We start from the raw sequence: 129,892 nt of genomic DNA, 5'->3' as shown, positions 1-129,892 counted from the left end.
TATGTAAATAGAGGTTACATATTCGTAGAGTAGAATAAATTTTAGGAGTCAAATGGTGTATGATTTAACTACTTCACAAAGGATGTTTTCTGCATTTGAAGTGAAATATGAACAAATCGTTGATGTCTGACCTCACAAACAAGTTCTTAAAATGCCATTAGACGTCATAGCAACCTCGGACTAAATGTTGGAAAGTATAAAAACAAACAAAAATGCTTTTTTCTTTACTTTTAATATTCAATTGATAGGTTTACATAAAATTTTCTTGCTTTTTCGGATCCAAGAAAGTCATGTAATCTGTGTTTACCGCTATGATGAATGAAATCTTTCTTAAAAAATCCTTGTTGTAGAAAATACCAAAGTATGAAAATATACACAATGTACATTGTAACGCTTGGAATTATGTCTTGTGACAAAAAAGTGAAATGAAAGTTGATAATCCAACAAATTAGTCTAACGATCCAAATCACAAACATCATAAACATTAAGATGTATCGCTGCACCATACTATTATTGTCACACGTCATACACTGCTCGTGATGCTTGCCTGAAAAAGGTATCTCAAGATTATTATAAAGGATAAAAGTGTACGAAGAAGAAATATATAGTAGATGTATATTGAAGATATGTGCTGCTGAAGCATTTTTTAAGAATAAGTCTTCAAAAACATTTTGTCGCGGAGGCCAAACATAACGATCTTGAGATACGGTTTTATCTTCATCAATCATATTGATCTTAATAGCATGTTAATTATGAAACCTCAACAGAAGTTCTTCAAAATCATGAAATGGCATCTGGAAGACAAATTCGGTTTAAAAAAGAAAATTATACATTTTATCCATATATGGACTTAGTTTAGTTATCAACATTACACATCACACTTTAGCAGTAACAACAGTAATATCAAGCAAGACACTGGCTCCGCGAAAACCTTTATAAATTGTTTTTTGTACCACTTTAATACATCAAAATTATTGAAAGATAACAATGGGTTTGTGTGATTCGAGTATTTAATAATTTAATAAATGAAAACTAAGGATTTTGCATATGATATGTTTAATGGGAGAAAGGTACTTTAGCACGATGCAACATATGGAGTAGGATCTGCTTATTCTTCTATTCCGGAGTACCTGAGAGCACCTTCGGTTTTTGTTAGGGTTCGTTTTGCTCAATCTTTAGTTTTCTATGTTGTGTTTTGTATACTATTGTTTGTCTTTTCGTCATTTTTCGTTTTTTGCCACGGTATTGTCAGTTTGTTTTCGACTAATGAATTTGAACATCACATTGGTATCTTTCGCCTTTCTCTAAGCCATCAACACATTTCAACTTAACCTTGATGGAAATTTCATTGTTGTTTTGTCTTCTCTGAAACTATAAACTTTAAGGTAAACTAAACTTAATGGATGAAAGTTCCTTTGAAAACAAACACCATCAATTTGTTGTGATTGTACAATATGTAAAAAACATGGCAATGCAAGGAAATTTCTGCAAAAGCCAAATCTGGATGATTAAGATACCATTTGCTTAGATTATGCAGGTTTTGTTTATCTTGTATAATGCATAATGCATGATGCAATTTATGTGAACCTTACGAGGAAGCTTAATACTTTGGTTTTTGAATGCGGCAGTCCCACACTATAGTCCAAAATAAGCCCAAATTTTATTGGTATACCCATATGAGAAAAAATGGTCAATATCATTATATAATAAATGTTTTTAATCTGTCTGAACATAGATGTTTTTCGTGCAAATTGCTAATGCATTGAGAATTTTGCTACATTCTTTCAATTCTCCAAAATTCCCAATTATTTCTCTAAATAAAGTCAGCTATTAATATAGAAACATATCACATCCACAATGCGTCAAAGTTTTGATTATTATCGGATTTTCACTTTTGACCCATTTACATAAGTAGGATGGGATTATGTTTCTGGTATGTCCATTCTCCGATAGTCCTTCTCATTTCAGGTTATGTTTTCTGTTATTAAAAAAAGCTTACCCTGTAGTTGTGGTCATTACTTTTGTTGACGTTTTGTACACAGATTTGATCATTTTGATATGAACTTTTTAGGTCAGCCATAGATTGTGTCTGGAACATTTGTGAGGTGTACGTGTCTGTCTAGCACGATTCATCTAGCCTTGACCTCAATTCAGGGTTCATTTATAAATTCTATAGATTTTATGACAAGGTTTTTTTTCTCACAATCTATTAGCAATAGGTTTACTTTATTCTGTGCATTAAATTATTTTAGGGTGTGCATGTCAATCTGGCAAGGCTCAACTGGATTCATTATCATGGTTCATTGGTCAATTTTAAGTTTTTATGATTAAGCCAGTATCTAGATTACCTCAGCTGTATTTGGTCCTTTCTGCTCTTCAACTTCGTACTTTTTTTGGCCTTTTTAACATGTGTATCTTTTTTTATTTTATTGTTAGGTACTTTTATCAATAGGTCTACTATATTTGTTGTATGGGATAAGTTTAATTTGTCATGTCTAGTCCAGAGTGTTAATCTTATCATTACTTCATTTTCATTGTTGCAATGGTCAACATCAAGTTTTTTTGATTAGGTCAGTCTCTCTGATACCATAAGAAGTTCGTCAACTACATTTGGTATATGCAATGACTGTGAGGTGTACATTTCAAAATTGCAGTGTTCATCTGACCTTGACTTCATTGTTATGGTTCACTGGTGAATATTTAGTTTCCTGATTAGGCCCGTTTATCGGATACAGTAATCAGTAGGTCAGCTATATGGAATGATTTCTAGTTGTACATGTCCAGTTGTCAGGGTTATTTGACGTTGATATAATTTTCATGGTTCTTTGTCAGTGTAATTTTTTCGTGAATAGTTCTGTGTCTAAGATACTATAAGCAGTAGGTGAACTAAAGTTGGCGTATGAAATAGTTGTGACATGTATAAGATTAGTGTATCAAAATATAACATTATGTTAATATATTTTTGCATTAAATAAATTGAGAGTAACATGTATATTTCACTGGTGTGATTAAATACAAAGGACTTGATCCTTGTCTTTCATCAACAAAAACGTGGAAGCGTGTTTCCGGTGGGAGCGATGGCGTCAACAATATGTAACAGTTTGTGATAGTCAGTTTTGGGGAAATCATTAATTTTCAAAAATCTTTAATTGAAAATTAATTTTATTTTGTATTCTCTTTGTATTGGTTTTGCACATTTCATGTCCATGAAGATGATATAACCCAGCCCCTCGCTCATGGTTTGTTGAATTTGAAATTATCGCATAATTAACATGTAGGGTCAGTTTTAGGGTAGCCTCTTACAATAGAAAATAATATATGGTATGCAGTTATATTCATATCATCGACAAATCTAATTTTCATGGAGATTAGTTGGTCATGAACCCTCAGTCATGTTCATCAACTTTGTAGTTTTTGCATAATTTACATCTAATTCAACGGCTCATTAATTCAGTGTACCTAGGATTTACAATATATTTTCTGAATATAAAATATATATTTATTTCTAATCGATTCTAAACATAGAATAAATTACATTTAAGTTACTGTTATTGAATAGCACAACGGCAACATCTGTTTTGTTTGACCTACAGAAAATCAACTCTTATTCTATTAGTAACATAGTGTGTTCATTTCTTTTATCAAAGGTTACATTATATAACATGTAAAAGTCCCTCATGTGTGTAATTTCAATATTATTATTGAAACGTTAAAAGTAATTCAACGTCAAATGACCTTGAATTAGCGGAAAGGACCAACTAATCTCCATGAAAATAAGCGCGTCAATGCTATACTTATCAATGACTTAAGTGGTTCCCATTAAGCAGACACAATCTCATATTCCTACAATCGTTGACTCCGCCGTCGCGTTCACCGGAAACAAAACTCCTTAGTCTTTCCTCACATGTTAGTGAACGCTCCCCTTTCCAGCTCCCCATATTAACTGTGGGCAGTGGTTTATTAACCCAATGATAGAAAAAAAAATTGTTAAAATGATTGCTGGAAAAGGCACGACTTTTCAGGGGTAATGAAATTCATGAAAGGCTGAAAACATTAAAATTCAACAAGTAAACATCGAATAGCGAAAAGGAAATACAAATACTTTTGCCTTTTCCAATTAATAGAAACCCCTATATCAATATTTGAAGGCCTTTATGGATTCTGATAAGTCCGATAATTATACACATAAGGTTTTAAACAAATTGCGAGCAAGTCATGAACATATTTCTGACATGACAGAACTCGGAAAAAGACATTAATTTACCTTGTTGACCACTGGGCACCCATTTTTTTACGTTCCAGAGCAGGATTACAGTGACAGGAGCATAAACTAAAACATATTCCAACGTATAACACACAAACGAGCTGTTATATTTCAACACAGATACTAGTTCTGTTAGCATCTTGTCTAATGACCAACCTTTTCGCTTTACTTCGTAATCAGTAAAGAAAAAGTAAGGTTTGTGGAACTTCACGTTGTGATGTGCATGTTGGTTGCTAAAGCTGTTAACAACTCCCATTCCAAAAACTAGTAGCAAAACCATAGATATGTTAACTCCATATGCAAATGTACTTGTTCGTAATTCCTCTTTTGAACATTCTGTCATACACAATACACCAAGTGTTAATATAAAACAGGCGACGGGGAATGTGAAGCTATCTAACACAAAAGGACTAATGCCATATAAATGATATGTTGATTTTAGCCAGGTCATGGACGCAAAACTTTCATGAAAAAATCCAATTAACAAAACAAGAAATAAACTGTTTGAAAGTTTGTGATTGTGCTTCAAAAAGTTCAAAGGAAGAGCTATCAATATCAGCATTCCGAAAACCAGAGTCAAAGCAATGCCGGCTAGTTGAAAATATTGAAAGACGCTTCTGGACAAGATGATTGATGAAAAGATGAACATTTCAAATCTGTTATTCTTTTCTTTTCCCCTCTTGTTGTGACTTAACTACTGATCTAATTTCAGCTTATTTATACAAAAAGTCAGTACAGATGTTAACACACTGACACATTTGATATCCAACTTACGGAAACTGTTGCCGATTGATTATTTAGAACGTTCGTAACAGTTAGAGTAACATTTGGTTAGTTTGGAGTAGGAATAATGTGTCCAGGAAGGTTCCAATATTGTTCCGTGAACTGTTATCTAGTTAGCAAACACGTTAAAAATCTACAGGAAGCAGTCGGTCTAGTACAAAGTCAGGTATATTAACCTGATGTTGTCCTGAATATACACCGTATGAGCTATGTCCTGCTGGACGTCAAGATGTGTTGGTTAAAAAGTGTTCAAGTGAACTGTTACCGTGAAGAATCAAGTGTTAAACATCCATTTCAAATAGCCTTTCTCTAGTTAAATGTATTCTGATATTAACACGTTATCTTCCTAAATATTCAGAATATAATTACCATTGGATGTCAAGCAACTAACAATCAGTAAATCAAATCATTTTTACTAATAAAAAAATCTTTATGGTGAAATCAGATTGATCATATGCCAGATTAACAAAGATATATAACTTGCCGTCTTAAACAGTTTTGTGATACTTCATCAATAAACAATTTTAAATCATATTCTACGAAAAGTTTTTCTCTTTTTTTTATAATGCAACATGTTTTGTTACATCGAGGAATGTATTGATTATGCAGTTGAACGCTTAAGACCTACAAATAAATTATGATGTAATAAAAATGTTTATGAAGGATAATTTTTAAATAATTGGTGAAATATTTATACATGAATTTGAACACAACAAAAGCGATAAGTTTAACTTTGATGTCTAAATTGCTTGGTCAACGAAAACGATGACGATATTATTGTTTAATGTCAAGTAGCAAATATTACATGCATAAATTACCAGGACGAGAAAATGTGACTGTAATATAAACCAATGTTTTTACGAAGGTAAATGTCCTTAATTGGTTTAAAAATAGCATTTGAAGTTGTTTAAAAGAACTATTCATCTAGAACTTTTCATTGATATCATTACTTGAGCTGGCGACAGGGTTGAGTTTAAGTGTGATATTGACACACTTTTCAGTTCGGGCTTAAGACCCTTCAGGGAAAACGGTACTATTTATTCTGCCATAGGCGACAATACTAACATTTTCTAAATTTACCACTTTTTATAATAAAAACCCGGATAAAACAGTTATGTGTGGTGTTAGTACTTTATTATTCTGTTTTAAAAATTGAAGCCAAATAGTATCACGACCAACTTCCAACGGAGCTTGTTAATGTTATCCATGCCCACCTTCATTTTACACCAAATTTATGAAATTTTTGAAGTCTTTTCGAATAATTCTCTAGAAAATATTTCAATAGGTTTCAAAATTTATATTGTAAATATACACACTGCAGTTATTCATAGATAAATAAAAAAAATATATTGTACCCTAACATCCAATCACAGCGCTCCTAAGTTGACTTCCTTCACCTGCCTTGGGTACACAAGAGGCCAACCTAATGCTGGGAAAATGTAATAGTACCGTTTTCCCTTCATTGCTTTAACAATTACACTAAAACTGTAATAAACACCTTGTTTGTTGTAATTGTGATACCCTCTTGGCTCTGAATTAAACATATTTCATTTCCACGTACATAAATCATGTATTTAAAATGAAATTTGTAGTTAAAAAACGTTAGATTATTCCATTGTCTATTTCTTAAATGTTCTGAGTCTGCTGATTGTGTGGAATAAAAACAAGACACACAAAAAAAGAAACATGATCTCAAATTGTTGAATTTTTTTGTCTTATTCTTGTAATGGTTAGAAAATACATAAAATAACACCATTACAAACTCAATCCAAATTTTATATTCTATTTTTAGAAATTTACCTGTGATAAAATAAACGTCACAAAAAATACGTCACTTTTTGTGGCGTTGATACATTCGTGTGACACACAGTTCATACTTCTATTGTGGTGTACTTGTGTACTGTCGTAAATCCATGGGAGGTGTCCGTTGTTATTCTGTGGTATACATGTTGTAATGTACTATCATATTATTTATTTATGTATTTTTCTGTCCTGAGTGTTTTAGCGGTTATTTGTACTGTATTCATGTCACGTAATGTTGTCATTTCAGCGGTATTTTCAACATTGCCATATACACGGGAGGCTTGGCTAGCCATAAAACCAGGTTCAACCCACCATTTTTTCTTAAAATGTTCTGTACCAAGTCAGGCATATGACAGTTGTTATCAAATATTCCGTTTCTATGTATGTTAGCGTTTGTTTTTGTAGCAGATCAGTGTTTCTGTTGTTTCATTGTTTTCCTCTTATAGTTGATGTGTTTCCCTCGGTTTTGGTTTGTGACCCGGATTTGTTTTCGCCTAATCGATTTATGACTATTGAACAGCGTATACTACTGTTGCCTTTATTTATACAATTTTTCATGTAATAAAAATTGGGTGCTTGAAATAAGTGGCTGCCTACTTGATTGGATGCTAAAAGTGGCTGCCAGCTGTCGGATGAATTATACAGCTAGCAAGTACATGAACTGCTTCAATCTTAATTGAAAAATATATCCGTTACCAGACAATCTGGTGAAGTTTTTGAAGTTATGATCTTATTTGTCCGGTTGAAAGACAACCCTTAAATTTAAAGAAATTCTACTTTTCTATAATAATAATACAGATGTTGACCTGATTTTGAGCATAACGAAAAGGAAATGTGGGATATTTCATTGTATTTGGTGTGTACTCGCATAATCATGATTAACAAATTGAAGCTTTGTAAGTTTCTAGCTTAAATATGTAAGTAAATTATTGCTTCTATCCAAATCTTTTTGCTACAGATGGAGTAACTGTCTCGGGCCTAAATCATGTAAACGTAACATATTTTAGTGTGAGAAGTAGTGTCATGTCATACTTTTATTTCTTTTAAATCATATGTCATGTAAAAAGTAAAATCACAAAAATACTGAACTCCGAGGAAAATTCAAAAAGGAAAGTCCCCAATCAAATGGCAAAATCAAAAGCTCAAACACATCAAACGAATGGATAACAACTGTCATATTCCTGACTTGGAACAGGCATTTTCTTGTGTAGAAAATGGTGGATTAAACCTGGTTTAAAAGCTAGCTAAACCTCTCACTTGTAGGACAGTCGCATCAAATTCCATTATATTGACAACAATGTGTGAACAAAACAAACAGACACAATAGGTATGTCAGTTATACTTTTTTAAGCATCATGATTATTCTATTCTAAAATGTATTTCTTTAATCATAATTTTAAAAATAAGGAGATGTGGCATGATTGCCAATGAGACAACTATCCACCAAAGTTCAAATGAAGTGGATGTAAACAATTATAGGCAACCGTACGGCCTTCAACAATGAGAAAAACCCATACCGTACAGTAGGCTATGAAAAATATGAAACAATTCAAATGAGAAAAATAACAGCCTAATTTACAACAAAACAATTTACGTAAAATAAATATGACAGACACAAACCAACGACAACCACTGAAGAACAGGCTCCTGACGTGGGACAGGCACATATAATGTGGCGGGGGTAAACTAGTTTGCTGGCGCCAAACCCCCCTAACTTGGGACAGCGGTGTAACAGTACAGTCAACATAAGAACAAACTATAAAAAAAATTGAAAAGGCTTAACTCATCAGATCGATACAAAGCAGAAAACATCTATCGAAAACACAGACCGGACGTGTCACAGCGTATAAAGTCTATTATCACACTTATTTTTAAATTCACAAACATTTATTAGAAATAAGATGTGGTATAAGTACCAATGAGGCCAAGTTACAATGTGTAAAAAGTAAACAATTATAGGTCAAAGTACGGCCTTCAACACGGAGAATACCAAAATGACTAGTGTAAAACAATTCAAACAGGAAAACCAACGGTCTAATCTATATTAAAAACGAGAAACGAGAACCACATCAACAAACGACAACCACTGAAACAGGTTCCTGACTTAGGACAGGTGCAAACAAATGCAGCGGGTTTAAACGTTTTAACAGGCGCCAACCTTCACCCTAGTGTATTTTCTAAATTCACAAAAAGAAAACAATAAATAACACTGGTGTGCATTTAGACTGTTTTGGCAAATGACCGCGGGAGACAAAAACTGTTAAGATTGAATGTATGAATGTGCACGTAATCGTAGATCACAAAATATTACCTAATGTTATTTCAAATTAGAATATTGTTCAGAGTATATCATGCGGATGGTGAGACATATGTCCTCCTATAGTGGTAACTAATATCAAAATCCTCACATTTCACCCCGGATGGCAAACAGTTGAATGGAGGTAGATCCCATGACATCATTTTTACACTTGTTCATGTGAAGTTTTCAGTATTAGATCTATTTCTCAGTTAATAATGATCGTAAGTTAACACTTTTCTGGTATTTGAATTGATGGATTGCTCTAAGAACATGTAAATGTATATAACAAGTCCTTCAAGTAGAAAATACCAAAATCCCAGAGTAAAAAAATATACACCATACACACTGTCATGCTAGGAATAAAATCTTGTGTCAAAAAATTGTAATGGAAGTTTATAATCCAAAAAATTGGTCTCACGATCCAAATCACAAACAACATAAACATTAAGATATATCGTTGTACTATAATATTATTATCACACGTCATACACTGCTCGTGATGTCCACCTGAAAAAAAAGTAAATGCGGATTACCATAACGAATCTTGAGCATTGCAGGTGATTGTCTTTGATTAAAGTTTAATGTTTCTGTTGGTTTTGATGGGAGATCTTAGAAAGTCTCTGGAAAATTGTATCATAACTAGTTTTGGAACTTTGGCTATTTATAATTAATGCTCGACACATTGTTTAGGCATATACATTGACCATTATCTATATTTAACGGAGTTGCTATCTTATTAAGGCATACCCCAAATTCTAAATTTATCCCTCAAAGAATAACTTATATTAGATTGTCTGGATGGAGCTTACGGAATAAATCATAATGGAAAAAAAACAAATAAAAATAAAGGGAAAGAAAATAGAAGAAAATTAGGCCGAAACATAAAGAATAGCGAATGATGGGGTGCTAATATATAAAGAGAATAATGGCATACAAATTAAAGAATACAAAAATCAAGACCCCCATCTAGACCCTCATATATGTATAAGGAAATAATTAACATATATTTACCTTGTTGACTGCTAATAGGCCCACATCTCTTCATGTTCCAGAGCAGGATCACAGTAATAGGAGCATAAACTAAAACATATTCCAAAGCGTAACTCACGATTTTAATCATGTTGCCTAAAAATCCTGCTTTGTGAAACTTCAAGTTATAATAATTTGCATGTTGGGTACTGAATCCGTAAATTCCCATTACAAAAACTAGCAGTAAAACCGCAGAAATGTAAACTCTATATGCAAATATTCTTGGTGTTGACTCCTCTTTTGAACAATCTATCATGCACACCACGCCAAAAGTAAATATGAAACAGGCGACGGGAAAAGTGTACCAATCGAACACGAAAACAGTCATTCTATTTAGATGATATGTTGATTCTAGCCAGTTCATTGATACAAAACTTTGATGAACAAATCCTATTATCAAAGCGAGAAATAAACTGTCTGAATTGATGTGGTCATACTTCAAGAATATCGATAAGAATAATATAACTATGAGTATTCCAAAAACCAGTAAAAATAATATACAGGACAGATGAACATTTTCAACGAAGCTTCCAGAAAAGTTGATTGAAAAAAAGTCGAACATCTTTCACTTGTGCTGTATTTCTCGTCTTTCTACCTCTGTTCTGACTTACAGATTCATCGTTTCTTCACCTACAGTAAATGAAAAAAAATGAGAAAAATATCTTTTAGGTACAATTTTAAACACACGGAAACACTTTTCATTCGGTTAACGATTCCGGTTAGTTGATTTATCAGTTGGTAGAGTTCAGCACAAACATTGTTTGTTATGAGCCAGAATAATATGTCAGTAAGATTTAAATGTCTTCATGCGACTGTTACAGATACAGATATTTATGATTTATTAAGGGTCTGTAACGAGCAACTCATTGTTTTCATCAACTTCGTTTGAACTTTGGTGGATATCTGTATCATTGGCAATCACAACACATCTCCTTATATGTTATAAAGAAATTTATTACAGTGATATTTTTTTTATAATTCAGATACTCAAATAATTTATTAAATAGTTTATGAAATAGTTTGATCTTATGTTGTACTGTTACACCACTGTCCCAGGTTAGGGGGAGGGTTTGGCGCCAGCAAACTAGTTTAACCCGCCACATTCTGTACGTACCTGTCCCAAGTCAGGAACCTGTAATTCAGTGTTTGTCGTTTGTTGATGTGTAACATATTTGTTTTTCGTTCATTATTTTGTACATAAATTAGGCCGTTAGTTTTCTCGTTTGAATTGTTTTACATTTGTCATTTCGGGGCCTTTTGTAGCTGACTATGCGGTATGGGCTGTGCACATTGTTGAAGGCCTACGGTGTACGGTGACCTACAGTTGTTAATTTCTGTGTCATTTATTCTCTTGTGAAGAGTTCTCTCATTGGAAATCATACCACGTCTTCTTTTTTTTATAAGTGTCGCGGTCTTATACAAAGCAAGGTATAACAATATGCTGTCGTCTTGAACATGCATGTAACATTTACCACTGGACGTCAAGATGTGTCCGGGTAGGTTGGAACGTCTCCCATTGAACTGTTACCTTGTGAGATAATCTCCGGCGCAGAGATCGTATATCCGTTCCGTTCCATACTACGCAGCACGAAATAGCAGTACACTCAATATCACCTATATCAAGTGCATATCAAGTGAGGCATTAAGAAGCACGTACGGAACGGACATAAACTGAGATTGCTTGTGAGATAGCACATCAAAAATCTTAGCAGGAATCGGGTCCATCTAAAACAAAGCAAGATAACTTTATATGCTGTCGTCCAGAATATGTATGAAATATTAACCACTGGACGTCAAGACCGAATAGAGGTTGAAATATCTTAAAGTGGTGTGTTACCTTGTGAAATAGCACGTTACAAATCGAAATCATGGTACATGTCGGTCTAGTACAAACCATGGTATATTCATATGATGTCCTGAATATGCATCATATAATAAAATGGCAGTGGTTATTTAGCCGGCGCCGACAAAATAGGAAATATGCTATTGTGCCGGCTCTACGCAAGCGATCGTAAGCGGAAGCCAATATTGCCAGTAAAAAAACGATTTTGTTTACAAATATGCGTGAATTCAAGGGAACTGACTATTATCTCAAAAGCAAATTTAATTGAAACAGTTTTGATTTGAAGCTATGTTTGTTTTATCAAATTAAATTTATATGCCATGAGATTTATAACTTTTATTATTTTACAACATACAGTTAAAAAATCTGGGATTTTATTCTTACTCATACATGTCATATATGAATGCATGTAGCATTAGATTGTGACTGATTTTAGAAGTAATTCAAACTGATGATTTCATTGCTACAAATGGTGCTCAATATTGTTATTTTTATTTCTTTTTACAAATTCTAATTTTCACTTTGACTGATAAATGTTTTAAACAATTACAAAAATGTATATGTATCTCAAATATTGTTACTGTTATCTTATTTTTAAACTATACGAGTAATAATTTGATTCTTTTGTGTTCTTTTATGTTGACAATGCACATTTTCGTAGTGTTAAGAACTGGCAAAATAAAAAAAAATCACTGTATTAACGGCGCAGACAAAATAGCCATTGCTATATAAATATGCTATGTTGCCGGCTTTAATTTAGATATTTTAACCATAGCCGGCAAAATAGCATATTTTCGTGTCGGCAAAATAGCCACTGCTTGATAAAATTACCGCTAGACACCAAGAAATGTTGAAACGTCTTCCAGTGAAACGTTACCTTGTGAGCTACAATGTTAAATATCCGACTCGTGTATCGTCTCGCTCTAGTAACAGAGCTTGGAATAAATAGAACTACTGGTCTCCCAACAGAGCTTGGAATAAATAGAACTACTGGTAACCCTACATATTCTTTAACATCATTTACCAAGGACGAAATTTTACAAAATCACAAATCTCTCCTTCTTTCTTTTGGTATCAACATAAAAGAAAACGAAGAAAATTTACCATCATTATACTGGATACCAAAACTACACAAAACTCCATATAAAGAACGATACATAGCTGGGTCATCAAAATGTTCGACTAAACATCTTTCTAAAGTACTGACTACTATTCTTTCTACAGTTAAAGATGGGCTTCAAAAATATTGTGATGAGATATATTCTACCAGTGGTGTTAACCAGATGTGGATTCTCAAAAATTCGAAAGGTCTACTGCTTAATCTTCGATCACAATCTTTGCAATTTTGCAGCAACATAAAGACTTTTGATTTTTCTACGCTTTACACTACTATTCCCCATGCTCAGTTGAAAGATCGACTTCACAATCTCATTAAACAGAGCTTTTTCTATAAAAATGGGAATCGAAGATACAAATTCCTTGTTTTGGGTTACAATGATTCATATTTTGTGAAAAAGCACACTGAATCTACCAGAAAATATACTGAAGATGATATTATCAAAATGCTGGACTTTTTGATCGACAATATATTTGTTGAGTTTGGAGGATTTATATTTCAACAGACAGTCGTTATTCCAATGGGAACTAATTGTGCACCCCTACTGGCCGATTTGTTTTTGTACACGTACGAAGCAGAATTCATTCAGAACCTTCTAAAAGACAAAAAGAAAAAGCACCTTGCGAAATTCTTTAATTTTACTTTCCGATATATTGATGATGTTCTATCATTGAATAACCCATATTTCAGCCAATACTTACATCTCATATATCCCAGTGAACTTGAAATTAAGGATACTACTGATACTAGAAGGACTGCTTCATACCTTGATCTTTTCTTCAATATTGACACAGATGGACGACTTCACACGAAAATCTATGATAAACGGGACGATTTCAACTTCCCAATTGTCAATTTCCTATTTCTCAGCAGTAACATACCCTCTGTCCCTTCGTATGGTGTTTACATATCTCAATTGATACGTTATTCTCGTGCTTGTTCACACTATACGGACTTCATATACAGGAGTGTGCTCCTTACGCAGAAACTGCTCCAACAAAGTTATGAGGAGGACAGATTAAAAATGACACTCCGTAAATTTTACGGACACCATCACAAATTGGTTGATCCATACGATGTGTCTTTGTCCAAACTAACTAAGGACATTTTTATCACGTGTTAGATTGTGGTTTGTCATTACGTCGTCTGATCTTTTAATTACCGAACGTGACTTATTCCCAATTGTGACTGTTTTGCTGAGTGTGAAACCGCATTGCTATAAGACGTGTCACGGTACCTTTCTATCCCAAATTCATGTATTTAATTTTGATGTTATCTTTGTTGTTCTCGTCGGATTTTGTCAAATGTCTTAACGTCTTTTCTGTTACATTCGTGTGTTATGGTAAAGATAATTAATCACCCCCTTCATTTATTAGATTTTAGTTTGATTCAACGAAATTTATACGATATATTTGGTTTACAGTTTGATTCAGAAGAAACACTGACATAGCTAGATAATACAATTAATTATCCAATTACTACCACAATTTGATATTAATAAGTATTGTAATTTTCATTGTTATTAATAAATGCCAGTATTACAAATGACCCCCCCCCCCCCACACACACACACAAATCTAATCTTTAATCAATCCTAATCCTATCTTATTTTTGGGAAATATTTTTACAAATTCAAATGTGACGTCACTTTGTGTGTATTTTTAGAATTTCAAATGTGACGTCACTTTGTGTGTTGAGGCTTTGGCTTTGGCTAACTCGGCTGTGTATTTTTTTATGTGTTGGATTAAGTTGTTTTATATAATGTATCCGTTTTTATTCTGTAGTTAGTCCCCACTTTGGTTTTATCATGTATATCTATTACATAGTCATTTTATAAAATTTACTGTTTGCAAAATTATAAATTATTCTAAATAATAAGGATGTTCTTGTCCCAGGCAGAAAACCCTGGCCGTGTTAGGCGCAAATTTTTGGAAGTTTTGGTCCTCGGTACTCTTCAGCTTTGTACGTGTTTTGGCTTTCAAACTTTTTTCATCTGAGAGTCACTGGTTGGTCTTGTGTGGACGAGACGCACGTCTGGCGTATTGAATTTTAAGCCTAGTACCTTTTGTTAGCTATTATTCGTGTGTTTCTTTGTCCTATATTTTCTCCCATTTATTTGTATTGTGGTCCTGTCATGTGATGTTGTCGTTTTGGTGTTGTGTTTGACATAAAAGCGGGAGGTTTGGCGTGCCACAAAACCAGGTTCAACCCACCATTTTTTTCTTAAAATGTCCTGTACCAAGTCAGGAAAATGGCCATTGTTATATTATAGTTCTTTTCTGTGTGTGTTACATTTTAATGTTGTGTTTTTGTTGTGTCGTTGTTCTCCTCTTATATTTGATGCGTTTCCCTCAGTTTTAGTTTGTAACCCGGATTTGTTTTTATCTCTATCGATTTATGAGTTTTCGAACAGCGGTATACTTCTGTTGCCTTTATCTAGTAACGCAGTGTATATAAAGTGTGAATCCAGTTAGTTCATTTTCACTGTTGTATGCGATATGTCTATTGTAGAATAAAGGATGATGGGAAAAACTGCGTTTGTTTACTTTTTGAAAATACAAAATAATTGATTTGAATGTATGTTTTAACAAAATTTCATTAGAATATAACTTTTTAATGTATAATAACAGGATTAAAGTCCAAAATAAATGTAATTAAAGCAGCAGAATCCATAATACTATTTACGGAATGCGATTCATTTCAACTATAAATGCGATGAATTATCACTGTAAGTGCAATCATTTCTGATGTGGAATTTTTGAAGGTGCGATGAATTTTCATTGTTGTTTTATATGTCAATTCGACATGCAACAACTGAAAATAGTCTTTAAATGACTTTAATATTGATGATATTTACAATTTGAAATGCAAGCCAGTCGTAGATGCTTACTTGAATGTACACGGGTATAACCACGTTCATATCATGCATATTCAAATATTGTTGGTGAGTTTGCTATTATCTTGTCATGGATCCGAAAATTTACTGGAGCAGAACATCGATGAATGTAACGTATTTCTACGGCGATTTTTCCTTTTAAAAGTTTAAGAACTCGCTTAAAAAAGCTTTGAAAACTTGTCACGCCGTGTCATACTTATTTCTACCATATTGATAGGCTTTTGCAAACGAACAGTACAAGAATGTACAACGAACGGTACTAAAGAAAGTAAACAAACTACAAAGAGAATGAATCGTACAGTGCCAGAATTCTGAGGTCAGTTTTTCAAGTAAATGTCTTCAAAAATATTTAAAACAACGGGTTTCTTATTCGCATTATGTATTTTTCACAACAACATGCAAATCACAAAATATACGGTCGCATTTAGTGTAAGAGCCAACCAACTATATATTCTCTATTTGTAGTTTAATCATAAATGATATACAATGCTGCCATTAGCAGTAAACTTTGTTTTAATAAACATTGAATACTCAATTAGTCTTTGGTGAAAATATAAGAACGGTCTATCTACCAACATCGCGATTAACGTCCGGAATCAACTTTACGGCGGTTATACCCCATGGTATAGAACCATTTAAACATGTAAAAATAAACTGTTTTCAATATTTCCTTGTATTCTTACAATTGCGTATTTGCTTATTTGTAACACCGACTTATAAGGAATTAAAACATAAATTAAGGTGACTCGACTGTTGCTCGAACTTTCTTTACTGTATTTGATGTATACACAATGGCATGATAAATATCAATTATCAAGTCATCCAAGTGTCAATTGTTTGTGAAAGATGAAAACGTTTCCATTTATTTAATCATGAAATGAAGATCGTTTTGTAAATTCTCTTTGTTATCTAAAATGCATCCATTAGAGCTATGTTCCTAATGCTTGTAGTTTAAAGGTTTGGTTGGCTTGCTTGCTTTTTTTGTAAAAATGTTTGCTCAATCTTAATTATAATGCTTAAGCAAACATTTATACAAACAAAGCAGCAAGCCACCCACACCTTTAAACTACAAGCATTAGGAAAACAGCTCTAATAACGTTTAATTTATCAGTATATGCGATGTAGATTTAGACCGAAACAGAAACTTTGCTTTTTCGGTGACGTGGATTGGCTTAACTGTCCAAGATATATGTATTCAATGAAGGCGTTTCATACGAAAGGATAAATTTTATCCTACATATAGATCTGGATCTGGACAAATTATTAGAGAAAATAGAATTGACTATATTAGCAATAAATGCCATTTTTAAGGAATTTATTGATATATATTACCTCAGACTTTCACTCACTAATTATGTATATATAATCAATCTCATAAATTTTGTTAGAGAGTTGGCTGAATTAAGACAATATATATAATGAAAATAAATTTTCTTTCTGTGAAAATGCATCGCATGTACAATAGAAATGAATCGCCCTACAGTGAAAATGAAAGTCTAGTATCATTATTCGACAGTAAACATGAATCGCATAACGAAAACATTATAGTGGAATTTGATTCAATAACAACAAGCTGAATAACAAAACCTGTTTTAAGTTATACAACATTAATAATCTATGTTAAAAGGTACATTTTTCTGCAAATGAAACTTAACTGCTACTTTTAAATCTCTTACACGCTCTGTTCGTGAACTATTCTTAATATTTATGTATTTGTGTATCAATTTTGCACCTGGATGGCTGTAGGCGCGATGAAAACCCGACTGCATCTCATACCTATATCATGAATTTATAAAAACAGTTATTTCTTATTTTATTCAAAAATCATGAATTTATCGTCTGTTTATTTATCATTCTACATCAGAAATTCATCACGGATACAGTAACAAGAGTGCACACGCTGAAATGTCTCGCCTTCTTTACTAATCATTGATATTATGTTGATAGTCCTAAATATAAAGCTTTATTACAACTGTCACATAAACTTAACATTAACCAAGTAAACTAAACATTGACCAATGAACCATGAAAATGAGGTCAAGGTCAGATGAACCATGCTAGGCAGGCATGTACAGCTAACAATTCTTCCATACAACATATAGAGTTGACCTATTGCTTATAGTTTAAGAAAAACAAACCAAAACACAAAAACTTAACACTGAGCAATGAACCTTGAAAATGAGGTCAAGGTCAAATAAAACCTGCGTGACTGCCAAATAGATCATAAAATATTTCCATACACCAAATATAGTTGAACTATTGCATACAGTATAAGAAAAACAGACCAAAACACAAAAACTTAACTATAACCACTGAACCATGAAAATGAGGTCAAGGTCAGATGACACCTGCCAGTTGGACATGTACACCTTACAGTCCTTCCATACACCGAATATACTAGACCTATTGCTTATAGTATCTGAGATATGGACTTGACCACCAAAACTTAACCTTGTTCATTGATCCATGAAATGAGGTCGAGGTCAAGTGAAAACTGTCTGACGGGCATGAGGACCTTGCAAGGTACGCACATACCAAATATAGTTGAACTATTGCACATAGTATTAGAAAAAAAGACCAAAACTCAAAAACTTAACTTTGACCACTGAACCATGAAAATGAGGTCAAGGTCAGATGACACCTGCCCGCTAGACATGTACACCTGACAATCATTCCATACACCAAATATAGTAGACCTATGGCATACAGTATAAGAAAAACAGACCAAAACACAAAAACTTAACTATAACCACTGAACCATGAAAATGAGGTCAAGGTCAGATGACACCTGCCAGTTGGACATGTACACCTTACAGTCCTTCCATACACCGAATATACTAGACCTATTGCTTATAGTATCTGAGATATGGACTTGACCACCAAAACTTAACCTTGTTCACTGATCCATGAAATGAGGTCGAGGTCAAGTGAAAACTGTCTGACGGGCATGAGGACCTTGCAAGGTACGCAAATACAAAATATAGTTATCCTATTACTTATAATAAGAGAGAATCTAACATTACAAAAAATCTTAACTTTTTTTTCAAGTAGTCACTGAACCATGAAAATGAGGTCAAGGACATTGGACATGTGACTGACGGAAACTTCGTAACATGAGGCATCCATATACAAAGTATGAAGCATCCAGACCTTCCACCTTCTAAAATATAAAGCTTTTAAGAAGTTAGCTAACGCCGCCGCCGCCGTAGCCGCCGCCGCCGTAGCCGGATCACTATCCCTATGTCGAGCTTTCTGCGACAAAAGTCGCAGGCTCGACAAAAATGACATTTCAGGATTCGCACATTACATACACTGGTAACGTATATTACGAAAATGATTGTAACACATTTACATGAGTACATCGTCATCAATTTGAATGAAATATCTACCACCGGACGTTAATTATATAAGCAATGATTCCTCAGTTAATCAAATCCTTTTCACAATTTTCTTAAAATAGAAATCTTTTTATATGACAGAAATTCAAATTAATCAGTTGCAAGATTAACATAAATATATAACTTACCGTTTTAAACGTCCAGGTATTATAACATGACTGTGTAAATAACTTCAAAATTAATCTCTTTGGTCAGTAGAAATCATTATGTTTACAATGCAACAGACTGTGACGGTAAAATCGATGAAGCATGGGATTTATTCACTCTACAATTTATAACTTTAAACATGTTAAACATAAGGGAGCTACCATTTGATTTTAGAGGGGGGGGGCTAGGATGAAAAATGTTGTGCAGCCTTTTTATTTTCCCCTCTATTCGGTCCTGCCTTTTTTTTCAGTTTATCCTGACTTTTTTTTACATATATTGTCATCCTGCCTTTTTTTTTTGGCAAATAATCTCATCCTGCTTTTTTTTTTACTCAAAACTCCTGTCCTGCCTATTTTTTTCAAATTTCATCCTAGCCCCCATAAAAATCAAATGGTAGCTCCCTAAATATAGAAATATAATAAAACTGTTTTTGGAAGGGTGATTTTATAAACAAGTACTATCTATAAAAAGATATCTGAGGCATTCAGATGTGAGCATAAAAAGTGTTCAAAACAAGTCATGAATCTTTATCAGTTTTTTTTTATCATAGTTGAAAAAAATGCTCACAATTTGACGGTTAAAGCCATCATGATGATTCTGAAAGCTCTAAAATACTGGTACTTAACTAAATGTATTTATATAGGTTTTTTTCAGAGACAAAGTCCTAGCTGTGAAATAGACATAAACATAAGATATTATTAGGTTACAATCTGTAATGAAAAACAAACTTGAAACAGTTCAGAACCATGAAGAAATGTCAATTATAACAATATCACTGTGTCTAAACTACCCAGGCAAAAAATGTTTGGACTCGATGGTATCTAATATCCGGCACGGTGACGGAATATCAATAGACAGAGAAAAGGTAGTTTTCTGTTTATCTATTTGTTATTTTTATGATATCGAAGAACATATATGTATATATATATATATATAACTATTTTCTATTGTGAGATGTAATATTTTCTACAACCGTTCTATATTAACGGAGAAATAAGTAAAAATGCACGTCAAAATGACGAATTGAGTGAATCTTGCCTCGAATTTGTTTAATTTCTCCTTAAATTGTTCACATGATACGGAAAGAAAGATATTGACATGGAGATTGCAAAACTAGTCACTTTGAGCACCTCAATCCTTGTATTTCTGCGTATGGAACGAAAGAAATGGGTCATGTCAAAATGGAAGCACCCGGTTTTGTCAATGTTGTTTACTACACAATGACCCGGTTGTCTATGTATAGAACCCGGAACAGTCTCCGGGACAAGTTTGCACTTCCGCTGAGTGCAAAAGTTGTCACCTTAATTTTTGGAGTTAAGTCAAAATGAAGTTGATAACTTGGTTGGTATTGGTTCCCTGATATTTGTCCTAAAAAATTTTGGCTCTAGCACCACTGTTGAAAAAGTTATGCCCCTTTTTTCAACAATTTCCTCAGAGGAAAAGTAGTTTTCCTCAAGGGAAATCAAATTTCCCTAAAGGAAAAAGATTTTTCCTCAAGGGAAATTGTATTTTCCTCAAAGGAAAAAGATTTCCCTTAGGGAATTTGCTGCATTAATATTTCCTTTGAGGAAATTCTATTTCCTGTGAGGAAATTTGCAGCTTCAAATTTTCCTTTGAGGAAATTCTATTTCCTCCGAGGAAATTTGAGGCTTCAAATTTTCCTCTGAGGAAATACTTTTTCCTGTGAGGAAATTTGCGGCTTCAAATTTTCCTTTGAGGAAATACTTTTTCCTGTGAGGAAATTTTGTCAACAGCTATTTCCTGTGAGGAAATTTTTGACAGACACTTTTCCTTGAGGGAAAATTCAAGACCACAAATTTCCTCTAAGGAAAACATTGTTCTCCAAATTTCCTCTATGGAAATTTCTGTTATTCAATTTTCCTCAATGAAAATTTCAAAACAGTAAAAACAGTATGAATATAATTTTTCTGAGACTGAATAATTGATACAAAAGATAATTAAAACTTTAATAAAATGTTCACTGATGAGTAACATGACATACAAAAACAATAGGCTAGCTGTCTGAGACAATACAATCACAAGCAAAACGCTATGAATATCATACTAATTGTGATGTTATTAATATTGTGCTCATATTTGCAGATTAAATAAATAACCACTTTTCATGTTAATTTAACTTTTCTTCTATTTAGGCTACTGCGTACAATTATTCAATCCCCTACATAACAGTTCAGTGAATAAATAATTACATCCACCAGACATCTTCCTTCAATTGGTAAAGAATACATTTTTGCAATTTGTTCTTCAAACGTCTTCCTCTGTATATTTGATATGACAGAGCTATGTACATGAATGGATAAAGCAGGTGTTTATTTCGACAACAAAATACTATTTTTTCTACATTTCTCCATAATCCTTCAGTGAATATGTAGGTTGTTGCAATTACACAATTGTGTTCTTGTGCATCTATGATTGTACTCCATTTTGTTTACAGCCATTTTGTAGAAATTTCCTATTTTCTTTTTCCAGGTAAGCACACATTTCATTTCACATTTATCCAATTAGCACACAATGTAGAAAACTATTAACCTTAAGTTTCCTCTTCTGTATTGACCTGTTGATGATCATGAAAACCAAGAAGTCTCACCTATAAATACCGTACACAAAAAAATAAATTGAGAAAAAAACAGCAATATGAAATAAGCTTATTTTATCATGTTTAATATGAACATTTTGAGAAACTTAAATTTGATATTCTTACTAATCATGATTATGAGTTCTGTTTTCAGTGCTTTGTGTCCACGACTTAATGCCTTGCAGTGATAATGAGTTGAGCCACTTGCAACAGTTTTTACAGTTTGTTCATATGATGTGCTATTTGAACCACTGTCCTAGATTATGGTTAGGTGGAGTGCTCACAGACATGATTTTTTTATTAATTGTTATTGGCTTTGAACTAATTTGGATTGTTTAAATCTTTTCAGGTATGGGTTTTCTCTTTATCGAAGGCCGTCATTGGTTTTTAATTGCTTGCATCCACTTCTTTGAACTCTGGTGGATAGATAACTCACATACCACATCTTCTTATTTTTATAATAGTCATCATTCAAAGGCAATCACTTTTATAATATAGAAGTGGTCTTACCATTTAGGCCTTGTTGTCTTCTGTTTATGTTGTTTTGCCGATCATTTCTACTGTACAGTTGTAATTGTTTATATTTTTCTTTATCTTCTATATTTCTTGCCCTAAACTCAAAAAAGGTAAAAACTATAATTTAATGACTATAACTATTATTGTACATCAGTATGTGTTTTTCTATATACCATGATATATAAAAAAGGAATGAAATATTTGTGCTATTTCATTTCACAGACTATTTGCCAGTCAACAGTTTCAAAGACATAACCACGGTCAATAGTTTAACAAACAAACATTCCCGTACTTTTTCATCGTGTTCATACTAATTTTTCAATGGACAACAATGACGTGATTAACTATTCTTCTATGATGTGTGTGCTTGACAACATTAAACTCTGAAATATTGTTAACGGTATAATCTGTATGTGTCTGTCGTCAAAATTTCAAATTAATATATTACTTACAGAAGCAATTAAAACAAGAGGCTCACAAAATGAATGGGATCTAAGAACTTAAAAATTTCTAATTTACCTATTCAAACCATATCATTATTGTTTGCTTTTATATATAAATCATTTAGAAATAACTAAATTTTAAAGAAAACAAAAGGAAAAAAAGGAAAAAAAATCCCCCCCCAAATTGTTTTGAACCCCTTATGATTCATCACCCCCAAACTCAATCCCAGCCTTCCCTATGTGGTATGGTACCTTGCTGTACAATCTTAGAGAGATCCATACACTTGAACACAAGTTATTGTCTGGAAACTAGAAAAATGCTTATTTTTGGCCCCTTTTTCCTAAACATTGTGGGCAATTACCCCCAAAATCAATTCCAGCTTTCCCTTTGTGATATGGAACCTTGTAGTACAATTTCAGAAAGATCCATACACTTACACACAAGTTATTGTCATGAAACTAGAAAAATGCTTGTTTTTTGCCCCTTTTTTAGCCCCCAATTCCTAAAATTTTGAGGCAATTACCCCCAAAATCAATCCCAGCATTCCCTTTGTGATATGGAACCTTGTGGTACAATGTCAGAGTGATCCATACACTAACACACAAGTTATGTCTGGAAGTTACAAAAATGCTTATTTTTGGCCCCTTATTCCTTAACGGTTGGTACCATAACTCCCAAAATCAATCCCAACCTTCCTTTTGTGGAATTGAACCTTAAGGTAAAATTTCATAGAGATCCATTTACTTAAACTAAAGTGCGAAAACCAATGTGTCTTTGGACGACGACGACGACGCCAACGTCAAACCAATATTTTGACCGAAAAAATTTTTTGCGGTCCTATAAATACTGCAAAATTTCCTTAAAATTACCAATCTAGTGGCAGCAACCCAACAATGGATTGTTAGATTCATCTGAAAATTTAATGACTGATAGAACTTGAAATAATGAACAATTTTACCTCACATAAGATTTGCTCTAAATGCTTTAGTGTTAGAGATATAAGCCAAAAACTGACAATTTTATGTTTACAGGGTCTATAATTTAGATTGACAACTTCAGACATACTAATATTTGACCTTTTCAAACTATACATTACCAAATCACTACTTAAGGATGTTCGCTACTCTGTTTCAAAATAACAAGCTTTTTAAAAGACTGTTATAAATTGAAAGTATATGAATAAAGGAACTAAAAAAACAGAAAAATGAAGGGTCCGTGTGCTTGTTTTTAAGATATAAGCCATTAAAAATTTGGCGGGAAGTGATTCTCTCTAGACTTTTCATACACTTAACACTGGCACCTTTTTCTTTCTAAAGCTATGGAAAAATAACAAGGATTTTATAAGATTTTCAAATATGGCTTTTTAAACTATATAATAAAAATATGAAGAGAAAAGTAGGGATTTGCGGGCAAAATTTTTTAATGGCACTGCATGGATAAAACCAGAGGATTCCGAATATCTGGTAAAAATTCAAAATCAAGAGGAGCGAACATCCTTAACCTAAAAAAAATGCCACATTTTTTCCAATGTAATTTTGAAGGAGTATGAAAATAATTTGCTATTTGCAAAACTTTACGACAAAAGAGATAATTTCAGCTTCCCAATTGTGAACTTTCCATTTTTATGTAGCAACATTCCAGCAGCGCCTGCATACGGAGTATATATCTCCCAATTGATACGATATTCCCGGGCTTGTGTTTCCTATCATGATTTCCTTGATAGAGGATTGCTGCTCACAAGGAAGCTATTAAACCAAGAGTTCCAAATGGTGAAGTTGAAGTCATCCCTTCGTAAATTTTACGGACGCCATCACGAGTTGGTTGACCGTTATGGAATAACCGTTCCACAGATGATATCGGATATGTTCCTTATGTCGTAACTACAATACCCTTCCCTTTTCACGAATGTGACTTACCGAATTAGACTATTTACCGGATTTGTAATAACATAAGCAACAAGACGGGTGCCACATGTGGAGCAGGATCTGCTTACCCTTCCGGAGCACCTGAGATCACCCCCAGTTTTTGGTGGGGTTCGTGTTGCTTAGTCTTTAGTTTTCTATGTTGTGTCATCTGTACTATTATTTGTCTGTTTGTCTTTTTATTTTTGGCCATGACGTTGTCAGTTTGTTTTCGATCTATGAGTTTGACTGTCCCTCTGGTATCTTTCGTCCCCCTTTGCAAGTTATACACTATCCACACTATAGACCTAATAGAGCATGTAGTCAGTAGAAATACTAATTTTAATCAAACTTGGCATGAACTAAGATTAGGGAATTATAAGAGTTTACCTAGTTTCGTGGCAATAGCATATATACATTAAAGACTATAAGTTCATTCTTATATTTGAACTTTGGGTGTTAATTTTTTGCCGTTTAATGTTTAACATTTAACTATCAAGATTTGGGCCTACATAATTTAAATATTGCAAAAAACTGCTTTTAAAATGTCTTTATAACTATTTATATAATATTGTGTATGTCACATGTATGTACATGATGTATTTTAATGTAAAGCAGCTGAATACTCATTTGCTGTCTCAGATTTATTTCAATTCTTCAAAAGTCGAATTTATATGAGACTATGCCTGAAAATAAAGATTTCAAATTAAGGGGGAGGGGAGGAGGCTAATATAAAAATTCTTCATGTATACTTATAAAGATATTTGTATTTCAAAAGGAAAGAAAGTTACTTATCTGCTTATAGCATACCACATGAGTAGAACAAGGTCCCATTAGGCCATGCAAGACTGAATAACATTTAAGGTCAATATAGGCAGTAACACATTTTTACATGTATATGAAAAGGCATACACATAACAATGCATAAGCTAGAGGAAATAAAAATGTGTTTCTTTTTGGTAATTTGTAGGCTAAGGTGACATCATACAAGAAGTATGAGTGATTCTCAAACTAAAATAAAATAATTTCATCCCCCTACTTCATTGTACAATTAAGTTTACTTTTTATGCATAAAAAATATAAATAAATAAATTTTGAAGTAATACATGGTCCACACTAAGGAATCTTTTTGTAAAAAATGAAAATCAATGGATGATAACTATGTACTTGGAATAACAGTTAAGATTTCACATGCTGAAATGTCTCGTCAGCCCAATCTCAGTCAGTGAAATAAATTATTGTTTGTTTTTTTTAAAGTGATATGGAAGTAGTCCAAATAATAATGACGCATTGCAAGGCTTTTTTTTTCTCTCTCTGACGCCGTAGGAAGTAGAAGTGAGTTGACATAACATGTATGTTATCATGCAAAATCAACAGTAATGAGTATACCTATGATTGTCATCGTCACTGCAAATGGATCATTAATACCAGGGGGAAAGGAACCAATAAATTGATCGGATCCGATATGAAGTTCCCAGTAACGGAGAACCTCTAACCTGCTAGCTTTGAGGTAATATTATTGAGTAGGTGGAAAGGGTATTGGGAGACAGGGAGGAAGGGGGCGGGAGAAAGGAGAGAGGGGGCGGGAGAAAGGAGACGAGGGACGGGAGAAAGGAGAAAGGTACCCCCCTTTCCATCCCCTCATTATTAGTGTCGGTGGTCTCACAAATGAATCAGGGTGAATTGCAGGTTACATTAATTAGCAGAGAATCAACTTGTTATTCATTATCTCGCAGTTATTTACGGTTAATTAGCTGTATATATCCCAAAACAGGTGCTCGGAGCTAGTACTAGTCTATGACTAATAAGTAACAATTATATTTATATTCACAATCAGTGGCGGATCGAAGGAGGATGGGATCCGGGGGTTTGACTCCTCTTTTGGTGAACGATCAATGCATTTAATGGAGACATATATTTGGACCCCCTTTATCCTGGCTGGAATCGCCCCTGATATTACATGTAAATCAAGTCCCGGGTTACTGTTAGCATAATAGCATAACGGTAATCACAAAGAGTGTGGTAATTTTAAAAAGGACGAGGATTTATAAATATACAATTCTTGAAGGTAAACGGACAGAAAGTCACAGGACAAAAAGTCAGAGGACATAAAGTCACAAATTGGATAGGACAAAAAGTCATAGGACAAAAAGTCACAAATAATTTGTTGACAATTGTTTGAATATATAAGAGAAAGATCTTCAAATAATTTCTTTTTTTTACATTTATTCATTTTTAAGTTTAGGAAATTGTTCATAAGCCTTGATAAATGAAAAATTATTAAATTTTAATCATGCAAATGATATATTTTTTGGAACCATGCAGCCATTTAAGTGCCAAACCACTTTGACATTTTGTTATCATAACAATTATTTGATCATCATTGATATTTATTGAATAAATTTTATTACAATGTTGCTTCATATATTATAGTTCAAGAAAAAATCAAAAATTTATTTTTAAAATTAGTGTTTTCTTGTTCAGAGAAAAATAATCTCAAAACTGAATTGTGACTTTTTGTCCTGTGACTTTTTGTCCGTGACTTTTTGTCCTGTGACTTTCTGTCCTGCATTCTTCTTGAAGAGGGGGAGAGTGCACTTCACGATAATCGAAAAAAGTGCCTTGCACGTTATTTTCATCATCTTGTCTGAAACAGTCTGAATAATGAGCTCCAAGGCGAAGCGTGAAACCAATAAGTCATGTGAAATACTAATGACAAACACGTTGTACGGACAAACCCTTAAATCCCTCAATGTTATGTCAAATGAATTATAGCGAGGAAAGGTAAATTTAATTTAATATCAAAACTAAATATTTGTTATATTTCGCTCCTGATTTCTCAAGAAATCATAGAATCAATAAATGTATAAATTTTAATTATGCATGTCTGTGTGAGATCCATTTCATGAGACCAAGGATTTCTATAAAATCCTTGATGGGACCCTTTATATATACAGTTTTCTATTTTCCCCGGAAATTTTTTTTTTAAATATAATCTTTTGGGAAATAATCCGATTTTGTTGAATTATTTCCCTTCATAATTACGATAAATCCTTTTAGTTCTTCAATTTTAAATTAAAATAAATATTTCATTTTGATCTAACGACAAACTTTTTAAATTGTAGTGGCATGGTCAGTCAACTGATTAGTTGCATGGCTGATTACGAGTTTACTGGCGACCCAATAATTTTCCATATAACCGTGGCCTGTACCCTTGGGGTGTGTATAACTTATTTTGAATACCTTAATTTTCTGAGGAACATCCTGTCCACGTGTAATACTTAGTATATATTGCAACAGATGACATTAAACAAATTTTCTTTGTAGCACCGGTGTCCATTTCATGTTCAACCACTCAAAAATTTCACAAAAAAGATAATATAATAAAATCATTAAAAAACACTAGCAAATAAACTTCGCAATGAGTAAACGGAGATTTGTGTTTTAAAGGGCTTATTTCCAGTGGATATATTTCATACTAGATAACTAGACCTGAGATAAACTTTTTTTTTGTAATATATATTTTATTATTTTCATATCATTCTCAAATCTCGACCATCTTAATAAAGATGTACAAAAAATAATTTTGTTATAACTCATAAATATATGGTAAATCATAATTGTTACAAATTATAAAATGGTAAGTCAATGCCCGATGTGCCGCCGTCTGTTGCAAAACTACGATTTAATCTTTTAAATGAAAGACGTGCACTGCCTTCATCGGAACAGAGGAAAGTCCACCTAGTATCCGCTGAAAAAAAAGAGATCATCATAAACTTTTTAGCAGACCTTCTCGTGTAAAAATAAACCAAACTTTTAACTGAATTAAACAAAAAATTATCAAACAAAACTCATTAGAACACTCATAGCAACATTTTGTTTAGACCTGAGATAACTTATAGTAAGATTATTTATATAGAACAATTAAAAAAAAATGTCCGATCTGATACACGTACCTATAATGTACAAAATTTTGTGAACAGCTTCAAATATATGGCCTTATCATTGGTAATATATCATATTTGTATCAGTTATTGCTGAACGTGTAAACAAATTAAAATGAAGAAATAGGCTCGAAACCGCATTTTTTAAAGATATTTTTTTCAATCCCCAAATAGGTAATAGATATACAGATTAAAGTGCAGATGAGAAGATTAACTTTCTTTTCTACCGAAGTAAATATATTAACAAGGATTTAGGATATCAATAAATTATTAAATTCATCAATTTATTAAATTTGAACATGTGAACCAAAAATAAAAAAAATAACTGACTGGAAATTGGCTATACCTTTTTGGTATTAGCCATGAAGCTTCATGTATGTACCAGCCACTTTAACTTATTGTTTTCTTAACCTTTAAACAATACATTTTAAAATGAACTACTTTATTTATAGTAGTTCAAGAAAAAAAAATATATATATATATATTAGATAACTCTTTCCTTTATATTCAATGGAACAAGAAGCGAATTCGTTAGCGAACTAGAGTAACTATAGAAATAGCGTCGTTTCAGGTCTTCTTCTGACCGGCAATCATGTGAAAACCTTAGCAGTAATGAAAATGGAACGTCCAGTGGGCTGTGCTCAGCCACGTCCGAATGGGGACGTTGAATTCTTGCAACAACTCTTCGAGTGGACTGTAAGTAGCCTGGTATAAGGCCAATTTTCTGTCCCTCCTTTTTCATAGGCAGTCGAAATTTTCCGACTGTATCACGGGCGGTCTCAATTACAAGACCTACATGTACCTATCATATATTATTCGGTACGTCAGACACACCCGACATTAATCAACCAAAAACTCAATATTTTACAGTAGGGAATGAATTCCCACGTTCTCTTGTCCCTTGAAGGATCAATATTGAATTTCTTCCAATCGCCCCCCCCCCCCTTTTTTTTATAAGATTACATTATGGCGTATGTTTTTTTTTTTTATTTTACGAAAGACCAACAAATCGATTTTTATCACCAAATTTGTCTTTGCTGAGATTAACACTAAAAAAGTATAACAAAACGTAACGATTGAAAACTCACATGCAGTTCAGTTTTTAAGATATTTTTTTCTTTGGAAACTAACAGACTAATTTTCAAAAAGTTTTTTTTTTTCTTGAACCATTATTTATTAAAACGAATTTGTTAACAAAAGTTATTCTTAAATATTAATAATGATCAATGATTGTAAAGAAAAATCCATCATAGTAGTTTGTTAATTTACTGGATCCATGGTGTTAAACATGTCACCTTTCTTTTACAAATAACTGATTAAAAATATGAAGCCTTTACTGTAAAATAAATCATTCTAAAAAAATAAATTCATCCAGATTTTTCTCTCATAACCTTTCAACAGTTATTGTAAACTAATTTATTCGAACTATAATAGTCCTATGACTTGCTGTCCGTTTACCAATATTTATACTTTATTAAGTGTTTTCATATTCATTGATCATTAACTTCATGTTTTGCGAATATTTATAAGGGGGTAATTATTATAGCCAGTAATAGCTAACAATTTATCTAAAAAAAACGAGATGCTATATTCAAATTCTGAGATACGAATCTAGTTCTTTAAAAAAAAAATTCTCAACAACAAAATTCTACACTTTCATCTATCTTGGTCTTTTTGTCTCCGCTTCGAAGCCGCCATCCCGTACCAAACATTTCTATTCGTTCGTCAATATACAATCATGTAAGTAATATACAACAGGCAGTAGATCTGGATTTGTAAATTGTTATTTTGGATTTTACCTGATTAGGACGTGTCTCGTTGAATTTTCTAATAAACTTCCACACACATAATCTGACTTTAATCGTAATGTTATGAGATCTATAAGAACATAGAGCTACTGTATATATAGGCCTAGTTGCATGCAAGTCTCTACAACTTATATATTTTGGTATGCTATAGTTTGTTTTTATAGACTATTTGTCATTTGGTCGGGGTTTTTTGTTGTTGTTGTTTTTAGTTTTTGACATGGCGTTGACTCGAGTTTGATATATCATGCATCTTTTGTGCTGTATTTTAACAATTATTTACAAGAATGCTGCATGTTTACACATTCATCACTATACCGCATCTAAATATAGCTTTATTGTAAAAAAAAAAAAATAAGGAGATGTAGTATGATTGGTGATGAGACACCTATCAACCAGAATTTAAAATACCTGATATAAGCAAATGTGACTTACTTTCTTTACTCAGAGTGATCGTGAATTAATCAGATAAGCTGGAGGAGGGTTTTTTTTTTTTTTTTTGGAGGGGGGGGGGGCTTCATACTAAAAGAAACGAAATTAGCATTAGCTTTTTGTGATAAATATATAATAAACTCACAGTAACAGAAATAGCTCTTGAAAGTTCTGTCAGATCCCGGCATTTTTAACTGTTTTTGACGCGTGCTAAAAAATGCAGCACCTGGTTACAGGGGCTCATTTGACAAATTATCATCTTTCGTAATTTAAGTTATAAAATCTAAAATTAAAGTGATCTAAAATGTTCATGACTAACGAGTATTTTCACTTGTACGCTGTGAAATGAGTCTAAGAGTATATACATGTATATCGGGATACTGACTGCATAGTAAAATATTTATGTACCTATTAGTTGCGGCTCATTTTGGTCTTTTAAGTAAGTGTCCTTCCCCTGCATTACTTGATCGCTTTTGTAAAAAATAAACAGCACAACAACAGCACTCGACATCAGTATAATTTGTACCAAAAAATGAAGAAAATATTCGAAAAGAAGGCTCATAAAATTCAAATATTGGTAAGCACGCACACTAACTTGTCACTACGGACATGATCTTTTTGTTAATGCGCCAAACTCGTTTCTTCCACAGGACGATGTCGATGGTGGGGAAAATGACGTCTTGCAAGGCTATTTAGGCGTCCCAGAAAAAAAATTAAAATAGCCTTGCCAGACGTCATAATTATTTGGACTAGGGAAAACCCAACAAATCATTAGTTCCCCAAATGAGTATCCTAGTTGAAAGTTTTTTTTAATATGATATAGCTATTTCATATTGGAATGGCACATATTCATGAAAAATCATCAAATGATCAGAAAGTCGAAAAGATGAATATAGTCCTCTGACTTCACAAACTTGGAAACAGTTGTGATGTTGCTTCGCTGAGCTATAGATAACAGTACGACCATCAACAATGAGCAAAATTCACACCATATAGACATAGGTGCTTGAGGACAGTCCTCGAGTCGAGATTCACATTGATAGTAAACATGCATATTAAGAGTAAAAATATGGTATATTAGTATATATATGGTACAAATAAGTGATATATATTGAAAAATCTAAGATTTAGGATAAGAAGGGGGAGGGACTATGGTGGGGGGTCAAAACAGGATCCTGTCCTGAAGCACCTATGCATATAGAAAGCTGTAAATATAATAAAAGGCCTCGAAATGACAAATGTAAAACAAAAAAAACAAGAAGCCTAACATTTATAATAGAATTTAAAATAAAATTAAAAATAGAAATGGGGAATGTGTCAGAGAGACAACAACCCGCCCAAAGAGAAGATAACAGTCGAAGATCACCAATGTGACTTTCAATGCAGCGAGAAAATCCCACAACCTGAGGCGTGCTTCAGCTGGCTCCTAAACAAAAATGTATACTAGTTCAGTGATAATGGACGTCATACTAAACTCCGAAATATATAAAAGAAACTAAAATTAAAAATCATACAAAACTGACAAATGCCACAGGCTCCTGACTTGGGACAGGTGCAAACATATGGTGGGGTTAAAAGCCGATATACTGTAAATTTCAGAAATTATTGCATGCATTTACTAATATTGCCAATTAACATAATCAGTCAAGGATATAACTCTATAGCATGTATAGGGTTATTACAGAAAAATAACATACATTTGTTATTGTGGACTAAAAAATCAAAGAACTGTGATAACATATGCATGTTACATGTTTCAAAGGGACAATATACATCATTAGATTTCTTAAAATGTACACAGGTTCTATTGATATTACTATTGTCTTCATGTATACTTAACTATAGAAAGATATAACAGTTCATAGCTTGCCAATCATTCATAGTACACCTATGTTATTACTGAAAAAAATATGCCTATAATAACTAACGGGTGTTATTACAGCCCCTCTACATCATTCCTAAGCATTTGCTCAGACATTCATCATGCTTAATTACAATGTATTTTAATTTATTGTAAGAAATAATGATCAGAGCATGTAATGAGGTTCTGCGCAAGCTTCCCAGTAATTCCCAAGTGTCTTATATAACAAGTTAAATGCCTTTAATAACTAATTTTAAAAAAGAAGATGTGGTATGATTGCCAATGAGACAACTCCCCACAAGAGACCAAATGACACAGAAATTAACAACTATAGGTCACCGTACGGCCTTCAACAATGAGCAAAGCCCATACCGCACAGTCAGCTATAAAAGGCCTCGAAATGACAATGTAAAACCATTCAAACGAGAAAACTAACGGCCTAATTTATGTACGAAAAATGAACGAAAAACAAATATATAATACATAAACAAACGACAACCACTGAATTACAGGCTCCTGACTTGGGACAGGCACATACATACAGAATGAGGCGGGGTTAAACATGTTAACGGGATCCCAACCCTCCCCTAACCTGGGACAGTGGTGTAACAGTACAACATAAGCCTTGTTATTACAGCTAAGTTGATCCCTTAAAAGCCTCTTTCATTGATTTGCCATGGTTAATGAAAAATGTATTAATTTAATTCAAAAATTAGTTATCAAGGCTATGCATTTAGTTTCTGCGCAAAGTTTCAAGAGTTCCCTAGAGCCTACCAAAAATCTAAATATTTATGATTTATTTTACAAATAACAAACATATGTTATAACAGATTTAGAAAATTTAAGGATTTAAGAGTAGACAACTCATGAAAGTATCTGTAATAACACATGCAAGTTATTTTCTGTAATAACCCTATAGAGTTATATCCCTGACTGATAATCATGATAATTTCCCTTTCAATTTTTAAAAAATTCTGATTTAAGTTTTTGTTGTATATTGGGACTTTGAATAGTCTCAAGAATGCTTTCACCAATTGTTATGAAACTTTGGTGAATTGATTTTATATATTGACATAAACTCCCTTTTCATTTTTATGACCCATAGTGGGTCAACCCTTGACCGTCTGTCCCAAAGTCATTGGTTTTTGTTTTCTAATTAAGTTTGCCTCAACCAAATGTTATAAAACTTTTACAAAAGCTTATTACCACAATACTCAGATCAAGTGTGGTGGTGTCAGTGTTACCGTTCTAGAGTTATGTCCCTTTACAAATGGAAAAATTGCTGAATTTTTGGTTTCCCGCTCTCTAACTTTAACTTTAGTTTGCCTCAACCAAATGTTATGAAATTTGCACACAATGCTTATTATCACAAAAAACAGTTTGAATTTTGGTGGTGTCACTTTTACTGTTCTAGAGTTAATATGTCCTTTACAAATGGAAAAAATGATGAATTTTTCGTTTCCGTCCTCTAAATTAAGTTTGCCTCAACCAAATTTTATTAAACTTTAACGCAATACTTTTTACCACAAAATCAGATCAAGTTCAAATTTAAGTAGAATAAATTTTACTGTTCTTAGTAATCTTCCTTTATAACTTTATATGATATGCAAGCCGGAGTATCATCCCCTATTTATTTTTATATAAGATGCAGAGTTATGGAATTTTAGTTGTTGGAAAATTGTTTTAAATTGTCCATTTTCACACTTTGGAAGGTTTTAGAATTGTATTTGTTCAAAAATCACGGCCTTAAACTTATATACACTTGCAATATCCCTAAATGGAGCCAAATTATTTTCATGTTTTGTTTCAATGTATACCACTGTGTGCATGTCCTTTTTTAGCTCACCTGGCTCGAAAGGCCAAGTGAGCTTTTCTCATCACTTGTCGTCTGTCTTCGTCCGTGGCCGTTGTTAACTTTTTACATTTTGAACTTCTTCTAGAGAACCACTGAATGGAATGGAATTAAACATGGCATGAATGTTCCTTATGAGGTGCTGACCAAGAGTTGTTACTTGATCCAAGATGGCCGGCAGCGGGGGACTTAGTTTAAGATAGGACCCTATAGGAAATACATACAAATGTCTTCTTTTAGAGAACCACTGAATGGAATGAAAACAAACATAGCATGAATGTTCCTTATAAGGTGTTGACCAAGTGTTGTTACTCTGTAGCCGATCCATCATCCAAGATGGCCGCCAGCGAAGAACCACAATATTAAACCAAATATGGCCTCAATCATTATTAAAGTATGTGTTATGATTTTTATCTTTTTTATATGATTTCAAAAACCCAAATAGAGTCAGGTGAGCGACACAGGCTCTTTAGAGCCTGTAGTTTTTTTTAGGGGCGGGGGGGGGGGGGGGGGGGGGGGGGGGGGGTCTTAGTTGCGCAGTGCTCACAGTTTTTCTATAATGATTAATGTAGTTGATCATTAAAATTCGTTTAAAGCATAAACCCAAGCTAAAAGGACAACAAGCTTATCAAGCACTCATGGTACAGCTTTTTATTAAACACGCATTGATATTTACATTAAACAGCAAAATGATTATTGATGCAAGATGTCATTAAATAATAATTTTTACTCTTTTTATGTGTAGGACAAGAACTATAGAAGATACAGAGAAATTATAAACAGCAGAAATGATAGGCAATTTAAAATTTTCAGAAGTCAACAAATCCTAAATGGTAAGTAAACTCATCATAGATACCAGGATTAAATTTTGTATTTACGCCAGACGCACGTTTCGTCTACAAAACACTCATCAGTGATGCTCGATAAGACTCATAAGGCCACTTTTATAAAAATTATTGCCCTTGAAAGATGATTATCATGATTATTATAAAAATAAAAAGATGTGGTATATTAAATATGAAAACTATTGATCATGGCTCTAAGAAAGCAATTATAGGCCAGAGACGGCCTTCAATAATGAGAAAATCCATGCCCTATTGTCAAAGTAGTCATAATAAAAGGCCCTCAGATGAAAAATTGAAATAATCCCAACTGTAGAACTAATTGCCTAGTTTATAACAAAACAAATTAAAAAAAATAAATATGACAGAAATGAAACAACAACAACCACTAAATTTTAGTGTCAGAATAAACTACAGGCTCCGAACTTGGGACAGGCACAATCAGAATATGGCAAGGTTATATAAAAATAAGAAGATGTGGCATGATTGTCAATAAGACAACTCTTCACCAGACAAGAAATGACATACCGTAAGATTTCCTGCAAAAAAAATAAACAGTCCGGACTGAGCAGGAAATTTATACCTTTCCCTTAATCGAAAAGACACAAAGATCTGTTAGTACTCACAGTTACTGACAGCTAGTTAAAAATCAATAAAAACTAATACATGTAATAAAAAAATCAGGTTTGTGAGCACTCAACCCTACCTTAACTTTGGACAGTGGTTTAACAGCTCAACATATAAAGAACAAACTGTAAAATAACCGTTGCAATTGCCTCAACTCGAAAGATTGATAAAATGCACAAAATCAACAAATATAAAAACCCATAGACAAAAAGCACGGAATTGAGAGAACTCACAAGTAAGAGAGGAAATATTCTTAAAATGTTCATTAACATGACAAAATAAGCTTTTTTATTGCTGTTTCTCTCTCCATTTATAACATTTTATTTGTTTATTTTGTGTATTTATAGGTGATCAGACATCTTGGTTTTCATGATCAATAGGTCAATACTGAAGAGGACACTGAAAGTTGATATCTATCTACATGGTGCGCTAATTGGATTAATGTGAAATGGAATGTGTGCTTGCCTGCAAAAAAGAAATAGGAAATTTCATCATAATCACATGCATGACATGATAATGGCTATAAACAAAATGGAGTTCTATCATAGATGCAGAAATTCACAATTGTATACATGTAAATACAACAACATATTATATATATTTGTCGAAAGAAGGGAGAAATGAAGAAAAAATAGTATTTTGTTGTTGAAAGGAACACAAGCTTTATCCACTCATTACATCGTTACCTCATATCAAATATACTGAAGAAGATCTTCGAAGAACAAATTGCAAAAATGTTTTCTCTAAGAATTGAAGGAAATTGTTTAGTGAATGGAATAATTTATGCATTGAACTTTTACGTAGTGGATTGAATAACTGTACACACATGACACAGCAGCTGAAACAGAGAAAAATTAAAATTTACAGGAAAAGTGTTTATTTTATTATTTAATTTGCAAATATGAACGCATTCTTAAGAACACCACAAATGGTATGACATTCAAATTGGTTGCTTATTAATGTATACAATTGAAACAATAACAAAGAAAACAGAATACTTTGCTACAAAAAATATTTTATAAATCAAAGTTAAAGTCATATAAAGTATGTAAAATACCTTGACCTAAACAGTCAGACTCACTGTATTGTTTTTGTATGTCATGATAATTTTGAGGCAAAAATTTATTAAAGTTTTAAATATCATTTGTATCATTTATTTAGTCTTGTAAACATTATGTTCATACTGTTTGTATAGTGAAGAAATTTACAACGAGTAAAAATAGGGGAAACCATTTCCTACAGGGAAAGTTGATGTACAGAAATTTCCTTTGAGGAAATTTGGAGAATAATGTTTTCCTTAGAGGAAATTTGTGGTATTGAATTTTCCCTCAAGGAAAAGTGTTTGTTAAAAATTTCCTCAAAGGAAATTGCAGTTGACAAAATTTCCTCACAGGAAAAAGTATTTCCTCAAAGGAAAATTTGAAGCTGCAAATTTCCTCAGAGGAAAAAGTATTTCCTCAGAGGAAAATTTGAAGCTGCAAATTTTCTCAGAGGAAATAGAATTTCCTCAAAGGAAAATTTGAAGCCGCAAATTTCCTCAGAGGAAATAGAATTTCCTCAGAGGAAATATTAATGCAGCAAATTCCCTAAGGGAAATCTTTTTCCCTTGAGGAAAATACAATTTCCCTTAAGGAAAAATCTTTTTCCTTTAGGGAAATTTGATTTCCCTTGAGGAAAACTACTTTTCCTCTGAGGAAATTGTTGAAAAAAGGGGCATAACTTTTTCAACAGTGGTGCTAGAGCCAAAAATTTTTAGGACAAATATCAGGGAACCAATACCAACCAAGTTATCAACTTCATTTTGACTTAACTCCAAAAATTAAGGTGACAACTTTTGCACTCAGCGGAAGTGCAAACTTGTCCCGGAGACTGTTCCGGTTTTATTTATTTTATGAAAAACAATGCTAACACTGGTACCCTGAAACAAAAAATAAATTTACAAATGGCTGATCATGGGGGTTTTCAAACCAGATACCTCAAAAAAGCGTGTGGCCAAGTTTAATTAAATTGTTAAAGAGGAGAAGATTTTTGTAAGATAATTGGCAAAAACGCAAAGAAATGGTAAAAATCGTAATTAAAGGCCAATAACTCTTATCTAGCCTGGGATCCTTACCAACTGCTTGACACCTATCGACGAAGTATTAGATTGGGTCGTCAGGATGCCAGGCTAAAGGATATCGACCAAGTCGACTTATTCGTATATATTGTCTTGCTGATCATTTTTGCTATATAACTTTTATATATTTCAAGATAATAGACAGAAATGGAAAAAAAGGAGAAATTTGTCATTCAAGGACATTAACTTCTATAAGAATTCGTGTGAGAGTTTTGATGTGTATGGACAAAATGTAGAGCTCAACATTATGAACATATCTGCCCCTATTAAATTTTCTCTATCTATAGCTGTTTTCAAATAATAGACAAAACTTGCATCCCCCTATGTTCTATTTTAAGCCATGTCGGCCATCTTTGTTGACAAGCGGGGTCATCAAAAACTTTTTCAACTAGATACCCCAATGATGATGAAAAACAGTTGAACATAAGTTCGTTAGACCTTTTAAAACCGACATAAGATTGTGGATAAGGTATGTTAAATGTATTGTAACCCAGTAATTTCAGAGGAGAAGATTGTGTAAAAAATTAACGGAAGACGACGGACGACGGGGGCCAAGTGATGAAAAAAGCTCACTTTTCCTTTGGGGTCATGTGAGCTAAAACCAACCAAGAATTCCAACTAAGATTGCACCGTTCTTGAATTAAAAAAAAGTCTAACATTTCATAATTAAGGCTTACACGAACGAGATATACTAATCAGACATGGCAAAAAAATTTCAATTGCGGTTTTTTTTAACAAAAATAAATACTACGTATTATTTATACAGGAGTGACTGTCAGTCAGGGGTACTTCTTGTACAAGTAATTTTTATTTACTTGAAGAAGTAAATATTAATATACTTATATAAGTAAATTTGTAGGAACTTATACAAGTGTATTTTATTTACTTGTATAGGTAAAAAAAAATTGGGCTTAGTTATGTCCCTTTGACATTCAGATTTTTTTACTTATACAAGTAAAAAAGTCATCCTATCTTCTTTTGTTGAATTCTTAGGACTTCTTTGCTCTAATAGAATTTTTGATTGTCTGTCCTTTGCAGATGTCTTTACTAATCATTTAAAAATAATTTCATGGACAATGAAAATCTCATTTGTCTGTTATCTTCAGAACACTGCTCATTTACAAGCCCCAAAGGGGCAATTTTTGAAGGCCTTGCGCAAATACTTAAGATCTTTGCGCAATCAGTTTCTTTGTTGAATTAATGAGATGAAACATTGAACTCTAATAAAAAATTATGAGCTTACCTGAGAAAAATTGTTAAAGGCATGTTTTTACATCTCAAAACTTGAGAATTTTTGTGGGATTGTAAAAAAAAATTACTTATACAAGTAAATTTTTTAGAAAATTAAGGGGAGATAATTCAAACATTATAATTTACTTATATAAGTATATTTTATTTACTTCTTCAAGTAAATTAAGATTACTTGTACAAGTAGTACCCCTGACTGACTGTACGCACTGACATTTCGCGACTGCTGGAATGATCGTTATCGAATTTATTTTGAAGGTCTGTAAGATAAATTATTTAATAAAAATATCTCATAAAATGAACATTGTTCATGGAACCATAAAAAAAGTCAAGGTCTGATGAAACCTGCCAGACGGACATGAACACATTACAATCATTAAAACCAACCAAAAAAAAACTTAACATTTACCAATTAATCAAGAAAAATAAGTTCAAGGTCACTTAAATAGTCATGTGCGCCATACGAGCAAATATAGTAGACCTACTACTTATGGTATTAGAGATACGGACTTGAACACGAAATGTTAGCCTTGATCATAGATATCAACCATTATCACTATTCATTTTGTAAGGAAATCGCTGAACCATGAAAATGAGGTCAAGGGCAATGGACATATGACAGATAACATCGTTACATAAAAGATCTGTGTGCGAGGTATGTTGCAATCAGGCCTTCTAACTTCTGACATATGAAGCTCCCCACCCCCACCTTTGATGGCCCAAAAAAATTAAAAAAAATTTTAAGATTTTTTTTAGCATAATTCGTCCAAAACATTGTTCTGTTTGAATTACGCCCACTTTGAAAAAACCTGAATCCGTCCCTATATATTGTCAATAATATATTGACCAACGTCAATGTACGATAATCATAACACAATGGAGAGATAACAGAACCGTTTATTTATACAACAATTAATAAACTAATCATTATTGCATTTTCTCGATGGCCTGAGACTATTATACTAATTTATACTTAGTATTATAGTTACAATTAGGGATAGATAGATTTGATTTTTAATGCATGATTATTGTAATCCTTTTCTCACCATAAACATTCATTTTCTATGGCAATTCTGCAAGCACATATACATTTGTCTGATTATCATGCCTTAATTATAATGAACATTTAGCCTTAAGAAGATTTATTTTAAACTATCATAGGAAATATTACACCCCTAGGTAGATTGGACTACTTATAAAGATAACCATCCTGTTGTGCAAGAAAATCACATATCAAATGTGCGTCCTTCAATTTTTAATACCATAAACTCTAATTTTAAGTTTAAACACTAAAATTTACATAATTCATATAAAAACTAGAGGCTCTCAAGAGCCTGTGTCGCTCACCTGTATTTACTGATGCTTTGGAAATCATGTAAAATAAGGTTAAAATCATAATTAATAGTATTAGATATTAGATATTATAATGATATCTAAGATAATAACAAAAAACTGCAAAATTTTTGTAAAATTACTAACTCAGGGGCAGCAACCCAACAACGGGTTGTCAGATTCGTCTGAAAATTTCAGGGCAGATAAATCTAAATCTGATGAACAATTTTGCCACCTGTCAGATTTGCTCTAAATGCTTTAGTTTCAGAGATATAAACCAAAAACTGCATTTTACCCCTATGTTCTATTTTTAACCAAGTCGGCCATGATGGTTGGAAGGCGGGGTCATCGGACAAATTTTTTAAACTACATACCCTTATAATGATTATGGCCAAGTATGGTTAAATTTGTCTCAGTAGTAAAAGATAACAAAAATTTACAAAAAATTGTTAAAAATTTACTATTAAGGGCAATAACTCCTAAAGGGGTTGACTGACAATTTTGGTCATGACAACTTATTTGTAGATCATACTTTGCTGAACATTATTGCTGTTTACAGTTTATCTCTATCTATAATAATATTCAAGATAACCAAATACTGCAAAATTTCCTTAAAATTACCAATTCAGGGGCAGCAACCCAACAACAGGTTGTCAGATTTGTCTGAAAATTTCAGGGCAGATAGATCTTGACCTGATAATCAGTTTACCCTAGTCAGATTTACTCTAAATGCTTTGGTTTCAGAGATATAAGCCAAAATCTACATTTTACCCCTATGTTCTATTTTTAGCCATGGCGGCCATCTTGGTTGGTTGGCTGGGTCATCGGACACATTTTTTAAACTAGATACCCTAATGATGATTGTGGCCAAGTTTGGTTAAATTATTGCCCAGTGGTTTCAGAGGAGAAGATTTTTGTAAGAAACTAATGACGACTCCGCCGAAGACAACGACGACGGACGATGGACGCCAAGTGATGAGAAAAACTCACTTGGACCTTCGGGCCAGGTGAGCTTAAAAACGTATAGAGAGCTTAAAACTCAATTTGCGATTTAACCTTCATTTCTATCTATTTCGCAGTTAGAGTATTTTTTTTTTTAATGCAAAGCAAAATAAAATTATAATTTTTTTTGTTCCAATAAAGTAGAAATTCAAGTGTTTACAGATTCAAATAAATAAAGGGTTGTCCTCTGTACGAAATTGTTTTTCAACCAGCCACCAAACTCCTTTTAATTGCTGAAGTTCAATTATGTTATGCGATTATGCATTTTTTTTCTTTGACAAAACCGGGTTGTACACATTGACAAAACCGGGCGCTTCCATTTTGACATGACCCATTTCTTTCGTTCCATACGCAGAAATACAAGTATTGAGGTGCTCAAATTGACAAGTTTTGCAATGTCTCTTTCCGTACCATGTGAACAATTTAAGGAGAAATTAAAACAAATTCGAGGCAAGGTTCGCTCAATTTGTCATTTTGGTAGTTTAGACACAGTGAATATGTCGAGCACAACAATTAGAGATACAACCTATGTCGGTGTGTATTTCAGGGACGGATGGACGGGAAAGGATATCTCTCTCTCTCTCTTTAAATCAAAGAAAGCCATGCTGAAATAAATATCAAATACACTGTAGTGGTGAATTCATGTGAATATGATGATGATGTATCCCTACCCCCATAAAATAGTCAAATAAATCATATAAATACGCTCAGTGCTATTTTTATCCTTACAGCTTTTTACACCCTTTTTGTGTATTGAATGGTCCTTGACAACCTGTTTGCTTTGGATAATGTGTTTTGCTCATTGTATTTCCTATACGACTACAGTATAGCTTGTGGCCCTCATTAGAATAGACCTTATCAGTACCATGGCTATTTGTCAAATTTGGACATCACAGTCGTTCCTTTAAAATTTTGACATCACAAGGGAAAAGTTTCCATCTATTTAATTTTTCAAGATAGTAGGCAAAAACCCTAAAATTGTTAAATATGGTTGTTTAAGGGCAATGAATCCTATAGAGAGTTGACCTACGATTTCTAATATGTTGACAGATTTGTAAATCATGTCATGCTGATCATGTTTGCTATTTACACTTTCTATCTGTCTACTATAAAAGTTCTCAAGATAATTGATAAAAATGCAAAAAATTAATAAAAATTGTCATATGTCCTTATTAGAGTGTTCCTCCTGTTTTCTTAGTTCAATCTAGGTTCTGCATAATGTTTTACAAGAGTAGTGATTTTCTTATGGAGATAAATACTGTAAATTCAAAAATTATTGCAAGGTTTTTTATAAAGCGAAGAATTTGGCTACTTGAGTATCACAATAGTAAGAACTCGAATTCTGGTATCAGAAGCGGGTTTCACAAAAAAACTTACAACTAAGATTGATCGTAAGTATACTGAATTGTTCATGACTTACGATCAATCTTAGTCGTAAGTTTTTTTGTGAAACTAACTCCTGATACATATATCTGTATGTAGCTTTTCCGAAAAATCGCAATAAATCAACTTGTGATTTTGTTCATTCTTCAAAAATCGCAATAAAAAATGCATGCAATTATTTCTGAATTTATAGTAGCAAGGAGCACAATAGGCATGTAAAATTAACATAAAAGACATGATTGTACTATAAATTAATTTTATTACTACAAATTATTACAAAAAAGTTTACATATATATAAAATTCATCTGTTAAACAAAATAATTTTCTTCATTTGATAGGACTGCTCCCTGCTCTAAGCAGTGCACTAGAGTAAACAATCTCAAGAGTTTGGAAAATATAAAGGTTAAGATATGTATGTAGATAACAAAATATTAAACAGACAACATCTAACAATATAAACGTTCAAAAAATTATGTAAATATACATATTTTGCATTAAAAAATGTATCAAAATACAAGAGAACAAATAAATTATATTTGGACGGAACTATACATAACAATTAAACATGTATGCTTATTATGACTTTTATTTTGTATCACAAAGAAGTATTTTGTTTTGAAAGAAAAGATCAGTAAAAATTACTTCTCTTTTGATAGTTTTCTTTTATTTTCAGAAGATAAGAAATGTAATGGCTTGAATAACATGTACCGAAACAGAATTTCTCACTTAAAACTACAAATTCAAAAAATGTCAGAGAGAGAGAAAACCCAAAGCTGTATATTGAAACTTAATCATAAATATAGGAAATATTATTTTTAAAAAAAGACTTTATAGGGTGGGGAAATGTTTCAATAAATCTAGACAACAATTATGTAAAAAAAAATATTACCCTAAAAATGTCAGGCTATGAGTATTTCTATTGCAAATCTGTTTAAGTTACATCATTAGCTATAAATAATAAAAAATTGTGAAAAAAAATAGTTTTATTTCTATCACATTTTGATTAGATCATTGAGCTCTATTTTAAAATAAGGAAATATTTACAGACTCTTGTTCATTTAACAAAATCTTAATATTTCAATATCTATTATGCACTTGTAAAATATCAAAAAATATAAACAAATATTAATAAAATAAACAAACAAGACAAGCAGTATGCAATGAAGGGGGGGGGGGGGGGGGGGGGGGGGGGGGGGGGGGGGGGGTAGGAGGGGGTGTCATCCCGAATTCCCTAAAAAAAATGTCTTTCCCAGATCCTGAAAAATAAATCTTCAATTTCAGAGTCCGAAAGGTTTAAATCCTGAATTCCCTCAAACATAAAGGCCTAATCCGGATGTTCCAAAAAAAGATCTTTTGGCCCTCTACAATGTGTCAGAAAAATAACAAAATAAAGACATGGATGGGTAAAAGCTATTAAATAAAAAAACAAACAAAAAAACAATACACACATATATATATATCACTATACAAATAGCCTCAGGCACATGTACAGTAGAAAATTTAAATGTTTTTAAGTTCATTGGCTACTTTGTCTATTGATATATACAAAATTGCAAGTGTTGAAAAAAGAAAAAAACTACTTCTGGCTTAAATTTATGCTATTCCATGGGCTGTTGTCTGGCATAAATGTTTGCTACTGAGTGGACCATGGGTTATTATTCCATTTAGTATATTAATAAGATAAACTAGATAAACACAAATTATATATGTAACAACACATGGTTCAAGTACATAAACAAAAACAGAACAATAAACACTGATAAATGCTAGCATGACCAAAGAATATCATTTGCAATTTGGAAAGTATAGAAAAACAAGGGTAAGACTGAATACCAAAGTAATTTACAGGGGCGGATCCAGCCATTTATAAAAGGGGGGGTTCCTAACCCAGGAAAAAGAGGGGGTTCCAACTATATGTCCCCATTCAAATGCATTGATCGTCAAAAAAAAGGGGGATTTGAACCCCCGGAACCCCTCCCCTGGATCCACCACTGATTTAAACATGTGGGACAAATATATGTTTAGCACTATTAAGCATACCAATACATACCAAATTAGATAAGGCCATGAAAAGAAAGTTTGTTAGCAAAGGAGTAAGTTCAGTATGGGCCTTATTTGGCCCCAATTATTGAATTAAATGTTCAAGATAAAAAAAAAATAAATGTTCTAAGGTGATGAAAAGACATGTAAGAAAGTTCAATAGAACTTTTTTTGTCCAAGTTTTATTTTAAAGTGTGGATTTTTACATCCAAAATAGGCCAAAAATAGAGATTTTTGTGAATTTTTAAATTGTTCAAATTTCAACCAACTTAAGACCTAGGAAACATAGAGAGCAGGTGTCGACAAACTAAATATTCAAGTCAGATATGTAAAATGTTATAACAAATATCATGTAAGAAAATCTTTTTTGTAGATGCATGCACTTGCAATTGGTGTTTCCTGTCCAAATAATGAATAGAAATTTACCTGTATTCATTGAATTGTTGTTGAAAATCAAAATAAGTCCTATTTGTGACGTCATGAATAGATAGCATGTATGTAAATTTTTAACAAAATTTCATATTTCCTATCTAGTCATTGTATTGGCTATGATTCATTGTGATTTTGGTCAATAGATCCTAATTTGAAACTATAGCTAGAAATAGGGGCCATTTTAGGGTCTTATCGAACCCACTCCTTTAAATTCAGCCAAATTAATTTGGACAAACAATTGAAATGCTTCACTTGACAACTTGGGTGTCAAACAAACTGTTAATTAATGTCTGTTACAACAGTCTTGGGTAAATTTGCATACACAGTTTTCAAATACAAAAACAAAATGTATATAGTTATGTTCCTTGTCTTGTAGTAATTTCAAAATACTCCCTTATAAATCAATTTATTTGATAAAAAAAAAATTATAAATGAATTAGAATAGTTTGTCAAGGACTACAAAATGTACACATACAAATGACATCATATTGAAATAGTTGTGAATACCATGATATCTTTATGAAATATTTTAATCCAAATGTCAAAAAATCAAAATGCGATAAGAGATATTTACTTTGTCTGTTCTGATATACATAGGGCTGAACAAATTTGTTGATTAAATTTCAAAAGAATTAACAAAAGCCTCAGATGTATAAAAAATATGTAAATAAAAAATGCAAAATATTACAAGGAGGCAAAAACTAAAAATCCAAATACACAATATGAACTACTAATTCATTAAAAAAAGCATTCTACTATATAATTAAATCCTATTTCCTTTGTCTATGTTTAAACTAAATGTTCTTGATTCCAGAGATCTCCATTTCACCTTAATAGATAAATTAAGAGACCTCAAATCATATGATTAGAAAATCAGGGGCAATAACTCTGGAATGAAAACACTGTTTTTGTTTATTCCATTTAAACAAAGTTGCAAAACGAAACTGTAGAATTTTTCAAACAGCATCAACATGAATTTTTCCTTTGGTAAAAAAAAAGATGCAAATAAATAATTATAAAACTTTGAAACAAACCCATTTGACACTTTTAAGCCAAGAAGACAGGGCTTGAGAAATGAAAATTAATGGACATCCAATAGTTTGTTTTCAGGTGTGGATTTAAGGAAGAATTTTTCCTATCTAAAGATAGGAATAAAACTACAATAAAGTCAAACCTGTATATAAAGGTCAACCTCTAAGTACAATAGTTTAGTGACCTTATAAGAGAGGTGGCTATTGAGTTGAGGTTTAAAATGCACAGGTATTCATACAGTGGAATAAGAAGAGGGTGACCTGACAAAAACAGCTTTTGGCAAAATGAAGGTGACTTTTATACCAGGTTTTACTGTACTACAATTTCATACATTGCTCCAGAGCTAATTATATGTTCAACTCTTCTGATCTCAAACCACCCCTCTGTTTATGCTACACTATCACCATCTAACTCTCTTGACATGCTTAAATGGTTCTCATCTCTTCTTCTTCTGTTGGGTTTCACCTTGTTTTTCTGAGATTTTCCTGGTTTATTGCTCAGAGCATGACTGCTGTAAGGTCTTCCAGAGAGCGACCGTGGCTCCATGGACAGGTAAGGATTATCAGAACGTGGCTTTTTTGCTGGTCTTTTGATAGGACGGCCATCTTGGTCTACCATCAAATTTCTGTTCTGTAATATAAAAAAAAAACTTTGAAAAATTCTTGTTGAATTGACATAGATTTAAATTGTTGTCATTAAAATTTTATATTTTCTCAAGTCTGGTTTCATTGCATTGAAGAGATGCTGTCTCAACATCCCCCTTTTTATTTAAAAGTATCATAGATTGAAACTAAATGGGTCTGAAAAATAGCCTGTATAACTCTGGCCTAGTTAAAAAAATAAAAGTCATTTGATAATCATGACAGCAAAATGAAATGTTAATGTTTTGGCTCATAATTTCTTTTTCACTTTTCGATCTGTTTTAGTTGTCACAGCCTTATGTACAAAATAGACATCAATTTGAAAGGATTCAAAAAAGTCAACCCATGTAAAGCAAAGTTGAACTATGAGTAACTATACCCCACTTAAAGTATTTGGTAAACAGGAAGTGGGTAGGTATGGATGTGTAAACACATCACACAGTTTAGTATGCTCAAATGAAGCTTGATACACAGAAAGTTATAATGCTAGTTCAAAGAAAAATGCAACGAAAATTTCATACATCAGGGGCGGATCCAGGGTTTTGGAAAGGAGGGGGGGGGGGGGGGGGGGGGGGGGGCGTAGTATTAAAGTTTGCCAAGCAGAGCGAGGCGAAAAACTTTTTTTGGCTAAAAAACATAAAATATGTGTAAAATGCATTTTATAGTTAAAGTGTAGGGGTAAGATATTTTTGGTGCCGTATTCTCTTCATCAATTGTCTGTTATGAAATGATTGGATGAATCCAAAGCTATGTACTAATTAATATATTTGATGTGGGATTTGTCAGTAAAAAATGGACATGGAAAATTCTTGTTTGTTGTATGGTTAGTTAGCATAACCTCACAGATTTCTTGTTGTAAACAAGATATACGGCTATTCAATGAAATTTTCAATATGACCGACACGAAGAAAGACAAACAAGCAATTTTTGTCCAAATGTTTGGTTGAAATGTTTCACCCAACAAGGGAAGTGAGGCCGGGGTTCCAAATCAACCAAAGGCTACGAATGAGTCAGAAATGACAATGAAGTTGTGAATGACTGTCGACACATGGAGACATATAGGCCACACCCAGCAGGCAGGTTGCAGTCGGGCCTTGAAAAAGGTAATCAGTATATCAGCTCGGCGAAACAGACATTCCGGTCAAATATGGGATTCACATGCAACCCCCCCCCAAAAAAATTACGCCCGTTTTTCATTCATCATGTTCATTTAATGCTATATAATTCTGTTAAAAATATTTTTTTCTAATAGCAAAAAAGTGGACAAGATTATTGTTTTCAATCCAGATACGGCCAGAATTTTTGTTTAAGGCAAAAATCAGGGCTGGGACTATATTATGTGTTAGTATAATGGTCACAGATCAGGGTCAGAATTTTTTCTCTAAAATATCTCAGACTGCCCCCTCAGGTCATGGTCCGTACCTTAGACTTTAAATCTATATCTAGAGCTTATTGACTGGGGATCACTATTCAACAATGTTATTAATGGGCTGGGGCGTGTGGGGTTAAACATGTTTTCGTAGGTAAATAATATTGCTGAGGAACTTTTTTTTTCATGAGAGTGTAATAGAGTATTACTTTCTGTTGGGTTGAATTGTGAAATAGAAGTCAATACGTTCTTGCTCAATACTTTGTCGCTTTGAAGGCGTCATGCTTGTCATCCTCAGCCTAATCAATGTGTTACTGTAATTTGAATTTCAAAATGACTGAGTGACGTTTTTTGCGATGAACTGGTCAACTCCACCGTAGAGAATCACGACTTTGACATAATCAATAATATATTACAGTAAACACGAGCAACCAATATCTTTATAAGTAAAGAATTGTTGCATAAAAATTAAATACACGCTGAGACTACTCAGATACATGGGAAATCGCAAAGTTCACGGAGTCTAGTCTGATTAATCATTTTACAAAAAAAAAAAAAAAAAAGTGCAAGCAAAAGGGGGGGCGTACGCCCTCTACACCCCCATCTGGATCCGCCACTGTACATCATGTATAAGAATATAACAATATTCGGCAAACAGGAAGTTGATGAGCGAGGAATGTATTGATTGATTGATGTTTGCTTAACATCTAGTGGCAAATATTTCATGCATATCCTGGACAATCAAAGTAAAAATTCGTAAGGGTTCCGCGGAACCCAGTGTCTCGCCTACTTTTTCTGTTAATCGCAGGCTCAACAAAAATGAGGAAGTAAATCAATAAAAATATTCCACTTGATACTATCTTTTGATTGTAAGAAGCTTCTGTCCAAGTTTGGTAAAAATCCAGGATAGTTTATGAATCTAATAAATGTTTAAAAACTTTAACTGCAGACTGAATGTAATGTTAACTGGAAGAAAACAAAATTTCCTTCTAGATACTAGCATTTGATCATAAACAAGCTTCTGTCCAAGTTTGGTACAAATCCAAAATAGTATAAGAAAGTTATTAAAATTTTAAAAACTTTAACCGTTGTTTCCTGGCAGAAAATCCAAGTCCATTTAAAAGTAAAATACAGAAAAAATGGATTTTTTTTTTACAAAATTTCCTTCTAGATTCTAGCTTTTGATCATAAACAAGCTTCTGTCCAAGTTTGGTACAAATCCAAAATAGTATAAGAAAGTTATTAAAATTTTAAAAACTTTAACCACAGAGTGAATGTGTTGTTTCCTGGCAGAAAATCTAAGTCCATTTAAAAATAAAATAAGGAAAAAATGGATTTATTTTTTTACAAAATTTACTTCTGGATACTATCTTATGATCATAAACAAGCTTCTGTCCAAGTTTGGTACAAACCCAGGATAGTTTAAGAAAGTTATTAAAATTTTAAAAACTTTAACCACAGAGTGAATGTAATATTTCCCGGCAGAAAAACTAAGTCCATTTATAAGTAAAATACGGAAAAAATGCAATTTTATTTTTAAAAAATTTACTTCTGGATACTATCTTATGATCATAAACAAGCTTCTGTCCAAGTTTGGTAGAAATCCAGGATAGTTTAAGAAAGTTATTAAAATTTCAAAAACTTTAACCACAGAGTGAATATTTGTGGACGCCGCCGCCGACAACGACGACGGAATGTAGGATCGCTATGTCTCGCTTTTTCGACTAAAGTCGAAGGCTCGACAAAAATACATCACAAGTATAGCATGCTCACATGAATTAAGCTTCATACCAAATTCAAGGAAATTTTGATTTGTAGTTCCTGAGAAAAATGCAATGTAAATTTCATGGAACAGACTGAGAGACATACTAAGTACCCCTTCTTCAGAGTAGGAGAATAATAAATATATATACCATAAGACCCTAAAAGCATCTTTGAATGTTTAAAATAATCTTGTGTTGATATCTACATGTCTTCTTATTTTTTTCAGTTGTTTGGTCTATGAAAACCTACACCCAACATCTTTTGTTTGTATATTTACAGTATACTTAAAACATGGATTCTTTTTAACAAATATTATTATGAGCTATTAGTTATTTATAAAAGAAGATAAGTAGTCTGTCAAAACTTACTTCTCTTTTTTTAATGTTTAATTCATTTCTAGACCATTTTTGACTTCTTTTGTCCTGAAAATAAAAACCAAAGATGAATCAAACTCTGATAAACATATATATATATATAATAGGATATTTGAGTATCATGTCAACATTTAAATATACATTCTAATACAGTAACTGTAAATTCAGAAATTATTGCGTGCATTCATTATTGCGATATTTGAGAAATCAACAAAAATGTGAGATTAATAATTGAGATTTCAGAAACATCTCCATACAGATATATGAATCAGATTTCAGAATGCGAGTCCTTATTATTGCGATAGTCACCAAGTCTCATTATTCGCATCAATAAAAACCTCGCAATAATTTCTGAATTTACAGTATGACGTATTTATTTCGCTTTGTAAACAAAGCCTTGTTCTAATTAGCATAAAATATGTTTGACAAATGTGCACTGTTCTTGCATTCTTGTTATTTTCATTTTTGTTTTTATAAAAAATATATATTTTTAGCTGCTTACATAAAGTTTTATTGTATATTGTTATAAAAAAAACATATATTTACCCTGCTTTTAGTTTTTTAACTTATTAAATATGAAAATATTATGTGCATAATTCATGGGGAGGAAACAGGAACAGCCGAACATTCCTAAGGTCTTTTTGTATGCTTGGACCTATACAAATATTGTTTTTGTCCTATCAGAATCAAAAAAATTCTTTCATGTCATGCTTAAGGCTCATTTTAACATGGGTAGGCATTATATTTGACCATATTTTACACCTCACTAACGCTTAGGACTAACGCTTATATAAAAACACTTGAGCAGCTATTGCATGAGCTTAAATACATAAAAAAAAACATATTTAATGTGCACTTCCAATTATTTGTATACAAATAAATATATAACAAAAAAATTTATGGGTGCTACATTATATAAAAATTAGAGAATTATTGGCAAATTAATAGAGCAAATTGGCCTAAAAATATAAAGTACACAGAAATGGAGGCCCTCCCTCTAATTTGAGACCCTCATATCTCTGCACTAAGCCTTTATATCCTAAATTGAGATGGATGGAGACAGATCTGATACAGGTCTTTTAGTACTAGGAAAAATAATAATTGAGTTATCTTTCTTGGAACAAAATTATCGTATTTTGAGGAGCTTTTTTCCTTCAGAGGCTTATTCACAGTAGAAGTGAATACAATATGGCTGTCAGTATTTGAACAGAAGAGTAGGCAGACAGAGCAATCACCTCTGATTTAATAAATGCTAATGGATATTTAGTAACAATGTTTCTTTACAATTTTCATTGGTGAAAATTTAATGAAAACAGAATACGTTAAAATGTCCAATTGTTCAAGTTTTTCAAATAGCATCAAATGTGACTTTCAAGTTCAAAAGCTGAAATTTATAGAGGAATATCAGTATACAGAAAACATAAGCTCTATTGAGCTTTTATATCTTATTACAAACAAAACATTTAAAAAAAGCACGTATTTGTGACATGATCATAAATATGGGTGAATGTCCTTTAAACCTTTTAGGATCAATAAAGAACATAGTGAACTGATCAGAGGTGACCATTACAGCAGGTTTGACTGTAACTTATTTTCTTTGCATAATAATTGGAAGTGATTATACTTACCCTACACCAAACTACACAGCTGAGAGGTACCCAGATAAGCAAAGAGAATACCTGTATAAATGCTACCATGTTTGTTTTAAATGCTTCAGCTGTTGAAAAAAAATACAAAAATATAAAAATGTACAGAATATACAGAATATATCCTATTCAAAGCTTTAAAGCAGTAAAGAGTTGTATATATTGTAATAGGTTTTAAACTAAAAACAGAAATCAACTGTTGACACAGATATATGTCTTGCCTGTCAGCATAATTAAACTCTGAAAAAGACAATCTGATGGACAGCAACATTGCTAATTAATTCAAAGTCGTTGGACCAACTAGTGGGCCACACCTTGAAATATAATTAATGGTTGACAAACTGAGATGTACAGACATCAATGTAACTTTATAGAAAATATTGTTGTCTATTGTAAGTAGTTCCTATCAAACTAAATAAAGCAGAAAACTTAACATTAAAAATTGTTAATTAATTAAAAGTTACGGCTCACCTGATCATGACCTAGGGGGATGGCCTTGAAGTAGTTGTCAAACTGATAAGTAATGGTTGTAATGCAACTTTATAGAAAATATCATTGGTCTATCACAAGTAGTTAATTCTTACCAAACTGATTTAAGCAGAAAAATTAACATTGAAAATGCCAATTTATTCAAAGTCTCTGGACCATCATCTAGTGGTAAGGCCTCAAAAATAGTTGTCAAACAGATCATGATATGTAATGATAGTAATGCAACTTTCTACAAAATATCATTGATCTATCACAAGTAGATCCTATCAAACTAACTTAAGCAGAAAACTTAACATTTAAAATGGCTAATTAAATCAAAATCACTGGACCATGCATGTCCTAGGGGGCAGGGCCTCAAAATAGTCTTCAAACTGATATATAATGATAGTAATGTAACTTTCTACAAAATATCTTTGATCTATCACAAGTATTTCCTATCAAACTATCGGTAACTTAAGCAGAAAACTTAACATTAAAAATTGTTAAATTGTTCAAAAAAAAAAAAAAAAATAAACCCATTACTACTGCAGATGGTCACAATATTAAGGAATCAATCAGAAAGGAATTTTGTGTAGCAAGCGTCACAACACTAACTTCATGTGTTGCAATACTAAGTTTAACAATCAATAAACTATAAAAAAAAAAGTCTTTTGTATTGCACAAATCAACAGTAGTTGGCCCAAACGTACTAAGAACTCCTAAACTATTAATTACTGCCAAAAATGAACAGTATTGAGTAAATATAATTTCATAGAAGTTTGTTATATTTTCATGTCAGCCTTAGTTATAGTGTATAATTACAAACAGCTGTTTCCATGTAAATGCATGTGCTCTTAGATAAGGGGACCACGGCGGAGAAAAAGAAATTTGTTCACTCCTCATTCATTTATTTTTTGTAATTACAAATTATATTTGTTGATAGAGGAAAAATTGCATTTTTTTATATATACTTGATTTTACACTTTTGACAAATTCTGGAAACAAGCCTACAAGAAATTTGTAATCCTTTGAACACTTAAATTTGTGGTTAATCTTCAGCCATGAAATCAACCAAAATTAGTACCCATGAATAATAATTAATAGAAATAAGAAGATGTGGTATGAGTGCCAATGAGACAACTCTTCATCCAAGTTACAATGTGTAAAAAGTAAACAATTATAGGTCAAAGTGATCCACATTTTATGATTGAATATACCTTTTGATTATTTTATTACATATACTTACCAATAAAATCAAAGCTTATTTGATCTATCAAATCAAAGAATCTGGATATGTAGCTAGGGTCAGAGTTTATACAGGTTCCCTGAAATAAAATGATGTTTTGATTTATAGACCAATTTATGAAAGCATCTTAGTATAATGATACATATTTCCAGTTTTTTAATTGATTGGACGCTTTAAGAACAAAGTTTTAAAAAAATTGATGACACAGAGATATGTCTCACCTGAAAATTCAGAAAAAGACAATCTGATAGATAGCAACATTGCCAATTAATTGAAAGTTGCATGACCTGGACATAAAGGGCAGCACATCAAAATGAACTTCAAACTGAGATGTATTTATTATTACTATTTTGACATGGCACACCAAAATGTGAGAATAACTATTGCCATTACAAGAAAAGCAGCATACAAGTTTATGTGTCAGGTTTAAGAATGCTAGTTCTTAATATTGCAATACTCACCCAGTTGCATTATTCAACATAATAAAAACCTCACAATAATTTCTGAATTTACAGTGCCATTAGATTCATGTTAACCTGGTATATACGACATGTATTTTGTTAACAATTGTTGCCCCCAATGCCAGAAATAGCACATCAAAGTCTCGCTTCTCTGACATTATCAAAAGCAATAAAAAATGGTCAGAACAATTATATCCTTTATATTTCCTTAGCCTTTTAAAACCATCCCATATTTTGAAAAAAAAGATGGATGTTCAGAATTCTGAACAATGACAAGAATATGATTGACCAAGTAGACCTTGCAAGGATCAGATATACCAATATATAAAGTTATCTTATGACAATAAGTAGGAAATTCACACTAATAATAAATTGTAGTTTAATTTGTTAAGTCACTGAACCATGAAAATGAAGTCAAGGACAATGTACAATATTAAGCCTTTTTAGCTCATTTGCTCAACTGACTCACAAAAAGCTTCATCATTGTGAGTAATAGTTGATAATGTACAATACTAATAAGCAGAAAGCCTGATTAATTTAAGTACATGTTTATTTCCTCTTATTCCATGTGTGTCTCCTTAACCGTAACACCTTTATTGACATATGAATTTCGTGTCATAAATTGATACGTTGTAACCCTTCTTTTCAATAATTATAAACTACTGAACAAAATTTTCTTTCATCATTGATTTATCTACTAGGTTTATCATGTCAAATTAAAAATATCGAAGGAGGGGGAGGGGGTGGGACGTTTGGGGAGTATGACAACATGACTAGATTCAGTGAAGATTTCTGTTCAGATAACATAATGAATTTTACAACCAAAAAATTAGAGGGGGGACATTTTTAAATCAGGGGGAGGGGGAGGTACATTTTTAAAATTTTTAAATCATAATTTTAGAAAAAATGCATGTTATTTCTTTTGTCCACTATATATTAAATTGAGAATGGAAATGGGGAACGTGTCAAAGAGACAACAACCCGACCAAAGAGCAGAAAACAGCCGACGGCCACCAATGGATCTTCAACACAGCAAGAAAATCCTGCACCTGGAGGCGAGCTTCAGCTGACCCCTTAAACAAAAATATGTACTAGTTCATTGAAAATGGACGTCACACTAAACTCCGAAAAATATAAATGAACAAAAATTAAAAAAACATACAAGACTAACAAAGGCAAGAGGCTCCTGACTTGGGACAGGCGCAAAAATGCAGCGGGTTTAAACATGGTTTGTGAGATCTCAACCCTCCCCTATACCTCTAGCCAATGTAGAATAAACAAACACACAGCAATATAGGCACAGTAAAACTCATTTAAAAAGAAGTCTGAGTCCGATGTCAGAATAGGTAACAGAGGAAACTAAGCAAAATGACAATGATACATAAATTAACAAAGGACTACTAGCAGTTACTGACATGCCAGCTCCAGACCTCAATCAAACTGATTAAAAGATTATGTCTTCATCATATGAAAATCAAGTATAATCCCTCCCGTTAGGTAAGTTAGGTTAAGTATCATACCATCATAAAATATATGAGAAGAACATAACCCGTATCATGCCAACAATAGCTAGTAGAGTGTGTATATATTAATACCTGTTTACAATATCCAACAGTACATGGTCGTCCATCTTGATGGAATGCTGTTTGGTTTATTGCTGAACAGGTTGGACTGGTTGCTGTAGTATCTTTGCAGCATCTTTTACAGGAATCACCAACTGTATGATAAAATATTTCAGTATCAATTACAAACACTTAATATAAAATTATTTCTGTTTTATGCACTTCTTAAGTAAAAGTGCTTTCATTTTTGTTACTTTCTTTCTCATCATTTAAATCTTTTAAAACATGGAGTTGTGCGCCATGTCGTGTAAGGATACCACCACTTATTATTAGACATTGATGAAAAATTCAGATGAAATCATAAAATATATCATGAGACAGGAATTGACAGGGAGACAGATCTGAAAAAAAATAAATCACTTACATGGAACAACTCAACATTATTAAATTCATGATCAAATATCAAATCATTCCATGCAATAGGTAAAATAAATATTCAAAGTATCATCAAATGGGTACACTGATAACTCAAGAACTTCTGAAACTGGTTAAAACACATAACAACTGATTGATATTACCCAAAACTCTATATTATATGGTGTAATACTGCTTAACTTGATATTAAAGACTATATTTTGAAATAAATGTCACTTTTACTTAATCAAAGTACATTTTAAATTCAGGATTACAAATATTTTATCTTGTATGCAGTTTCCTTGAATATCAATTTGGCAGACTTAATAATGATTACTTAGATAGAGTTGTCTACCTTTTGAATAATTATGTCCACCATATTCTTTTAAATTAAGGAATGACAGTACCGTGTTTAAAGAGTTGACAGTTGTTAATGCAGTTTTACTGACTGCAATACTATATATTCAGTCCACCAAAAGTTAAGCACCACCTAAATATAACTGTCAATATTTTTTTAACTATTGCGAAAAAATATTTATGTTTGGTGTTATGAATTGCCTATCGCATACACTAAGAAAATTCATTACGACCAAAAAAATTAAACTCTGATATACCCGTCAAGCAACCTTTTATTAAAGGTCATCTGCACTTTTACAAATAAACTGTTTCGATGCCTTTAAATCATCTTCCTCATGTCCCGCGTACAGGTGAAATTTGACCTTCACCAAGTCACTGTGCAATATGGTAAGCGGTAAATTATCTGTGACTGAACGTTGACATACAATTGACATGTCAAATGCCGGTAGGAGCACTAGGAGCATTGGTAACCATTTCAACGTTAATCGCACCGTCATTGTCAGATTTTTACAACGTCATATTGACAAAGGAACTGTAAATGATAGACCAAGGTCAGGAAGACCCCGTTTAACTACCTATCGTGATGACAGACTACTTATTGGTCGTGCTAAAGCCAACCCATTTACTCCTGCCCCATAGCTTAGACACCACTGGCCTCCAGGTGGTCATGTTAGTGTTTGAACATTGGTCCGTAGACTTCATAGAGGCTACCTAAGAGCACGTCGTGTTGTCAAAAGACGTGCCCTAACAGCCAGGCACCGTATAACCAGGTTTCAAAGGGCTAATGACCATCGACGATGGAACATGAGAACCTGGCAAAATATATATTGGTCAGATGAGAGTTGATTTCTGTTAGTGTTACGAGCAATAGACGGCAGAATACGAGTTTGGCGGGGAAATAAAACTGCCTATCACCAAAACAACAATTGCCCAACGACAGCAATAGTTGATGGTGGTGTTACAGTCTGGGGTTTCTTCTCATACTGTTGTAAGCTGGGTATGCATATTTTGCAGGGTAACATGAACAGACAGACATACAGGGATTTGGTGCTTAGAAACATTGTAGTCCCTCATTTTGAGAATCCCCAACTTGCGTCAAGACCCTCGTACATGGACGACAACGCAAGACCACACAGGGCAAGGATTGTAACCGATTACAAAGATCAAGAAGCCATTGACACTATCTTTTGGCCTTCCATGTCTCCAGACCTGAACACTATCGAACATGTCTGGGATGCCATTGGCAGAAATCTCAATCACAGAGATCCACCTTTGCAAAATCTTGGCGATTTAAGAGGGGCAATTGTTGATGAATTGAATAAATTTGCTCAACTAAAGTTCAGAAGGCTTGTACAGAGTATGAGACGCCGTGTTGTGGAACTGTACCGGAAGAGAGGTGATTACACATCCTATTGACTTAAATATTGACATTAAATTTGCCGAACATACCAAAGATTATTTGTAGAGACTTTTAATGATTTTGGGTGATTAATTGTTGTAAAAAAATAAAATCAAAGTAAAACTTAAATTCCGTTTCTGATTTGTGTAATTTTCACTATTTCTATGAACGCAAAATTCAAATGCATCGAACCTGCTTCAGTGACCAAACTTAAGTTTATGGTTTGTTTATGGCATATGCTAGCAAAATTGCTACATGAATATTTTCTCCTTTTCGAGGATTAACTGTTTTTTTTTAAATGAAAAAAAATTTCAATGCAACAAAGATAGGTGGTGCTTAACTTTTGGCGGACTGTATATATATATATAAACAAGCTAAATTGAAAACAACGTTCAAACCTATGATTGCGTTGAATAAAAACCGCAATTTTTATACATGTGCATGTAAAACAAATTTCTTTGTAGAGGGGTCTAAATCCAGCACAAACAACATTTTCCAAAAGACCAAAAAGTGAAAAAGTATATTTGAACAAAACGCATTAGAATAACAAGTCGAACAACTGATGTTCTTAAACCCTGCTGACTGCCATTGGCGATTGCCAAATAAATTTATCACTAGTTTTAACGAAATGGATCTTAATAATATTAATTTAATACCAAACAGAAAACAATAAACTTGCGGAAAAGATGGTATACCACAAACATGAGGTGAAAAAATTTGTACACCATATCCGGATTTCGACAATTAATGTCTCTTCAGTGATGTTAGGGATCGAAACGATATTTGAAAGGCCATATAATTTTAACTCAATTTAGTATAGACTCTTGAATTTTAAAGAGCCGAAATAGGATGAACGGTTCATATAAACCCCGAGGGAAAATATAATACAAGCCCAAACGAAAAAATATAAACAAGTCTAAATTGAAAACAACTTTCAAATGTTCTAAATAAACATTGTGCAATGTTGTTGACTCAAAGTTAACTCTGTAATTGACAGCAAACTTCATCCAATCAAAAACAGCTTTACATATTACATAGCATTAGAATTATGTTATACCTGTTGCCAATAAATCCTTGAAATACACTGCAAACTATATACAAACAATTGATAAACACCATAAACATTGTTTTCTTATTTCAGCCATGTGAATTGGATAGAGCAAACTTAAACTTTACAATTCAAAAGACATACAAGAAAAGAATACTTGCGAATGGTCATATTCGTAGCTTGAATATGTTGCCACCTGTATCACTAAAACTTTCTAAAATTACTAAAAGCTGAAATTTTTTTTGACAAAATTTTAAAATAAGGCGATGTGGTATGATTTTCAATGAGACAACTATCCACCAGAGACCAAATGACATAGATGTTAGCAACTGTAGGACATGGTATGGCCTTCAACAATAAGCAAAATTTCAATGTCAAACGATATTACCATTATATTCTGAAAATCAGATCATGCAGTTTTAATTATAACTCATAGACAATATGTATATAAAATCCATTGAGACCTCTGATCAAATATATTGTTGTTAATGAATAGCTACTTATAACGGTACATACTTTCCTTGTTATAATTATCAAGTTGATTGAAAATAAATTCTATCTCCATAAAAGACATCAATCTACATTAATGTAACGAACTTAGTGTGGACAGTGTATTACTTGCAACTTTTTTTCATACCCCTTCCAAATTTTCTTCATGTTTTATGCCTCAAATAGCAAGTAAGGGGAGGAAATTACATTAAAAAATTTGAGTTATGAATTTTAAAGTAAAGTAGTGATTTTGTTCAGTTGAAAAAAGTAAAAAATTAGTATGTCTGAAGCTGTCAAAGATTCAAGACTCCCTTAACATAAAATTGTTCATATTTTGAGTTCCAGCTGATGAAGTTTCCTATAATTTTGATATAATTTTTCCCAAAAGTGGTACACCACACTGTAAAATTATTATTGAGACAGCGCAAGTGCGATTTTTAAATTTTCATTTATTGTCTAAAAGAAATGGGCTATGAAATTACTGTGTTCTTAGACCATGTGTTTTGAAACCACACTTAAAAAATCCTGATGGCAAAGGGAATGCCTACAATACTATCCACAGATGTACAAAACATTTTTTGTTGATTTTTTTTTGCAAATTTGGTTGGTCTGTAAAGTACTCTAGGAGGATTTGTGGATTAACAAGATTAACAAATTATCTATGCCGCAAACCAGCTTTTTTTTGTGAGCGAGTAAGAAAATAATGCACATATAAGTTGTTGCAAATATTAAATATAAGTTTTTTGCCAAAATAAGTTGGTTTACAGTAGTAAATGTTCTCGGTATCTTCTCTGGAAGAAGACTTCAGGGAGGATTAGTTTTATAGTGTTACCATCTATAAATAGATAATCATACTGGTAACTTTTATCCTTATTATTATAATATTATTACTGATAGAATTTTAATGGTTAATATGATTATTATTAATATTATTTTTGTAATTTTTTATGATTATTATTATTACTGGAAGAATATTTATGATTTGTATTATCATTACTACTACCATTATTATTTCTATTATTATCTTTTTTCTATTAAAACCCTATAAGGACAACTGAAGTAAAGTTGATATGAGTGAGTAAAAAGGCAATATATCAATAAAAATTTGAAGTTGTATATTCTACACCCTTCACCTTTTCTTTTTTGAGATCACCATTAACAGTGGACAAAACTTACCATCACCACAGACACATGACTGTAAACCACGGGCTTCACAATAGGCTTGACAATTCCCTGACCCATCACACTGTCCTCTAAAATAGAAAATTGAATATAGTTCAAGATTATAGACACAAAAGAAACTACTGCCTACCCAGTAACATTATGGGAGGGCCTAAAAGGGGTTTGTGCATGGAAAATAAAGTGAACATTTCAGGATGAACAAAACAATAAAAAAATGCTTAGTCTTGCTTTTTTCCAAATTTGCACAAAACATGATGAATATTGAGCTTCAAGCATGGACACATTGCACAAAATAAATCTTTTCCAAGATACACAAAAAAAAATTCGAATATTGAATCTAGTAGTAATTCTGCATGTGGTTTTTTTTTGTGTTGGGTTATTATATATGTAAACCAAAATCCTCTTTCATTAATATGCTTCAATACTGTACATGCAGTGTAATTTGGTACTATTTAGAAAACATTTGTAACTTTAATTCTTAATGCATTAAAGAATAATCTATAGACATTTACCTTTAAAAATTGCTTCAACGATTTGATACATCTTTTTAAATAAACAATCCCTTGATACTATGTATGCTTATTGATATTGATTGATATTCTAGTCTTAGATACATGATTTTTTGAATTTGATGTTATTGGCTTTGAACTAGCTGTCAGTAACTGCAAGTACTCTCAAATCTGTACTTAGTGTCTTTTAAAATTTTGTTGTTAGGGATGAGGGATGGATAAATACCCTGCTACCTTCAGTCTGTGTTTTTGTTTGATGTTTTTTCTGCTTTGTATCGATCTGATGAGTTAAGCTTTTTTCAACTGATTTTTATAGTTTGTTCTTATGTTGTGCCGTTACACCACTGTCTAAGGTTGAGGGAGGGTTGAGCTTTCCCAAGCATGTTTAACCCCTCCAAATTCTTTATGTGCCTGTCCAAAGTCAGGAGCCTGTAGTTCAGTGGTTGTCATTTGTTCATGTCTGTCATGTTTGTTTTTCGTAAATCATTTTGTTATAAATCAGGCTGTTAGTTTTCTCAATTGAATTACTTAATATTTTTCATGTCTGGGCCTTTAATAGCAGACTATACCGTATGGGTTTTTCTCATTGTTGAAGGCCGTACGGTTGCCTATAATTGCTTACTTCCAATTCAATTGAACTTTAATGGATAGTTGTCTCATTGGCAATCATACCACATCTCCTTATTTTTATATTATGTAGAACAAACCTGTTTAAAAAAAGAAGATACTTTCATAATACTTTTTAAAAAAGCTGTGATTTGTATCTGAAATATATGCTTAATTTACAGCTATTTTTTTCAGTTTCTTATTTTGTGCTTGTACACCAGTATTCCAGGTTTGGGGAGGGTTAAGCACTCAGATATGTTTAACTCCACCACATTCTGTATGTGTGTGCCCAGGTTAGGAGCCTAATATTCATTGGTAGTTATTGGTTGCTGTCTGTCATATTTGTTTTTCTTAAATTGTTTTGTCATAAAAGTCATTAGTTTTCTTGTTTGAATTGTTTTGTCACGTTAGGACCTTTTATAGCTGGCTATATGGTATGGGGTTTCTCTAACTATTGAAGGCCTTACAGGTGTCAGACCACCAATTAAAAATCCCTATCTGTTCAACCAAATTTTGCAATTTTCACAGCTTTCTGAATATTTTACCTTAAGTTTAACTTCATAGAAATCAGGTATATCCTGAATCCTACAGGTATCACCTTTCTACATGCCAATTTTCATCATACCTTTAAAATCTTATAAGAAAGAAGAGACCTCCCGAACTGAGGTACCACTAAAAATAACCCCTGGTTTTCTGGAACCCTTAAATTAGTATACTACTGAGCGCATTAATCCTCAATGTTTAATGCAAACTCATAGGCAAGTAAATTTTGGCTCAAAATGATCTTAATATATTTCTCTTTCACCAAAAGTTTCATTTCTGCAAATTTGTTGTATAGTTTAAGTAAACAATGACATCAAATGCACTATTTTTTGTCCGAGTAGGCCTACTTTTACATACGTTCTAAATTGGAGGGAGTAATTGGTGGTCTGACACCTTTATTAAAGGTGTCAGACCACCAATTAAAAATCCCTATCTGTTCAACCAAATTTTGCAATTTTCACAGCTTTCTTAATATTTTACCTTAAGTTTAACTTCATAGAAACCAGGTATATCCTGAATCCTACAGGTATCACCTTTCTACATGCCAATTTTCATCATACCTTTAAAATCTTATAAGAAAGAAGAGACCTCCTGAACTGAGGCACCACTAAAAATAACCCCTGGTTTTCTGGAAATCTTAAATTAGTATACTATGGAGCGCATTAATCCTTAATGTTTAATGCAAACTCATAGACAAGTAAATTTTGGCTCAAAATGGTCTTAATATATTTCTCTTTCACCAAAAGTTTCATTTCTGCAAATTTGTTGGTTAGTTTAAGTAAACAATGACATCAAATGCCCTATTTTTGTCCAAGTAGGCCTACTTTTACATAGTTCTAAATTGAAGGGAGTAATTGGTGGTCTGACACCTTACAGTGACTTATAGCTGCTAACATCCTCATCAATTGTAGTCTGGTGAATAGCTGGCTTATTGGCACTCATACCTTATCTCTTCATTTATATATTTTTTATATTCAACAGAAGTGTAACAAAACATTTAACAAAAAGATTAATCCAACTTACCCATCTAGACAGGAAGTTCCCTGTGCTTTGTTGGCCCCTGGTGGACAATCAAAACTACTGCCAGTGAATAAGTTAAGAAAAGTGTTTTATATTTGTGGAGACAGTAGAAGTTCACCTACAACTGACTCTAAACGATTGATTGATCATTTATGTTGAATACTTTCAGCACTCTTGGTTATATCTGGATGGTCAGTTTTCACTGAAAGAGGAAGCCAGTGTCCCGGGAGAGAAATACACACCTTAGGCAGGAAAACTTGCAATCCTAATCAAGATTATAAAAGACATACAAAAAACAAGCTTTACAACTTAAGGTCAATATGTTTATTAACTGGCAGGCCTAGGTGCCAAAGTGGTCTAAGATGTTCAACTACTGTATCACTATAGCTTGTCAACACTGAGGTTGTGAGTTCAAGTCATGCAAGTGTCAGGTGCATTCAACACCAATCTTAATTGACTATAGGATTGTCAGTTTATAAAGTCTATAAAACAAGAGTGCACACGCTGAAATGTCTCGCCTTCTTTACTAATCATTGATATTATGTTGATAGTCCTAAATATAAAGCTTTATTACAACTGTCACATAAACTTAACATTAACCAAGTAAACTAAACATTGACCAATAAACCATGAAAATGAGGTCAAGGTCAGATGAACCATGCTAGGCAGGCATGTACAGCTAACAATTCTTCCATACAACAAATAAAGTTGACCTATTGCTTATAGTTTAAGAAAAACAGACGAAAACACAAAAACTTAACACTGAGCAATGAACCTTGAAAATGAGGTCAAGGTCAAATAAAACCTGTGTGACTGACATATAGATCATAAAATATTTCCATACACCAAATATAGTTGAACTATTGCATATAGTATTAGAAAAAAAGACCAAAACTCAAAAACTTAACTTTGACCACTGAACCATGAAAATGAGGTCAAGGTAAGATGACACCTGCCAGCTAGACATGTACACCTTACAATCATTCCATACACCAAATATAGCTGACCTATTGCATGCAGTATTAGAAAAAAAGACCAAAACTCAAAAACTTAACTTTGACCACTGAACCATGAAAATGAGGTCAAGGTCAGATGACACCTGCCAGCTAGACATGTACACCTTACAATCATTCCATCCACCAAATATAGTAGACCTATTGCATACAGAATAAGAAAAACAGACCAAAACACCAAAAACTTAACTATAACCACTGAACCATGAAAATGAGGTCAAGGTCAGATGACACCTGCCAGTTGGACATGTACACCTTACAGTCCTTCCATACACCGAATATACTAGACCTATTGCTTATAGTATCTGAGATATGGACTTGACCACCAAAACTTAACCTTGTTCACTGATCCATGAAATGAGGTCGATGTCAAGTGAAAACTGTCTGACGGGCATGAGGACCTTGCAAGGTACGCACATACCAAATATAGTTAATCTATTACTTATAATAAGAGAGAATTTAACATTACAAAAAATCTGAACTTTTTTTTCAAGTAGTCACTGAACCATGAAAATGAGGTCAAGGACATTGGACATGTGACTGACGGAAACTTCGTAACATGAGGCATCCATATACAAAGTATGAAGCATCCAGGTCTTCCATCTTCTAAAATATAAAGCTTTTAAGAAGTTAGCTAACGCTGCCGCCGCCGGATCACTATCTCTATGTCAAGCTTTCTGCGACAAAAGTCGCAGGCTCTACAAAAACAACTGGCCGCCACAAAACAACAGTGCTGAAAGTGGTGTTCATCACCAATCAATCAATATATTAACTGAATGATTAAATTGAAAACACCTCCATTCGTTGTCATGACTGTGTAATTGAACTGAACTAAAAACATGGAAAAAATATACAACTGATATCAAGTTCATGATCAGGTGAACCCTGTCTGACAGACATGTATACCTTTCACTGATTTTATATACGCATTGAATACAGTTGCCTTTTAACTCACAACAACTGAAAATCAAAGCACTGTAAGCGCTGTAGACAGTTAACCAAAAACCAAGGCAAACGTAATTATGAAAACTGTGGCAGTGTTGTTTCAATTTTTTTTTAAGATTTGAAAGAACAAACATTAAACATTCGTATATTGCACATTTATGTTCATTAAATGAATTGATTATTAAGGCAAATTAATTAATATTTCATCAAGGTTTTCAAAAGCAATTCATATATCAATGTAAATGACCCCCATCTTCACCCCCATGTGCATGATGTTACTCCATACCAAGTTTGGAATAAAATGACAGGTGATTATAAAACAGTTGGTCAAACATTCTTGGGCTTTACACTACTTGAAAGTTTTATATGTTTTCTTTAAAATGAGCCATAAATGAAAATTATTATAGGCCCAGAAATAATTTAATAAATAATTAAAGTAAATTCAATTAACCTAGACTCATTTTTTGCATCAATAAAATTTTATAATAAACAAGAAATAATTGTAACAGGATGCCGTTACGAAGTCTCCCAAACAAAGCCCCCATAATTCGTCATTCCCATGGTCTCCTGATATTGGGCAAAGTCCAGTTCATATTGGTTTGGTCTAGTAAAGTGATATTCATATGTGACACCTATATATATGGAATTTTTTAACGACCTTGACTGGGTGACACCTAGGAGATTGAACCTGTATGTCATTCAAATCTTTTTGAAACGATGAACAGGAATAAATATGATTTAGGTGTGGGTATCTCGACCGTTTACAAGTTCTCAAACAGGAGGGGGTGGGGTGACCCCAGGGACTCCGCTATTTTTCATTTGATTTGTTACATTGTCCCATACATGAATACATATGGTTTAGGGGTGGGGATCTCGACCATGTCCAAGTCCTCAAACAGGAGGGGGTGGGGTGACCCCAGGGACTCCCCAAATATTTCATTTGATTTGTTATATTGTCCCATACATGAATAAATATGGTTTAGGGGCGGGGATCTTGACTGTTTACAAGTTCTCAAACAAGAGGGGGTGGGGTGTCCCCATGGACTCCCCCTATATTTCATTTGATTTGTTTTATTGTCCCATACATGAATATATATGGTTTAGGGGTGGGGATCTCGACCATTTCCAAGTTCTTAAACAGGAGGGGGTGGGGTGACCCAAGGAACTCCCCATATATTTCATTTGATTTGTTATATTGTCCCATACATGAATATATATGGTTTAGGGTGGGGATCTCGACCGTTTACAAGTTCTCAAAGAGGAGGGGGTGGGGTGACCCCAGGGACTCCCACTATATTTCATTTGATTTGTTTTATTGTCCCATACAGGAATATATATGGTTTAGGGGTGGGGATTTCGACCATTTCCAAGTTCTCAAACAGGATGGGGTGGGACCACATTAGGGACTCCCCCAAATTATTTTCATTTGATTTCTTTTATTGTCCCATCCAAGTATATATATTGTTTAGGGGTGGGGATCGCGACGGTTTACAAGATAAAAGTACATTTTCAAATTGAAGGGGGTTGGGATGACCCCCAGGGACTCACCCTATATTTTGGATAATTTTTTTTATTGTCCTGTTCTCATTACTGAAGACTGCATGTGTCTATCACTTACTGTTTTCGAGAAATAGTCATTTGAAAATTAAAAAAAATAAAATCCCATAGGGTTCTATAGTAGACCCCTCCCTTCTTCAGGCCCCTCTAAATACCCCTAAATAGACCCCAATGCACAAACAAAAGATTAATGGCTCCGCTAGACATGTTAGTCTAATATTTTATGAAACCCTAAGTAAATCTGACAAACGGTCAAAGTTGTCTTCTTAGATGGTTTGAGTGGTTTCCGTCCGACTTGTCTCGGGTACGAGTTGTCCAGATTACTTCAAACATCCCATCAACGTCGATTTCCGCATCTGTTTCATGACCTCGTTTCATTCATAAAATAACAACAACCTTATATGGCAAGATAAGTTAAAAATTACCGCCCACTTATATAACTTTATTTCCTCTATCATTGAGATTTGTTGTATATGAACAATATTCCTGCGCATTTTGCCATTTGGGAAATATAAATGGCTTATAATTACCGATTTTCGGCGATGAAATATTTCATACAATTGTTCTTTGACATCGTAGCCAAAAGCACAGGGGATAATAAACTAGGTACGGATTTCTTATGAGCACTACTTAAGCTTCCTATGTGCAACTTCAAAAGTTTTGGGTAGTTCGACGATTATTTAAGGTTTTTCGGGTTATATTTTTTGTATTCCAGAAATAAAAGTATCAAAAAAATGTCCAATTAGTTATAAATAACATAATAGCCAGCTAGATAATAACAATGGCACGTATTTCAGCATTTATTGGGTAGAACACAAATCTAGGGTGCTCGCATAAGGCAGCTTAACTGCCTAAAAATCATGATACAGCTGAGGCCTCTACATTATCAATTTTTCTAACTTGTCCATTTGGACAAGTTGCAAGAAAATCAACTTGTCAGAACTTGCACGAATCCAAGGTTAAAAATCTCACATATTGATAATATGCACAGTCACACATTGGGCATTTAGCGTACCAGATGAAGGTAGTAATTTGTTTTATTATACTTTATGCCAAATCCTTATATCATCCATTCATTTCATTGGACATGCGGCATTTGTTATTTTTCACTAACCTTTCATAAGCCCCAGTCACCCATAACAACATGTGATAATATTAGCAACAGGTGTTATTGCTTAAAATTAACTCCTGCCTGAGCATGAGGTTTGCCAATTCGGAACAATTAACACCCGCTACGGCTGAGGATTACCATTTCTTATTTCTACATCATTTCCGTCGTTTTGTTGTTGTTATTGAAATAACTTAGACAACAAAAAATGACAGAGGAATGTATATTAGAATCTATATATAAGAAAGCATAACAAAGTAACCAAGGATGTGACGTTACATACGGAACACTAAAGTATAACGTTACGTTACGAGCAATTAAAGTCATTACAGTAAACTATCTTAATTTATGACTTTATTTTTTTACAATTGTCCTTCTCATAACATAGTGCACACTTGAATCATAAGGCATTCAGTATAATAAAAAACATACTGCCCTTGGATGAAGGTGATAGGGTGATTAACACCCTTGGTGAAACAAGAGTGCACACGCTGAAATGTCTCGCCTTCTTTACTAATCATTGATATTATGTTGATAGTCCTAAATATAAAGCTTTATTACATCTGTCAAATAAACTTAACATTAACCAAGTAAACTTAACATTGACCAATGAACCATGAAAATGAGGTCAAGGTCAGATGAACCATGCTAGGCATGTACAGCTAACAATTCTTCCATACAACAAATATAGTTGACCTATTGTTTATAGTTTAAGAAAAACAGACCAAAACACAAAAACTAAACACTGAGCAATGAACCTTGAAAATGAGGTCACGGTCAAATAAAACATGCCTGACTGACATATAGATCATAAAATATTTCCATACACCAAATATAGTTGAACTATTGCATATAGTATTAGAAAAAAAGACCAAAACTCAAAAACTTAACTTTGACCACTGAACCATGAAAATGAGGTCAAGGTCAGATGACACCTGCCAGCTAGACATGTACACCTTACAATCATTCCATACACCAAATATAGTAGACCTATTGCATACAGTATAAGAAAAACAGACCAAAACACAAAAACTTAACTATAACCACTGAACCATGAAAATGAGATCAAGGTCAGATGACACCTGCCAGTTGGACATGTACACCTTACAGTCCTTCCATACACCGAATATACTAGACCTATTGCTTATAGTATCTGAGATATGGACTTGACCACCAAAACTTAACCTTGTTCACTGATCCATAAAATGAGGTCGAGGTCAAGTGAAAACTGTCTGACGGGCATCAGGACCTTGCAAGGTACGCACATACCAAATATAGTTATCCTATTACTTATAATAAGAGAGAATTTAACATTACAAAAAATCTGAACTTTTTTTTCAAGTAGTCACTGAACCATGAAAATGAGGTCAAGGACATTGGACATGTGACTGACGGAAACTCTGTAACATGAGGCATCCATATACAAAGTATGAAGCATCTAGATCTTCCACCTTCTAAAATATAAAGCTTTTAAGAAGTTAGCTAACGCCGCTGCCGCCGCCGGATCACTATCCCTATGTCGAGCTTTCTGCGACAAAAGTCGCAGGCTCGACAAAAATTATAACCGTGACTTCGTCTTGGGTGATAATTTTTTCCCTTGTGTGTTAATCTACCCTAACACCTTCATCCAAGGGCAGTATGTTTATAGTGTTATATAAATGTGTCTGTAACTAAATAAAGAATATTACATCAAAAATTGTTTTATTATTTTTAAAAGTTAATTGCCATTCCAAAGTAAGTTCACTGACTCTATTTCACTATAATGTTTGGAGTTTATGATGGATTCAATTATCATCACTGCCAATATCATCAGGTTTTCGGCTATATCCTCAATTTCTCCCCCCTCCCCGATTTCAAATTGGGAAAAATTTGAATTTCTAAACCTGTAATTTGTACTATTGTTTGTTTTGAATAAAAGATAAAAGAGACCCTTTTAGACACTAAAATGTTCAAGAAATTTTTGTTTTGAATGGTTTTATTTCACTATTGTCTTATAAATACTGATCCTTAAATTTCCCCCAAAACTATCATGACTATGAAATACTGTCTCATATATACTGAACCCCAAACTTCCCCAAAAACTATAAAACATTGTCGTTGAAATTACAAAAATGACTGTAATCTGTCTTTTATTCACTGGAAATAAACTGGTTATATCAAATTCCGCATAGGGGGATGAGGATGAATGGAACATATCCATTCTAAAGTCATATGGGTGCTGCTGCAACAGTGAATCAGAATTTTCTTAAATCATTTTTACTTTGATTCTGTCTCGCAGGTAAACAATAAATATACATGTGTAAAAACACCTTACAAATCCCATCTGATTAAAACCGCAATTCCGACGACCCGGATCTCTCTGGATTTATCACTTAATATTAAAGCTTCAATCAGTCAGCCTATCACTGATTTCCCTCCCCTTACTTACACTCCCCTGGTTCAATCAATGTATTTAGATTTTGTATGATCAATAAAAACAATAGTTCACATTTTAGGCATTTGTAAGTCTTGAAAGTCTTATATGTTTATACACTACAAAAGTCAAAAAGTCTGAAAAGACCAGTTTTTGTCTGAATTTGCATGAATTTTTACTCGACATTCTTAATTTGTCTGAATAATTTTTAAAAATTCTTGACATAGTATGAATTTGTCTAATAAGGTTCTTGATTTTTCTTGACATTAGTGTCTTGACAGTATGAACATTGTCTTAAAATTTCTCGACACTTCCTGTATCATCTGATAAGAGTCTGGATTAGTCTCGACCAATTCTTGACTGTCTTAAATTTGTCTCGATCTGTCTTGACATTCTAAATAATGTCTGAATATGTCTCGACATATTCTTGACATTCTAAATAATGTCTGAATATGTCTCGACACATTCTTGACAGTCTTAAATATGTCTTGACACTATCTCAACAGTATAAATTTAGCCTGAAATGTGAACAGACTTATTCTGCACTGTTTATGACATTCTATTGCTGTTGTATACTCCTTTTTATTATAGCTAAACTAAACTTTGAAGAATCAAGGATTAATTTGGTATAGTAAGATACCCTTTTGGTGCAGCTAAGTTGGAATACCCTGAATAATCCCCCATGTAGTTTAATTTTGATTTATTTTTATTAAACATTTAAGTAATTGTTTTCACTTGGAATATTAGTCAAAGGTATTGACAAACAGCATTTAGATTTTTGCCGTTCGCAAAACTGCCAGTCAAATTTGCTTAATAAAATAGGTGTCTTGTATCTCTTTTGGACCCCACAATTCATCTTTTGGGTTTGTGTGGCTAAAAAAAGAGGGGGGGGGGGGGCTTTCGTTTAGGTCAAAGAAATTGTTCCCATCTTGATTCAAAAACCTTATTCATTTTTTAGAACAACCCAAAAACATTTTTTATTCAAATGTGAGTGTTGAATTTTATAATTTTTTATCAAAAATAAATATTTGTGATAACTCCTTCCTGAAAAGAAAAAAATGTTTAGATCTATATTATGCAAGTCTGTGTGAGAACCATTTCATAAGACCGATGATTTCTATAGAAATCATTGATGGGACCAATTATAAATACATTTTTGTTATTATTCCTGGAGTAGATAATAATTTTCTTTTAATCTTTGGGAATTATTCAATTTGTTTTTATGTTAAAATAATTAACTTCATAATTTTGATGAAGAAAATCCATTTCAATTCAATTTTTTTTCATCAAAATGATGATTTTCATTTTCATCTATCAACAAACTTTTTAAATTGTAGTGGCATGGTCGGTCAACTGATAAGTTGTATGGCTGATGAGAATGTAGGACAGAATTTAGTCACAGGACAAAAAGTCACAGACAAAAAGTCACAGGACAAAAAGTCACAATTCAGTTTTGAGATTATTTTTCTTTAAACAAGAAAACACTAATTTAAAAAATAAAATTTTTGTTTTTTCTTGAACTATTATATATGAAGCAACTTTGTTATTAAAATGTATTCAATAAATATCAATAATGATCAAATAATTGTTATGAAAACAAAATGTCAGAGTGGCTTGGTACTTAAATGGCTTCATTGTGCCAAGAAATATATCCTTTGCATGATTAAAATTTAATAAATTTTCATTTATCAAGGCTTATGAACAATTTCCTAAACTTAAAAATGAATATATGTAATAAAAAGAAAATATTTCAGGTTCCTTCTCTTATATATTCAAACAATTGTCAACAAATTATTTGTGACTTTTTGTCCTGTGACTTTTTGTCCTATCAAATTTGTGACTTTATGTCCTGTGACTTTTTGTCCTGTGACTTTCTGTCCGTTTACCGCTGATTACAGGTAAAGCAATAACTTCTATTTGACAGTTGCGTGTACTCTGGGGTGTGGAATACCTTAATTTTATGGGGAACATCCTGTCCATGTGTAATACTTAATATATTCTAACAGATGACATTACATTAATTTTTCTTCTTTAAAATGAATGATTTGTATATCATCATAATTTGCTATTTATATAAACCACATTTTGGTATAATAATTATTTACCATATCAACATTGAATATTATGAATGTAGAATGAAATATGTCTACAGTATGATTGGTTTGAATCATTTAATTTATAAGATTTAGGAATCAAAATTTGTAATTATTTAAAAACCCACATTGAAATTGTTTTATATCAACACACCCACATTTGAATTATTTTATACTTTAGATTTCATAGCCATATTTGCATTTGTAAAAATATCTATAAACCCAAATTTTGAATTATTTAACATGCCCAACTTTTATTTTTGTTGTAAAGAAGTGCAACTTGAAACAACAGTATATCATATAAAGAGAAATAAAGATTAAAGTTATATCATGAATATTGGTCATGATTGGTAAAACTCAGAACTGTCAAGTAAATTTAAGACACGATTCAAAATGTCCAGAATATGTCAAGCCATACTGAGAAAAAATAAGAATGTCGAGAATATGTCGAGAAATTTCAAGACAGTATTCAAATGTCAAGAATTTGTCAAGAAATTTTAAGACCATATTCAGAATGTCGAGAATATGTCAAGTAAATTTCATACAAATTTAATATAAATGAGAATTTGTCAAGAAAAATTAAGACACAAGTCATACTTTTGGAGAATGTCGAGTAAAAGTTCATGCAAATTAAGACAAAAACTGGTCTTTTCAGACTTTTAGACTTTTGTAGTGAATTTATATCATGGATATTTCACTTGTCCCATCAGACAACTAATATGGGGATTCTACTTGCCCAACGCCTATGTCCACTTGTCCCGGGCAATCGGACAAACGGTAATGTCCAGTCCTATACACTTTTTGAAATTGTTTATTGGACCATAAAAATGAAGTTAGTAGATATATGCCAATTGGAAAATTCTGTGAATTTGAAATCATACCATAGAAAAATTTTACGTACACCAAAATTCCTGTACGAAATAAGTAGTAGGATTCCACCTAGACACTAGTAGGAATGTAGTAGGAATCCACCTAGAACCAAAGATTCTATATAAAAAGTAGGCGGACATGGAAAATGAACAAAATTCTGACTGGATTTTTTATTTTCTCCACTTATAAATTTCCTACCAACTAGCTGGAATTTTAAAAGTCTGTATGGATTTTTTTCTGTTTTGAAAATCTTAAGTGGGAATTTGGATAGAAAATATGATAAGATTATTCATTTTCCTACTACAAGATTCCTACCAGAATTAATTTATTCCTACTAGAAAATCTTTCTACATGGAATCTTTTTAATTATCGTAAACTGGATTCTTGCTTGCTAATGACACAAATTTTGCTGTGTTAAATGCAAACAAGTTCCAGTTCACAAATTCAAAAGTTGGAGGGTAGAAGAATGAAAAGTTGTGTTGGAACACAATATGCTGCAAAGGTTAAACAACCACAATATTGAAATATGAGAAAATATGGCTCATGTAGATTGAAGGTAAATTTTATACTTTTAAGATGAAATTTTTTATCTGTTTGCCAATATATTTAGTAATCAGTTACATAATTTTACTTATTAATTTTTCATAACTCTTTAATTTCATCTTAGAATCAACATTTTTGCCCATCTACCTATATGTTTGGATATATCACAGCTTCCTCATACATTTCAAAAGTCAACTTTTTTAAATGAATATATTCCATGCATTTCCTTTGTTTTTTGTTGTTGAGATTCAAACTTAAATGATTGACCCAGTTGTGTATTTGTGAATATACACTTGCATTTTGTATATTTTTAGATTCCTACTAGAAAATATTTTTTTCTAAGTGGAATTTTGAAAAATTCCAGCCAGGTTTTCTAGTAGGAATTTTATTTTCCCACCAAATTATTCCTGCTAATTTAAATATTCCTGGTAGGAATATACAATATTCCTACTGGAATATACAATATTCCTACTAAGAAATTCCTGCTAATTTAAATATTTCGGCTATTTTCCGTGTGGATTCCTACTACTGTCTGACTAGAATATCACTCTTTTCTGGTAGGAATTCAATGCAATATTCCTACTATATTCCGTGTACATTCTGTGTGGAATATTTCATACAGGATCATGAGTTAGTTGACATTTATGGAATATCTGTTTCACAGATGACAATGCATATGTTCCAATTGTTGTAACCACAGTCCCGTCTTCATTCCTCAACATATCAAATTAAACTTATCATGAGGTTTGTAATAACACAAGCAACACCAGGGGTGCCACATGTGGAGCAGGATCTGCTAACCCTTTCGGAGCACCTGAGGTACACCTTGGTTTTTGGATTGATTCATGAGGCTCAGTCTTTAGTTTTCTATGTTGTGTTTTGTATACTCTACCTTGTCATTTGGTTGCTTTTTCGTTTTGGTAATATATAGTGTACATTTAAAACACACCCAAAATTCTTTTTTTCTGCCATAAAAAGGATATGTGCAAACTGACTGTGCAGTGCAGACTTCCTGTAGGTCACTGGAACAGACCACTCCTACCGTTGCCATTTGACAAGTCGTTGTACAACAAGCATGGTTACTTGGGCTGAAATACAAAATAAAAATTTAAAAAAATAGCCTATGTTAATAATGACTTTGTAATCTTGCCCCCAAAGACAGCAAGAGTGCACATGCTGAAATGTTTCGCCTGCTTTACTTATCATAACTGAATTTATGTTGATAGTGTGTAATATGAAGGTTTTACTACAAGTTTCAAACAAAAAAAACAGACAAACATGTACACCTGCCAATCAAACCACACCCCAAATATAGTAAACCTATTATCTTTGTATCCAAGAACCAGACCTTGTTCGGAAAATTGAACATTGACCAATCAACCATGAAAGTAAGATAAAAGGTCAGATGAACCATGCTAAACAACATATACACCATGCAATCATTCCATACACCAAATATAGTTGACCTATATTGCTTACAGTATCTGAAAACAAAACATTATCATGAAAACTTTACATTGACTAATGAACCATGGAAATGAGGTGAAAGTCAGATAAATCCTGCCAGACAGACATGTACACCTTAAAATCATTCCATACACCAAATATAGTTGACCATGTTGACCTATTGCTTACAGTATCTGAAAACAAAACTTTAATATGAAAACTTTATGAAATGAGGTCAAGGTCAGATGAACCCTGCTAGATAGACATGAACACATTACAATCATTCCATACACCAAATATAGTTGACCTGTTGCTTAAAGTATTTGATAAATAGACAATTTTATAAACCATGAAAACTTAACATTGACCCATGAACCATGAAAATGAGGTCAAGGTCAGATGAATCCTACTAGATGGACATATACACGTTACAATCATTCTATACACCAAATATGTTTTATCTTTTGCTTATGTATCCGAGAACATTAGACCTATTAAAGAAAATTGAACATTGACCAATGAACCCTGAAAATAAGGTCAAGGTCAGATGAACCCTGTCTGACAGACATGTACACCTTGCCATCTTTCCATACACCAAATATAGTTGATCTATTGCTAAAAGTATTTGATAAACAGACAAGACCATGAAAACTTAGCATCGACCAATTAAATAAACCATGAAAATGAGGTCAAGGTCAGATCAATCCTGCCAGACAGACATATACACATTACAATCATTCTATACACCAAATATAGTTGACCTATTGCTTATAGTATCTGAGATACAGACTTGACCTCATTAACTAAACCCTGATCACTGATCCATGAAATAAAGTTGAGGTCAGATAAACCATTTCTGACGGACATCTTTCTATGTTGTGATGTTACACTATTATTTCAGGTTAGGGTGAAGGTTGGTGCTGTTAAAACGTTTTAACGCTGCATTTGTTTGCACCTGTCCTAAGTCAGGAACCTGTTGTTCAGTGGTTGTCGTTTGTTGATGTGGTTCATAAGTGTTTCTCGTTTCTTGTTTTTTATATAGATTATTATATAGACCGTTGGTTTTCCTGTTTGAATGGTTTTTACACTAGTCATTTTTAGGGCCCTTTATAGCTTGCTGTTCGGTGTGAGCCAAGGCTCCGTGTTGAAGGCCGTACTTTGACCTATAATGGTTTACTTTTACAAATTGTGACTTGGATGGAGAGTTGTCTCATTGGCACTCATACCACATCTTCTTATATCTATGTAAACAGATATTTACCAATTATTTTATTTTTGTCTTTTATCTTGAAAACTATTAAAGGGAGAAACTTTAAAATGCAAATATTATCAGCAACACAAGATCTACAAATAATTAAATATGGCTGAAATTGTAGGAGTTGTTGCCCTTGAATGACAATTTTTAACCATTTCTATGGCTTTTGGCAAGAAATTGTAAACAGAAAAAAATGAATGAATGATGATTTTTACCATTTTTTGTGTTTTGGGCAAAAACAATAGAAAAAGACATAAAATAAATAGAAAAATTGATCAGCAATACAAGATTAAAAAAAAAGAAATTTTAGTCATGGATTATATTCTTGTCTACAATAAAATTGAGAATGGAAATGGGGAATGTGTCAAAGAGACAACAACCCGACCATAGAGCAGACAACAGCCGAAGGCCACCAATGGGTCTTCAATGCAGCGAGAAACTCCTGCACCCGGAGGCGTCCTTCAGCTGGCCCCTAAACAAATATGTATACTAGTTCAGTGATAATGGACGTCATACTAAACTCCAAATTATACACAAGAAACTAAAATTAAAAATGATACAAGACTAACAAAGGCCAGAGGCTCCTGACTTGGGACAGGCGCAAAAATGCATGTTGGAAAGAGACTGTTGTAGTAGATGCACATAGATCAAGGTGAGAGACACATGCTCTTTAGAACCTCTACTTTCTAGATGTAATTGATGTGTAAACTTGGGCAGAATAACTCATAAACAAGATTCCTTCTGTTGTATGTTAATTGTCCTTGACCTCATTTTCATGGTTCAGCGACTACTTGAAAATAAATTATTTTTTTGTCATGTGAATTTCACACTTTTTTGGGCCAGGTGAGCTAAAAATGTGTTAATACTATCATAAACGAAAGCGTGGATGCATCATTGGTATTTTTTATATAGTAAGTATTCAATTAAATTAAATTGTATGTGTAATACAATCAATGGTAATCTTGGAATTTTATGTGACTGTCATACAAGTGAGAGGTGTAGCTAGCTATTAAACCAGGTGTAATCGACCATTTTCTACATAAGGAAATGCCTGTACCAAGTCAGGAATATGACAGTTGATTTCCATTCGTTCAATGTGTTAAAGCTTTTGATTTTGCCACTTGAAAAGGGACTTTCTGTTTTGAATTTTCCTTGGAGTTCGGTATTTTTGTTATTTTACTTTTTGCTGTATCAGCCAGTGGTGATGCTATCGATATCAGTCACAGTAGCAATAACTGTCTCGGTGGTCTTGTGGTAGAATGTTTGCTTCGAGTGCGGAAGGTCGTGGTTTCAAACCCCTGCCGGGTCAAACCAAAAACTTTAAAATTGGTATTTGCTGCTTCTTCACTAAGCACACGGCATTAAGGAGCAAGAGCAAAGACTGGTCAGCTTGGAATCAAAATAATGTGTCCAGGTAAGGTGACATGTCTTCCTGTGTACTGTCACCTTGTGAACTAGCACGTTAAAAAATCCGGCTCAGCGTGTCGGTCTAGTACAAACTAGGGTAAATATTCATATTACATTAACATGTTCTTGTCCTGAAAATGCATATTAATTTTCCACTGGACTTAAGCAGCCATCCATCCTCATCATCATCACAGTTGCAAAGGCTTTATCAAACCTTTAATCGGTATGACCTCATGTCACACGAAAAAGATCTACTTGCGGTGTATAATACCGTGTATTTTCTATACCATACATCATATCAATTATCAACCAATGAAATCCCTTATTAAGTGCAGAGCTCCTGGGATTATATTGGTATCTCAGGTTGACAAGGGTGTGATACTAAAAAATTCTTATTATATTCTCTATTTATACAATGTCAACATTAAAAAATTTTACCTGCAAGTTGATCCTGATTTGAATTGACAACTGGTAGTACAGCAGGGATCCAGATTAAATTTACCCAGTGATCCACCATCACACTGCTCACCTGTATCAACTCGACCATTTCCACAAGGTTCTGTTGATGTGTCCTCTGAAAAAAAATCAAAAGTTTACCACAAATGATGCACACTTTAACTTTAAGGAATGAAAGTAGCATTATACACAATGTGCAAACAAGTAGTTCATAAAAGTTCATCAAACAGCATTTCCTAACATGAGGGGGGTTGGGTTGGGTTGGGTAGGAGAGAGTCTCACCCCCAATTCCCAAGAAGAAGAAAATGCCAAATCTCGAATTCCCATAAACATAATGTGATCAGGCATCAGGATATAATTATAAATCCTGAATTCCTAATGATTTAACTGGCTAATCCTTAATTCCCGTGAATTAAACTGCTCTATCCAGAATTCCTGAAAAAGGCCCTTCCGCCCCTCTTACATGAAATCAGTCTTTGTGACATTATACTTTTATCCTTTGAATTGGAAGGGTGTATATATATTTTAAAAAATATAATTCATGTTGAACAAGTTCTCTTTGATGTACATATGAAAGTCTGGATGGGGGTCTTCATTTCTTTAATCTTTAATATTGTATGCAATTTTTTTTCTTTATTTGTTTTGCCTATTATTTTCCATTTGTTATATTTTACCACCCTATTATTCTATATTCTTTTTTATCTTTACCCATTTTTCTCTATTCTTTATTTTTTCCGTCCATTATATTCCCTATTCTGTAAACCCATCAAGCCCCTCATTATATTTATACCCTAAATATAGATTTTTAGATAAAATCAGAAAAACGTCACTTATGGTGCATTAGCTGTCAAAATCATGTTCACTGATTTGGAATTGACTCAAATTCTCATATTTGACTTATAACATACTAAAACGTATATCCAAATTATAAAAAGTCTAAAATGAACAATTTACGATGCATGAACACGATAATATGTTTCAGCATTTTGTGTGTATTTTAGTCTAGACACCATCTAATTAACCATTGAGGTGACCTCCGAAGACTGTCGACAGTCATATAACCTGATATAAACATAAACATAAATATAAATAGATAGCGAACTCATGCAATTAGATTTTTCTAGGTCTGTTTGATTTCATATTATAGGTTAAAAAAATATGTTAATCATCGTTTTTACCTGTAAAAGAATGAGCTTTTGTGGATCTAATCAGTCAACCAAATGGTTTACCCTTGTTTCACTTCCAATGTTGACATTCTTTTCCTTTTTATAGCTGAACACGCCTTGCGTAACCCAACTCTAGCTAAGGGGTTAAATTGAAGGTCACATGAATACGGATTGAATGAGGTCGAATTATTCACTTGCAAGTGAATAATTCATCAGCGATGTTTCTTAGCTTATTTTGACAAAATTGCTGCTAAAAGCGATTTATTATTTCACCATTTCACTTTCATTAATGATTGAACAAAAAAAAAATCACATATTTCTAGTTTTTTTATATCTCGTAGCTATTTAATGCCCCTTTAAAGTTAAGTTTCATTTAGATAATTATAGTAATAAATCAATACTTATTTAAAAACACTTACCAGAAAAGCAAGTTGCAGCTTTATTAGCCAGAACAGAATTGATATATCCTTTACTACATGATGAAAAAGCCTGCAAAACAAAAAGAAAAATATAAGACCAACAATAGCTTAAATATACATTATAAATCATGAGGAGCATAATCGTCAGCTTATAAACAACTGTATGATCGAGAATTCTATTGAAGACATGTATCTTGATTCAATTAATAAGTAATGGCAGAAGGTAAATCAATTTCTTTCTTCAAAAAAGGAAAATTCTATGTCTTACAAGATGTCAGTCTACAAAATAAGTTCCTCTTATCATTAATCTTAGGTATATATCTAACTTAATGACATCCCTGTATCCTATACAGAAAAAGTTGATGAGAGGTGGATGTGAAGTTACACATCACGTTAAAGATACTGTGACATGATCACATAATAGGATAGAGAATGGAAACAGGGAATGTGTCAAAGAGACAACAACCCAACCAAAGAGCAGAAAATAGCCAAAGGCCACCATTATGGGTCATCAACACAGCGAGAAAATCCTCCACTCGGAGGGGGGCTTCAGCTGGCACCTAAACAATAATGTTTACTAGTTCAGCAAAATGGATGCCACACTTAACTCAATCTGTGTGAAAATATATAAGTATTCAGGAAACACAGTGAATGTGAAAAAGCATCACACTGTTATAAGAATGCTCATGTGGAGCTCGATACCAAGTTTCCAGAAGTTCTGATTTGCAACAAAAATCTCAATGGATGATCAGAAAGACAGCGGTTAACAAATCCTCCGTCTGAGCAGGGATTTAAAGATGGTTATGGAATTCTCCTTAAAAATTTAAGGTAAACCTGCCAATTAACCTTTTGGGGCATCAAGCTCCAATACTAGGGGGGGGGGAGGGGAGGATTATGCATATAAAGATTCAAAGTATTGTAACATTTCAGCACAAATAGACAAATTTAAATTATTTATTCATGATTAATTAGTTAAAAAAACATTTTTGATTGTCTATTTACTTTGCAAATAACATATTTCACATTTTTTTCGATTTGAAAATTCTCAGGCCTTTCATGCCATGATGATGAGCTAAAACTTTAAGGTGCTGTATGTAAAACTGAAACTGGAAATTTATTTGAAAATCCAGTTTAGTATGTACACTTAATGCCTAAATATCTAAAAATTTGATGATGAATATTTCAAGGAATAGTAGGCGTAAATTTCAGAATAAAATAATAAAATATATCAAGTAGCTTAGTCTGATTTCAAGGAAACAAATATAAAAAAGTAAAAAGATATAATTATAACAAACAATTAATTATTCATTTCCTTATTACATGTATTAAATGGGGGGGGGCTATGACTATTAATAAATGGAGATTTAGATTTAGGGGTAATCAATGAGAAAGACAGCAGCCTAACAAGCCCTTTTTTTTGTCCATTCTTTTAAAATCTAATTAATAAATGCAGGAAATTAATTTCTGAATTTTCACCAAATGGAGATTTGGAGGGAATATTAAGGAGACAGCAGCCTAACGAAACGATTGACAAATAAAAGGAGATTTGAGGCAATCAACAAAACCTTATAACACAGATATGACTATGATTAAACGTCAATTTGGGGGCTGAGGAGTCAATTAGACAGCACCAAACAAAACCATATAATAAATGTATGACTATGGAGACTGTTGGGTGTATCAATTGAGGCTGAAGTCCAACAAAACCCTACACTATATATATGTATATATACACGACTATAAATAAATGGAGATTTGGAGGACAATCAAATTGAGACAGCAACCCAACAAAACCACCTACAACATAAAAAACAGTGCATTAATGGAGATTTTTGTAGGGATCAACAAGACAGCAGCCAAACAATACACAACAACAAATATGACTATGATTAAATGGAGATTTGATATGAGGGGTGATGTCAATGAGAAAGCACCAAAACAAATTCTATAACAAATACGACTATGAATAAATGGAGACTTGGGGGGAATCAATATGAGACATCTCATGCTTAGGTCAACACTGATTTGGTTTTGATGAAAATTATATTTTCTATGAAAAATAATAAAAAATAGACATATTTTTACCCACAATAAACTCTCTAAATAGATAAATGACCAATGATGAGAGAGCTCATTAAATTATTTGTTTACATATTTTTTTTCACTTTCTGAAATTTATTTGAGATTTAAAATTCCTGAGAGACAGGCCATTTTATAGGCCATTTGAGCTAAAAACTTTAAGCTGCTTTAAGCAAAATTGAAACTGGAAAATTATTTGAAAATCCCATTAATCATGTTGTTTAGTATGACTACGCCGAATTATCTATGAATTCAAAGATGTCAATTAAGATTTCAAGGAACAGTAGGCGTAAATTTCAGTGTTTATATATATCAAGTACCTGAGTCATTTCATGGAAACAAACATAGTTCAAGTAAAAAGATAAAATTAACATACAATTGTTTATTTCCTTCTCAAATGCTGGTACATGTATTACCCTACTCTAGACGTTTTTCTTAACACTAGCTACTATATTTAATATATATAAAATAAGAAAATCCTGTACTTGTTTGTTTCAGTTTCGATGTTCTCATCAACTTAAACTTTCCATTGTTTTAACAGTTCCTTGTTTCAATGTCCTTATAAAATCAATAATTTACTTTATAATGATTGAAAATCTCCGTACATTTAATAGCCACAGAACAGTTTTTGTTGACATTACATGGAGCATGCAGAAAACAAAAACTGAATTAAGAGGACAATAATACATAGAAAATGGAAAAGAGAGACTTCAAGGTAAGAACTTTAGATATTTAAAAAAAAAATCATGTAAAATTGTCCTGGTTTTATGTAACCTCTCTCTAGATATTAATGATATTAAAACATTTGTTATAACTTGAGCTGCATTCCTCTTGGAAACATGAATATGTCTGTGTCTATAGGACATAGCTATGCCCTGCTATTACCGTATCACTTTTCCATGTGAACTGCAAACTCCGAGTCAAAACCAAAATTTGGCATATATTTCCAATTGTTCAAATCATAATTAACATCTCTAATAATATTAGTTTCAAGTAGATTGTGAAAAGTAAAATAACAAAAATACCGAACTTCTAGGGAAATTCAAAACGGAAAGTCCTTAATAAAATGACAAAATCAAAAGCTCAAACACATCTAACTAATGGAAAACAACTGTCATATTCCTGACTTGGTACTGGCATTTCCTTATGTAAACTATCTTCAACCAAAACTTTAATCTACTAGGGGATTGCCAAATAGGCTGATGCACATACCCCTCCTATCTATCATAGGTGGGGCAAGAAAAAAATAATGAGGCTCTGGAGTCGGTTTCACAAAAAAACTTTAAGACTAAAATTGAACATAAGCCATGAACAATTAATTCAGTATACTTACGATCAATCTTAGTCGTAAGTTTTTTTGTGAAACCGACTCCTGAAATTCTGTGTCTCTAATCTAAATCAATGTCAAACTCTATCAAACTCATTTGACCTCTCAATTTCAGAAACATTAAGTAGCTACGCTAATTAAACTTAATTTTCTTATTTAAAAAAAATAATTGATTGTTGTTAGCTTATTGCCCAATTATTATTTTTTCAAATGGAATTATTGTTATATGAACTATTTCTGGCTATTGTTTAAAGGTCTTCAATTTTCAGATGACTAGAATAAAAATAAGAACAATGCATTATTTTTTTGCATTTTTCACCTAAATAAAAGTATTGTAGGTCCGTAACAAGTAAATTTACCAAGTAATAAACAAATACTGCTCATCTATTTTTTTCTATAGCAGTGTAAGACAAAAAAGTTTGTCTTACTTATTTTTAGTAATAATGATTATTTTGTAGACTGATATGCACAAAACAGTGAAAATGTCTACAGATAAATGTAAATCATTGCATTTTTACAAATATCTATGCCAAAAGATTGGATCTGTGGAAGTCGTGAAACTGAGGAGATCAACTTCAACTATTTTTGGAGAAACCAAATCACTCATAGTTAGTGGAAGTAAAGGTGAAGGCCTTTATTTCAAAAGCAGTGATTTAGATCTAATGTATGTTGACCCTTTATTTAAGGTGTATGAATCAGAAGCAGAAGCCATTCCTTACGATGGGACAATTCCCTTAGTCATGAATACCGAGGAGACCCAACCATGTTTTACACAATTATGTCTGCCTAATCATTATAATCATGTTCTGCCGAGAACCTTCAAAAACATGTTTCAAAAAAATCATCTGGGATGTATGTTTTCTAGTCAACAGTATAATCTGAGCAACTTGTCATCTATTTCTAACAAAGTGGCAGCAACATTTTTTAAAATTCACGGTTCGTGTGTATCTGATGTAGATGATAGTTTGGATACAGCATTTTGCCTTAAATGTGATCAATGGATATTTCAAGCACAGCCATGGGTAAGAAGATCACGTACAATATGGCCTTCACCTGAAATCATATCCCGAATAATAACTTGTGGTATATTATTTGTTCCTATTGGCTACAAGGGATCTGTCAGTGAACATCTTGAATGGCGAATATCATTTTCTGTAGCTGAAAAGTTTCTAATATATTCCTTCAGTCATACACAATTATTATGTTATGCTCTGTTAGTTTTGTTAAAGGAAATAGTAGGGAAACATGAAGATTTGAAAGATTTATTGTGTTCATATTTCTTAAAAACATTGATGTTTTGGATTTCAGAAGAAACAGATATCAATTCTTGGAGGGCAGATAATATCATACCATGTTTCATGGCAGGCTTACAAAGACTGTTGTACTGTGTAAAATATTCAATATTGTCACATTATTTCATTCCTGACAATAACCTTTTCGACTCAAGGTTCAATGTTAAGAACAAAGAAAAATTAACCACCATACTTGAGAACGTATATGAGCAAGGAATTAATTGTTGTGTGTCTTCTGAGACCCTGCAGGATTACCATACACAATCCTACAACATCCATGAATCTCTACCAAGTGGTAATTTCAGAATATTCTTAAAAGATTTACTTTTTGTTCCAGGTACTGAGAATATAAGTCTACTATATCATTTTCTACATCATTCCAGTTCTGGTTTATCTAGAGGTTTACTTGCTATACATTTCTCAAAGGCATGTAGGTTTGCTCCAGATGCTTCAAAACATTGTTATAGCTCAGAAAACAAACAGCAATACTTCAAGTACAAATATGATCTTAGCCATTTATTGATTGGTTTACATTCAGATGCAGTATCAGGATGGCTGACTTTGGCTTCTTTCTTCTATGGTCATAAAAATTACTTTGCCTCGTTAAGGGTAATAAATTATTCTTTGCAGAAATACACAGATGAGAAAATTCATTTCAGGGAAAGGTCATCAATTATTCCAGAAGAATTACAACTAGATGTTACAAATCATAGTATTAAGTATAATTCTCAAGCATTTGGACATTTCCTCAGCTTGTTATGTCACTACCATCTACATGACATTACATCATGTAGATATTATATACAACAACTTACATCAACAATATTGGATGCCATTGCAAATTTATATAGCTATACTAGGGAAGAATACTTTACTTTCTTGATGTTAATAATGTTTTCTGCTATAGGTCACCAGTTATTGGGTGAGACAAATATTGCTAGAAGACTATTTCAAGTAGTTGCTAACAATAATTATCCTAATTTAACCACTAGGTAAAACACAATACAGGTAACAGTAAAGTCTGCACTTGAGGTCATAAATAAAGGTCAACACAATAGAAAAAAAATTGTGATCTTGAATAAGTAATGCTTGAAATTTGTAAAACTCATTTGGTTAGTGAAAAAAACAATGAGAATTTTTTTATTTTCTTAACTTTGTATGGGGTAAGGTAAGTGCTGGTTATGAGCACTACTTGTAAAATTAACCACTAGAAATTTTAATAATATGTCTTTAATGAACTATCCCAAGTCTTTTTGCACAATTATAATTCCAATGCACTTTATTAACAAAACACCAACCAAAACAAATCACAGGAATAAGGTTTAACTTTACGTTCTTAATTAGTAAAAAAAGGATTATTGTAAGAACAGAACCACTCTTAAAATGAAAGACTATATACATGTAGCCCATCAAAACCATTAAGAGTTGACCTTCTATTCATGGGAATGTAAATCACAGCAGAAAATGTATTCCTTACATAAATGGTATCTAAAATAAACTCAGTAAGTTATTTGAGTTACGGACACTACATTGATCTTATGTTTATAATTTACTCAATATGAATAACTTTTCATGGGTAACATATTAAGTTTGTGTATTTTCTTTTTATTGTTTACATTTTTTAACAACAGAATGACCCATGATTGAAAATTAATATATGTAATTAAAGTTATTTCCAATGTAAACATACATGACATGTTGACATGGATGGGACCAAGTATATCATTTCAAATCTGAAGTAAACCCTTAAACATATCTAAACAAAGTAGGTGCTATGTACCTAAAGGAATGATAATAAAATATATTTCTGAAAAGAAAATCCTTCGAATTATATTAGATAATTAGAAAAAAAGAAATGCTGATGGTTACGGACACTACACACTGGCTACTTTTTCCAATAATTTTCTAAAAATAACATACTTTTTGTGAATTCAAGGGAAGTCATTTCTACAGAACTTCATAAATAAATAATTTTCTATCATATGACACTACAAGCATTGAAGATAAACCAAAAATAAAGCATACTTTACCTTCAAATATTCTCAAGTTCATTAAATAAACTTTTAAGTGTATTTTATAAAATGTCATATACTAAATTCAAGTGCAGATCTTTAACAAATCTACATGCTAGTATACATGGTATAAATCAACTGGAGGAAGAAAAAACATGAGATTTTGAAAAATGCAAAAGATATTTAATTTTTTTGACCCAGAAAAAAAAAAATCCCAGTGTTACTGCATGACAAATTAGTAGAGTGGGTGGCGCATATTCGCCTTGGACACATTTTTGCCGTTTTGCCTTTTTTCTGTAAGATTTGTGTGCCTTTATCCAAAACTTGCCTAAAAAATGGTAAAGGCTGTTTGTAATGTTACAACTGTTGATATTCCTCTTTGCCCCATTTCCAAGATTATTCGCACATATTGAGAACTACACAGGTGTTTTTAAATGATTTTGGCAATTATGTAAGATTTATATGGCAATCATGCGCAGTCATAAAGTAAATATTTGTGAGAAAAATCGTATAGGAATGATCTCTCAAGCCTATTCATGTAATTGCAAACATTCGTTTTTATAATATACCAGGATAATGAGGATTGTCATATCATACATTGCGGCGAAAATGTGTCCCCCATTGTACACGAACAACTTGATTTCCTCTTGAGTTTTCGTTCGTTTTTACAACAATTAACCAATGTTTTGAAGATAATTTCTTTATCAAACATTGTTTTCATATATCTAAATTTCTGAAACCTTCATAAAAAGTTCCAAATATTCGAATGTAGGTCGGATGTAAGTGGAAATGAACGAATTATGCGGCGAATATGGGTCTCTCACTCTACGTCAAGGAATACTATCAGGTCATATTTTTAAGGGTTATCTGTTTTCATAATTTTTTTAATTTCTAATCAAAAGACAATGACAATGCAGCAAAGTTCACATCATAGAACCTAGAAATTAAGCCTATTTTGATGAAATAAAAATATTTATAATATCATGGTTACAGACAGTACATCATTTTTGTAGTGTCCGTAACCACATTTTCATTTATTCTGGCTAAATTCTAATAAGAAGGCGCAAAATTTTGTTGTTATGTTAGTGTTCAGTGTCAAATCTATAAAGAAAAATAGCTTATTGTTTACTGTAGCTATTCTTTTTAGGAGAATAATAAGCTGGTTACGGACACTACACTTTTTTGAAAAATATTTTTTTCTATTTTGAAAATTTCAAAAATATTCTGTATGAATCATATCATTTATATAACAGTATTTTATTTCAGTACTATTATATTTGAGTATGTTGACATACATATTTAATGAATAATCTTGCAATAAGTTTTATTTTCAGGGCCATAAATGATCAACACTTAATAAATTTAAAAATGTATAGCGAAGCACCACTTTTACAATTCTGCATGTTAATTTTTTAAATTAGCTCAGATTATTGTAATGTTGGAATCATTTTAATCCCCATTTGATAATCTGTAAATGATAACATCAATCAGCGAAATGATCATTACACTTACAGTTAAAAAGATTTTAAAGAAAAAATAATGTTTGAAGCGCAACCGCATAATGTCTGAATATGACCTTTTTTGGACCACTAATCTCACCGGTGTTCAAAAACTATTCAAGATAGAATCTTAAAATTTTGAATGAGGTTAAAACATTCAATGTCAAATATTAAAAACAGAAAACTGGCATCTGATGTATTTAAGTTAGCTGTAGAGCTTACATATAACAAAGACCAATTGTAAATGTCCCCATTATTGTGTTTCACCCGAGTGCAGTCCAGGTCAAAGTTACTTGGTGACTTCTGACACTAACAGGGGAACTTCGTGTCATCTGATACCATCAAGGTTACTTAAAGTGTCATCTAGCAATATCAAGGTTACATTTTTTATGTACTCAATGTCATCTGACACTATTGAGGTTACTTTATGTCATTTGACACTATAAAGGTGACACTATCAAGGTTACTAAGTGTCATCTGACACTTCTAGGTTACTAAATGGCATCTGACACTATCAAGGTTACTAAATGTCATCTGACACTATCAAGGTTACTAAATGTCATCTGACACTATCAAGATTTCTTAGTGCACGTGTCATCTGACACTATAAAGGTTACTAAGCATACACTGACACTATCAAGGTTACTAAATGTCATCTTACACTATCAAGGTTACTAAATGTCATCTGACACCATCAAGGTTGCTAAATTTCATCTGACACTATCAAGGTTACTAAAAATCATCTGACACTATCAAGGTTACTTTGTGTTATCAGGCACTGTCAGTATCAGACATGTCAATTAACATTTAACTTTGTACAGTTTGGATTTTTTTAAATGGCATTCAAGACACCACAGATCATTTGTTTTCCTGTCCTCATATAAATATCAAGATCTAACAATCATGTAAAAATATTAAGGCAAAGGATAGTTATTTGTATAATATTTTGATATTCTTTTCATATTATTTAATAAAAGACATTTAACACTGGTTGTTTTATATTCAAAATGCTACAGATGAATTCAGAAAATTTAAAGGTTTATTACCACAATGTTGCTTTCAACAGGATTTTTTTTTATATAGCTCAAAAAATATAAATATGATTAATTGGAAAGTCAATACAGCAGCAACCCAACAAAACCTTACAACAGATATGACTGTGAATAAATGGAAGGTCAATGAGACAGCAGCCCAACAAAACCCTTCAACAAATATGACTATAACAAAACCCTTCAACAAATATGACTATTAAATACCTGCACAGTGCAGCTACTGACAGGGTGACTACTACCTTTAACAATGAACTAAATAAGTAGCTGTGCAAGGAGCAAATGATATGCCTCTCTTTTGCATATTGGAATTGTTGCAAGAATAAAATGGAATACAGTTAATTAAGAAGGCATCTCATCAGATGTTAGCAAAATTGCTCTGCAGAAAAACTTGCATAAGGATATCCTTCACTGTATGAATATGACTGTTAAAAAGTAACTAATAACTCTTGGACAACCAGAAATTTTTCAAAATGAAAAGCAAGCCTATATTCATGAATCCCAACCTCAGAGTAAAGTTTGTATTCCAATATGACACTCTTGTAAACATCATTATAATAATCCTCTCCTGTCACTGAATACGGATACATCAGATATTTACTGTAACCATGGAGACACTTACATCATATATTTACTGTTACCATGGAGATACTTACATCATTATTGGGATCTTCTCCTGTCACTGAGTAAGGATACATCATATATTTACTGTTACCATGGAGATACTTACATCATTATTGGGATCTTCTCCTGTCACTGAGTAAGGATACATCATATATTTACTGTTACCATGGAGATACTTACATCATTATTGGGATCTTCTCCTAGGCCTGTCACTGAGGAAGGATACATCATATATTTACTGTTACCATGGAGATACTTACATCATTATTGGGATCTTCTCCTAGGCCTGTCACTGAGGAAGGATACATCATATATTTACTGTTACCATGGAGATACTTACATCATTATTGGGATCTTCTCCTGTCACTGAGGAAGGATACATCATATATTTACTGTTACCATGGAGATACTTACATCATTATTGGGATCTTCTCCTAGGCCTGTCACTGAGGAAGGATACATCATATATTTACTGTTACCATGGAGATACTTACATCATTATTGGGATCTTCTCCTGTCACTGAGGAAGGATACATCATATATTTACTGTTACCATGGAGATACTTACATCATTATTGGGATCTTCTCCTGTCACTGAGTAAGGATACATCATATATTTACTGTAACCATGGAGATACTTACATCATTATTGGGATCTTCTCCTGTCACTGAGTAAGGATACATCAGATATTTCCCATCACCAAAGTATGATGATGGAGCACAATCCCCAGATGTTGGATCATGTTCACTTCCCCAGTTATGCCCTGTAAAGAAAATGAGGACAACGATAAAACAGTCAAGTTCCTGCAAATATCATTCTGACTTCATTAGAATTGACTTCATATTAATTTCATTTGTTTATCGTGCATGCATTCCAACATATTAGTTCAATGATAGAGTATGCATTCAACATTTTTCGTCTTAAAAAATGGTTGTTTTAATAAAGGATTTTTACTTCTTTTGAAATTTAAATGTCTTTTTACTTCTTTTATGTATGTTTATTTCATTGCCTGTAATTTTTGAAAATAATTGACACAACTGTTTATAAAGAAATAGGCATTTTTTTTTTATTAGTAAAAATCTTAACATGCAATAGATATGGAAAAGAAAGAAATATATATATAAATTATATATTTGTTCTATTTAACAAATTTGAAAGATTTTCAGTTTAAAACTAAACATCTTTACTTACCAATTTCTGTATCCACAAAAAGTTCAGCACAGACATGAAAATAGATATTTAAAACATGATTGTAAGAAAGAATCTTCTATAAAATACACAGTTGTGGCTTTTAATGACTATTAACAACTTTTTATCAAGATCTCAACTTTCTCAAATTATTAAAGGAATTAGAGGTTTAATAATTTCAGCAACTATTGACCATTGATTTACATAATGTTGTATGAAGGTGTGTTTTGTTTTATGTTATAACAACAAGAGTGCACATCTGAAATGTCTCGCCCGCTTCACTTATAAATCATGATTGAATTTATGTTGAATGCCTTTGATAATGAAGGTTTTACTTCAAGAATATACAAAAACTTAATGTTATCAATGATCCAGGTAAATGAGATCAAGGTCATGAGATCAAGTGAACCCTGCCAGATAGACATGTACACCTAAAAATCAGACCATGTACCAAATATAGTCAGTGTATTGCTAATGGTATCTGAGAAACAGACAAATTAAAGAAAAATGAACACTGACCAATGATCAACAAAAATGATGTTAAGGTCAGATGAACCCTGCCAGACGGAATGTACACCATTCAACTATTCCATGTATACCAAATTTAGTGGAAAAGAAACATAAGATATCTTTATACAAGGTATGAAGCATCCAGGTCTTCTACCTTCTGAAATATAAAGCTTTAAACAAATAGTTTGAGCCGTCACACCTCCGTCCCAACACACCCCTACCGCTGGATTGTAATCCCTAGATGTCTTTCATTCTGCGACAGGCAAGACAATAAACCAAGCATGAAAAGAGGTTTCAAGGACAGATGAAACTTAAGACACACATATACACCTTACAATCATTCCATACAATGAATATAGTGGCAATATTATATTGCATATAGTATTCGAGAAATAGACTAAAAAAAACCAACTTAACATTGTCAAATGAATAATGAAAATAGGCCAAGGTCAGATGAAACCTGTCAAGGATAATGGACATATGACAAACAGAAACTTTGTAACATAAGGCATCTGCATAAAAGGTATGAGGCATCCAGGTCTTCTACTCTCTGAAATATAAAGTTTTATACAATAGTTTTCGCTGTCGGCCCTGCCAACTGATAGTAATCCCTATGTCTTGCAATGGCGCATTCTGCAACTTTCGTAGCATGCTATAAAAAAAAAGAGGCTGAATATAACAAAGGGACATTCAAAACTTATAAGGTGAAGAGAAAATGACAAAGCCATCGCAAAAAACAACAAGAATGTGTCCATAGTACACGGATGCCCCACTCGAACTATCATTTTCTATGTTCAGTGGACAGTGAAATTGGGGTCAAAAAGATCATTTCATAGGGAACATGTGTACTAAGTTTCAAGTTGATTGGACTTCAACTTCATCAAAAACAACCTTGACCAAAAACTTTAACCTGAAGCGGGACAGACGGACGGACAGACGAATGAACGAACAAACGATCAGATGCACAAAGCAGAAAACATAATGATCCTACTACTAACGTAGGTGGGGCATAAAAAACAAAGATGTATGTTCACTTATGACACTCCTGCTATAAGTATATTGATATCAGATTGATAATTATAAAAACACATCATACAGTATTTTAAGCATGCTCACATGAAAATTTTAACAAGTATATTGAAGCATTTAGTTACAAACAAGTAAACTTATTTACAGACAAGGTTTTTTTTTTACTTTAAGAGTGAAAATAAGACATATACTGCCAGTGAAGGAAGAATGTAAATAAAAATCTCACAATTATAAAACCTATGACATATCTGACATGGACACTCTGAGGTTCCATTTATTTGTTAAAAAAAATAGGTGAACTTGATTCATCATTATAAGCAAATGATAGAGTTGGTTAGTGCATTGGTGAAATTCATGCTTTATGAATGAGCTAAGTTACACCATGATCAAACTGAACTAATAAAAATTGAACAAACATAAAAATGCAACATGTGCAAATCCACGTCATTTGGAGTCTGCTGGAAAGTCCTCATTGGCAATCATTACCTAATTTTATAAATGCTTTTCAATGTAAAACATGACCATTAAACTTACCGTGAGCAGTAACAAGTTGTGACTGTTTAGCCAATACTGTACCTCCACCAGTGTACTTTGTGGTTGTTAGACCTGTATTGTAATAGATGGGCTTTCCATTCTTTGTTGAAGCTGAAATAAAAGTTGTAACTTCATTTTGTGTGAAGGTTTGTCTCTTAATTGTAAACAAGAAATTGCAGTCTACTGTTATCCAGTTCAATGTTAAATACATGTATGAAAGTTCAAAAACTTGTGTTAAAGTGTATAAATATCGAACTGTGAGCTGTTGCTCATTCTAATATGAAGCTCTTCTTTTGCTTTATAAACAAAGTCATGTTGTAATATCAATAGAACATGGGGATCATGTGCCTGACCTCACAATCAAAAGCGCAATATCAACTGTATTTAAGTAAATAAACCATTTTTTAAGATGTATTGGTCACTGCATGGCCTTCTTCAGTTTCTTTATTATCTTTCTTAACTTCATGGTAGAGATTTTACTTTCACAATTTAGGTTAGGGGGAAGGTTGGGATCCCGCTAACATGTTTAACCCCGCCGCATTCTGTATGTGTGTGCCTGTCCCAAATCAGGAGCCTGTAATTCAGTGGTTGTCGTTTGTTTATGTGTTACATATTTGTTTTTCGTTTATTTTTTGTACATAAATTAGGCCGTTAGTTTTCTCGTTTGAATTGTTTTACATTTGTGTTTTCGGGGCCTTTTAATTTATAGTTGACTATGCAGTATGGGCTTTGCCCATTGTTGAAGGCTGTTCAGTGACCTATAGCTGTTAATTTCTGTGTCATTTGGTCTCTTGTGAAGAGTTGTCTCATTGGCAATCATACCACATATTCTTTTTTATATATAGCACACATGTAAGTACCAAATAAATAATTTACCACAATTTTTCACTATATGTATAATACTTCAAATAAATATTTATTTGGTACTTGAATATGCTTTGTGTTTCTGCATTGGAAGTATGTGCCAAAATATGCAATTTTTGCATTTTTCAGTACAAAATCAAATTTATGCTTCATTACAACTGCAAAATCTCAGTAAATATTCATAATGTTTGAAATTCCTTTCAGTTTAAACTTTGCATATGCATATTAATCATCTTAATGCCAAATTAAATAACCTCATTTTGTATTATTTCGAATTTTAGGCCGAATATGCCCCTTAGGACACATTCTTTTTTAAATAGCTTAATTTGTTAGTAAAATTAAAGGAAGATACGCTAAAAATAATTTACAGAAAAGTTGACAGAAATTAATAGGACAGCATATTTAAAGACCACCAAGGCAAATTAAATACCAGAGTTAACAAAGGTACATATTAAATCTTATATCCTATTCATAATCTGAGGATAAACAAGTGAAACTGCGAGCTACTGCTCACTGATGATACCCCCCCCAAATATGCATTTTCAACTACTTGGATGTCATGAGTAAAATGATGTAAGTGTTCGGTAAACAGGAAGTTGTTGAGTGATGAATCTGAAAATGCATCACACGGTATAGCTGACTTAATATATAAACCCTAAAACCAAAATTTCAGAAATCCTTATGATGTACTTCCTGAGAAAGATGAGAAGAAAAATATTCATGGAACGAATGGACGGACGGACAGACACACAGTACTTTTTTAAAACTGGGGTATAATTAGACATACCTGCAGAACAGATTCCACCAAGTTTTGATGTACTAGAGCTAGCTATGTAGGCTAGACCTAAGACATTGTTAGAAAAACTTTGATGGGTGAAGAGATGAGCTAAGCAATAATCATTCCACTTGTCACCTTGGCTAAATTCCTAAAAAAATAAACAATGGGTGAAGAGATGAGCTAAGCAATAATCATTCCACTTGTCACCTTGGCTAAATTCCTAAAAAATAAACAATGTGAATAATGTTTTATATAGAAATGACATTTTGCCTGTAAAAATTATGAACTTAGTCTGGGAAAACATGATTTACTTATTAGTTGTAATAAGCTTTGAACTATCTTTCAGTAATTGTGAGTTCACTTATTACTGTGCTTTGTGTCTATTGTTTTTATGTTAGTTGTTTTTGTACCTTGAACCTGTCGTTTGGGTTAAGCCAATTGTCCAAGTTTCATTACATTCCATGAAGGTCTTTGATGTCTGCATTTTTTTTTTATCTAAGACTGTTTGTACATGTTAATCACAAAAAAAACAAAGGATGCTGCCAAGAGCCTGAATTGCTAACCTTATAAAGAATGCCATTTTGATATTTATTTTATTTTATTGCAAGCAGTTGTTTGTATATTTGTAAATCTTATTCAGTTACATTTTTGTATATCTTGTATTGATGATCATTTTAACTGTTTACAGTTTATACCTACCAGCATCCATTAAAGTTTTTGAAATAATTGGCTAAATTATAAAATGTTTTTACAAAGTGAGCAATTCAGGCTCTTGAAAGCCTCTTGGTTTTTTCTGTAAAATATCGTAATTTAAGGTTAATAAATCCTGACAATCTGGCCGTTTGACTTACTTGCATAAACTATTTTGCTTTTTAAAGTTTCTATCCATCAACTAACAATAGGCACTATAGTTTTTAAAAACAAAATGCATGAAAAAAAGGGTAGAAATCATCACTTTGGGGAAACAACAGTGCTTTAATGAGTCTGTTCACAATTTCAACCATGTCGACTGATTTGTAGATCTTATTGTGGTAAACATTATTGCAATTTACTGTTCCTCTCTATTTATTATAGTTTCTGTCTTCTACAAACATGGATGAAGGTCATCTTTCAAAGCCTAGGGCAATTACTCCTCTTGAAGATTTCAACCATGTTAACTTATTGCGGATCATATTTTACTGATAAGTTTTACTATAAACTGGTGAACTCAATATATCATGGTTTCAGCTAAAAATTCTTATCAATATATGGGTAAAAATTATCTTTCTGGAGCAAAAACTTCTTTAATGAGTCAGTTGACAATTTTGGCTAAGTTTGACTAGTTTATTAGTAGTTATTATTGTTAATAACCCTTTTCCTAAATACGATTTCTCTTAATTTACAATGCTTTTTTAAAATAATGCAAAAAAAGGGAACAAATCATCATTCAAAGGCAATAACCCCTTTATAGTGGATCGATTGATGTTTTCTGCCTACATGTAATTGACTTATTTGCAGATTTCCTTGTTCTGGTCATTTTTACTTTTCAAATTTTTTCTCTATCTGTTATAGTTTTCAAGATAGTAACCAAAACTTCTAACAAGAGTGCACACGCTGAAATGTCTCGCCTTCTTTACTAATCATTGATATTATGTTGATAGTCCTAAATATAAAGCTTTATTACAACTGTCACATAAACTTAACATTAACCAAGTAAACTAAACATTGACCAATGAACCATGAAAATGAGGTCAAGGTCAGATGAACCATGCTAGGCAGGCATGTACAGCTAACAATTCTTCCATACAACAAATATAGTTGACCTATTGCTTATAGTTTAAGAAAAACAGATGAAAACACAAAAACTTAACATTGAGCAATGAACCTTGAAAATGAGGTCAAGGTCAAATAAAACCTGCGTGACTGACATATAGATCATAAAATATTTCCATTCACCAAATATAGTTGAACTATTGCATATAGTATTAGAAAAAAAGACCAAAACTCAAAAACTTAACTTTGACCACTGAACCATGAAAATGAGGTCAAGGTAAGATGACACCTGCCAGCTAGACATGTACACCTTACAATCATTCCATACACCAAATATAGCTGACCTATTGCATGCAGTATTAGAAAGAAAGACCAAAACTCAAAAACTTAACTTTGACCACTGAACCATGAAAATGAGGTCAAGGTCAGATGACACCTGCCAGCTAGACATGTACACCTTACAATCATTCCATACAACAAATATAGTAGACCTATTGCATACAGTATAAGAAAAACAGACCAAAACACAACAAGAGTGCACACGCTGAAATGTCTCGCCTTCTTTACTAATCATTGATATTATGTTGATAGTCCTAAATATAAAGCTTTATTACAACTGTCACATAAACTTAACATTAACCAAGTAAACTAAACATTGACCAATGAACCATGAAAATGAGGTCAAGGTCAGATGAACCATGCTAGGCAGGCATGTACAGCTAACAATTCTTCCATACAACAAATAGAGTTGACCTATTGCTTATAGTTTAAGAAAAACAGACCAAAACACAAAAACTTAACACTGAGCAATGAACCTTGAAAATGAGGTCAAGGTCAGATGACACCTGCCAGTTGGACATGTACACCTTACAGTCCTTCCATACACCAAATATACAAGACTTATTGCTTATAGTATCTGAGATATGGACTTGACCACCAAAACTTAACCTTGTTCATTGATCCATGAAATGAGGTCGAGGTCAAGTGAAAACTGTCTGACGGGCATGAGGACCTTGCAAGGTACGCACATACCAAATATAGTTGAACTATTGCACATAGTATTAGAAAAAAAGACCAAAACTCAAAAACTTAACTTTGACCACTGAACCATGAAAATGAGGTCAAGGTCAAATGACACCTGCCCGCTAGACATGTACACCTTACAATCATTCCATACACCAAATATAGTAGACCTATGGCATACAGTATAAGAAAAACAGACCAAAACACAAAAACTTAACGATAACCACTGAACCATGAAAATGAGGTCAAGGTCAGATGACACCTGCCAGTTGGACATGTACACCTTACAGTCCTTCCATACACCGAATATACTACACCTATTTCTTATAGTATCTGAGATATGGACTTGACCACCAAAACTTAACCTTGTTCACTGATCCATTAAATGAGGTCGAGGTCAAGTGAAAACTGTCTGACGGGCATGAGGACCTTGCAAGGTACGCACATACCAAATATAGTTGAACTATTGCACATAGTATTAGAAAAAAAGACCAAAACTCAAAAACTTAACTTTGACCACTGAACCATGAAAATGAGGTCAAGGTCAAATGACACCTGCCCGCTAGACATGTACACCTTACAATCATTCCATACACCAAATATAGTAGACCTATGGCATACAGTATAAGAAAAACAGACCAAAACACAAAAACTTAACTATAACCACTGAACCATGAAAATTAGGTCAAGGTCAGATGACACCTGCCAGTTGGACATGTTCACCTTACAGTCCTTCCATACACCGAATATAATAGACCTATTGCTTATAGTATCTGAGATATGGACTTGACCACCAAAACTTAACCTTGTTCACTGATCCATGAAATGAGGTCGAGGTCAAGTGAAAACTGTCTGACGGGCATGAGGACCTTGCAAGGTACGCACATACCAAATATAGTTATCCTATTACTTATAATAAGAGAGAATCTAACATTACAAAAAATCTTAACTTTTTTTTCAAGTAGTCACTGAACCATGAAAATGAGGTCAAGGACATTGGACATGTGACTGACGGAAACTTCGTAACATGAGGCATCCATATACAAAGTATGAAGCATCCAGACCTTCCACCTTCTAAAATATAAAGCTTTTAAGAAGTTAGCTAACGCCGCCGCCGCCGCCGCCGCCGCCGCCGCCGCCGCCGCCGCCGGATCACTATCCCTATGTCGAGCTTTCTGCGACAAAAGTCGCAGGCTCGACAAAAACTTAACTATAACCACTGAACCATGAAAATGAGGTCAAGGTCAGATGACACCTGCCAGTTGGACATGTACACCTTACAGTCCTTCCATACACCGAATATACTAGACCTATTGCTTATAGTATCTGAGATATGGACTTGACCACCAAAACTTAACCTTGTTCACTGATCCATGAAATGAGGTCGAGGTCAAGTGAAAACTGTCTGACGGGCATGAGGACCTTGCAAGGTACGCACATACCAAATATAGTTATCCTATTACTTATAATAAGAGAGAATTTAACATTACAAAAAATCTGAACTTTTTTTTCAAGTAGTCACTGAACCATGAAAATGAGGTCAAGGACATTGGACATGTGACTGACGGAAACTTCGTAACATGAGGCATCCATATACAAAGTATGAAGCATCCAGGTCTTCCATCTTCTAAAATATAAAGCTTTTAAGAAGTTAGCTAACGCCGCCGCCGCCGCCGCCGCCGCCGCCGCAGCCGCCGGATCGCTATCCCTATGTCGAGCTTTCTGCGACATAAGTCGCAGGCTCGACAAAAATAAGAAAAAATTGACATTTCAGGGGCCATCATTACCCATGTTAACAAAGGCAGTGTCTGCGTGACCCCGGATGCGGGGACAAGTAGCCAAATTGGCCTTCATAGGCTACACGTACCTGTGTCCTCTTTTATAATAAAATGTTATCGGATCGGGAATGAAACGTGACATACACACAGTAATTTGGGGATTTTGTAATTGCAGTGAAGAAAATGGCAACTTATAATTTTAAATTTGTATTATTAGTTAACAAGAGTGCACACGCTGAAATGTCTCGCCTTCTTTACTAATCATTGATATTATGTTGATAGTCCTAAATATAAAGCTTTATTACAACTGTCACATAAACTTAACATTAACCAAGTAAACTAAACATTGACCAATGAACCATGAAAATGAGGTCAAGGTCAGATGAACCATGCTAGGCAGGCATGTACAGCTAACAATTCTTCCATACAACAAATATAGTTGACCTATTGCATATAGTATTAGAAAAAAAGACCAAAACTCAAAAACTTAACTTTGACCACTGAACCATGAAAATGAGGTCAAGGTAAGATGACACCTGCCAGCTAGACATGTACACCTTACAATCATTCCATACACCAAATATAGCTGACCTATTGCATGCAGTATTAGAAAAAAAGACCAAAACTCAAAAACTTAACTTTGACCACTGAACCATGAAAATGAGGTCAAGGTCAGATGACACCTGCCAGCTAGACATGTACACTTTACAATCATTCCATACACCAAATATAGTAGACCTATTGCATACAGTATAAGAAAAACAGACCAAAACACAAAAACTTAACTATAACCACTGAACCATGAAAATGAGGTCAAGGTCAGATGACACCTGCCAGTTGGACATGTACACCTTACAGTCCTTCCATACACCGAATATACTAGACCTATTGCTTATAGTATCTGAGATATGGACTTGACCACCAAAACTTAACCTTGTTCACTGATCCATGAAATGAGGTCGAGGTCAAGTGAAAACTGTCTGACGGGCATGAGGACCTTGCAAGGTACGCACATACCAAATATAGTTATCCTATTACTTATAATAAGAGAGAATTTAACATTACAAAAAATCTGAACTTTTTTTTCAAGTAGTCACTGAACCATGAAAATGAGGTCAAGGACATTGGACATGTGACTGACGGAAACTTCGTAACATGAGGCATCCATATACAAAGTATGAAGCATCCAGGTCTTCCATCTTCTAAAATATAAAGCTTTTAAGAAGTTAGCTAACGCCGCCGCCGCCGCCGCCGCCGCCGCCGCAGCCGCCGGATCGCTATCCCTATGTCGAGCTTTCTGCGACATAAGTCGCAGGCTCGACAAAAATAAGAAAAAATTGACATTTCAGGGGCCATCATTACCCATGTTAACAAAGGCAGTGTCTGCGTGACCCCGGATGCGGGGACAAGTAGCCAAATTGGCCTTCATAGGCTACACGTACCTGTGTCCTCTTTTATAATAAAATGTTATCGGATCGGGAATGAAACGTGACATACACACAGTAATTTGGGGATTTTGTAATTGCAGTGAAGAAAATGGCAACTTATAATTTTAAATTTGTATTATTAGTTAACAAGAGTGCACACGCTGAAATGTCTCGCCTTCTTTACTAATCATTGATATTATGTTGATAGTCCTAAATATAAAGCTTTATTACAACTGTCACATAAACTTAACATTAACCAAGTAAACTAAACATTGACCAATGAACCATGAAAATGAGGTCAAGGTCAGATGAACCATGCTAGGCAGGCATGTACAGCTAACAATTCTTCCATACAACAAATATAGTTGACCTATTGCATATAGTATTAGAAAAAAAGACCAAAACTCAAAAACTTAACTTTGACCACTGAACCATGAAAATGAGGTCAAGGTAAGATGACACCTGCCAGCTAGACATGTACACCTTACAATCATTCCATACACCAAATATAGCTGACCTATTGCATGCAGTATTAGAAAAAAAGACCAAAACTCAAAAACTTAACTTTGACCACTGAACCATGAAAATGAGGTCAAGGTCAGATGACACCTGCCAGCTAGACATGTACACTTTACAATCATTCCATACACCAAATATAGTAGACCTATTGCATACAGTATAAGAAAAACAGACCAAAACACAAAAACTTAACTATAACCACTGAACCATGAAAATGAGGTCAAGGTCAGATGACACCTGCCAGTTGGACATGTACACCTTACAGTCCTTCCATACACCGAATATACTAGACCTATTGCTTATAGTATCTGAGATATGGACTTGACCACCAAAACTTAACCTTGTTCACTGATCCATGAAATGAGGTCGAGGTCAAGTGAAAACTGTCTGACAGGCATGAGGACCTTGCAAGGTACGCACATACCAAATATAGTTATCCTATTACTTATAATAAGAGAGAATTTAACATTACAAAAAATCTGAACTTTTTTTTCAAGTAGTCACTGAACCATGAAAATGAGGTCAAGGACATTGGACATGTGACTGACTGAAACTTCGTAACATGAGGCATCCATATACAAAGTATGAAGCATCCAGGTCTTCCATCTTCTAAAATATAAAGTTTTTAAGAAGTTAGCTAACGCTGCCGCCGCCGCCGGATCGCTATCCCTATGTCGAGCTTTCTGCGACAAAAGTCGCAGGCTCGACAAAAATATAATTTTGTATTTTGTATTTCCATATTTATAATTTGTCTGATGGCAGTTTAGATTACCAACTTATTACAACTGTTATTATTTTATATGATGTTTATGTTTTTCCAATGATATATCTATTGTGGTCCAGGGCCATATATTTACAATAACATGTGTTACACTGTAGTGTAAACATTCAGAAAGTATTCTTGGAATTGAATGGTTTTTTGATTCACAGAACTGCATGACAAAAACTCATTATGTGTATCAAATTTCATTTGGGTATCCTATATCAAACACAAGTATATAAGTGTATATTACTTAAATATTGAAATATTGTGTCCAGAATTACTTCCCTTTGAATACATCATGAATCTAACAATAATGTACAGAATCTCTGTTCTTACATTGGTTTCGTATGGAGGGATTATAATGGGATCATGTGACATAAAGCTAGGTAATAATTTTATGAATTTTCATAAACAACTTTTGAAGTAACACATAGGTTCAAGATCAAAATAAGGAGTTTGTCCACTGTATATATCCTGTATCAAGTAGATTCAATTTAAATTAGCAAAAAAGACTCAATCATAATAATAAACATTAGATATGCAAAGAAATCTCATATTTATAAAGCAATACCACCAAAAGTCAAAAATGTATCTTTTGTTAGAAGGAGATGTGATAAGTCATTACTAAGACTCCTAAAATTGCAAAAACAATGAAATATTTAAGCTTTTAAAAACAATTGAAACTTTGAGCTACTGCTCACTGATGATACCCCCAGCCCACATACTGTAAACCAACTTATTTTCGCGGATACTTTATTTCGCGTTTAGCCCTTATTAGCCCATTTCGTGGTGATTTAATTTCGTGATTTTCAAATCTGCTTGATGTATAGTTAAATAAGGAAACTTCCAAGTTTTACATATTTGCGACGATTTATATTCGCGTTCTTTTTCTACTCGCGAAAGTTACGAAAATAAATTGCTCCTGAAAATTAGTTGGTTTACAGCACTTGATGGTAAACAGGACGTTGTTGAGTGATGAATCTGAAAACAAAACGCATCACACAGTATAGCTGACTTATATAAACACTGAAACCAAATTTCAGAAATCCTAGATTATTAAAATATTATTATTAGAAACTATAATAAATAGAGAGGAACAGTAAATTGCAATAATGTTTACCACAATAAGATCTAGGTGTAGTTCCTGAGAAAGATGGAACAAAAATATTAATGGGACGGACCGACGGACTGACGAATGGATGAACGGACGGACTGACGGATGGACTGATGGATGGACTGACAGACAGAGGTAAATCAGTATACCCCCACTTTTTTAAAGCGGGGGTATAATTATGTTAATGCTTTTATATAAATTAACAGGTTGATATAATATGTACACTTCAGTGCAGAAAAGTTACTGTCATAAACATGTTGAAATTAATACAGTTTGACCAAAAAAGGGCCTTATAGCTATCTGCTCAAAATAGATACATGTTGTATGAACCAAATTCTTACCCAAAAATATATTTTACACACATCAGCATCTTTGTAAAATACATCTTGAATTACAATATCTTTTTTAAGAATTATTATTGGCGTTTTCAAACAAATCTTAAAACTTGCTGTCAACTTCTGGAGCACCTGACATCATCCAAGGTTTTTAACTGGGTTCATGTTGCTCAGTCTTTAGTTTTATAATTTCAGAAAGTTCATTTATAAAGAATTTATTAGAAATGGTTTTAAAAAAAGATTCAGGTAAGATTCTATCCAATATTTAATATATTTCAATCCAGGTAATTTAAAACGTATTGATAATTGCTACAATAATAATATCCTGTAACATGCAAAGAGCTTAGCAACAGTAAAACATAATTAAGGCATCCATTTCAACGGTAGATGGCAGTGTATGGACAAACAGACACCTCCTCAAACAGAAACATAGTGTTATTGTTATACCTAGCCTTTTTCAACTGGTTTTTATAGTTTGTTCTTATGGTATGCTGTTTCGCCACTGTCCCAGGTTAGGGGAGGGTTGAGCGCTCACAAATATGTTTAACCCCGCCACATTCTTTATGTGCCTGTCCGAAGTCAGGAGTCTGTAGTTCAGTGATTGTCATTGGTTCATGTCGGTCATATTTGTCTTTTGTAAATTGTTTTGTTATAAATCTGACAGTTAGTTTTCTCAATTGAATTGTTTCATTTTTTTTATGTCAGGGCCTTTTATAGCTGACCATACGGTATGGGTTTTTCTCATTGTAGAAGGCCGTACTGTTGTCTATAATTGCTTACATCCACTTTATTTGAACTTTGGTGGATAGTTGTCTCATTGGCAATCATAGCTCATCTCCTTATTTTTATACTACCAAAAGGTTTTTTGGGGTGATAATTATAAGGTATTGTGATGGCATAAAGTTTTAGCAGCTAGACATTTATCAACCAATAATTATTTGATATTTTTTTGTTTATTAACAATTACTTGACCCATTATTTTTACTATTATACATTTACAATTTGTAAACGGTTTACTTAATTTTTTTCTTTTTTGCAAACCGGTTAATTACTTGTTTTGTGTTGTTACATACACTTTGCATAAGAAATATATTAACAAATTACTTTTGAAATATATACATGTATTACAATCAATATTATCTTTTGTTAGATAAATGCTGTATGTTGCCCAGCGGAAAAAAAACTCCTGCTTTTTCAGCTGTATTGACACATAAACAATATGGTTCAGCAAATGAAGTTATAAAGTTCAATAAAGTATACACAAATATAGGAAAAGGCTACAACCCAAGCACCGGTATCTTTACCGCACCAATTACTGGAGTATACCAATTTTCGTCAGTGGTTATGAGTGACAAAGGGCAATACTTGATTGCAAGCCTGTGGCACAATGCCACCCGAGTATCAAGTGTGCATATAAAAACTGTATCTTATCAAACAGGGGCACTGAGCATGGTTTTGGATTTAAAGAAAGGTGATCAAATTGCAGTAAAGTCCTACGGCAGTTACACCATCTATAGTGACATTAATAATTACTGCTCCTTTTCAGGGTTTGTTATTTCTCAATAAATAAAATAAAACAAGAGTGCACACGCTGAAATGTCTCGCCTTCTTTACTAATCATTGATATTATGTTGATAGTCCTAAATATAAAGCTTTATTAAAACTGTCACATAAACTTAACATTAACCAAGTAAACTAAACATTGACCAATGAACCATGAAAATGAGGTCAAGGTCAGATGAACCATGCTAGACAGGCATGTACAGCTAACAATTATTCCATACAACAAATATAGTTGACCTATTGCTTAAAGTTTAAAAAAAACAGACCAAAACACAAAAACTTAACACTGAGCAATGAACCTTGAAAATGAGGTCAAGGTCAAATAAAACCTGTGTGACTGACAAATAGATCATAAAATATTTCCATACACCAAATATAGTTGAACTATTGCATATAGTATAAGAAAAACGGACCAAAACACAAAAACTTAACTATAACCACTGAACCATGAAAATGAGGTCAAGGTCAGATGACACCTGCCCGCTAGACATGTTCACCTTACAATCATTCCATACACCAAATATAGTAGACCTATTGCATACAGTATAAGAAAAACAGACCAAAACACAAAAACTTAACTATAACCACTGAACCATGAAAATGAGGTCAAGGTCAGGTGACACCTGCCAGTTGGACATGTACACCTTACAGTCCTTCCATACACTGAATATACTAGACCTATTGCTTATAGTATCTGAGATATGGACTTGACCACCAAAACTTAACCTTGTTCACTGATCCATGAAATGAGGTCAAGGTCAAGTGAAAACTGTCTGACGGGCATGAGGACCTTGCAAGGTACGCACATACCAAATATAGTTATCCTATTACTTATGATAAGAGAGAATTTAACATTACAAAAAAACTTAACTTTTTTTTCAAGTAGTCACTGAACCATGAAAATGAGGTCAAGGACATTGGACATGTGACTGACGGAAACTTCGTAACATGAGGCATCCATATACAAAGAATGAAGCATCCAGACCTTCCACCTTCTAAAATATAAAGCTTTTAAGAAGTTAGCTAATGCCGCCGCCACCGGATCACTATCCCTATGTCGAGCTTTCTGCGACAAAAGTCGCAGGCTCGACAACAATTGACTTTCTGCTGAATTTAGGGGCAGATCATACCTATATTTATTGTTTTGGGTAAATATACTGTAACATGTACAAAACTTAAGATATTCTACATTTTACCAACAATTTAGTAAATGATTGTTAATGTTGTAGCTTTATATCTAATCCAGGACTAAAATCACTTGACAATATCATGTTGTAGCACTGAGTATTAACACCAAACAAAATACTTACTGTCAACAAATTATAAGGGCTAGTCCATGACTTGATCATGTTGTAGCACTGAGTATCAACACCAAACACAATACTTACTGTCAACAAGTTATAAGGGCTAGTCCATGACTTGATCATGTTGTAGCACTGAGTATCAACACCAAACAAAATACTTACAGTCAACAAATTATAAGGACTAGTCCATGACTTGATCATGTTGTAGCTCTGAGTATCAACACCAAACAAAATACTTACTGTCAACAAATCATAACGGCTAGTCCATGACTTGATCATGTTGTAGCACTGAGTATCAACACCAAACAAAATACTTACAGTCAACAAATCATAAGGGCTAGTCCATGACTTGATCATGTTGTAGCACTGAGTATCAACACCAAACAAAATACTTACTGTCAACAAATCATAAGGGCTAGTCCATGACTTGATCATGTTGTAGCACTGAGTATCAACACCAAACAAAATACTGTCAACAAATCATAAGGGCTAGTCCATGACTTGATCATGTTGTAGCACTGAGTATCAACACCAAACAAAATACTTACTGTCAACAAATCATAAGGGCTAGTCCATGACTTGATCATGTTATAGCACTGAGTATCAACACCAAACAAAATACTTACTGTCAACAAATCATAAGGGCTAGTCCATGACTTGATCATGTTGTAGTCAGTTGTGCTACCAGATGTAGGTGTTGGTCCTTCATGTAACTTCAGCTGTAATAAGATACAAAACCAATATAATCGATTAATTGTTAGTGTTTATAATGCCACTTTCAGGCCTATTGGCTTTTTTTGCGGTCATTTTTTTTTGGTGGAGAAAGCCAGTCTCCAAAGAAACCACAAACCTCTGGCAGGAAAGTTGACAATCCTGGATAATAAAGTATGGTATTCTAACATACCTGCCACATGAGGGGTTCAAAATGATAACCTCAGTATTGACTGGCTAGTGATACAGTAGATAAAATGACAACCTGCGTGTTGACTGGCTAGTGATACAGTAGATAAACTATTTAGAACCACTCTGCCACCGAGGCCACTACAAGAAATATATAATGGACTACATGGTATTATATAAGGGGGAGAGGGTGTTACATTTACTGAAGCTTGCTGAAAACTTCTTTTGGCCAATTGTTAGGGACTTTCAATTTTGAATTTTCCTTGGAGTTCAGTATTTTTGTTGTTTTACTTTTCTGGACATTTTCCACAACCCTTTACAGAGCCCTTCCAGGTTCAAATATTGGGCTGCCATTTTCTGCTCTCTCTTTCTACTGTTATACACTTGACCACTGTTTTTATTTTTGTGATTTATTTTTATAACCACAATGCAACATTTTGTTGTTTGTTAATTCTTTACTTGTTCAAGGTATTACTAACCATAGCTAGTTCCACTCCATATCCTACTCCTTGTCCAAAGTTAGTTGGTTTGTAGATCAGGTTGATTTTCTGTATGATGCCAACCTGTAAGAAATAGTCAAACCACAATAATTACATTACATGTATGTTTCATTATAATACGTTACTTTGATTGGCTAATAGCAATCTCGTGTCATTTTGAAATTAACCTTCATTTGAAATTGAAATGTAACATTCATGATGACACGAGCTTCCACAATAAAGTGCACAGTTAAATAAAAGAAAAACTTGATAGAAATCTTGTTTTCATGATCCTAGCAAAAAAATGTAATTATAGAAATTTTATAGGGTTGTAACAGTGTTGACTGTGCACACATTTTTAGAATGAAGCGCTTCCGTGCTTCGGTCAACGCTTTTACATCCCAATAAATTTTCAAAAAGAAGCATTCAATTCTTAAATACAAGGAACTGTCATTTTTAATCATTTCAGTTGTTAAAATTGATTTTATAACAATTTCTTAATTTTCTATAATTCTTAGCTAATTTGTTCTTTTACAATGTTTTGGTAGCTAACTAAAAATTTGCTTCCTCTAAGTTCAAAATTGGTTAAAATCCACTTATGATGTCAGTTTGTTTTGCCTTCCTCTGAATATGCTATTTTGATGCCATATGTTGTCTTTCTAAAAGTCAATTTATTTTAGATCATTTAAAAGAAAGTTGAAGTTTGGCTTCCTTACTCATTTAAAACATAAGAGAAACAGATTTAAGCACCCTGTCTTTTAAGATATGATATAACTTCCCCCTGGACAGTTGTTTGTTTTAATATTTCAAACCCTCTGGCTAAGGTTCATCTATCATGAATAGAGAAATATATCAAACTAGATGCAGTGGAATATCTATAATATCTTATTTGCAACAAATGTTTAATGGAAGTCCGCATAAAATTTGTCAATGAAAATGACCTTATAAAACCTATAAGGTCATTACAAAAATAAGAAGATGTTGTGTGATTGCCAATGAGACAACTCTCCATCAGAGACAACATGACAACTATAGGTCACTGTATGGCCTTCAACAATGAGCATATTCACTAATCAATTGTAAGACACATGTGTGCATGTGTTAATAGTTGTAATTTTTAGTTCTTTTGATCGTTTTATGGACTATAGCCAATACAGGGCATCCATATTTTTTTTATTGATGCATAATTGACAATGATAGAGACTCAGAGTGGCAGTAATATAGTTGTCTAATTGGCAATTTTGCAATTTCAGAATTAAAAGAACTATGGGTAATTTTGTTGTTTGTACCCCAAAATGAAAATAACGTCATGTCACTGGTTTAATTTCCATTTTCTAGGATGTTTTAAACAACCACAACGGTTTGGTATACATTTTTGAAAATATAACCCAGAATGCATTAGATTCTGAGAAGGTGAATTATCTCCTTAATTATTTATATGCAATATGTAATTATGATGATGCTTATTCTTTTTAACAGTGCTACATCAAAACTTACTATATAATTTGCAGCATCATAAATATCATTCCCAGCAATAGTTTGGTAGAACTTGTAATCAGCTACAGCTATCAATCTACACATTTTGTTTCCTGTAGCTCTCTTTCTTCTGCTGTGTGGTATATCATGTTCATCTAAAAGTATAAAGTTGTTAATTTAACATGTAGCTCTAAGTTGTCTCTTTCCCTAGGCCTGTCAATCACACTGACTAGATTGATTGATTGTTTGATTGTTGATGATTGAATTCCCCTTTTAGCACTCTTGGCTTAATCGTGACAACCAGGTTTTATTGGTGGAGGAAGCCAGAGTGCCTAAGATCATAGTACCCAAATTGCATCCATTTAGCAAAAAGAGATGTCACTCACCTTGGTCTATGTGCATATTCAACAAAGGGCACTCTCCAACATTGAAGACAAGAATAGAATTCATAAGAATAATCCCTGTTTTGTTGATTTTGTATTGCTGATCATTTAGTCTGTTTAGTTTCTCTCTTTCTTCTTTACTTTTTGCTCAAAACACAAAAGAGGGGGAAAAAATTCTTATTTAAGGGGCTGGACAATCACTCCTATAAAGAGTGACAGCCTACTACCTTTATCAGCAAAATGTGACTTGTTAGTAGATCGTGAGATTTCCTCTATATTTTCTTAATTGTAGATCTTGACTTGCTGATCATTTTTGTTTATTTAAGTTTCTATCTATATATTATAATTTTTAAGAAATAAGGCAAAAACGCAAAATATTGTAAAAATCATCTTCAAAGGGCAATAACTCTCATAAGGAGAAGGTTGACGATTTCGACAATCCAAAATTTATTTCTAGAACTTGTCTTGCTGATCATTTTTTTAATTTAATGTTTCTCTGTATCTATTATAGTTTTCAAGATAAAAGGCACAAATGAAATGAATAGTTAAATTTGTCATTTAAGGGCAATAAGTCCTATAAGAAGTCGTCTGACAATTTTGACGTAGATGGACAGTTGGTAGAGCTCAACATTCTGAACGTTTTTGCCCGCGTCAGATTTTCTCTATTCATAACGGTTTTCAAAATAATAGACAAAACTTGCATTTTAACTCTATGTTCTATTTTTAGCCATGTCGGCCATGTTGGTTGGCAGGCAGGGTCATCGGACACATTTTTAAAACTAGATACCCAAGGATGATTGTGGCCAAGTTTGGTTAAATTTGTCTTGGTAGTTTCAGAGGAGAAGATTTTTGTAAAAGATTACAAAAATTTACGAAAAATTGAGAACAATTGACGTTAAAGGGCAATCAACGGGTCAATTGACAATTTTGGTCATGTTTGACTTATTTGTAGCTGTTACTTTGCAGATTTGCTCTAAATGCTTTAGTTTCAGAGATATAAGCCAAAAACTGCATTTTTCCCCCATGTTCTATTTTTAGCCATGGCGGCCATCTTGGTTGTTGAGAGGGATCCTCGGATACATTTTTTAAACTAGATACCCTAAGGATGATTTAGGCCAAGTTTGGTTTAATTGGCCTAGTAGTTTCAGAGGAGAAGATTTTTGTAAAAGTTAATGGACGACGACAGATGCCAATAAGTGATGAGAAAAGCTCACTTGGCCCTTTTAAAAATGAGCAATTAAAATATGTTAAGGAATCCATTTCTTTAAAAATAACAGTAAGCATGGACTCTTGTCAAATTGCTCTAAATATTTAGTGAAATAAAACAAAACACTAGTTATTTAATTTTTACTGATGTGAATTTGGGTTCTCCTTATTACAGAATCGTGGATCGTTCGGAGGTTCAAACGCATTTTTCTATGATTCAATATAGATTCAAAATCAAATTGATGGAACTATTTAGAAAATAAGGATACATTTACAAAATAAACACAGAATGGAAACTTTTGTCTTGATCATAAATAAACGTAAAGAGAATCACCCAACTTTGGCAAAAAAACTTGCAATGCTAGTCAATAAAGACAAGGGTCCAATTGTCATGTGCAAAGTTAGAACTCATAACCTCATTGTTGACAGGCTATTGACACATTAGATGAAATACTTAGACCACTTGGCCAATGAGGCCCTACATACTGACTAGAAAAACTAGGCATAATTAATCATAATTCATATCCCATTCCCCCATTTGTATGTACGTTGTTCGACCTGCTAGTCAAATGCTTTTCTACTCCTTTTCCTCCCAACAGGTAAAGATTCATTTCTGTTCATTCTTTTCCTATTAAGAATCCAGACACATCACAATCATAGGTTTGAACGTTGTTTTCAATTTAGACATGTTTACATTTTTTTGTTTGGGCTTGTATTATATTTGCCTTCGGGTTTATATGATCCGTTCATCCTATTTCGACTCTTCAAAATTCAAGAGTCTATCCTAAATTGAGGTAAATCATATGGCCTTCCAAATACCGTTTCGATTCCTAACATCACTGAAGAGACATAAATTGTCGAAATCCGGATATGGTGTACAAATTTTTGGCAATCGCCAATGGCAGTGAGCAGGGTTTAAAAACATTCATTGTTCGACCTGCTAGTCTAATGCGTTTTGTTGAATAGATATAAGAAGATGTGGTATGAGTGCCAATGAGACAACTCTCCATCCAAGTCAAAATTTATAAAAGTAAACCATTATAGGTCACAGTACGGTCTTCAACACGGAGCCTTGGCTCACACCGAACAGTAAGCTATAAAGGGCCCCAAAAAATTACTAGTGTAAAACCATTCAAACGGGAAACCCAATGGTCTAACCTATATAAAAAACGAGAAACGAGAAACACTTATGAACCACATCAACAAACAACAACTACTGAACATCAGATTCCTTTTTCACTTTTTTGGTCTTTTGGAAAATGTTGTTTGTGCTGTATTTAGACCCCTCTACGAAGAAATTTGTTTTGCATGCACATGTATAAAAATTGTGGTTTTTATCCAACGCAATCATAGGTTTGAACATTGTTTTCAATTTAGACTTGTTCGCATGTACAGTACTACCTGTGACATTATCTTATTAATGGTGGCCATAAAAAATATGGTCACCATGATGGCCCTAAATGTCCATCATTATACCTCCTGTTGCTTAATTAATACACAAGGTATCAATCAAAAACTTGTCAATGATAAAGGGAAATCATGACTGCATTGAAATGTTAAAATTATATAACTTACAGGTAAAGTGTCTCAGGTAAAATACCTATGTTTGTCAAATTTAATAACTGTGATTATGACAAGAAAATTCTAAAATAAAATGATATAAAAAAACTAGTTGAACATAAAGCTTCCTAACATTTTTTTTGTAAAAATTTTCTCATGACTGTTTGTTTTAATGTTATACCTTTTAAATAATTCTGTCAATTTAAGTTATTTTTTATATGTATTTTTTGGCAAGTGAATAATAAATGAATATCATCTTCTAATATAATGCAAACTTTCTCCCTGCCTTTTTCCATTGAAAAGGTGTTTCTCAAATTAATTTTTCTAAAATCAAAATTGTTTATACTTACTGCATTTAACATTGTTTAAAAAATGTTTAAGATTATATTTAGGACTTATTTTATATAAAATTTAGGCAATTCATTATTTTGCTATTGAATAAATACATGTATATTCAAAATAATCATTACAGAAAAATTTAATAATATTTTTATTGTCATATAAAAAAAAAACAACCAAAAACAAACATTATAATGCAAAGAAATAACATTTCTATAAGAAATCAAAACACATGGAAAAAAATTATTAGGTTTCTGCCCTCAGATCTAATGACTTTTTTTTACATGTTCCACGTTATAGAGGTTTATTATTTCTTTTACTTTTTGTTCTTGGTTAAGAATTTATTCATCATGTTCATAAGATTCAAGATTTTATTCATAAACTGGTCAGAGACATAATTATGAGAAGGTAAACAATTTGCAAATAGATTATCTCATCTCTAAGTTGTTATGTTAATTTTACAAACAATTCTATCCTTTATAGGAATTTGTATCCACCATTTTCTATTTCTAAATTATGACCACTAATTCTTTACTTAGTGAAGCATTTGAGTGTACTGTTTTCATCATAAGTTTTTATTTTATTTTCAAAAATATTTCTTATTATTTTTCTTAAAATTCATTTTTAATCAAGGGCTTTGAAGAATCTAATTCATTCGTCCCTGCAATTATTAACTTTATCTAAAAGACCTGAGTTGAGTGAAATATTCTTTGCAAATGTATACCAAGAATATGTATCATGCATATGCCAGTCCTGCAGTTTCGACAATATAATACACAGAACAAAAAGTGATTTAATTAATAGACCATAAAAATGTCACAAACTATATAGAAGTGTCATTCATTTTTTCTGGAGACAAATTTTTCCTGTTAACTGACAAAATTAGTCAAACTGAAGATAACATATTTGATAAGTTTACAATTGTTTCAAAATGCAAGACAATTTTTCCTTTAAATAATTTCTTTTCATAAGATTTACTTTATTCATAGATAAGAACATTTTTCATTATGATAAGCATTATGATTAGCATTTATCATGTTCATCAAAACTAGGTAGCCATTTGGAAAATTTAAGTCTCTTTAGTGATTGTTCATGCATAACTCCAGTTTTGAGATTTGAAAAATATAAAGATAAAATAAAAATAGTTTATTCCTATACCATATAATGATATTTGTAGTTTTCCTGAAAAACAATCATGATAATAGATTGTACAACTTTGTTGACAAAATTTATTGTAAAAGGATTGATATTCATGATATTGATAATTTTCATTTGTTAAGAAACAGGCTTGTTAAATTACTTGCTTCATGGTTCCTTTAAACATATCATTTGCATAATTATAAGTTATAATTAATAATAATTCATTTAATAATGCAAACGAACAATTGAATACCATGTACATCATGTACAACAACATTTTTTTACTGAAAAAATATTTATTCAAAGGATTCTCTGTTTTGTTTTCAAATGCTAGTCAATAACTTATCTTTGAATTTTTGTCATTTCTACTCAATATTCTTTCCAAGAAGAAATTTAAAGATTAAGAAGCAAAAAAAAAAAACAAATAAAATATAAAAAATAACATAAAAAAATAAAAACATTAGATAAAAAGGAAAATATGTAAATTTAAAGACAGAAAAATCAACAAATGATATGAATTAACAAAGACTAAAACAACATTCTATTCTACATTTTCAAGAAAAGGTGAAATGTCAATTTGAGAAGAAACCTGAGTTACCTGTACAGGTAAATTTTAATGAAACATACAAGCTGAAAACTTCAACCCTGATTGATTTCAACAGGTAACATAATTAGATAAAACATCAACCTATGTTTTATGACCCCAATAAATGGCCAACATCTCAAGATTGAATACCCCAATAAATGGCCACCATTCGATGGTGACCATACAAGGGGGTGGACATAACTAAGAGGAAGTCACAGGTTGTACTGTATATAGATATAATACAGTCAATGTGTTACAATGTGAAATCAAAAAATTTATAGGGATACTCGTACATATCAATTACTATTCTAACAGAATATCTTTAAATTCTTTAGAATTTCTACTTCTTTTCCCAATGTTCCCCCAACAGGTAAACATTCATTTCTGACCATTCTTTTCCTATTAAGAATCCAGACACATCACTTTCCCAACAAAAGTTTGTTATTTCAGTATTGGTCTATCTCAAAAATAAGAAAAAAGACATAGACCTGCAGATAAAGTATCATAATTCAAATGAATAATCTCTGCATTTAGCATCTTATAAAAAATAGGTCATGTAAGTATATATATGATATTTTTTATCAAATGCTTGATACAAATAATCTTTTTGAAAAGTATGAAAAACTATAATTAAAATAGATGAAGAATGCGTCCCCATGGACGCATATGTCCCCACTTGAAAATATATGACAAATTCTTCAATTTTTCAATTTACAAAGGGACATAACTCAAGAATGGGTGAAAGTTTGTTTCTAAATAAAATATTGCTTACACTAATGGTGAAAGTGATGCCACCCAAATTTGATCTTGATCTGTGTTTTGGTGGTAATAAGCATTGTGTATAAGTTTTATAACATTTGATTGAGGCAAACCAAATTTAGAGTGCGAAAACGGCAAATTTAGCAATTTATTTCGTTTATAAAGGGACATAGCTCGAGAACACTGAAAGTGACGTCACTCAAATTCAAATCTGATCCCTGTTTGGTGGTTATAAGCATTGTGTACAAGTTTTATAACATTTGGCTGAGGCAAAATAAAGTTGGAGAATAAAAACTAATTTTGGGATGTATGGATGTACAGACAGACAAGGGCATAACATAATGCCCCCTGTGCCACAACGGGGCCATAAAAAGTTTAGGTAACTGTAATGATCAACCTAAATTAGAAACATACCTTCATCATGATCATGGGCATGTGTGAATCCTACTGTCTCTCCATCATCACCATCTATATGTGCTGCACCACAAAAATTTGGACTGAAAATTTAAAATAAACATCATTCTTGTGCATGAATTCTAGAAGTGAATAATATAATTCACTGTTTCCTGTTCATGTGTAAATTTATTGTTTATATATCTGTATATGTATATACAAAGACCTAGTCTGACAAACATGATCCAAGGCTTTTTAATGCTGTACATGTTTTTCATTAACTGGACATAAGCTTAAGTTGTACCACCTAAGTATTGCATTATCATAGACTGTGAATGTTGTTTTATTATAGCACTGGTACCATATATAAACAGACCTGTTTTCCAGAAAATTCACCAGAACCTAGGTGGGATATTTGTAAATAATCAAGACTAATATTCCCATACACCATGTACACAAGATAATGTAATATATATATATAATAATATATTATCAGTCAATTGAATACAAGAAATGTGATTGGTTGCTATCATAAATGTATCTATATTTATCACAGGGAATTTCCTATTATGCAAAACTGACAGACTTTTTTTTTCTCTAGCTCTTACCCATTTCCCCCTTTCTGAGCCTCTTCCATTTCTTTAGGCCATTTTGTATCACTTCCTTTGTAAACCATCATAGTTCTACTTGCTCTGACAAGGGTGTCTATGTGTCTCCATGCTGGCTGTAACAAACAGGTTTTCTTTAATGTGGATTCTTTATATTTATGAATACTAATTTTCATGGATTTTGTATTAATTACTCACTTTTTTGTGCATGTGGCTAACTAACTTAAATAATGGCCTGGTGAAAATCCTCATGAAAGGGCAATAACTTTATAAAGTGTTAACTGACAATTTTGGCCAGGTGAGCTAATAAATCTTTAACCAACACAAGTTCACAGGACTAAAATTAAGTAATCCATTACTCAACTGACAACAGAATGTTGCATAATAAGTAAGAAATCTTATCTAAGGGCATTAACTCCTATAAGGTGGTGTCTTACAATTTTAGATGATGGTCCTCAAGATATGAAAGAAGGAGAAAGAAGAATATCAATACATACCTCAATAATAAAACTTTCACCAGGGATGGATATTGTAGCTGATATAACCCCATCATGGAGAAATGCATTGACCTCAGATTTTTCCTCTCCTGATATAAAAAAAGGTATGTTTAGTAATTTTTCTGTTTATTACAGAATACATGTACTTAAAGTCATAAAAAACAATACATAAGGACTGTTCAATCAATACATACAAGAGACCCTGAGGAAAGGCACTTTGAAATCTTAACTATGGGTGGGTGTCAAGTACAGTGAAAATGTTTCAAGTGAAATTCTAAGTTTGCCTCTTTCTGTGGTTACCTGTTTTTAATGGTGCCTTCCCTGGGTACCATGTATGTTTAAAAGGAACAACCCTATGTATGATAAAAGGTTTGACTGATGCTGTAGAAATCCACTACCTACGAACTTATTCTTTCAGTTAAATTCACAGTAAAGGGTTTGAAATTAATTCAGAACTTGCTCAGTTTACCATGACAGCAAAAATTCATACTGGGTGATTAATTTCTATTTTCAAGTAGCCATGTTTATGATAGTCTTTTCGCCACTAACCCTAGTTTGGAGATTAGACTCAATCTTTTTGCAAAGAAATTCATCAACATATCAGTTGTTGTACTTTGTAGTTTTTTTTTTAAACTTGACTGTCTTTTGATATAAGCAAATATTAAAGGATTCAGACATTTGTTCCCCAAACATGTTTAAATTCCTTATAAAAAAATTGACTTTTCCTGAATACTTGAACTCCTGAATCACCTATTGTTCTTTCACCCATGTTTGATATATTACAACTGTTTATGTTCTGGTAAAGCAAGAGTATGGTTCTTAGATTAGTGAAGACGCAATCTTTTATCCAGCTAAGTAAGTGACCCAAAAGTAAGAGAAAATTCAGACTGTTTTTCTTTGTGTATTTTAAAGATGTAAACCTGAACATGCATATCTTTACTCCTTTGTAAAGCTGTTGAATATAGATAGTTTTTGAAAAGTTAAATTAGTCCATGTGTGTACCATTGGCAACAGTCTTTCAACAGCTTTAAATTTTTGAACTGTATTATGTTAATAAAGGTAGGATTGATGTTTTTCAAATAAAATGTACTTTTCTTTATTTACATTAAAATTAACATTATATGTTTTTTTTCTATAAATCTATGTGGCTTTTAAACTTTTTCAACCGGTGTCCTTTACAGTTAATTCTGGGCCTTTGTATTAAATTAGCTTTTGGTTGCAATTGTAATTTCAATGTATATGATTGATTGATGTTTAACACCACTTTCAGCACTATTGTGCTTTTTCATGGCAGTCAGCTTTTATTGGTGGAGGAAGCCTGAGTGCCAGGAGAAAACCACTGACCTTCAGTATGAAAACTTACAATCATAGTCAATTAGGATTGGAGTCGAGTGCACCTGCACAGGTGGGGTTCGAACTCGCAACCTCAGTGTTGACTGGCTAGTGATTACAGTAGTTGAACTACTTAGATCACTCAGCAACAGAGCCCCCAATGTATATGACGTTAACCCTTTGAAAGTAATTGTTGTTTTATACAGTGATAAATTCAGTGCATGAGTTCAAAAAATTGTTTGTTGTTTGTAAAATACCATTCTTACCATCTAAAGTTCCATAATAAAAGCTGTTAGTATCTAGATGCTCATCTGAAAAGGTTCCATCGCTGTGAACTAATTGCACTTTAAAATCTTGTGTAAATAACCCCTTTGCTACTTCTAAATCCAAAGAAAAATTTCTACAAAATATTTAAACCATATTATTTATACAATAGGTTATAATATAAAAATAAAGGATGAGGTATGATTTCCAATGAGACAACTATCCATCAATGTTCAAATAAATTGGATGTAACCAATTATAGGCAACTGTACGGCCTTCCATAATGAGAAAAACCCATACTGTATAGTTGGCTATAAAAGGCCTAGACATGAAAAATATAATGTATGAACTCTTGTCATATTTGAAATTGTTTTGTACATATAAACAAGGCTGATGGTTCCTCTTTTGAATTGTTTTACATTTTGTCACTGTTTTTTACTTTTATAGCTTTCTGTACGGTAAGGATACTTAAGTCATCATGATATTAAAGAAAACTGGTTTTCAATAATGAATTATCATCAAGATGCTAAAAACAAAAACTGGTTACCGATAATCAATCATGATTTAAAAGAAAACAATAAAACATAAAAAATTAAAACTGAAAGTTATAAATCACTGTACACTTACCTTCCTAAAGCTGAAAATTTTACATGCTTATTATGAGGAGAGTCACCAATGCTTCTTTTCGCAACACTTTCAATATCGACTGATTCAAGGGTCTCATAATAGCCTAACTTTTCATCAATAGATCCTGCAATATCAAATTTATTAAGTTAAAAACAGTTTCTTATTCCAGTGTCAGTATTTAAATATGCAATATACATTTTGCATGTACCATGAAATACAAATCTTAAGACATTAACCACACCAAACAAGTTGGTCCCCACTTTTGAATGACTCAACAGCAGATTATAACTTATCCCACCTCGGATAAATTATGACGTTATGATTGGTTTAATGCGTCACGTGGTGACCTCCTATGAATCCATATGAGGTTAGTAGATTTCATATGGGGTTCATGACGTCACGTTAACTATTAATGGTGACGTCGTCAATTAATGTTTTTGTATTTTATTGCTTATTTTTATACAGAACTTAGCAGGAAAAGTCCCATGTGCGATACATTCGTTATACAGTTCATTACTGACCCCATATGGATCCTCTGCATGCTCTGTTATATTTGCACTTCAATAGAAAAAAGAAATGCCTCAAAAGCTATGTCATAATGAACCAAGTTAGAACCCTTGAAATTGCCATATTCATGGTCAGGTAAAGTAGAGATTAGGTAAGAATTAGAGAAATATTGTTATCATGAAATCAAATAAGAGATTTTATGTGAAAATGCTTTCAGCTTTGAACTAACAACAGTAACTTTGGGGTCTACTCATTGTATTGTTTTTACTGTAATTCTATTTTACACTTATATAGTAATTTGATTTAACAAACTAAATACATTTGTAAAATGAAAAATCGTGAAGGAGAAAAGCACATATATAGGTGCATAAAATTAGAGGCAAGTGAAGATTGTTTACTTTTCTATCATTTATAATGCATATACGACAGTAATTGGCATAGTGTTTTGACACTTGTTTGATGTACGACGGGAATAGCTGCCAATGTTGTGGCATCAAGAATACACTGGGTCGTAAATTAGCGCCAAAAAGGGAAATGGGATCTCAAGCACTTAAAAAACTAGGTTTTCTATTTCTAGCTTTAAAATGAGCACATGGACCACCATTTTTCTCTTTTGCAACCTACTACATGTATATACTACTCCAAGAATATTTTAACGAAATTGCAAGAAAAAATCAACAGTAGAATTTTTTCTATAAGCATTTTTATTGGCAAGAAAATTTTCTACAGTTTTTTCATTTTTTTATTTACAAATCATTGTATGATTTCACAAAATTGTTATCCCGTTCAGCCTTCATTTACTGAGGACACTTTGGGAAAAACCAGTCAACAATATGTATTTCCATTTGAAGGTTGCAGTTTTCTCTTTTTTTCACTAAGGTAAGGTGGGTGTTTTGTTTTGTTGTTAAAAATTTCCAACCGGTTTTATTTTTTTACTGTGGGTGGGGGTCACAAAACATTTTGCAACAAGAAAGATTAGTATTGTATTCACATTTAATGGAATTGAACAAATCTAAATAGAGGTAGTCACATAAACTGTCAAATATTCTTCTTTGAAATTATTTTTTACAATAATTTATCCCTTTTTTCTCTTTCATTCACTATTTAAAGTATTTTATGCATCAGCATTAATTTAACAACAATAAACTTAAGTTCTTTGTTTCTTTGTCCACACTTTTTGATACTAATGCATGGCCTATCGATCCAAGTTTCTGTCCTGTTCCTCGCTTTAGTGCTGTATTTTTGGTACATAGAACAGTAATATACATTAGCCATTTAAAGTCCTGTTCATATTTATCTTCACTTGCATGCCTTTTCCTGTATTTTTTATGCTTTTTTTCAATTTCAATACAACTATCCGTTTTAGTGGACTTATTTGATCTAGAATTTTCCTGATCATCATCGTCATCTGCCTTTCTCTACCCCCGATTAATAAAAGAAAACATTGAAATTTGACGATCAGCCATTTTTGTCAATGAAAACAAATCAGCTTAGCACAACTTGTATTTAAATTTTTACAGTTCAGAACCGAAAAAAATCTGGAATTTGAAAAAAAAGCTGACCACCTCCTAAAATGGAAAGGTGGTCGGCTTTAAAAAGAAGGCTGTCGGCACACCCTGCTTAAATGCCGAATGGAAAACTCCGAGTTGTGTTGTTGTTTTAGTGTCAAGTTCTGAAGGAAAAATCAAAGAGTGATCTTTTCTGTATCATATGCCCTTAATACTTAAAGCATGATTATACATGTAGTCACAATACGGCATTCAGCAAAGAAAAAAAAAACATATTGTATATTCGACTATAAAAGGTCGAGACATAAAAAATTTGAAACAATTCAAACGAAACAACTGACGGCCTTATTGAAAACAAAACAATTTACGAAAAACAAATATAACAGACATGAACCAACGGCAACGATTTTGTTTGTTTAAAACTGAACGGATATTCTTGATTTCTTCAATACACCTTATCGCTAATCCCGCTTGACCCGAGAATCAGTCCCGCTCGAACTTTTGACGTCATACAACAATCACTTTTCCATTGTGGCGTCAGATATTTTCTATTATGACGTCAAAATATTACGGGAACTTGTGTGATGTCCAGTAATGGCGGACAAATAGCGATAAGGTGTATACAGATCATTCATAAAAAATAATCTTTACATAACGTTTACCATGAATTGTGTTAACAACAAGGAAAAATACAGGAATATGCACTAGTTTAAGGGAGAACATCTTGCCGATCTGAAAATGTTTTCATTGGTAACCCCGCTCACTTGAAAACTTCCGGTTCCTTCAAGGGAGATAATTTAGCCTCAAAATCTGGCGGGAAATTTCGATTGTGCAAAAAGCTATTTTGAATAACTATTTCTATATATATTGATCTATATTCAATAAAGAATTTGTCGTTTCAAAAATCATACTATAGCTATAGCTATATATTTGATATCCAAGTGCAATGGTCTATCTCCCTACACAACTACAAGGATTTGTATATGCCCGTGAGCCAAAATTCGTTCCAGACCTGTGAAAAAAGATCCAGTGGAACTTATATCACAGGAAATATGTTCTGGGAGAACTTTTTTCACAGATGATTTCTATATAATTTGTTCCATCTCTATAAAATAAGTTCCACACTTTACCTGGTGAAATAAGTACCGGGTTGGTGAAATTTGTTCCTTACCTGGTGAAATAGGTACCGGGTTTATGAGATTTGTTCCTTATCTGGTGAAATAAGTTCTGGGTTTGTGAGATTTGTTCCTCACCTGGTGAAATAAGTTCCTTGTCTGTGAAATATGTTCCACTGGTTAAACAAGTTAACTTATATACTGAGCATTTGTCATCAGTGAGTTTAAAGTTATCATTCAAGTGCATTATAAAAATAAGTATTATATCAATAATAAAAAAGTAAAAAGTGTAAATCATCCAATTCGGATCCTGTGGAGTATGTCAAATGTTTAATTATATACTCCGTAAAAAATATCAAAATGACACTTTTCAGCCAGAAAAGAGTAGAATAAGAAAAATCAATCATTCAGAAAAAAAGATGAACATATGTACTTATTTAAAAAGGACAAAGTGACTGATCAGTTATATCAAAAGACATGTAGAAACAAAAGACCTAAGTACATGTATGACTAGAACACGCGGCCATGACAGTTAACAAAAAACAAGGAGGAAAACCACATAAAACATAAATACAAATTATGCTACATTACCATCGCTTTTATTTCTTATCTTCATCCTTTAGTTACAGTCATGCCTTCAATTGCAAATGTATTCCATGCAAGCACACTCAGTACAGCACTCAGCTTGCATTATAATTTAAATGTAGCAAGAAAATATTTCGCTTGCAATTTGTTGCAAAGGTACTTATTTTCTGTGAAAATAGGTTTGAGCGGAATTTATTCATTGATTTCTATGAAATATGTACACGTTCGTTTAAAACAAATATCACAGGAACTTATTTTACTTTTTAAAACTCTTAATATTAATTGGAACAAAATTCATGGTGCTATGATTTTTGTTCCGGAACTTATTTCACATTTGGTCATGAAATTAGTTCCGGAACAAATTTTACAGTGCTGGAACATATTTTCTGTGATATAAAGTCCGGTGGAACATATTCCTATGAAATTTGTTATAATATGAATCCAGATTTTCACCATACGGCCTCTTATAGTGTTAAATTTTGAAAAAAATAATTTGATTGATAGCGTAGAAAAAACTAAAAAAAAATTCTGATTCTGACTCAGACAAAAGACCATAACCCCCCCCCCCCCCCCCTTTGAAGTTAAATGGTTGCTCCCTTAGTTCAGCGAAAAATATTTCATAGTGTTGTATCTCGAACCACTATTTTTTCAGGTATATTTTGCTGTAAAATAATTGTTATCATAATTGTCTTATAAGTACTATGCTTAAATTGTTTGAATGGTTTGAACTCAATCTATATGAGCAATGTTTAACAAATCAAGCAATTCAGAAATGGGTCTATTTCCAGTAATAGAGGGCGTGGATGGGGTTTACGAAAATAGAGAAATATGGACCAAAACAAATAAAGAATAGAGAAAAATGGGAAAAAAATATAGAATAGAGAATAATGGGGTGCTAAAATATAAAGAATAACTGCAAATATTAAAGAATTGGGTAAAAATATACAGACTTCAGAAAAAAAACATTGTCCAGAATACAGTTATCAAGTAATTACAGAATAGCCATTATTTTTAAAGATAAAGAATAATGAGCGAAAAAATTAAAGAATACAGAAATGAAGGAACCCCCATCCATACCCTCATAAAAATAGTAATAGGGATAATTTCTAAAACAACATTATTTGTCGCGAAGTATTTTTTCTCCAGAAAAGGGGATGCTTTATTAATCGAAGTTGCTTGTCTTTTAAAAAACAATCGAAGAAAGAGCTACTCTTGATGTACATAAATTCGATTTCTATATAACTTTTTATGTCTCAGTCAAATATTTATGATATTGCGCTTTTAAACTTTAATTTCAATTTTTACCACTACTATATAATATTACCAAATTGGAAATAAATCTTTATAAGATTCTCAAGACGGAGTGCCGCGTCTGCCCTGGCTCCATTTATGTTCAATAGTTTGGTGAAATTAAAATATATATACTCAGATTTTTGCGATAATATTAAAGTATGTTTATGATAACTCTAAAGGAAGAATCACATTTTTTTTATTATTCTATGTAACATTTTTTCTGCAAACTAAATCCAAGTGGCGTACTTGAAATGTGTATCTATTGAATTAGTTACCCATAGGTTAAATTACTTCTCCCCATGAATATGAAACTACTCTGTAATGATTTCAAAAGTACAAATCATCTTAAAGATTGTGTTTTGGCATAACTGTGTAGAGACAGAAACTGTATAAAAAAAGTGCAATAGTTATTACGTTTTGGAAACCAAGACCACATGCAGACAAAACTGACATTACCACTGCTAAACAAGTGAGGGTATCACTGCTAAACAAGTGAGGGTGGGGACACGGGGGTTCTCATTTCCCAAATATAGCTGTTGTTTGTAAGTTTTTCTCTCTTCCCACTTTTTTCCCTACTTTTTCCTTGATATCTCCTATATCCCACATCCCCACGTTATTTACTCCTATATCCCACATCTCCACGTTATTTACCCATTTATCCCACATCCCCACGTTATTATCCCACATCCCCACGTTATTTACCCCTATATCCCACATCCCCACGTTATTTACCCCTATATCCCACATCCCCACGTTATTTACCCCTATATCCCACATCCCCACGTTATTTACCCCTATATCCAACATCCCACGTTATTTACCCCTATATCCTACATCCCCACATTTAACTTATTTACTCCTATATCCCACATCCCCACGTTATTTACTCCTATATCCCACATCCCCACGTTATTTACTCCTATATCCCACATCCCCACGTTATTTACCCCTATATCCCACATTTCCACGTTATTTACTCCTATATCCCACATCCTCACGTTATTTACCCCTATATCCCACATCCCCACGTTATTTACCCCTATATCCCAAATCCCCACGGTATTTACCCATATATCCCACATCCCAACGTTATTTACTCCTATATCCCACATCCCCACGTTATTTACTCCTATATCCAACATCCCAACGTTATTTACCCCTATATCCCACATTTCCACGTTATTTACTCCTATATCCCATATCCCCACGTTATTTACCCCTATATCCCACATCCCCACGTTATTTACCCCTATATCCCACATCCCCACGTTATTTACCTCTATATCCCACATCCCCACGTTATTTACCCCTATATCCCACATCCCCACGTTATTTACCCCTATATCCCACATCCTCACGTTATTTACCCCTATATCCCACATCCCCACGTTATTTACCCCTTTATCCCACATCCCCACGTTATTTACCCCTATATCACACATCCCCGCGTTATTTACTCCTATATCCCACATCCCCACGTTATTTACCCCTTTATCCCACATCCCCACGTTATTATCCCACATCCCCACGTTATTTACCCCTATATCCCACATCCCCACGTTATTTACCCCTATATCCCACATCCCCACGTTATTTACCTCTTTATCCCACATCCCCACGTTATTTACCCCTATATCCAACATCCCACGTTATTTACCCCTATATCCCACATCCCCACATCTAACTTATTTACTCCTATATCCCACATCCCCACGTTATTTACTCCTATATCCCACATCCCCACGTTATTTACTCCTATATCCCACATCCCCACGTTATTTACCCCTATATCCCACATTTCCACGTTATTTACTCCTATATCCCACATCCTCACGTTATTTACCCCTATATCCCACATCCCCACGTTATTTACCCCTATATCCCACATCCCCACGGTATTTACCCATATATCCCACATCCCCACGTTATTTACTCCTATATCCCACATCCCCACGTTATTTACCCCTATATCCAACATCCCCACGTTATTTACCCCTTTTTCCCACATTTCCACGTTATTTACTCCTATATCCCACATCCCCACGTTATTTACCCCTATATCCCACATCCCCACGTTATTTACCCCTATATCCCACATCCCCACGTTATTTACCTCTATATCCCACATCCCCACGTTATTTACCCCTATATCCCACATCCCCACGTTATTTACCCCTATATCCCACATCCTCACGTTATTTACCCCTATATCCCACATCCCCACGTTATTTACCCCTTTATCCCACATCCCCACGTTATTTACTTCTATATCCCACATCCCAACGTTATTTACCCCTTTTTCCCACATCCACAAAAAGTGCAATTGCGTTTTAGAAACCAAGATCACATGCATACAGAAGAAGATATTATCATTGCAAAAAAGTGAGGGTGGTGACACGGGGGTTCTCATTTCCCAAATCCCGCTATTGTAATGTATTCCCTCTTTTTTCCCTTCTTTTCCAAGACTTCACCTTCCCCAACCCCACCCCTATATATCCCACTTCTCAGAAGCGTGTCATCCTCCTCTAAAGTGAGAAGTTATTTGTTTATACTATTACCATATTACTTACTACATGTATGGTTAAAGTAACAGACTAGACTAGTTTTGCCGTATATACTTCCCTCATACTAACGTTTGTGAAAATGAGGAAGAACAGGCAATCAATTAAAATATATAGATCTCTGATTTCGCTATCCTGATATGAGCGTACAATACGAGCACGCCAGTTGTGATAGATCCGAATAAAAGAAAATAAACTGAAATAATACAGCAAAACGATTGAGACCACTTTTAAATTTTGGAAAATATTAAAGTCAAACAATTATATGAAAAAAATTTTACTCTGAGATAAATTATAAGTGTTATATACTGCAGGTGTATGTATAATTTCTAGCATGGTCATGTAATACATTAATGTGACCAATAAAGAGTGATAAACTACATGTATAAAAGTAGAATTTGGTTATATGTAAGTATAAGATGTTATATTCTGGAACAACGAGAATTTAATTTATATGTAAAGGTTACTCAACGATCTCTTTAGTATTGTTTCGTATTTCTACTGTTTCAAATATGGTTATAACCCATTTAATAATATTTTCTACCCAATATTTGTATGTGTGTATATATTTTGTTATTCAGTCGACTCTGAAAAGCTCACTAGAGCTTGTGTTTATGTAGTTTATTGAATATCGACTTTAAATAAAACAATGAATTCGAATTTACAGCCAAGATTGGTTGATATCCAAATTAAACTCCATGCTGACGTTGGAACAAACCAGTCTGTTAAATGAAATATTCATTCGAGTTTTGTCCCTTTTGACGTATCTACAGGTTACAAGAGCGCAATTATTCGTAATGCATTTTCCATAGGGTACCACTGGTGTTCCGTATTTTTTTTCTCGAAGACTACACAAACTAGGGAAAAACGGATTGCAGTTCCTGTTACTAGAAATGCCAGTGTTGCATTACAGCTAAAAAATATACAGGGTCATGCGGCAGAAATTGACTTAAAATGCAGTTGAAAAAGATCGTCTATTTTTTTCGCTTAATGAAAAATGCATATTTTTAATGGCTCCGACGTGCAGAAATGGAGGATATTTTCTATACTTCGTAAAATGTGAATATGATTTTCTGCAATTTTTAAACCTAATTGGATAAGCTTTCGATTAAATGTAATTCCAATCCTGTATCATCCAATCAGAAGCCGTATAGGATTCTATTCTGAGTACCATCTTGGGGTAAAATGTAAACAAATAATTGCGCTCTTGTAACCTACAATATGATATTTCCAATTGGGTCTTCATCAGTCTACGCAAATGTAAAGTTACCAGAAAAGTTTTCAACAGAATCATGAAAATAGGAATTAAATAAAATTAAAATACATCCCCACAACAAAAAAAAGACATTAAGTACAGATATGAGAGTACTCGCAGTTACTGACAGCTAGTTCAAAGCCAATAACAACTAATACAAAAATCATGTTTCTAAGACTAAAATATCAATCAGTACACATCTAAAATCTAATGGATTTAGTATAAAGACGTCATTAGCAGTCAGAGAAAAAAACATATGTACGAATACTCAAATCTAAAAATCAGAACTTTTATAGAAATTACAAATCTTAATTTATTATTATATTACATATGTACGAATACTCAAATCTAAAAATCAGAACTTTTATAGAAATTACAAATCTTAATTTATTTATCAACTGTAAAATTAATATAAAAATATGGAGACGTGATACAAATCTTAATTTATTTATCAACTGTAAATATAAAAATATGGAGACGTGATATATGATTGCCTTTGGGACAACTATTTCTTAAGACCAACGGACGAAGATGTGAATAATTACTGGTCACCGTATGGTCTTTACAAAAACCAAACCCATACCGTATAGTCACCTTTAAAAGACCCTATGCAGATTGACACACTGTGAAACAATTCAAAAGAGAAAACAAACACCTTGATTTATATTGCAACTACAAACTAAAACGAGTTGACAGGTGTCATTGGATATTCGTAACATTCTCGTAGATCATTCGTAAAGTTACTTTAAGCAAAAATTTAAGATAGAGTTTCTTGATACTAGCCACAAGACCCGGGCTTTTGACAGGCACTAAAAGACTTTGGCGCGTGGTTTGAAAATGTTTGTACATGTTTGTGAGTCATCAATCCTCTCCTAACCTTGGACACAACATACGAGCCAACTGTAAAGCATAATTATCCATTGTAAAGTATCTCATCTGCAAGTCAAGGATTATTTTAATGAAGTAATTTTTTCTGGTAAGTGCAATCAAATCATCATTAGATTAGTATAAAAAACAAGATAGTTTGTGATAGGTCAAGTGTAACTGATTAAAACTAGAGGCTTTAAAGAGCCTGTGTCGCTCACTTCCATCTTCAATAATGGCCAATTTTTAGTAAAAATAACCATTAAAGGCGAATAATTCTATTAAGAGTTAACTGACAATTTCAGTCATTTGACATGTTTGAAGATCTTATCCTGCTGATGATTTTTCCTCAAATGCATAAAAATGTTAAAACATTTCATTTAAGAGCAATAAATCAAATTACTAGTCGACTGAAGACTTCGGCTATCATAGCACATTTGTAGATCTTGTCTTACTGATATTTGTGCTATCAAACGGTTCTATCTATCTGTAGTACAGCTTGATTTTATCATTTATG

At 32.9% G+C, this 129,892-nt stretch overlaps 1 protein-coding gene and 5 long non-coding RNA genes across 8 annotated transcripts; 2 read left to right on the top strand and 4 right to left on the bottom strand.

The window, feature by feature from the left end:
* Window positions 1–8,916: 8,916 nt before the first annotated feature.
* On the bottom strand, window positions 8,917–19,646 carry LOC127717728 (uncharacterized). The gene is made up of 3 exons (XR_007989321.1): window positions 19,561–19,646; window positions 10,161–10,808; window positions 8,917–9,656 (listed from the first exon to the last, which is right to left on the bottom strand). It is a non-coding gene; the product is annotated as an uncharacterized LOC127717728 (long non-coding RNA).
* Window positions 19,647–21,532: 1,886 nt separating this feature from the next.
* LOC127717721 (uncharacterized) lies at window positions 21,533–26,932 on the bottom strand. 2 transcript variants are annotated; one of them, XR_007989311.1, is made up of 3 exons: window positions 26,426–26,932; window positions 22,686–22,791; window positions 21,533–22,187 (listed from the first exon to the last, which is right to left on the bottom strand). It is a non-coding gene; the product is annotated as an uncharacterized LOC127717721 (long non-coding RNA). The 2 variants fall into 2 exon arrangements; XR_007989310.1 differs by lacking the exon at window positions 26,426–26,932 and having other exon boundaries at window positions 22,686–23,307.
* A 16,787-nt stretch (window positions 26,933–43,719) lies between these two features.
* On the bottom strand, window positions 43,720–122,456 carry LOC127718694 (ADAM 17-like protease). The gene is made up of 23 exons (XM_052224749.1): window positions 122,365–122,456; window positions 119,688–119,811; window positions 119,063–119,196; window positions 117,465–117,553; window positions 116,968–117,083; window positions 116,381–116,463; window positions 110,015–110,148; window positions 108,518–108,601; window positions 107,765–107,857; window positions 95,570–95,708; window positions 93,919–94,029; window positions 91,849–91,854; window positions 91,299–91,420; window positions 80,775–80,844; window positions 79,172–79,307; window positions 75,617–75,713; window positions 64,087–64,154; window positions 61,400–61,476; window positions 56,550–56,671; window positions 54,494–54,572; window positions 52,762–52,850; window positions 51,128–51,181; window positions 43,720–47,615 (listed from the first exon to the last, which is right to left on the bottom strand). Exons 1-23 carry the CDS (start codon window positions 122,423–122,425, stop codon window positions 47,373–47,375), a joined length of 2,331 nt encoding a protein of 776 aa, XP_052080709.1. The 5' UTR covers window positions 122,426–122,456; the 3' UTR covers window positions 43,720–47,372.
* On the bottom strand, window positions 97,585–106,592 carry LOC127717720 (uncharacterized). Of its 2 annotated transcripts, XR_007989309.1 has the most exons (4): window positions 106,479–106,592; window positions 102,003–102,317; window positions 99,059–99,590; window positions 97,585–98,178 (listed from the first exon to the last, which is right to left on the bottom strand). It is a non-coding gene; the product is annotated as an uncharacterized LOC127717720 (long non-coding RNA). The 2 variants fall into 2 exon arrangements; XR_007989308.1 differs by lacking the exon at window positions 106,479–106,592 and having other exon boundaries at window positions 102,003–102,776.
* Window positions 99,584–106,934, top strand: LOC127717723 (uncharacterized). The gene is made up of 2 exons (XR_007989316.1): window positions 99,584–99,718; window positions 106,586–106,934. It is a non-coding gene; the product is annotated as an uncharacterized LOC127717723 (long non-coding RNA).
* On the top strand, window positions 103,103–105,485 carry LOC127717730 (uncharacterized). The gene is made up of 3 exons (XR_007989323.1): window positions 103,103–103,208; window positions 104,467–104,517; window positions 105,422–105,485. It is a non-coding gene; the product is annotated as an uncharacterized LOC127717730 (long non-coding RNA).
* Window positions 122,457–129,892: the final 7,436 nt, after the last annotated feature.

This window comes from Mytilus californianus, unplaced genomic scaffold (genome assembly GCF_021869535.1).
Source record: "Mytilus californianus isolate M0D057914Y unplaced genomic scaffold, xbMytCali1.0.p SCAF_10, whole genome shotgun sequence".
NCBI lineage: Eukaryota > Metazoa > Mollusca > Bivalvia > Mytilida > Mytilidae > Mytilus > Mytilus californianus.
This window is presented reverse-complemented; position numbering and strand designations above follow the sequence as displayed.

Coding starts and splice junctions, on each gene's coding strand:
- LOC127718694 (XM_052224749.1), bottom strand. CDS start 122,425: ATGTTCTCCCTTAAACTAGTGCATATTCCTGTATTTTTCCTTGTTGTT. Junction 108,602..110,014: donor ATGATGCTGCAAATTATATA/GTAAGTTTTGAT, acceptor TATTTCTTACAG/GTTGGCATCATACAGAAAAT. Junction 54,573..56,549: donor CTGTTGGATATTGTAAACAG/GTATTAATATAT, acceptor ATTTTATTTCAG/GGAACCTGTATAAACTCTGA.